Source organism: Telmatherina bonti, assembly GCF_933228915.1.
Source record: "Telmatherina bonti genome assembly, chromosome: 19".
In the NCBI taxonomy this organism is placed as follows: Eukaryota; Metazoa; Chordata; class Actinopteri; order Atheriniformes; family Telmatherinidae; genus Telmatherina; species Telmatherina bonti.
The window spans coordinates 23758130-23893387 of NC_136617.1; the positions used below are offsets into that span (position 1 = coordinate 23758130).

General features: G+C 39.1%; 6 protein-coding genes across 6 annotated transcripts in view; 4 read left to right on the forward strand and 2 right to left on the reverse strand.

Moving 5' to 3' along the window:
* Window positions 1-2511: 2511 nt before the first annotated feature.
* On the forward strand, window positions 2512-14774 carry satb1a (SATB homeobox 1a; the record flags this gene model as incomplete). The annotated part of the gene is made up of 10 exons (XM_079258942.1): window positions 2512-2739; window positions 2990-3166; window positions 3256-3382; window positions 4329-4452; window positions 5458-5569; window positions 7149-7684; window positions 9287-9484; window positions 11135-11290; window positions 12708-12911; window positions 13890-14774. The coding sequence occupies exons 1-10, from the start codon at window positions 2532-2534 to the stop codon at window positions 14772-14774; spliced, it is 2727 nt and encodes a 908-aa protein (XP_079115068.1). The 5' UTR covers window positions 2512-2531.
* Window positions 14775-19989: 5215 nt separating this feature from the next.
* Window positions 19990-41115, forward strand: tbc1d5 (TBC1 domain family, member 5). The gene is made up of 22 exons (XM_079259090.1): window positions 19990-20055; window positions 25987-26038; window positions 26340-26458; window positions 27648-27705; window positions 27877-27985; window positions 28194-28283; window positions 28575-28649; window positions 29105-29172; window positions 29267-29369; window positions 29771-29859; window positions 29999-30049; window positions 30199-30268; window positions 31405-31577; window positions 31661-31803; window positions 32163-32269; window positions 34080-34165; window positions 35350-35648; window positions 36941-37149; window positions 37286-37385; window positions 38784-38863; window positions 39057-39317; window positions 39810-41115. The coding sequence occupies exons 3-22, from the start codon at window positions 26359-26361 to the stop codon at window positions 40089-40091; spliced, it is 2553 nt and encodes an 850-aa protein (XP_079115216.1). The 5' UTR covers window positions 19990-20055; window positions 25987-26038; window positions 26340-26358; the 3' UTR covers window positions 40092-41115.
* A 3195-nt stretch (window positions 41116-44310) lies between these two features.
* On the reverse strand, window positions 44311-70981 carry LOC306769983 (inactive phospholipase C-like protein 2; the record flags this gene model as incomplete). Its single annotated transcript, XM_079258751.1, has 12 exons — window positions 44311-44487; window positions 44630-44739; window positions 49620-49695; window positions 51594-51797; window positions 54811-55097; window positions 55230-55479; window positions 55819-57042; window positions 57173-57635; window positions 58478-58638; window positions 58814-58963; window positions 59125-59226; window positions 70742-70981. The coding sequence occupies 12 exons, from the start codon at window positions 70979-70981 to the stop codon at window positions 44311-44313; spliced, it is 3444 nt and encodes a 1147-aa protein (XP_079114877.1).
* A 6829-nt stretch (window positions 70982-77810) lies between these two features.
* dnah3 (dynein axonemal heavy chain 3) lies at window positions 77811-101389 on the reverse strand (the record flags this gene model as incomplete). The annotated part of the gene is made up of 61 exons (XM_079258752.1): window positions 77811-78164; window positions 78251-78388; window positions 78625-78829; window positions 78925-79067; window positions 80114-80281; window positions 80952-81109; window positions 81317-81433; window positions 81578-81822; window positions 81911-82136; window positions 82296-83923; window positions 84018-84531; window positions 84627-84825; window positions 84986-85168; window positions 85256-85472; window positions 85563-85728; window positions 85805-86471; window positions 86579-86722; window positions 86829-86985; window positions 87079-87202; window positions 87274-87453; window positions 87540-87834; window positions 87910-88013; window positions 88102-88338; window positions 88434-88563; window positions 88695-88800; window positions 89406-89506; window positions 89627-89868; window positions 90079-90190; window positions 90290-90424; window positions 90509-90728; window positions 90827-90918; window positions 91008-91184; window positions 92226-92339; window positions 92420-92528; window positions 92644-92842; window positions 92934-93048; window positions 93186-93296; window positions 93479-93571; window positions 93667-93868; window positions 94157-94293; window positions 94390-94569; window positions 94717-94833; window positions 95002-95116; window positions 95225-95316; window positions 95456-95667; window positions 95799-95943; window positions 96118-96271; window positions 96705-96828; window positions 96971-97155; window positions 97235-97413; window positions 97513-97618; window positions 97697-97827; window positions 97932-98111; window positions 98234-98429; window positions 99125-99250; window positions 99464-99659; window positions 99850-100039; window positions 100131-100265; window positions 100591-100779; window positions 100893-100991; window positions 101372-101389. 61 exons carry the CDS (start codon window positions 101387-101389, stop codon window positions 77811-77813), a joined length of 12033 nt encoding a protein of 4010 aa, XP_079114878.1.
* A 1258-nt stretch (window positions 101390-102647) lies between these two features.
* dazl (deleted in azoospermia-like) lies at window positions 102648-108597 on the forward strand (the record flags this gene model as incomplete). Its single annotated transcript, XM_079258753.1, has 9 exons — window positions 102648-102662; window positions 103120-103239; window positions 104075-104166; window positions 104560-104611; window positions 104873-104939; window positions 105728-105867; window positions 107801-107881; window positions 108039-108089; window positions 108553-108597. 9 exons carry the CDS (start codon window positions 102648-102650, stop codon window positions 108595-108597), a joined length of 663 nt encoding a protein of 220 aa, XP_079114879.1.
* A 2393-nt stretch (window positions 108598-110990) lies between these two features.
* rftn1a (raftlin, lipid raft linker 1a) overlaps window positions 110991-135258 on the forward strand; it is a 26396-nt gene continuing 2128 nt past the window's right edge. The window contains exons 1-6 of the mRNA XM_079258371.1: window positions 110991-111066; window positions 117010-117161; window positions 124932-125115; window positions 130724-130832; window positions 133578-134316; window positions 134399-134602. Coding sequence (XP_079114497.1) covers window positions 117014-117161; window positions 124932-125115; window positions 130724-130832; window positions 133578-134316; window positions 134399-134602 — 1384 coding nt within the window. The 5' untranslated portion in view covers window positions 110991-111066; window positions 117010-117013. The remainder of the gene's footprint in view (window positions 111067-117009; window positions 117162-124931; window positions 125116-130723; window positions 130833-133577; window positions 134317-134398; window positions 134603-135258) is intronic.

Sequence of the window (135258 nt, forward strand, 5' to 3'; positions counted from 1 at the left end):
ATAATAACCACATCACATCCATGGCGAATGAGGTGGAATGAAAACCTAACCTAATTTGGAGAGATACACGACTGTGTAAGTAGTAGGGTGTCCCCTGAGATGGGGCTCTGTCTGAGGGAGCTGCGTGCTGCGCTGGTAGCATGCTCTGTGAGCGTGTAATGGGCTTAATTATCATTTAGCATGCCAGCCTCATTGACGATGTATCGAGCCAGTGATAAAATAGTAGAGCAGAGGGTGACAGAGGAAGAGCAATGCGATCATATGAGAACTTAAAGATACACGCACACACACAGAAAAGTCTTAGATTACTTTGAACACGCTCTGAACTTACACAGCAAGATACCCAGAGGTGCAAGTGGGATGATGTAAACACACAAACACACACATTTCCCAAAGCTGAGTGACATCTCTCTCTCTGAATTAGTCACGATGAGTGATGGGTAATCAGCCATGACTCGTTCTGGCTGGGGAGATTGCTAATTCACTTTGTTTAATTAGTCAAAAGTAGTAGAGCACAGGCAGCTCCCTCTCCCGACCATGGACTTTGGTTGCTCAGCATCCACCCATCTCCATGCAGGCTGCAAAGACAGACCTGTTATCACACCAGTGTAGCATTTCAAGGGGCAAGTCTTTGAATCTTATATGCCAGAACGAAGGATCTGACTCTCTCTTCTTTTCTCTGACACACACACACACACACACACACACACACACACACACACACACACACACACACACACACACACACACACAGCTATACACACACCTAGTGTTTTGTGATACCATTCCAGATATACCCAGCACTGTTTAGGGATCACATCTTCTAGAGGTGAAGTGCATCTCGTCTGCAGTGGGCCGCAGGGTCTGTTGATGCTTGGCTGCAACTTCAGGTCTCTGCAAACAGGACACAGGAGAAATGATCTGTTTTTCATCTTCATCAGGTACAGTGAAAAACATTTTTCTACTGTCTTTTTCTTTTCTTTTGGCTTCAGAGGTCCCTTGTTTTAAAGTGTGATTTAGGAACTCAGAGCATAAAGTAACCATTTTTTAAAGCAGTTATGTATAACACAGTGTGAAAGGAATGAGTATTATGTTGTGAACTTTGCAAGTTCATTTAGTTCGCTGTCATTTGAATACTTATCAAAGAATTGGCTGTCTGGAGGGAAACCTGACATTTGCATCATTTCATACATACTACAGACGTCATAAAAGCGACCAAAAGTTCCCATGGACCAACAAAAATCCACCTCGTCCTGCTTCACTTTGTTACCATGGAGAGCTCCAATACCCCAAAGACAGTAATATGTGCGTGCACAGCATGCGGCAGAATATAATAAATAGATTTATGCGCAATTGTCACATTTAATACATTTACGGAGCGCGCTAGTGAATTCATTATTACACCATATGTTAATGCAGCTGGGTCCGTGTATTGGTGAGACTTTGTGAGTGTGTGGTGGTTGTTTGTGTCTGTTGTGATGGACTGGGAGGGAGATGGTGGTGGAGGCGTCTCCCCCCCCCCCCCCCCCCCTTCTTTCCTTCCTCTCGAGCGCACAGAGCTTTGAAGTGTAACCAACAACTGCTGTCCCGGAGTCAGCGGTAGGTGATGTACTCCGCGCATTGTTCTCTGTACGGTTTGATCCACAAGCGTGTCCGGATGCTCTGGATAGATGACGGGAGGTCGCTTTGAACTTAACCATCATACCAATTGATCGCTCCAGCGGGAAGCTGTCAGACAAGGAGGGGATAGGAACAGAAGTATTCATTCTGCAAGCACGAGGTTATTTTGAGGTTGAACCAACGACTAGTGCAAAGAAAGAAAAAGGGACGCACAGGAACGTACATCCGGACACCGACAGCCCGGAGAAGCGGATCTGTTCTTCAGCTGAAGCCCCATGGAAGCCAACAAAACACATGTATACAGCCGCTGTCTGCAGGAATGGGCTGTTGATTCATGATAGCACGAGTGCACAAACAGGTTGGTTTTTTTTTTTTTTTTTTTTTTTTTTTTTTTTTTACCTCGATCAAACTTCGACACAACCAGACTTGGGGGGGGGGGGGGGGGATTAGTGCTCAGCAAAATCAGCTGAATTACTATCCCTCATCGCCACGCGCCTGCTGGTGACAGCTGGTTTATTATGGTAAACTGGCTGGAGCGTTCACTGGATTTTAACTGGATATAGAAGGTTATCTTAAACGCTGTATCTGGATGAAGGTCATAACCCATTAATGAAGCGGACATGTGTGTGTGTGTAAGTTAAAATCCCGCTGGCTAATTTAGACATGCCATGTTTTTCATTAAAGCTCTTCCTGACAATCACCAGGTGTCCAGAGTAAGCTAGAAACTGCTATAGGCTATAAGTATTGCCACATAGGACACTCTCTCTTTGTTGTTAAAATTTCAGTAACATCTTTAGAGATAAAATATATGAAGTGATAATATTACACCAACTCTGATTGGCTGATCATGTCCATGAGAATTTTTCTTTACAGTCTTTGCACCCCTGTCTCTATATAAGCTGAAACCACAGATGGATACTCTTTGTAATGGAACCAAGAATGCTGAGGGTAGTGATCTAGCGGTAGACCCTCGACCCCCTCCAGCCAAACTCGCTCGACTGGAACAACACGAAATGGGACCCTCAACCCCAGAGAGAAGCAGGCAGGAGAGTCCAGTGACCAGAAGCCCCTGCATGGCCCAGAAACCAAAGCTACAAGGCAAGAACTGGCATGTCAAAGGTACAGGGAGTAGTGTGGAGAATGGCTTAGGGAAGATGTCGAAGGTTTTTTTTTTGTTTGCTTGTGAGATATTTTATTTAAGTAAGATCTTACTTTAAGCAATGCAGACTAAATATAATGAAATGTGATAAAAGTTCTTACATCTGTCTTCTACTTTTGAAGGGATGTCTAATCATACTTGCCCATATCCTACTGATCTCATCTAGATAATTGAAAATATTCCTAAGTATCATGTTTTTTGTAATTCCAGGAAGCCTGCTGCCAGTGTTCTGTGTGGTAGAGCACAGGGAAAGTTCATTGGAAGTGGAGAAAAGAGAGGAACATGCTGAGTTTGTGCTGGTCAAGAGAGATTTGCTCTTTAATCAGCTGATAGAGATGGCCCTACTCACACTGGGGTACTCCCACAGCTCTGCAGCACAGGCTAAAGGTACACAGCATATCCAATGCTCAGAAATCACTGGTTCGTTGGTACATATTTAGGTTTTTTTTCCTCAGTTTTCTCTCCTATGTGTTCAGGTCTGATCCAGGTAGGCAGGTGGAACCCCGTGCCTCTGTCCTGTGTAACCGATGCTCCGGATGCTACAGTGGCTGACATGTTACAGGATGTTCACCATGTTATCACCCTTAAAATACAGCTACACAGGTAGAAATTAGTCTTTATGTATTACAAACCACATCCTCCTTCTGTTCCAAAAGCTATGAATTCAGGGTGTATGTGGATTCTTGATCTTAAGACCCTTTTGGTTTTCTTTATGTACACAGTAATGTTGGTAAGGGTTGTGCAGTAGTCTAGGAAAATACAGTTGCAGTTATTAAAAATAACAGTTATGACAGAAATAAAAGCAATAACTATGTAGTGACTGAGTTTGTATAACACAAAGGTCCTGAAACTTTATAACTAATTGTAATTCAGCTGCTTGTTACTCTGCTCTGCTTCACAGAATGACGTTCTGCATTGTCTCAATAGGTTACACCTGTCAGGACTTGAATATAGGCCGCTATCTTTTTTACTGCTGAAGTTCATGTCCACTTGATTTTAACATCCGATTATACTTCGGTTTGAATCTTGAACAAGCCTCTATTTATGTCCCAACGTGTGATACGAGCCACAATATAATCAGGAAGCTAAATGCAAAATTTAGAAAAGTATGGTGTTCCCATATATTTATTTTACAATAAATTTCAAAACCTTTAAACCTATGAACACTACAGCTATTTTACCATTTTTTTATTTACAACATATGTGTTCTCAGATGAGACCTTGTATGCATGTGTTCTGGTAATCAGACAAGGTAATGAGGAAACGTTACTGGGGTTAATCTTTGAAGATAAAACTATAAAAGTTCACATACAAAGTTGAGTTTGCATCTTACTGTAGTACCACTGTGTCTGTAAAAACACTAGAATAATCTCATCTATAGCCCAGATGGGATATGTTTTTTTAAGGTAAAAAAAAAGTAACATGAGTGATTATACCAGAGTCTAAAGATGCCGCTGAGACACTTTATAGGAAGTCTTGAAACACATTTTAAAAGTATCTAAAACTCATAAATGCTCAAATTTATATATATGTTTTTAATCTTACCAAGCTGTCCAAAAATGGAGGATCTACCAGCAGAACAGTGGAGTCACTCTACAGTAAGAAATGCTCTGAAGGAACTTCTCAAGGACATGAACCAGAGCTCCCTGGCCAAGGAGTGCCCACTGTCCCAGGTATTACACATAAACACACATACATAGATCAAGCATAAAAAAGAGGAAAAAAACAATAACAAAAGGTGGGAAGGTGTGTGTGCATATGTTAACTTTGCCCTTCCATGTCTTTTGTGTGTTTGTGTAATAGTGTTGGTAATTGTATATATGATCCAACAGTTATAGAGGAAGTTCTGATGCTGGGGTAGATAAGGTGCAGGATAAAGAAAGAGATAAAAAAGAGAGATCACTATCTCTTAAAAAGCCATACCGTTTTAGCTTCCGCTTACACAATCTGTCCTCTGCAAGCCTGTCAGGCTCATCGTGTCTCTGTAGCCCTGACTTTCTCATCTCTGCTAGTCAGCTTTTCCACTGCTTCTAGGATTTTATTTACTTAATCAACCAAAAACAGACATGGCTGCAGAAATAATTATCATTTATCAAACAGTGATTGGAAAAAGCCATTTCATGAATATTCTTCTCTGTTTTATTTTGCCTGAGGGATTTTGGACATCTACAATTTGAAAAAAAGAAGTGAAAATGTGTACTGCCATCTCTGCATGTTAAGATCTAATGCAAGCCAGTCCCTCCTCCCCCATCTCTCCTATCACTCCCTTAAACACCCCCACACACCCTCACTTATTTGGGAAGCAGATTAAAATAAATATGTGGAGATGAAAGGTGTAATCAGATGTAAAGATTGCACAGGATGGTCTTCAGGGAAAAGCTATGTTTGTGTGTGCACGTGTGTGAGTGAGAGACAGGCATAGTCTCTGATGACCTCTGGTGTTTTGTTTGATTACACACACACTCACACTTGCACACACACATGCATGCATGCACATACAACTCGCACGCTGACACACTCATCTGTCTTTATTATCCTATTTACCTGGGGGTCTTTTTAATAACACAGATCTGAGTTCATTAATATCAGATGTGTGAACAGCTGAGACACCCTGGCCGCCCATAGCAGGAGCACAGAAAATGTAATGAATTTCTATTGTCTTTTCCTCTCTGTTTCAGAGCATGATATCATCTATTGTAAACAGCACTTACTATGCAAATGTCTCCGCCGCCAAGTGTCACGAGTTTGGTCGATGGTACAAGCACTTCAAGAAGTCTAAATGCTTCAAAGGTGAAGGATTCCAAACACTCCTCAAAACACAAAGTGTGCATTATGAGTTTTTTAATCCACATCCCAAATCCACTCATCTAAAAAACAATAAACATGTTATTTCAATACTTAGCACATGATATAATACAGTGGAAAGGAAAGAGATTATCCTCTGAGTGTATCTGTATTTCAGTTAGACAGCTAATGTGAATGTTATGAAAGGAGTATGACTGAAGCTTGGTGTCAGGCTTTGATCCAGTTTTGCATGTTTTCTCAATTTAATGTTGAAATGAAGAAAGAAATTCTAACCCAGTGTCTCCAGATGGGCGCTGGGATGGTGGAGGGGCTGGAGATAAAAACAGCATGTAACCTTATTGTGTTGAGAGATAGTGGCAACAGTCACACTGGCATTGAAAGCAGGCACCATAGTATGTTGTAGTGTCGCGTGTGTGAATTTGTTGAGAATTTGATCATTAAAGTTAAATATCCACAGGTTAGGAAATATAATGGCATTCAAAACTAAACAGCAAGTGTCAGGAGGCAGAAAACTTGATTAGAAAGCAAAATTAGAAGTAAGGGTTAGAACTGCTTTGATGTATAATAAACAGTTGTGATTAATATGAAGTGTGTGTTGGTGTGCTTAATCAAGATCATAGATATTGAGAATTCCACTTTTAGACTATAAATGAAGCAGTTTAAGGCTATTTTCCTTCGAAGTGAAAAAGTGTCCAAAATAAAGCAGTAAATTACCGAACAGCATCCATAAATATTTACATTCAGTAAAACTTTGAGATTATATGTTTTTTTTTGTTTTTCTACTTTTTCAAGATGAAGAAACAAGACAAAAATAAATAAGGATTGGTGAAAGAGCTTGCACCATATTTCAAATAACTTTAACAAGGTTTCAGGTCATTAAAAAACGTTATTTGTGGTTATTTATCATCATCAGCACTAAGGTCAGATTTAATAGCAAAGCTAAATAGGCTGACTGACCCTCTCAACCTTGTCCCGACAATCAATAATCACTGATTCCACTATGCTCTCTCAAAAATAAAATAACTGAGGCTTAAAAGTCATTAATTTTTTGGTGGCCTTTTTGCTTTATTCCAGCATTCATTGTTGAGTAAATCAATAAGGATGTATAAAAAACCAAGAGAACATTTCAAGAAAAACTGCTTTTGCTTTTGGTTCCTTCCATCATAAACTGCAAGAAATTTAAGGAACCCCCAGGAAGATCAGGAAACAGGTGTCTTTCCTGAATCTTTAGAACAGAATTTAATGTCAGAAATTCATTAGGCAGCTGAAGATAAAAAACAATGATCCTTAACCCGCACCAAAATAAAGTGGTCTTTAAACCTTTAAATCTGGACTTAGACAACTATATTTAGGGCAACTAAAGGCTTTTAAAGGAAGAATGATGCAAAATATCCACCTTTATAAAAAACAGAAAATAGTTTAATGCATTGTGTTGGGGGGAAAATTATCCCCTGACAGCATTTTCAGAAACAAACAGGTTTTATTTCTGGTTTGAGAATGTTTTAGTTGTATTTTATACAATAATAATTCTACATCCATCTTTTCTTTCTTTCCTCTTCACCAGAGATTGACAGCTTTCCTGAGCAGTCGACTCACATTACCCTCACACAGCAGCCTGTCACAGGTAGCCCAAATGATCAGACCTCATCCCTCCTTTTCCCTCATCCAACTGTATCGAACATCTGTAGTCGCTCAGCCCTTGGTCTGCATCCCCCTGGGTTGGTTACCCAGCCTCTCAGTTCCCAAATGGTCAACCAGCAGCTGGTGATGGCCCAGTTTCTCAACCAACAATATGCCGTGAGCCGCATGCTGGCTGGTCAGAGTCTCTCTTCTTCACCACAGCAGTTTCTCAACCACCCCCCTGTGGGGAGAGCTTCTGCCAAAGTCTTCCCAAAAGCCTCTGATTCTCAAGCTTCACAGCAGCCCCAGTGTGGCCCAGGGGGAGGTCCTGCAATCGGGATGCAGAATCAGACTGTGTCTGGGTCTTCTGTGGGACCAACAGACGTGCCAAGTGACATTTACCAGTGTGTGAGAGAGGAGCTGAAGCGAGCAGGCATCTCCCAAGCCATCTTTGCCCGCGTGGCCTTTAACAGGACCCAGGTATGTTGTACAGAACAAAAGCTGTTGTAATTCTTGAAGGCTTGCAACTGTTTGAGGGGTTATTTGCAATTGTGTTTTCTGGTTTTCTGGTAGCAGGTAAGTGTCGTGGTTGGCACAGTGGCATGGCCTGTGCCGCAGTGCCCCCTCCCCCTGTGCATGTTTGTTAGTGTGTTTGTGTGTTCGCTTCTGCCAGCTCTCTGCAGCACAAAGCTGGTGCCAACACTGAAGCAGCTGCTAGGCCAACTAATCACAACCCCTTGGAGAAATGTTGTCTCGCTTTCTACCTCTCTCTCTATCTAACTGTCCTTCCATCTTGCCGCTGCTGGCAGCCTTTCTATTCATTTAATCTGTAACTCCCATGGTCAATCCATCTTTTTTCATCTTACCCTTCCTTTGTCCATCGGTTCTCCTCCTTTTATATTATCAATCTCCCATCGCTATCATCTCTGACAGTAAAGTGCTACATTATCTCCGTCTGCTCTCACCACTCCAATGACAGAAATGGGGCTCAAAGGACAGGATAAGTCCTTTGCTATTGTCATAATTATTATTATCATTATCATTATCATTTTTATCACAATAAACCGAGTTGGTTATTATCCACCCCCGTGTTTCCTCATTGCCAAGTCCAAGGTGTTTTGGTGCCAGCCATACAAGATGGGCATGATGCCAATATGTCATCAAGAAGTGAAAAGCACATTTGTCAATTGACAACTCACACAAAGCCTTCACTTTGTGGAAGGCAGGGTTTGCTGGGGGGATCCAGTGGTGATTTATGTTTTGAATAAGAATTTTGTTTCCTCTCATGCCATTTTACAGCTAGCATGAAATCTGATTTCTTGTTGGGAAAGAAGCCCTGTGATTTGCATGTCGGGTTTAGAGGCTTCCCTGTATAGATAGATGCATCCAGAATAATGCGAGCTGCACAGGCAAGGGACACGCTTAGTAGTATGAACTGGTAGTCAAAAGCTTCACTGCAGGATTTTGTTGAGAGCCCTCTTTGACTTTGATTCAAGGTTTAATGTTAACAAGTTAACCAAATTTTTCCATGCACGTAATAATCTTAATATCTTCAAATTTTAGGCAGATAATGAAACAGTCATAATGTTTTGCACAAAGTGCCATATGTGTGTGTGTGTGTGTGTGTGTCTAATAAATTTGGAATTAAGTTAACCCAAGTGTGAAATCTAAGAAATTGAAATGCAAAAAAGGATTTGGCTTGGAATTTGACTCAGGTGGATGTTGTTGTGGTTAGATGATCAATAACACTTTCATATATCCACACGAAATATAAAACTACATTTATTATATAGCATTATACCTGGAAAGAGGGTTAAAGATCAAGACAAGATCTCTACTAAAGCACTTCATCTTTTAGCCTATTATATATAATCATTTTTGCTAAATAAAAAAATGGTCTCACATGGAATTTATTTTAGTTTCTGAGATGTAGTCTGTTACACCAGCTGTCATTTTCTGAGAATCATTATCTAAAACCAATATACACCAATGTGTCTAAATAGGTTTGGCATATGCATAAATTACTGTTAGGAGTGGCATTAATGATGCACTAATGCATGTTAACTTATGTGTATTTACCAGGGCCTACTCTCAGAGATCTTGAGAAAGGAAGAAGATCCAAAACATGCCTCCCAGTCTCTGCTGGTCAACTTGCGGGCCATGCACAGCTTCCTGCAGCTTCCTGAGGCTGAAAGGGAGCGGATCTACCAAGAGGAGAAAGAAAGGAGTGTAACTGGATTCACACCCAGCTGCAATAACACACCACCAAGATCCACACAGGTCAGCCTCCAAAAACCTTTAACATGTTTATCCATCCATCCATCCATCCCAGCAACCATTGGTCGAGAGGCAGCACACACCCTGGATAGGTTGCCAGTCCATCAGATGTTAACATGTTTATATGACCAGCAAAATAAAACAAAATCATCATCACAATTCATCATCATCATCATCACAACATACATTTAAACCTAACATAAACACACAAGTCTGATGTAAGTCAAAGCAATTGACCCATGAACTCACATGGGTCGAGGCATGCTGCATAAACTGTAACTGTAACTGTTTTAACTGTAACTGTCAAATGTAAATGAATCACAAGACATTGACTATGTTAAGTTAAAAGCAATGTATATGCACCAATTTAGTCTATAATTATATGTATAATTTTTTCCCAGAGAAAAATTAAAAGTAGCAGAATATGTTGAAGGGTTTTTTTTTCCACATTGACCACTCTGCTGCTGGTCAGCTGTACATGTAATAAGAAGGAGCAGGCAGCCTTGTTGTCTTGAATTCATGCAGTCAGAGTATAAAACACAGCAGAAAAAGTGGCACTGCAGGATCACCCCAGACAGAGAAAAGGTTCAGGAATAAAGATTACTGCACATACGTTGTCTTTAACTTAAACAGTTGATGGTTTTGTTAGATGAAATTGTGTTATGATAAGCTTTGTCTCACAGTGCTTTTAAATCGGTTGGGACTGAACACTAATGTTGCTTTTCACAAATTCACAATAAAGTTGGAGAGAAGCAAATACATGCAAAGAACTAATGCAAAGCTGAATGAATATTTGATAATATCTTCAATGGTCTAATATGAATATAATATCACCTGCCATTCATTACCTTATTAAATGAGCTACACTACATTTGAAAGCCATTATACAATGGCATACATGCATTGTAAAAAAAAAAAAACAAAAAAAAAAAACATAGAAAGTGCAGTAGATATGAAATGTACAGAATTGTTAGAACACCGCTCATCATATGTTAATCAGAAAACACCAAATACTAATGAACATAAAGTAAGAGTTTGTACATAGTTCTGTCACTTAATGAATTCTCCTCCACTTCTTGTATACCGGAATAAAGAGAGTCCAATTAAATGGCCTAGTTAAGCTAACTGTAGCCCAACTTAACCTTGTAAATTCATGCATTGTTTTCTGTGAGATGGAACAACTGGTTAAATTCTACATGCACAAAAGATATATAACACTAAATGTAAAAAAAAAAAAACACTATAAAGAATATTAACTGATGCACTGTTGCTAGCATATTAGCATGAAGTTAAGGACTATGAAATGTTGTGCTCACTAGCAGGTCTGCAGACTCCTGCCTCTTGAAATTTTTCAGTTTTTGAGCTGCTTGCTCTTAAATTTGTACAAAATGATAAAAATATGTTTTCATTTGCTTTATTTGAATTTCCTAAACTGTAGAATAGTTCACATGAACTTTGTCAAAGAAGTAGCTATCGTTCCTCTGCTAATTTAAATGCAGGCACCACCTATAATTGCATAAGAATGTGACCCCACATTGACTCAACATTTCTGAAAACATTTGTTAGTCCTCCGTTTAGATTCAGCTCATGGCTATTACCTTGTGAGGTTTGCATTTAAATCTTTTTTTTAAATATTTTTTTTACTTCTGTTAGGCAAGACTGTCCCCAACTGCAGTGGACAGAGGACTGAGGACAGACTGCTGTGTTCTCAATGTCACTGCTTCTATCTACGAGGAGATTCAGCATGAGATGAAGCGAGCCAAGGTGTCTCAGGCTCTGTTTGCAAAGGTTGCTGCTTCCAAGAGTCAGGTACTGGCTTTCCTGTTAGAATACAGTAAATCTGATATTAATGTCCAATCTCTGACTTATACATATTGCACCCACTTACTTCTGCTGCTTGATTAAATGTTTAAATTTAGCAGTTTTGATGACTCCAGCTTTCCAGATGAAACAGAGAATGCGCTAATGTGTGTGTTTGTGTGTGGAGAAAAGCCCAGATAATCAACCAGCAGCTGCACGCTGCAGAGGACTATCATCAGTGCATCAGACTGCTATTGTGTCCTAAATTATTGCTTTAATAGTTGCCATACACACATGCACGCTGCTTGCTTATGCAAACAGACGTACTGTATGAAGTGCAAGTACACACAAGCACAATTACACAAATGCATACAGACACACAAATTCAGTAATACAAAAACACACACAAGCATGATTTGAGTGTTTATTGTTCTCATTTTTATGGCAGCCCCATAAGCTTGTTATTGCCTTTTGTTTTTAGGATAATTTCCCTTCATGGAATGGGGGAGATTTTAGTTGTCTCATTTTCCATGCCTCTCCAGCATTTCTGCAGTTTTTAACTTCTTCCTTTCTTTCTTTCCTTTCTTCCACTTTACAACCATACTTTGTGATCTCGTCTTTCAGAGGTCATTCAGCAGTCATACCAGTACAAAGACATGGTCGAAAGCCCAAGTGGTTCTTTATGTGTTGTGTGGCCTCTGTTTTTTCTTACTTCATCTATTCTTTATACCTTTCTCTTGTTCCCCCAACACACTCTCACACATGTACACACACACACTCTCTTTTGATTACCCTGTTACTTGGCAGGCAGCACCATGCTGGATCTCTCTGTTCTATCTCCTCTGTGCATCTGGATGGCATTGTGTACTAAACTTGGACTGCAGCCAGGTGTATACACATCCGTGTGTGTGTGTGTGTGTGTGTGTGTGTGTGTGTGTGTGTGTGTGTGTGTGTGTGTGTGTGTGTTTCAGAGAGAGACAGAGAGAAACAGAGATAGAGCAAGAGAGAGAGCAGTAGCCTGCTTGCAGCTATGGTACAGTTTCTGGGAATAACTTGGCGTTCTGTTTCTCAGTCTGTGACATACAAGTTTCTCTCCTGTGATGCTGAAACTGTTTAAGATGATAAGAAAATCTGATGAGATTAATCTGTATTGCATCATCAAATGTAATTTTTTGCACATTTTGAGTGTTAGCAGGAGACAGTTTTGAGCTAAGTGTGTAAAGAAAAGGGGAATACAGGTTGTGTTATGATCTCTGTATTCACATTGGAGTTAGAGTTGCTGATATTCATATAAAGTTTTGAAAAAAATCAATACCCAATAAACAACCTTTAGAAATTTTAGTGCCTTTTAGTTAATGAATACTCCATGAACCAACTGGATTAAGCTAACTCTTTCCACTGTATTCATGCACTGTACTTACTGTAGGGCTGGCTATGTGAACTTCTACGTTGGAAGGAGGATCCCTGCCCAGAGAACCGCACCTTGTGGGAGAACCTGAGTATGATCCGCCGATTCCTCAGCCTGTCACAGACTGAAAGAGATGCCATCTATGAACAGGAGAGCAGCAACCTGACAACGCAGCAACACTGCACTGAGAGAATAGCACTGCTCAGCAGTGACAACACACTGGTAAGGCTACATTAAGTATCTAATATCGAAATATAGTTAAAAACAACAGTCAGAAAAGTCTAAGAAATGAAAAAGCACACTCAGAAATATGTTTTTACTGGATATTTTAATGAAACTATATTGTGCAGTGAGTCCCAGTAGATCACAAGAGCGTGTAATGGAAAAAAAAAAGAACAGTAAATACTAAAGCTGCGAGGAAACAGTTATTTATCACCTTTAGCAATGATCCATGAAGTTGATCAGTTATTTTTCTCTAGCTTTCATTGCCTAAATGAATTTATAGCTTATGGCACATATTTATAGTTGTGAAAATGTAAAATAATAAAATAAAAAATAGAAATTGCCCGTGCTGTTTATAATTGTACCTTGCATTGCAGGTCATATCACTGCATTGCTAGACAAAGAAATTGTTTGTTGGCATCTGACTTTTTTGTGGACAATCTCAGAGCTCAGCAGAGTCCCATTAAACAGTCAACAGTGCATCATATTTTTTTACCGTACAAACTCAGAGAGTGCATTGTTCATCCTGATGCCCTCCAGTGCACATTGCAGGATCATAAAAGTTGTGTTAAGTCCAACCCATATCTTCATTTTAAATATCAATGGCCTGATTATCACATTTATAATTTCCATTTGAGAATTAAAGATTTTTAATTAGATTTAATTCAATTTCATTTCATTAAGATAAAGATTCTCTGCAAATGAATTCTCTGCAAATGTAAATGAATGATTATACCCCTAGTCATATTACTGCTAACAATTTGTACATTGAGAAACAGGAAGAGATTAATACCAGGACTGTAAAAAAAAAAGTAAGATAAAAGAATTGTTCCCTACTTTGGCCAAAAGCAATCTCGCCAAACATCATACTTATAAAAATAAGTAACTTCAAATCATCACAACTACACTAGATGGTGCTGAAGAAAAAAGACCACAAAATACCTTTCATTCTCATTAGTTTCTTTTTGCTTTTGACAGTACCAACACAACTCACCACAGCAACATCATCTCCAACCCCATCAACCCCTGCAGCCGGAGGCAGGACCTGACCTGTCTCCACGGCAACCATGTGCTGCATCACCAGCCGAATCGGAGGCTGGGGCCACCTGGGGGCACTTGAAATTACGTTCACAGGGTAGAGGCAGTTTCAGTGGCGTAGGAGGGGAAAGTAAAGACTGGGTTGAGGGAGGGAGAGGAGATAGGGTTTGTCTGGGTGTGGAGTGGAGTGGAATTGAAAGTGTAAGGGATAAGGGTATAGAAAGCAATGAGCAGGAGATGGATGTAAACACACATAAGGAAGGGACAGATGAGATCACTGGAAGTAGCAGAAATGGAAATGTTAAGGATATATTGTATGTGAAATGTGTAAAGAATGAGGACAACGGTACAGCCGGAGTATGTTCTTATGGAAGTAATAAGGCTGGAGTTGGAGATGAGACACAAGGTGAGGGGTTAAAAGTGTCCAACGATGCTTTAGGAATCCTGCAGAGCTTCATCCGGGATGTGGGCCTGAACCCAGATGAGGAGGCAATCCACACCCTCTCTGCCCAGTTAGGCTTGCCGAGACACACCATCCGTAGCTTCTTCAACAGCCAAGACCAAGGGCAAAGCCAAAACTACAGCCAGAGACCAATACACAGTCACAACAGCCAGCAAGGCTGCAGACACCTGAACTTCTCACAAGCAGATGTATCTACACAAGAACTGGAAGAAAAAGATGATGAGATGACAGATAAAGAACAAAAGTTTGAGGAAAAACAAATTAGTAGAAGTGTAGCAAGTGAGAAAACAGTTTTGAAAGAATCACATGTTGGCACTCAAACCATTCCTCCTATGAAGGAAGAGCAGGAGTGTTACATCTAACTATCACATATTGAGGACATTGCTTGGGCAAGCCATATGTTCCATTTTTTCCCCCCCAATACCAGATGCTTTTCTTCTTCAACACACTTCAACCTCCATCCAAATGCCACTCAACCATGCTTATATATTGTTACAATAAAGAGTCACACTGTTTTGGAACTGAAGTTGTTATAAGCATGTCCCATTACACGCTGGAGCAGCTGTGACTGTTTATAACGCATGATTTTAAAACCAGAGACAGAAGTCATTTTCACACCTGGACACATGTGACTGTCTGGTGAATGTACAGAGTTAGGTCTCGCAGTTTTCTACAGTTTTGCAATCACAAACGGTTTTACCAATGGGAGTTTTACTACAAGAAATTAAAGGAAAAAAATGCTCCAAAGAGTCAGAAGGCACAACATGGTGTGAAAACCTTACTGTGGAAACTCCAGTACCTTGTTTAAATCCTGTTGAAAATGCTCCACAGCAGCCACTGTGTTCACACATGACCTCTTTCTGCCATTTCTTGGCATTCTAAGTTGCAACCTGAACCCAAGTAATCTCATCAAGAAGCCTGGAGCAAATAATGAAATTTGTCATTTCTCACATGCAGCCCCCCCAGTACAACTTCACAACTGCAGTGCATGTGTGAAAACGGCTTTAAGATTTATATTTATTTAGAAAGCAGTTCTGTGATTTTCAGGATCCTTAATGCACTTCAGACAGTTTACTGTGATAAAGATTACAGGTAACGTTAATAAATGGCTCCTGTGTGGATACATATGTCAAGAATTCGGGATTTGAGTGAGTCTCAGATTATATATCTTTGTTTAAAAAGATTAAATATAGCTGGCTGGTTGTTGAGAAATGTTTATACCAGAAATGCCTTGTAGAAAGTGGCACTGCCAGTCTGTTTTTCTGTTTTATTGATTAATATATCATAATATTATTATTATTTGCTATGTCTAACAGTACTTTTGTGACTAATTCTCAGTCATCTGACACTCAAAAATACTCATAGATCTAACTTCATATTTGTCTTGTCATATGTTCTTATAGATAAAATAACATCAAAAAGTTGATGTCATCTTATAAAGCTAAAGAATAATAATTTTTAAAAGAATGATAGTTAATTACAAGCATTTGTGACATGTTAACTGCACTGCAGCGAGTTGATAAATGTTAGACATTTTTGTGTCCCGAGTGGAAATCGGTCAATGTCTATATTATTTTAAGTTTATCTGGGTGTAGCAAACAGATGCAGACAGAGTGGAGGAATGAATTATGCATTTGTTGCTTGAGTTTGGATGGTTTTACAAACTGCAGTTCTGTCCAAGAAGTGATTCACTAGGAGAAAAAGAAGATTAGTGAAGTCCAAAAGGAAGTAATTGACTGAAGAAATGAGTTGGAAAATATGGCTTACTGTGTCCAGAGGTGGTTGATAAGCTGGAGAGGGCAGTTCAAGATTTGGAACGTGGTGAGGGAGACCAAGATGGCAGGGCGAGCAGGCAGGTTAGACAGCAGGCTGGTAGGTAAACTGAAGATAGACCTTGAAGGGGTTGAGTGGTAACGCTGGATCCAGCTGAGGAAAGGTAGCACTATGTTGCAGAAGGGAATAAACAGAACAAGGTTAACTCAATCACTTGGTGCAAACAGTATTCTCAAAAGGATCCGGATTTACCGCAGATACTGTGAGATAATCTGGCGGGGACTGCGGCTCCTGCAGATCCTTAAGTAGCCAGAACCAGAAGAGCTGCAGGTGTGTTTGATCAGCACTCAAGACTCTGCCATGAGTCTCCAGGAAGCCTGCTCAGCCCCACCTAAATCCCAGAGGAGAGCATCACCCCCAGGAGCAAATCATGACAATACTGAGTTTTGTTGTGCTTGTTAAAGAATAAATTTGCTCTTACTGAAGACATTGTTTGTTAACAGTATTTACAATATGCATGTATTTTACATTGTTCTTGTAAAAGTCTTCTTTAAAAAATGTTTTTTACACTCAGTTGTCCGGTTTTGATTTTTTGTTCAGAGCATTTTTAATTACATGATATCTAAATGTTTAATAATTTTTTACAAGTTATTTTCAACCTGTTTAACAGTGTAAGATGGTAAAAGTACATGTAAACCTGAAATCAAGACTTTTAATTTGCTAGTGTAACTAGTTTCTATAATTTTGTTAGATCTGTTTCAAATCACACATTAGCTTTATAATAAAATAGAAAATGGTCATTTTCCTAATAATGTCAGAGACTGATGCAAATGATATTTTTCATTGTAAATCCAGGTGTCCAAAATCACAAAACAAAACCTGTGTGACATGCTTTGTGACAGGAGCTTTGCTTAAGAGCTAAAAACTAGAAATCATCTGCACTGTTAAGTATATCTAGCTTCTATGTGTGCATAATGAATAGATGTTTGAGATTTGCAACATTGAAAAGCCAGCATAAAATTAGGCGAGAAGAAGCTCATTCATCAAAGTACGATGCGAGGTGTGCTGTAAAGTATCTATCAAAGATTTTTTTGTTGGTTGACCTTTTTCTGTGTCATAACAATGTTGTTTTAGTGTTTCTTTTGCTTTTCCTGTACATGGCAGTGACTGGGTGAAATGGCATCATTGTTTCAAGCCTCCAGACAATATTCCTTTGTGTTGATCACCGTAGCAGTGAATCTTTGACTCCAACCATATGCAACTCAGTGCTGCTAGTGTTTTCTAACTTCTATCTCTTGATATATATTTTTTTTATTTTCTTTGTTTTGACTGCCATTTTCATCAGTGCCGCTATCTCTTGATTTCTGCCCCTGACCCTCATATGTTTCTTCTCAAGACTCTTCACGGAGACAGAGCAACATTAAAGCCCCATTTGGCCAGAATAGCTTCACTGAGTAGTTCAATAATGCTCTGCTCTTTTCTGACATCTGTTTCCATGACAATGCTTCAGTCAGGGCCAATAAAAGGCCATGGAAGCCTCATCATCAGTAATATTAGCTGTAATAATGATGATATGGCACCCTTGAAATACCATGCTTGTGAGAATGATGGTAATAGCTATGATGGTTATTATTCATACTTTGTGTTAACCTCCAGCTGGCAGACGAACGCATACATGCACCACTACCAAGGCAAACATTTTAATAAGTAATATTATCTAATGTTCACATCTGTATTTATTATCAGGAATGATTCTGCTTTTACACATTATGACCTTTTTGCTGGCTTTTGTATCTGTTGTTGGGACTGTAGGATAAAACCTGCTTAATAAAAGGCACACACATATCAATTTATCTTTTGTGACCTCGGAAATAGCTGTAATTAACTCAAAATATGAATGTTTTAATCAGTCCTCGTGCTGCACAGCGCCTTCAGTGTTCTTAGTTATTCATGATGTTTTTTTTCTCTCCTTGGTGGTGTGACATTATAGCCTTCAGCTTTTCCAGTAAAAAAAATCAGCATAATCCTTCTCAGTGCCATGTTGTCTTTAGGATTCCCTCCTTTTCTTTGGTGGTAATAGTAGCACCTAAATGCTTCTTCCTATGAAAACAAAATAATAAAACCAGAACCACATAAACAAGTGGTATGTAAATAAAATAACACAAAATTAAATGAAAAAATAAAAGATAAATCTATAATATTATGATCAAACAGATGAGATAAAATAAAATAAAACAAAATCAATCAGTTGAAAGCTAAGCTAAAATAGGACGTGCCAGAGAATGTCAGGCTCCACAACGGTTCATAATTTACAAGGTTCAAGATAAAAAAAGACATTTATAAACAAATAAAAGAATTTTCAAATCAATCCTGAAACACAGAGTGAGCCAATGCCGCAATTTATTGAGACATGCTCATCATTCAATATGAGCTATTATCTTTCGAGTCTGTCTGTGGGATTAGCGTTCAGTGAAATCAAAAAGTTGTCAGGCCATTTGAGGCATTGAACACCTTTCTGAGGAAAGAGACAACGAAGCTGACACTCGTAAAGAGACTTTTATCATTCTAAAAATAGAAGAAATATTAATCACTAATAGATGTGTTATAAAGCCCAGCTCAACGAAGTATATTGGACAAAGTCCCTCAATCAGAAGCCAATAGCCAAAATGAATGTGACAAACTTGTGAAGGGACAACCTTCAGTGCTGAACTCCACCTGTCAAGCCTATATGGAAGAGAGGCCACCAAAACGACTCCTCGCTAAAAATCTTGTTATATATAGGCCACCATCTGTCAAACAAGGTGATAGCAATGTCACTATGGAAACAGGGTCTGAAACAAGACATGGTAGAGGAAAGAAATATGAATAAAAATAAGGAGAAATCTCAAAAGACAAACCCTTTTCAAAAGTATTCAGGTTTGTATTCCAACAAAACAATGACCTGGACAGGCAAACTCTGAAAATGAGTTTAGAGCTCAATCCAGTAGCGCATCCCTGGAGAAATGGGTGTGCTCTGATGCTCCTCGTCCAAGCTGGTTAAGTTTGAACTTCTCTGCCAAGAATGAGGAAAGAAAAAACGTTTCAAAGAAAAGATGTGCCAAACTTATAGGAACTTTTCCAAACAGACTTGAGGTTGTCATTTCTGCTAAAGGAAAACCAAGCTCTCAAAGAATTGTTTGAATACCCAATTAAAAATCAATAACACGTATTAAAATAAATAAAAAATAAAGGCTGTTTAGATGTTAATTGCTGAAAGAATATCTTATTTAAATTAATTTAATCTCTCACTTTCAGTGTGGATTGCACATAATCCTTGTCATGAAATTTACCATTTAAAATGGACAAAAATGGACATTTTCTACACTTTACAGGTGTTTACCTATGACTAACCCTTTGATTTAATTTAAAATATTACCAGGAATTTTCCCTTTTTAAAATACAAAAATGGTTTGTTACCTATACATATATATATATATATATATATATATATATATATATATATATATATATATATATATATATATATATATATATATATATATATATATATATACAGAGAGAGAGAGAGCTAGATAGATAGATAGATGGAGAGATAGATAGATAGATAGATAGATAGATAGATAGATAGATAGATAGATAGATAGATAGATAGATAGATAGATAGGTTATAGTTTTATTGTATAAACATGGTATGCGCGTCTTGCAGATAAAGCGCAGGAGCAACCTACAAACAGTAGGATCATGTGGCTGGCTGCCCTGGTCACGTGACCAGTCAGCTGATCTGCAGTATATCCGCCTGATCTGCTACTGTTTACAAATCAGCAGACTGTGCGACACAACAGAATGAGGATCCATGCATGATCTGTACAGGTATCTAAATAACACTGAAAGCCAATAACTCCTTACACAATGTATTTTACTAACATTTACGCTCGTGTCAATCCGTGTATGCGCGAGAGAGCGTGTGTTCCAACTTTGTCTCGTGCCTCATAGCTACAGCTGTGTGTGTCGGAAGTAACGGCAGGCCCGTGCAGTGACTCGGTTACGTGCTAATAGCTAGGCTAGCATCACGTTAGCTTCTCTGCTTTCTGTCATCTGAAGTTATGCTCTCTGCACTGGTAGTTACAGATAACCGACAGTTTACCTGGTTAAGCTGCGTTTAGCATTGTTAGCCTGTTTAAGATACAAACTAGCGAAGGTGTTGTTTGGTGTTTTGCCCTGTGTTCACACTATAATCCCGATGGATGCAACCATTCAGCCGTCCTGTTGTCAAAGTCAGGCGTTTTATCATCCATAAATTGTACACATGTTTTCATTTCTGGATTAAAATGTCTTCAACATGTTAAAGTTACATATGGCTGGCTTTTCTTTAACCTGTTTTGCAAGATGACATATTTTTTACTGATAGGTTGAGAGCAGTGAAGACTACAGAGGTTTAGTGACAAACAGCACTGACTGACTGAGTGGGTTCACATTGCTTCAAGATTTTATTTATTTTTTCATATTGCATAAAGAAGTTCTGTGCAGGATTACAGCTTGTCTTGCTACACTACTAAAACGCCATTTGGATGAGGAAAATGAGATTAGAAACTGTTTTTGATCCTGTAGTGTAAAAGAAGGAAGAACCTTTCTGCTAAATGTGTGTTTTATAGTGTGCAGTAAGAGGAAATGTGTCAAATTACAGAATGTGCCTGGATGTTAAAGTTTCCATCCCTGTTCCACATTCACTAAATGTTTTCCCTGTAATGTGCTGGTGGCTCGGTGTACATGTTTTTGTTGTTTTTACATCTATGTTCTTGCTTTTTTATTACATCGTGGCCAAAAGCAACGATTGGATCTGACAAAGAAGATTTTACATAAGTGTTCAAATCTTGGAGTTCATCTGCATCAAACAGCTGAATGAAAGCAACAGACATGTCTTTCATTTATTAGAAATAACCGTCTTGTTTTCCATGTTCTTGTTATCGTCAAGGACTCAGAGCTTAAGGTGCTTAACCTTTAATATGCACTTGGCTGCATTTGGATTAGTATGAAAGGACGGTGTTGTCATGGATTTTGTTGGATAGTCAAATGCCACAAAATGATGGTGAAAACATTTTAGTTTTGATTAAAAATGGAAAAGAAAAGCCTTTTTACTTTAAGAACGCTTTTCATCTAAACACTCAGTGGAAAAAGCATTAATGTCATCCATCTAAATCTACTTGTTTTGTAAATGTAACAAAAGAGGAGAACGTCTTAATCAGAATCATGAATATGTAAGTCACTCATTACTTAGAACCTGTTGATCCTGACAACCCTGCTTGGTTGTTTTTATTTTTCTTGTTGCCTTTTTTTTTTATTCCAAGTCTATTCCTGATCCTTCACCTACAGCTGCAGTTACAGTTTGTTTGAATAGTTTTAGAGGCTCTGATGAAGAAATGATGTCCAGTATGAAACCCTAGAGAAGCTTAAGAGGGGAAAATATCCTTTATAGATTTATCACATGACTCCCTGTGGGTGTCCCCAGCTTTGTCAACCACTGCTCACATTCTCCTATACATTACAGACAGATGTCTGGTAATTGAATCAGTCAGGATCCAGAAGGTTCATGGTATTTTGCAAAAGTTATGGTTCCGAGCATGTTCTCGGCTTCTTGCAGATCATGTGACTGCAAAAGCTCCTGAGCCCTCGCTGTGCTGAAGTAGAGGCATGTGAGTCTGTTTAGCTTGGATGTTCCACTTTGAACGACTCTGTGCCAGTTGTAGCCACCAGTGACGGTTCCTCTCTTCACTGTTCACTGAATCCTCCTTTGAATAGTCATCCTCCAAAGAGCCAATGAGATGATTCTTTTCCTGCATTTATTTTACTTCAGACTATTCTGGAAGTTGTGGACCTGAGATGGAAAATGGTGGACTGGAGTTCTTTATGATTTGTTCACAGTTTGGAGTCGTATGAGAAGTAATAGAACAAATATACAGAACTGAAAGCATGGCCACAGTAGTAATGTCAGAGTTGTTTAGCCTTTGTGCTTTTATGCCAGTGAGCTTAGAGTGTTACAAGGTGGGTTTTTTTTTCATCTCAGTTCAAACCAAATCTGGGCTCGTCCAGCATGTGATCTTCATTTGAAAGCAGCAAAACCCACCTCTACATCTTAATGCATAAGATCATTTAGATGAGGTTAGGTTTAGGTTAGGTTAGGTGATGCTGCACGGCTTTACTCGAGTGAAAATAGAAAGCAGTGGAGGAGAGGAGACTTTTACTAAGATGTAATATAACTGGTCATTTCCAGACTGAACCTCTGTGAGTAAAAGACAATAAAATGAGGATTACTGAGGAAAGTATTTCGGAGTTAGATTCTGTTAGTATCATTGTTTTTTTGTTTTTTTTAAAATCATGATTGCGGTGATAACTTTGAAAGAAGAAGTAGTCAAACAATCTTTCGACTGTAATAAGTGCAGTTTGGTTTGAGCATTTTTATGTTAATAAACCCCTGGAACAGATCTACCTCCGCACAGATGGACTCACTGTTATTTGTGTGTTGATTTATTTATGTATTTCATTATGTATTGATTTGATTATTTCATGAAAGATTTGTGTGTTTGAATTATTGAGGTGTCTCCAGGTGCTGTAGATTAAATAATGCAGAAGCTAATTTGCCTTGATTATTATGTTGTAAAGTTGGAAAGTCATTTTACCCTCGACTCTGGGAAGAAGTGAGGAAAACAGCAGAAGGCTGAGAGGAGACTCGCTTCAGGCGGCAATGGGCTAACACGACAGGGCCTCGAGTCTTCTAACATCATCTTTCACCCTTCTCACAAAGGCTCACAGAAAAATGTGCAGAAGATGCTTCGTCAAAGTACAGGCAGCACTGAGCGATCTGTAAAAGCCTCTTTTTAGAAAGTTTAGAGTGACTTTTTATTTTTGGAAAGAAGGGACAAAGCACTGTACGTGTCTGCAGGGAAAAAAATGTTCCTCAAAATATCTTTGTCAGATAGATATGAATTAATATTCTGCGCTAGATGACAGGGATTTATATTTGTAGACACTCGGGAGATTTTAAATCTTTCATGTCAGTTTTTTTGTAAAGTTGAGGGGAAAAAGAGGCTCTTGCCTGGAGACACCTTTTTCACAATATTCATCTGTTTTCCCTGTATTTATGGATTAGTTCTGATTATTTACTGGGATAATGTCATTTTCTTGAGAGGGGGAGAAAAAGCTCGCTGACTTAAAGACAGCACGCTTTGAGCAGAGCAGATGTTTCCCAAGAAGCAGGCACATGCATTATTCATGGAAAATAATTTCAGTTTTCATTGCGTGTGCAGCTAATTTATCAAGCAGTGTTTCATTCACATGGTTAATGGGTTTAAGAGATGCCTTTGTTGTGTTATTTCCACAATTAATAAAGTAAAAGAGCACACAATGCTCTGTGGATGCGTTACTCTGTGGGCCTATGTATTAGGCTAAACATATTCATAAACATGGAATAATCCCAAGTCAGCTGAAGGATGGAGGCAGAACTCAGATTTTGATAGCTCACAGAGAAAGTTAAAACTGTTCGCTGAACTTGGCGCAGTAGAGTTGGCTCATGGTTTACCTGCAGGAAATCTTGATTGAATTTTCTCTTGGAATGTTCAGTTGCATTTATTTATGAATCAGCTCCTCTTTGTGCACAGCTAAATCAAACAGTGTGACTTTCAATCATTAATAATGACCCCATTTACTGCTCATAGCCAAATGTGGGTCAAATGTTACTGTTTGAGCAACAAAAATGTTTTTTAAAGTCTCATTTTCTCAGAGCTTGAGGTGATGTCTACAAATTATTAATTAGAAGTTTGGATTGAATGCCAAATTCAAGTAAAAGTCAAAGAGCTTCAGTCATTCTTTTTTTTTAATTTCATCTCAAACCATTTCAGCATAATAGAGATATTATTTATCTATTGTTGTTATTTAGTATAGTTTATATCCATATTTGAATAGCATGTATGCAGCGTATTCCAAAAAAACTGTAAGGGTACTTTTTTTTTTTTTTTTTTTACCACTTCTAATTTGCATATCTCTTACAACACTCATGAGGCTTTCGGGTAATGAAAAGTTTTTTTTTTAAATGTTATTTTGTTTTATTTGTCCTGCAAATACATCTTATTGCACATAATAATTAAAGTTTGGGACATTTAAAAAAAAAAAAAAACTTCTACATTCTCCACACATTCTCTGTTGGAGACATGTCAGGACTGCAGGCTGTTGTACACACTTCTTCCACAGTCATGCCTTGTTGTGTTTGCAAAAAGTAGTTGTCCATCGTCTCATTAAAAATGCATGAAAAGATCTGGAAAAGATGCCATCCTGAAGGAAATGTATCACAGCTGAAATGTGCTTTGTACATTAAGGCTGCCATTGCCAAGCCTGGCCTTTGGACTTGTTGCTAATGAAAGTCTGGATGATCCTTTTTGGTCTTTCTTCCAGAGCGACTTCTAGACTCCCAAACAGATTTTGAATAATAATTTGTCGATACACCTCTAAATACCAATTTCTGTTGTGTGATGGTTCATGCCAGATTCCTCCAAGCCCAAAGAAGTCAGTGATGCCTCTCAGTGAAGACGACATCAGATTTCTTTCTTGTATCGTGGAGTTTGAATTAGCATTTGTGAATGTAACTCGTATTGGAGTAATGGACATATGTTTTCCACAATAATCCCTTTCTAATGTGTTTATACTTGTGAAGGATGATAGTTGATGTAGTTCAGTCTGAAGGCTTGCAGGTCGTTGCTTAAACTTGTGGTTTTTATTCACTAGCATTTCTCCAGATTCCTTGAATGGTTTGTTATTCTGTACTGCAGAGGGAAAAAAAAAAGAAAATCCCATTTTTTTCTGTATTTTATTATTCTTTTTAAAAACCTTGTTGATGGACGGAAGATCATCCACCCATGCTTACATCTCAGAGACTCTGGCATTCAATGATTTTCTTTTTATTTCCAAATATAAATGATATTATGGAGCATAGAAAATCTGCAGTAAAATAAACGTGATTTAACCATAATTTAGTTATTCTAAATATGCTTAATGTTCAGTTTGAAAACTGGCCATTGTTTATCATTTTTAAAACTAATAAAAAAAACACTGACAATAGGAAAAGGGTTTGCTTGCTGTGGTGGTAAATTACATTAGATACAGCATTTACTTATACGTCGTATTTTTAGCACATTATTAAGGTTTTTTTTCTTGGCTTTAGAAAGGTTTGGAGCAGAGGATATGATCACATTTTTAAACACTTTAGTGCAAAGAATGACATTTGCATAGAACTGTGCATTTTCTTAAATTTCATCTCCCTAATCATATCAGCAACCCTGCAGTTTGTGTGCCTTGTGAATAAAAGCCTGTTGACATCAGAATATTTAATTGATGTATTAATTTTCCTCCCTAATGACTTCATTAGCTTGGCTGGTTGTGTTCGATATATCACAGTGAGATTGAGGAACATCAGGCGGCTCGAGTGCTTTTTGTTAATTTCAGCCATTTTTCATAGATTCTAATCACTGTTGCAAAGTTGTGATCGGTGCAAAATTAGAATATAGTTTGATTACCTTTTTGAAGAAAAAAAAAACGATGAGCCAGCTATTTTTTTTTCTAAAATGTTAATGTTTCTTTAATATTAATGCACTGTATATCCACTATAAACTATTCTGTTTCTTTCTTCACCATCTTCTCCTGCTCTGCTAAATTTTATTGCACCAGATCAAATTTGGCCCAAAAAGGGCCTCGTTCTTAATTTCCCCTTGTGCTAACAGTGTTTTGCATCATTGCTGTGATCTCTTCTTCTTTCAGAAATATTCCTTTCTTCTGAGTCTTGACTGAGGAGAATCACAAGGCTGCAGGAGTAAGTATTGAGGTCAACCAACTCAAGTGTACAGTTTTTGATTGTTAGCAGGCTGTTCTGCTAACAGGGCAGTCAGAAGTGTCAAGTAGTCAGCAAAACCAGTCAGCAGAGGTTCTGATCTGTCATCTGTGTCCTTATCAGTAGAAACTATTAAATTAAAGAATGAGCACTTAAAAAAATCTGTTGTAGGGGGCTAGACTCCTGAAAAGTCCACATGCATGTGTGTTATTGCATTACTATTTTCTGACTTCTCTTGTGTGTTTTTTCCATGTTAATTCTGTCCTATGCCGCTACCTTACAGTTCCAACTGGGTTGCGGTCATGCAGCACCCCAACTTTGAGACCCGTCATCCACTCCAGACTGACGAGCAGCAGGAGACGGGCTTCGATCCTCTCCACAGTTTTAACAAGAATCGCAGCAGTACGTCAGTTCTGTGACAGCTTACAAATCTGGAGTAGAATTAACTCATTAGTCACCCAGTCCTGGGAATTATACCTTCATTATAATGCACCAGTGTTTTCCCATTCCTTGGACTCTTAGCTCTTTGGTTCTTTTCATATGTTATACCTTCATCGGAGTCCTCTGTGATGATTTATACTAGATGAGATGTAGAGAAGCAGAATCATTCATTGAGAGATAGAAAAGAAAAAAAAAAGTGAAGTGACTAGAGAGTGAGTCACAGGCATGCTAAGCAAAGCCTCTGGGCTAAGGGTGTTTTTATGTTTGTGTGAGAGGGAAAAGTATTGTGGGCTGGCATGTTGTGGAACTGATGAATATTCAGACTGAGCGTCCCTGTGGACTGATCTACTCCTGGTACTAATGCTGATAGACAGCTCTCGGAGTTGAATGCATGTTCACCTGCAGGCCAAATTAGACATATTACTGCCAATAAAGAGGAAGAGCAGTATCGCACTTAACTGTTTGTTCGTTTATCTTCCTCAGTAGAAGACCAAAACTATGATACTCATCCATTCGTTCATATATTAGCTAAGAAATAAATGAATTCAGAAATGTATAATTAAACAAGGAATTTAATAAATAATTCTGTGATTTTGCATTTATTTATATAGGTATTCAGTTGCTTAAAATGTATTTTTCTGTTTACTTTTTATCAGTTTATCATTTATTCATTCATTTCCACATTTATTTAATTTAGTATTTGTTTGCAATGTGGTCATTAGGTGGGCTCCTTAAACCTGGTTTGGAAGCAGTAGTCGGCACCTGGTGGAACAAGTCAGAGGAAGAAATGCATAAATAAATATAAAAAAATAAAGGAATAGATCAAAAATGAATAAATAAATTGAGAAATGAATAAATAAATGAATAAATACATAAATGTATAAAATATGTGGATAAATAATTGAATACATACATAAATAAAGGCAAAAATATTGAATTATTTATGAAGTTCAATATTTAACTATACATTTCTGTATTTATTTATTAATTTATTTGTGATTATGGCATTTTTGGTCCTCAATGCTTCTGGGCCTTTCTGCTTCACTGCAGGCTTGTAAAAGAAGTCGTAAAAATAAATATGGGGTCGCTTTCATGTTCCAGTTACACTGACAGCTCCCCCTTGTGGTTTTGTGTGGTACTTTCCTAACAGGAGGATCTCTTGACAGCAGCACTTACTCACAATCTCAGTCAACCTTCCTCTCATATAGGTAAGTTCTTCCAGCGCTTTCCTACGCGTGTGTATCATGAACTCTTGGCTCATCACACTGCTCCAGCTTCTCAGCTTACTGTTGGATGACACATTAGATGGGAAACCGTGCCCAATTTGGGTTGAGATGCTCATAAATCTCCTCATCCTCTGCCTCCCCTCCCCTGTGCAGGAAAGAATGGGACGACTTGTTTCTCAACAGTAATTACCTGGCCAGGATCCGGCAGGCAGGCATCAACGGTCGACTGAGGAGCAGCCGCTTTCGGAGCGTATGTTGGAAGGTACCTGCCAAGCAGATCAAGCAGTGCTATCGAGTTTGATTAGAAGGGTTTTGGCAAATTCCCTCCAACTGAAGAGAGTAGTTTTTCAACTTAGTAGGAATAAAATCTAGAAGTTTAGTTGTAGAGGGGTTTTTCTGCATGTTTATGACTTGCTAAAGAGGATTTCTTGTCAAGGTTGCAAAAATGAATGTGGCCACTTTGTCTGTAGCTGTACCTGGAGGTTCTTCCGGAGGATAAGGGGCAGTGGATAAACAAGACCAAGGAGCTCCGGGGCCAGTATGAGAAAATCAAAGAGATGGTGAGAGTGCCCCTCTGTGGTCAGTTTTTTTTTTTTTTTTTTTTAACAACTGCATAAGAAAAATATTACATAATGCGATAAAACAGATTTTTTTCTAATTGAGCAGTCAGATTTAAGTATTAAAAACTGATTGGAAACTTCACCACACACCACTTCTGGATCTACTTCAGACTTAATTTTGTATTTGCTGCTGAAGATTAAATGAAAGGGTTACAACACAGTCACAGTCACACACTTTAACACTGTAGCCCTTTTGGAAATAACTCATAAATGTGCGTTTTTCTGTCACAGCACATCACAAACCCCCGCAAAGCTGCAGGCCAGCAGGACCTGGTTGTCAACAACCCACTGTCCCAGGATGAAGGGGTGAGACCATCTTCGTCAGTGGTTTCATGCTTGTAATTTTATAATATTAATCATAGAGTGAAAACAATAGACATAACTCTTTTTCCAGTTGGCACACAGGTTTTGGTGCCTTTTGGTTTCTTTATGTGGTGCAAGATGCAAAAATCTGCCTGAACACAAGCAAGCAGATGGCAGCATGTTTCTTGTAATTAATGAAAATAAATCATAGTTATTTTCAGAAGATTGTGAGGTTAATGAGAAAGCAAAACATTGCTGGTCCCACCAAACTGTCTGGTTTATACCTTTTTCTTATGATTTTAATGGAGTTTTGTTCTGTTTTCTGTTGACAGATGTGTTTTTCTTAATATATCTTTTTGTTGTTTTCTTTTAGCATTTTTGTTCTATAATAATGAGCTGCAAACATGAATTCTTTCTCCAAATCCCCTGAGTTTCTGAATCTGTCTTGTCTCATACAGAGCCTCTGGAACAAGTTTTTCCAGGATAAAGAGCTGAAGGGGATGATCAAGCAGGATGTGTTTCGAACGTATGCTGCATATCTCTCACACTCGCACACTGTCACAATGTGTTTGTTTTCTGCTGTCGATAAGCCTGTCCTCTCTGTCCTTCATTTGCATAAGATTCCCCGAGATCCGTTACTTCCAGGATGAGGATGTGAGGACCAAGCTGACGGACATTCTCTTCTGCTATGCCAGAGAAAATGAACAGTTACTGTATAAACAGGTAGGATCTCAGTAAACAGTAAATTCTGAATGTGGTATTATTGCAGGGCTATGCTTCTGATACACTTTGGGTGTTTGTGTGTGGATGAATATCTCATAGAGCCCAATGAGTTCAGACAGAAGAACCAAATGCCTTCGTAACCTAATCATTATCAGTGCCTCTAACAGGTGCCAGCGAATGAATAGATGGCCAGTACAGCGTCTTTTTTGCAAACTGGAAGTGACACACGGCCGGCCACCGGCTAACAATATCTAAATTAAAGCTGTCATCATGAATTAGAAACCTCGTGCATCATTATTAAAGAAAGACTGACCACAAATGAACCGTGTTTTCTATCTACCCTTACCATTATACATCTTACACCCTTCCCCCCACTGCTGTCTGCGTGTCTGTGTCTGCAGGGGATGCATGAGTTGCTGGCTCCCATAGTCTTTGTGCTGCACTGTGACCATCAAGCCTTCCAGCATGCCAGTGAGACGGCCAGCCCCAGGTCAGATCAAACTCACTGTGAAGCTGAATGTGTTGCCCTTTACTTGCCAATAATATCATTTGACCTACCCCACTGCAGACGGCATGTTTTCAGTTATTTGGACCGAAATGTAATTTAAGGCGTCTCTGGTTTTCAGCAGTGAGGAGATGAAATGTCTGTTGGACCCAGAATACCTTGAGCATGATGCCTAGTAAGTACATCAAAATCACATGAATAATAGAAGTGTTTATGGAAATGAATGTCTTCTTATCAATTAAGATATTGCATGTATTTTGTTGCTATGTGTGTCATCATGTCTCCTTTCCATACACTTAAACACTACTACACCTGACTTTACAGTGCCATGTTCTCGCAGCTGATGGAGACAGCAGAGCCGTGGTTCTCCAGCTTTGAGAGGGAAGTGAGGAAGGTCAGTTTGATATTGATGGAAAAAAGGAAAGAAAAAGAGATTCAACATCAGAGATGATTGTGCAGCATGACATCATACCAGCATTAAGTAATGATCCGTAAAGTTTCAGTCTTGCTTGATTTGATAGTGGATATGGCCGGTTGCCATGGTAACAGGAAATGTATTTTAATGCCCTTGCAAACAGAGGTTGAGTTGCTGCTCTGTCAAAGATATTACAGGGGATTTGCTTTATATGGAGCTGGAAACTTTGTTAACGTACCCAAAGATATTCATGTGATTTTTTAAAATGACAAAATCAATAAAATTATAAGTATAGCCACTGCCAGTAATTAATTTCATGTTGCACACATTTAGTTTTACTTCATGGTGCTAAAACATTGCCGTGGAGTGCTGTGCTTTGCAGCTGCACAGTTGAAACTCAACTCAGTGGAAGCACTGTTATTTTGTGCATTATATAACATATTTAGTCATTTTGATGGTGCCGATCAGAGCTGACCACATAGAATTACAATGCCTGGAGTGCAAAAGCCTCCCTAAGCCTAGTCAAGCAAAATATATAGATATTGCATTAAAAAAAGAAAAGAAAAAGGAAGATAAGAGGGTAAAAAAAAGACTGGACTCTACATGTTTGTTTTTGAGGAATAAAAACCGAGCTGTATCTTTGCATTTGGATCTGTGCAACGTTAACAAAAAGCAGCAGGAAATGATGGATTTGCACCAACTGTAACTTCATTTATTTCTACTTTAGCTGCTTTAATTTTACTGTCAGTCAGCTTTGAAATAAAATATTATTACATCATGCAGAGTTTCTTATAAATCCCTAATAGGCAGGTGGGCAGTTTGAGAATGTCAGACTGCTACTTTGCTAAATTGTTATATAGAAGGCTGATTGTCAGATAATTATTGGACATGTCAGACCAAAGTCAACCTAGAGATAAACAGGAGTTGATAAAGTAAAAATCAATGTAAGGTCTGGAAGCTTTTCTTCCAAGCTTGGAGCACTTTTTGGCCATTCCAGAAAATAACAGTGGGTCTGTTCAGCATATGGTGAATGTTCATCACTCAGTTGGACACAGATGCCACTAAATGATGTTTATACAAAGGTGTGCCAGTTATATAATAATCTGTTCCCCCAGGGTAAGGAAGAGATGCTGACCAGCATCCCATTTGCTCGGCCCCAGGACTCTGGACCATCTGTTGCCATAGTGACCAAAGTCAACCGTATCCAGGACCAGCTGGTGAAGAAGCACGACATAGAACTGCACATGCACCTCAACCGGCTGGAGATTGCCCCCCAAATCTACGGCATGTCAGTATTTGCTCCCCCTTCCTGTCGGATACTTTTCTGGACGCGTTGCAGACAGAAATGCAGTTGTTTGTTTGTGTCTGCAGCCGGTGGGTTCGTCTGCTCTTTGGCCGCGAGTTTCCTCTACAGGACCTTCTGGTGGTGTGGGATGCCCTGTTTGCTGACAGCATCACTCTGGATCTGGTTGACTATGTCTTTGTGGCCATGCTGCTCTACATCAGAGATGCTTGTACGCTCTGTTTGATAAATAATCTAATTATACCATGCATTAGCTTACATAGCATGTCATTTCATAAAACATTAACTGGAAGAATGTGTGTTAATCTATTTCATTCAGTCCAGTCTGGTTGTATTGCTTCCAGTGTAACAGCAATTTATTTCTGACATACACACACGTAGGGTTAAAGTTAAGTACCTTTAGTGATGTCTCATTATCAAGATCATAAAGCAGTATTGACTCTTCAGAACAGATGAACTATTTTCTTGAAAGATCTTAGTGAGATCCAGACATCAGTTTGTGTCCTCGTGTCAACTGTCAGACTTGTATCAAATGAAAATTTCACAGATTATTATTTATCTCTGTTTCAGTAATCGCCAGTAACTTCCAGACCTGCCTGGGCCTGCTGATGCATTACCCTCCAATTGGAGACATCAATGCTTTGCTGCAAAAGGCCTTGTTTCTTCGAGATCCCAAAGTAAGCAAACAAAATAATTTACTGGTTGTTTTTTTGGTTTGTTTTTGCAGAGGAAGTAGAAGATTTGCTGAAGCGAAACACCCACATGCAAAGCAGTGCGTTGTTGATATCCTAGGGCAAAAGTCACAGCCCCCCTCTCCCCTCTTAAAAAAAAGAGAAAAAAAACACTTTTAGTACTCTGACACTGTGAAATGCTGATAAGGTGTTAAAAAGATTTAATTTTGGCAGAAGGTTTTTCACTTCCTACATATTAGTGACTACAAGGCATTTACAGTATACATAAATGAAACGCAGGAGCAATCGATGAAGCCGGTATTACAGTATATTAGAAACTGTATCAACGTAGTGTTTATAGACTTTAAATGTTAGCATGTTATGATTTGGTTCCCATGCAATGTATTTACTTTTAATAAAGTAAAGGAGCACTAGCCAAAACTGACCTTTAAGTTAACTGCAGGATTTAGTCCTCAGTTGTTTTTGGAAAGGTCAGGCGATCCACATTTCAGAATCTAATAAATACTGACGTTTAGAGTCATGTTGCAACCAGTGACTGGGAATAATTTACTTGTAAGAGATAAAATAGATTCTTGTAAAAAAAATTTTTTTAAAAAGTCTGGAAGCAAAAACTACGCTGTTTGCAATAGGTGAACAGGATGGCTTGTACCACAACATGATTCTGAACAGAACAAAATTTCCAATAGACCATTTTAAAAAGTGCAATCTTGCAGTTTTCATGCTGTAAAATTCAGATAGAAAATCTGAGGAGAGACTACAGAGTGATGTACATGGAAAATGGCACAAGAATCATACAGAGATTGAAGTATTTTGCTTTAAAAATCAAACACCATTGAAAAATGACAGATACAGTTTCATGGATTCAGTTGTTCTTTCAAGGTTTGTAAGAAATCTGCAAGAGAAACTCAGAGTTTGATCCAAGTTTTGCATATTGTTCATCTCATGCAACAAGACTTATTCAGCTTGCAGGCCTCTCACTGAGACCACATTGGTTATGGGCTGTTCCTACATGCCTGTTTTGAGCCTCGAGTGTTTTAGTAGACTGCAATCATGATTATGAATGCAGTGCAATGAAATGGGCCAGTGTTAAACAGGAAAGTCCCTGCCTTAATCATAAAGATAAAAATGTTTTAGTTCCTGCTATGAAGCTGCCTGATTGTTGTAGCTGCTTCCTCTTGCTACAGTGTCATTTTCACGTTAGATGCTTTCTGTGGCAAGACCGAGTGAAAGCAGAACATGTTTACCTTGAGCACTTTATTGGGTCATTTGACACTTTTCTGACATGTTTGGTAAAAACACAGTTTTTATTTCTCGTATCTTAAAAAAAAAAAAAAAAAAAAAAAAGATTATAAATAACATATACATGTTAGTAACTTAAATCTGAGCTGGTTCCTTGACCTTAGTTAATGCCTCAATGTCCATCCTCCACATTTAATGACCTGCACAGCCCACCCAGACCCAGCAGCTCAGTGTGCTCTGTCCACTATTCATCTGGGATTACATCTACAGGAGGTTGTGATCCAACATGACAGTGTTTTCCCCAGCTGAACGACCATGTCACAGCACGTCCACATCATTTTTACACCTGCAGGGCCATCATCCCTGATGTATAGACGGGAGCAGGCAGGATAGAAGCTTGTTGCTCGTAAATACTGAGTCAGAGACATGTGCATTTGCTTCTCCATGTAGTCATACATGGGTAAGAAGGTCTGGTTGTTTTCTTTTTTTTCTTCTTGCTTACGAATCGTAAACAGCAAAGACGCAATAAATAGTTTATTCTGTCCCTAATTTGTAGAACAATCCACGCCCTGTCAACTACCAGTTCCAGCAAAACCTGGATTACTACAAAACGAGGGGAGCTGACCTGATGAACAAGACTCGGTAAAGCACGGACAAAACTCTTCTTCCCATCACAAGAAAAAAACTTTTGATTTCTTCTAAGTGGTCTCTGGATTTACATATTATGTCATAACTGGCTTCATTAACTGGCTACAAAGTGTTGTCAGTCAACCCCCTTTGTTAGTTTGTGAATATGACATTCTTTGCTCCCACTTTTCTAATTATATTCAGATAAGTCAAACATTTAGTCCACACTGGTGTCAACTGAACATTTTTATTATGAAATAGATTAAAAATATATGTCACCCTTTTCCACAGGCAATGTCACCACCTTAATATATGGGAAACCATGTTCCCCCTGTGATTATCTGGATGCAAAGACAAGTTTAAGTCCTTACTTATCTGCAGTGTAGCACTTCATGCAAGTGGCATGTTATGAAGTTAATTAATATTTTATTAATTTCAAAAGGTAAATTTTATTTTCACAAAATAAATTATTGAGGCCAAATATAGTAAAGAATTAATTAAAGTGAAAATCATGAAAAATAAACCCAAAAATGTTTCATGGGCAGGAAGTGGGAAACTGAGAGTGCAAGACAGAAAGAGGCTTTATTAAAATCCCCACACATCGTCATGGCAACAGCCGAGCTGATGCTGTTACATGCTGTGTTAAAGCAGTGTCAAGCGACACGCTTGGGTACAGAAATGAAAATTTTCAGGTGCTCAGAGTTTAAATGCTTAAAATCTTCCTGGACCCAGATATTTTGCCACTTGCAGCTACATTTTATAGACTTGTTTACCAACCCCGTTTCTTTCCTCCCTGAGTCCTAAGAAGCTTGTTGCCACATGCTGTGGCACATTTCCAACCTCTGTAAAGAAGAAACGGTATTAAACAGTGAGGTGTTTGCAGTGTTAGTTGAGCGTGTGTGTGTGTCTGTCCTGATTTGTATGCATGAAACCAGCATAGTCTTTGAGAAAAATTCTTAAAATGAGTCACTTGAAGTCAAAACTCTACAGAGACTTTATCTAACGATGACTTTAACTAGTTTGCTATCGGCAGTCCTCGACTATGCATATTATAGTTTTTTTTTAGTGTGAAGGACAATTCCGATGCCAGCGCTGACTGTGTGCACATCTTGATGAAGGTTTTGATATGCCAAATCAAAAGTATGATTCTAGAAATAAATTGGATTTAATTTGTTTGTCTGTCTTTCCTGCCTTTCCAGCGTCAATTCCAGTACTAAAGCTGCTCCCCTTAACATCAACAAGGTCTCCAGCAGCCTACTGAACTTTGGCAGGAAGCTCATTGCTCCAGCCATGTCGGGTGCCTCTACCGGCATTTCCCCTATTAACAGTGAGGTACACTCCTCCCCGTCCTTGTCCCCCACATCGGCAACCGTGCCCATCCTGCCACACCCTCTGGCTGAGCCTCCTGCCCCATCTCAGACCCAGACCCAGGTCCAAGTTCAGACTCAGCACTACCGCCTCCTCAAGTCTGAAAGCATGCCGGTCCACCTCAGCAAAGGTAAGATGCAGGACACGAACTTGCTCCGCAGAACTGCTCCAGATTGTTGCTGGACAAACACATCCTGCTTATCTACTCTTACTAATGAGTGTGTTCATAGCCCATGAGTTATCTGCATGTTCGGTTTCTGAGCCATTGTTCAGCTACTGGTTTGTGTGGCTGTGGCAGCATCAGCTTTGACTCTCCTTTCTGTTAGATGGAATTGCAGGTGGAGTGTCTCAGGACTCTCTCCCAACACAGACTCACATTGACACACAAGGTAACAGCTGCCATGGCAACCGCTTGTGTGGCATGCACCCCATTTGTCCTTGCTTTTTTTTTTTATCAGTGTCATTGCATGTCCAAGTGTGTCAATCACCCTGTGTTGGTTTGTTCATCTGCTGCCTGACAAGTATATATTAGGTTGCATTTTGCATGCAATGATGAAGTGTGACCAGCAGATGGAGCTCAAACTGTTAATTTATTGATGCCCAGACTGTCAATATTGCTTTTTATTTGCAAATCTACTTCTTGACCACAGTTTCTGTCAAAATCTGCTTCTTTTCTTTGCTTTTGCAGAGAAAGTTTCCAAGATTATCTTAAATATTGTCCATTTAAGCTTGCATTTAAATTATTACGGCTAATAATAACAAAGAACCCAGCATGACATATAAAACACATACAGTTTACTAAACATTTTCCATCATTTTATGGAAAACCTTTGCTCAAAATCCTGTTGAACATAATCTGATTTTTGTCTTCTGCCCTTAATTGACACCAGAAAGCAAAAGATTACACTATAATAATTTTGACATTTCACATGGCAATAAATATTAAATACCCCAAAAACATTTTGTTTCTTTTTTTTTTTTTTTTTTTTTTTTTACATTTTGTTAACTGGTCAAATAAAGACTTTATATATAAAGATTGACTTTTCTTGCCATTTTTTCATGAAAGAAAGTCAGAAGTATGGGAAGGAAAACAAATAAGACTTCAATTTTCTTTTTTAACTAGTCATTTTAAACATAAATAAAGTGGAGCAGTCAATGATTTGCAAGATACTTTTTCAGTTGTAGATTAATCATTTAAATGCAAATGTTGTTGATTTCTTCTCAACTATGATTAAATAACGATTGTGTAATTATTACAATGACTAATTCAGAAACCCGATGTAATTTCATTGTTTTTTCCTCCTTTCTTTTCAGAAGCTTACTTAGATGTAGCAGCAGTCTGGGTGTGATCGCTCCAGAGTGGTTGACATTCCATCCAGGCATCGTTCACCTCTCTCCTCTGCTCCTCTCCATCTTTCTCAGGGCAAACCTCGAGGACGGCAAGCTCCTCCCCCAGCATAGAGAGCCTCTCTGGTGGGCGGGGTCAGTCCACCTCCTCACCGCCTCTGCCCCTCTCCAGGGGGAGTGATGTCAGCACCTCGTCTCCTCCCCTCTCTGCCACAAAGAAAGAGTCTTTCTTCAACATCACTCGCTCTCGCTCCCACAGCAAATCCATGGGCAAGAAAGAGACGGTGAGCTGTTTGACCTGCTGTGCTGATCTAGTGTCTTTTTTTTTTTTTGTCTCATCATCACAAAGCTGCAGTGGCATAATCCATTCTCCTCATTCTTCGTAATGTTTTTTTTTTTTTGTGTATATCATTTAAACAGGAGGAGGACCTGGAAGCCCAGGTATCTTTCCTGCAGGGGCAGATTAATGACCTGGAGGCCATGAGCAAGTACTGTGCCAAGATGATGAACACACACATCTGTGAGTTCAGTTGCAGATAGTTTCACACACCTTGTTTCTTTTTGCAACCCAAACACAGAGGAGAAACATGCAAGAAAACCCAACAGAAGCTTCATGTTCCTCATGTCTTTATTTAAACACTGTTGCGACAGTGACCGACAGTCATGCTGGTCCCATTATATTTTCCCTTTACCAGTTTGTTTTCTTGTCCCAAGCTTACATCTGCAAGACTTTGGAGTTATGGATAAAACCAGATAAAACCTAAACTTTTCTGCATGTTTAGGATTATTAAACAGTAGCTGTTATACTCATGATGATGTGACTGTACTACTGCAACAGAGCAATTTCTGTCCACAAAAAGATATGATCTTTAACTGAGGACACCATCTCCACTTGTGTATTTATTTTGATGAATGGAGAAGCTGTAGCGCAAAACAGTTTTCTCCTGATCATTTAAAGATAAAGGTTAGTGCTGCCATCAGTCATCCAAGGAAAACCGTGGAAAAATTTGGACACCATTGCTATTCATTTATTTACACAAAGTATTTATCTGTCAGATTCATCTGGAGAGATTGTTGTATTCCAAGTTAACTGCAGCTATTGTGTGTCTATCCATTAGCATGGCTGCAGCAATTTGGCTTGCACAGGTACATCTCAGAAAGTTAGAATATGACATTTGTAGCCCATGTCTAGGATTCGTCTGTACATAGTGGCTCTTGATGCGCTGAGTCCAGCTTCAGTCCACTCCTTGTGAAGCCCCCCAAATTCTTGAATGGATGTAGCTTGACAATCCTCTCAAGGCTGTGGTTATGCCTTTTGCTGGTGCACCTTTTCCTTCCACTCAACTTTCCATCAATATGCTTGGATACAGCTCTCTGTGAACAACCAGCTTCTTTAGAAATGACCTTTATGGCTTTCCCTACTTGTGAAGGGTCAATGATCATCTTCTGGACATCTGTAAGTCTTCCCCATTACCCCTGTCTGACCCAGACTGAGAGACCATTTAAAGGTTTAGGATACCTTTGCGTGTGTTTTGAATTAATGAGTTGATTAGGGTGTGATATCATGATTTTCCAAGTTTTTCACAATATTCTAATTTTCTGAGACTGCATTTTGGGTTTTATTATCTATAAGCTACAATCATCAAAATTTCACGGAATTGATGGTTGAAATATTTCACTATGTGTAATGAATCTATATAAAATATGAATTTCACATTCTGAAATCAGTGACAAAAAATACTGAACTTTTTCATAAATTCTAATTTTCTGCTATGTACCTGTAGAATTGAAAGTGACACTTGCATATCATGATTGTTGCCTTCCAGTTAATGTGTAATTCATGACTGAGAGCGACTTCAAAGAAACAGTTATTTATACTTGAGACATTGTTCTGTGACACGTTATTTCTTCTCTGCAGTTAAAATCCAGGAAGTGATTCTTCAGGAAAACCTGGAAAAAGAGGATGAAGTCCTCGTGGCGTTAGCTGGACTCAAACAGGTAATTGTGTGAGCAAATGTTTGCCGAAAAAAAAAAAAAAGCTCTGTGAAACCATTTTCCCTCATAGAAAGACCTCCTGACATGCACATCCTCCTAAAATTGTCAAGTATTTATTTTTAAAGTGGTTCAGTTGTACTCATGTCATGTTGCTCATGAGTTTTTGTGATTTGACACAAACTCTTCATTCTGTCAGATCAAAGACATCTTAAAGGGGGCTCTGCGGTTCAACCAGAGCCAGCTGGAGGCCGAGGAGAACGATGAGATCACCATCGCAGATGATCACTACACCTCCACAGCTGCAGCAGCTGAAACTGCTTTGAGCTCCATCAATCATCACAGCAAGCAACAGCAAGGAGGGGACAATAGGAGGAGCCAGGACTCTGATCTGGACGGGAGCGTGAGCACGGATGAGAAAGAAGAAGAGGAGTCAACAGTGACCCCACCTGAGCAACAGGTTAGTTGTCCATTAATTCCTCTTTTTTGTATTTTATATGAATGATTGCTCTCAACCACCTCAACCCAGTGCTTTACTGGTATTAATCACCATGTATTATTCAGTTCAAGCAGGGCTGGTTTTAATGTGTCTGATGTAAAATGTTTTTGCCCCTTTGATCCAGTACACAGTATCATTTATGCCTGTTAAAAAAATGAGTTTTAAACTGCTTTTGTTTGTTTCCGGCTTTAAGAAAAGTGACCAAATTTGTAAAAAAAAAAAAAAAAAAAAAAAAAAAAAAAAAAAAAAAAAAAAGATTAAGCAAACAAAATTTTGTTGATTTAAAATAAACACACACACACACGCACATGCAGAATGTTTTGACACCCATGAAGCTTAAACATAAGCGAGTTAGTCGACACAGCCAGAATAAATTTGCACATTTTTATAAAGAATGAATTGATGTTCATGCTTTACACACAACTTTAACTTGTCTGAATTTCCTGCGTGCAGGTGGCGTCTTCTCTCGGCTCAGAGGGTAGGAACTGGGACGACTACATCCTCGTGTCTCAGGATGGAGATCTGCAGGCAGATGGCGGAGGGAGGTCTGTATCTGAACGCACCCCTCCAATTAGGCGAGGGTGCGGCGCGGTGCGAATGGAACCCGAGGGTGCGTCTGGAACTTTCCATGACCCCCTGATGGCTGGCACTACATCTGGCTCCTCCAGCCCAGATGAGGGCTCCACCCACAGCAAGGACTCTGACTTTACCATTGTTAACCCGAATGACCTGTGAATGAGAAAAGCGTCCCTGTTCTGTCTCCTTTGTCTCCTCCGTATGGTATCCCATTCAGGGGTACTGGTAAAAGACAACTGACTAAGGATCAGAGAGGGGAGCCAGCAGCTTTTGGCGGACTTCCACCAGATCTGCTGCCAGCCTGAAAAATTGCACATGTGGACTGTGACACTTGTGTCACAAATACCTTATACTCTGGCTCTTTAACCGTCATCTGTGCCACTTCAGTCCTGTCTGAGCTGATGCTGTATGCTGTCTCATCTACCTAATACCTGTCTCCTCTTTATGCTGGGCCTTTTATGGGTAGCATCTAACCTCGCCCGTAACTTATACCGTTTACTGTAGTTCCCTGCTCTACAGAGAGAGGGTGCCATTGAACTGCTTACTTTGCCACTACATGGTTGCTCTGAAGACTTGGAGCTCGAACTGCAGTTTTCCTCCAAGAGAAGACTCCTCTTTTACTGTACTGGAAGTGTGATAGTTTGTTTTATTTGAATGTGGAAATCTGGCCATACCCCTGCCCATGTTATGTCTGTGTGTTCATCTTCTTGCTAAGGAAGCCGGCTTTTCTGATGTGGAAAGGAAAGGCGGATGTCCCCAGTGTCGCTCAATAAGGGCAGCTTTCTCCGCCCCCCCCCTTTCAAACCAGTGCCTCTGACCATTGTTTTTCTCTCAGCCAATCAGATCCTAATTATGAGATCATTTCTCTCAGCCAATCAGATCCTAATTATGAGATCATACACGTCTTTTCTTTCGGTTAGCCTTTTTTTTTTTTTTTATTCATAGAAAGTATTTTTAACTCTTTAGATCCTTAATTTACCAGATACAATGATTGAATTAAAGAACAAGTCTGTTATTTTCTTTGGTTTTTAGAACTTATTCCACTGTGGACATTTTAATGTGATCGTTCATTTCTCACATTAGAAGTGAGTTGTTCTCATGTTCTGTGAAAATTATGTGAGGCAGCACGCAAAGAATGTCTCTCCTGCTGCCCTATTCAGCATAATTAAGCCTAGATCAATAAAACTACATTGCTATTGCTATTAATCATGATGTTAGTGTCTTTTTATACACTCTAAGACGCATATAATTTTATTTTAGTTTGAAGTAATTGTTTCACAAGTTGATATACAAACTCTGCTTTTTCAAACTTTTTAAATAATTTCACACCTGAACGATATTTGAGATTCCAGCCTTCAAGGCCTATTCATTACAAAGCTTGTTTAATGAGACATCTATTACAATTAAACCCCACATCTATTTCAAAATAATCAAATGTCTCTCTGTGTTGGCCCTGTGATGGACAGTAGCCTGTCCAGGGTATACCCTGCCTCTTGCCCAATGATTGCCGAGACAGGCTCTAGCTTCTCTGCGACCCTTAATTGGACCAAGCGGTTAAGAAAATGAATGAATGAATAATTAAATGCAACATACCAAGATTTTAGACTGAGATACTTGTGTGTTTTTGTGTTTGTTTTGACTTTTTAATAAAAGAAATAAATGATAACAGCAGAATATACAAGAAAAAAATTGACATGACAATTGACATTTGTCGCTCTGTTGGATCACGTCATCTTTTAAATAACACCAGTAAGAACTGAATTGACTAATTTTGACAAACTAATTTCCAATTATTTCTTAATTCCTGATGTCATCCATTCCACTGGTTCTCTTATTTTTGTACTTCCTGCTTGATATTATACCATGGATATTGTAGTCTTTGAAGCATGTAAACCAAATTTAACATCAGTCTTTCCCGCTTCAACTCTTAAATCCCACCAAAACCCTCCATTATCTCACACCCAAATTCTAATTTACCCTAATTGCCCCGCACTGCAGTGCCATTCTGCTGTAGTAAATGCAACAGAATTCATCCATTCATTTTCTGGGTCAAGGAGGCAGCTGTCTTAGCAGGGAAATCCAGATTTTCTTCTCCCTAGCCACATTTGCCAGCTCATTGAGGAGGAACCCAAGCCAATACCAAGTTAGCTGAAAGATATGATCCCTCCAGTCTTTCCTGGGTCTTCCCCGGGGTCTCCTTGTATGTGAAAGCCTCACCAGGGAGGTGTCAGGGAGGAGTTCAGTGGCATCCAAACCAGACGTCCTCTCAATATGGAGAGGACGTCTCCATCTCAATACGAGATTTTTAATCTGTAGCAAAATGTGGTTATTGACTAAGGCCAGAGATTTCTGCAAGTAGAATCATGTCTGTATAAATGGCTATCATGTTAGCTATTACATTGTATTGTGCAGTATATAAAGTTACATTACCCCATGCATTGGCGTTACATGTCAAGACAGCTATATTTGCAAGGATATGGAAACCAAACTCTTATGCCAATCCAGCAGTTACAACCAGCAATATTATAGCTAAACAATGATGCTCAGTGGAAGTCAAGCAATTGCCAAAGTCATTAGAATTTATCATCTTGGATCGTCAGTGTCTGGCAGATGATTAATGCCAGTTCTTCCTTATTACAGTCAGCATTTCCAACACATCCATCAATATTCAGTCTCAAGCATGGTTTGAAACTGAAATTTGAACATCTAGAAATCCATTACAAGTGAATGAAGATAAATCTGGGTATTTAATCTTGTATAATACTTGAATTTAATTTGAAATCATTCAAATTAAACTTCAAGTCCAGCACAAAAAAGATTTTGTGTAATAACAATTGAAGTAAAGCAAAACCTTTTAACATTCTGCTCAATGAAACAGATTCTCATCCTCTACGAGGCTACATTAATCTTTTATCTACTGCACATGTGCAAAGGGTCTCTTTGCATACATACAGATTCAGATATAGAAATCCAGACACATATAGGGGCTGCAAAGTGGTGTGGTGGTTTGCACTGCTGCCACACAACAAACCAGTTAATGTTTTGAGTCTCAACTGGGGAAAGGTTTGAACAATGGCCTATTTGTGTGGAGTTTGCATCTTCTTGCCGAGTATGTTTAAGTTCTCTCCAGGTATTCCAGTTTCCTTCCAAAGACATATAATTTTGGTTTATTTGTCACTAAATTCATACCAGGAATGAAAATGAGTGTTTTTTATCTCTCTGTGTTATCTCTGAAACAGACTGGTGACCTGTCCAGGGTGAACCCTCTCCCTGCCAGTTGCTGGAATAGGCTCCAGCTACCTGAAATTGACTAAATGGTATTGAAGATGGCTGAGGAAAAAGATATAGATATACAAATATGGCTTTGTGGAAAAACAGAAAAAAACCCAAAAAGGAACCATCAGTCATTTAAAAATGTCTTTATTTTCATCTTGACTTGCTGGTTGAGCTTCGTCAATGATATGAACCTGGAATGTTGGGGTTTTTTTTTTTTCATTCAGCATCAATAACTTATGTAAAATATACTTTACAGGAAAAGGATAGAACTACATAATAAAATACTGTACAGTGTTTTGCACACAAAGTAAGCACTTTCAGCAGTAACAGTATCAGTTCCCTACAGGCAGATAACAACACCAGTAATTGGTATGGCAGGTGACGTTGGTTTAATTAGCACAAGAGTTTCAGGATAATACAAAAATATAGAATATTGTTTGTGAGACAATATTTTTAAAGATGGGACTTTGGAGCAAGACTAGCAATGCCATGGCAACTGGGTGAAGATGCATAAAGACTGAAATCAATCAATCAAGGACTGAAAGATTAACTATATAAAAAAAAAAAAAAAAACACTGGGAAGAAAGAAAGAGGTTGCACGAAACCACAAAATAATTGCAAGAGACATCAAACATTCACAGATTCATTGACATTGAGAAGTTTTCTTTAAACATACAAGCAAAAAGTCCTGCAACTTGTTCTAAGCCTTGAGTGAAGATTTCAACAGATTTTTCAGTTAACCAGCCAGTAAAAACATTTCCTTTTTTTTTTTCCCTCAAACCCCATTAACATTGCATGGAAAAGGTAAAGCCTAAACATGTGGTGTATTTACAGTTTAAAACAGCTGAAACTTGGCTTCAAATCCTAACTACATTCATCTCTTGAGCATCTCATTTCTCGCATCCACTACCAGCTGTGGATCACAGCTCAAAGGTTGAGAGGCTGCATTATCAAGCTTTTCACATTCAACAACACTTTAATCTGTATTTCTATGACTGTGGTTACAGTAATGCTCCCACAGCCCTGGGAGTGTGAGAAAGAAAGTGGTGATACAAGAGAAGTTTGTCACAGCAGCTATGACGGCAGTCCAGTCATCTGCTTGCTATGCCGAGCTACCTCTAGCAGTCATGTTGTCATCTTGACCTCGTCGTGTTTGTGAGCGGACTCTGCTTAATCCTACCCTTTCTTTAGTGAGGTTTCCAGTCAGAGCGGCATCATGCACCTGCTTCATGTTCTCCTGGACTTCAGCCTTGGTATGTTTCAGCAGGTCAGCCTGGCCCTGGAGTGGCAGGATTGAAAGAAAATAAGGACAGAAACAAAGCAAAAGGAAGGGTAAAAGTAGATTAAGGGAAATTAAGAGTAAAAAAACAAGAAGAGCATCTAGCTAAAAGCTACAATTGTTCTTTGAGTGAGTTGCGTACCTTAAGGATAGTGATGTTCCAGCTGAAACTCTCCAATGCTCGACTAACTTTGGAACCTTTTAGCCCTTCCTTTGCTGCCAAGCTTTGCAGTTTTTCATGAAACTCCATGGCTAGAGCAGAAGAACGCAACCACAGCAAACAGAAACTGTTACTTTATAAGCCATATTTAGGAATTGAAGGAGGATCATATTGTGGAGCTAAACAGGCTAGCGGGTCATCTTGTTAGATGTAAAACAACCTTTTTATTTCTTAACACACCAACATGGCATCAAGGTAATAGGGTGACAATGTTTAGCATTAGCTAAAGAGCTGCATTCAGGTTTTTATGAGCATTTGGCATACTGAAATCACCTCAGAGCCTTCCAAAGGACTGCTTTGTCTGTTTTCTAGCAAGTACCAAGCTGAAATTCATCAAATGTTGTGAGGTGAACCATGTGCAAGATGTGTTGCTCTAAATCACCTTTTTTCTATCCAAAAATGAGACATTGATTGGTTTGGCTTGAATATATATATAAATATATATATATATATATATATATATATATATATATATATATATATATATATATATATATATATATATATGTATATATATATATATATATATATATATATATATGTATATATGTATGTATGTATGTATGTATGTATGTATATTTTCCAAGTGAGAATGTATTTAAGAAGCAGTCTTTACCATCCTCAAGTTGAAAGGCACATATGGAGAGACTTAAAACTATTGCAAAAATTAAACTTTTTACCATTTTAGTCGAGCTTCAGGTAGCAGATGTCACAAAGAAAAGGAAAAGTATATATATAGTATAAAAATGCAAATGAGAAACGAAAGGAATGGATGAAGAATCTTAAACGAATGAAAAAATCTTCATAAAGGAAGCAAGACCGTGCCACACAAGTTAAGCCGGAAGCTAGTTAGAGTTTGTGCAGTGAATTGTGTTGTGTGTCTGGCTTCCTCTGGCTGCCCCAGGTCACTGTCCAACTGTTACCATGGAAACCCGGAAGTGGGTTAATACGGGGCAAACATCACTGTGAGCCATCAATGAAATCTTACATGCCAAGTTGTGGACTATTCACACGCACGGAGTCAACAGATGAGATGCAAGTATAATTCCTTGCACATTATTCTGTTCTGTCAGAAAGCGACTGGAATCATGGACACACACCTGTACACATATCCCTGCTCCACATTCACACACCTACATAAGTTGCTTAAATAATAACCTTTAATGTTCGGTTGCTAGGCAACTTGAAGCCTACGTGCAAATGTAGTGTTTGTGCATGCGTCTATTTCTCAGCAAAACAAAGCCGGTCATGGGAATAATGTCTTCAAGCAATACAAGGACAGAATGCGCACACACACCTACACACGCAGAAACAAACCATGTCCTGACCCAAAGGCCAAACAACCTTCATGGCGCAATGCTCACCAGAACACCTTCCCCTTTCTGCCCTTCATGTGAACTGTGAGCAGCTGAGACAGGAAGGATCTGATGTTCAGTCCAATGTCCTCAAAAGACAACCAGTAATATCTCAACTGTGTAATCTACTGTACACTTCCTGATGTGAATCTCAGCACTGTGCAACCCGAGGCCCTGTGAGGAAAGCAGCTGATCATCGGATGTTGAAAAAAGCGTAAATAAATTCACACACAAAGTTTCTGATGGCGTGGCAACAGAACTGTTGTTAGCAAATATATGTGTGAACTTCTTAAGATGTTTCTACATAATACCCATAATCCTCCTCTCATGCAAACAATCAACTTTTTTTGTAAAAGATCAGCAAAACTTGAATGCAGGAAATGCTGTCACTGTATTAAATTTAGAGTTAATTTTAAGTATTAAGCTCAAAAGTCAAATTCAACTTTTAAGATTCGATAATTCACAGGTTAACTGCTATGTGCTACAGTGCATTACAGTGTTTATATGTGTAGTCGTGGCTTCAAGTGCTTTTTCCTCCATCCAGCTGAAAGGAGGGTCTGAACTCAGGAGCAAAGTAAAAAGCTGGAAGAGGCCCTGCAATCAGTGTCAGAGAGGCATCATCGGTGTGCAGGGTACAAATGTGCTTCCTTTGCTTTTTTTGTAAGTTAAACAAGTGTTGTTTCTCTATTCCCTTTAAAGCTGCTGGGCTGTTCACTTCTGCTGGAAGGAGGCTACTTGTTACTTAGAGAGACAGTTGTAAATTTTTTTTTACTTATTCATTGCTCCTTGGGCCAATATTACTGTTTGGGGATGGCTTGTGTCATAGGTCTTTTGATTAGTGCCCGTGTTGGTGCCCTTGCTGCTGTGGTCTGGTCGACTCCTGGTGCTGACGTCTCCTGTGAAAGTGTTTTCCTCACCAGGCTGCTCTGTGTTCAGCAACATATAACTAGGTGTATGCGTGATGATAAAGGTGAGTGTTGGAAATAGGTTTTGGTGTGTGTGTATACGTGTATGTGTATGTTAAAGTGTGTGGGAAGGGCGAGGCTGATGGATTTTTCTTTATTCTGCTTTTATAATGTGTACAGCACTTTGTGTTACATTTTATTGTATGTAAAGTGCTTTATAAATAAAGTTTGATTTGGTTTTACTTGAGCTTAAACAAAAGCTTACTAGGCTGCTCTCATTGTGGGATTAGTGTTTTATTAAGTTAGCAAATAAATAATTGTACATACATTTACTCTATTTATTTGACACTTCTGTCACTGGCCATCATTTATTAGTGCTTCCCACCTCTTCTCCCCAACTTAGGGAATGATCGCTCCATATTATACTCTTTTGGCTGTTGAATCATTTATCTCCAGCTGAAAAACAGTCCTTATGAAATCTGTTGACATGGTTTTATGTGAATTCAAAATAGTGAGAACACTGCTTTTTAGAAAAAAGTATTTTAAGAACTGTGCATTCACAGGATATTTTGTTTTTCGCTTTGCCTCGAGTGGCTTGATTTCTCACATGACTGCAAACTCTACTCCAGAGTGTGACTTTAGTGAAATATACTTAACACCTTCAACTCGATGAGGCAGCAAAACAACTTTTCTTTTATGCTGCTATTACTGTTTTTCATTAAAACGAAGAAAGATAAAATTACAGATTTACAAAAACCTGATCATATACAAATAAAAATATCTGCAAGGGTGTGTGACTTCTTGTAGCTGAAATTCATGCATAAGACCCCACTTCCTCTTACTGTAGCTTTATGTCATCCCTCTTGTCTTCAATTTCCATGCCCCACCCTCCTACATTTCTGCTTCTCTCTTCTTTCATATAGATGGGGGTCAACAAGGCTGCAAGCTGCAGTCATTTACCTCACCTCTCACAAACATGACGCCTTAGAACATTCAATAAACGTGTGCATCAGAGTAGACGTGCAGTCTTTGCTCATTAAACACTAGAAATAAATGTGAAAATAAGTCATATAACTGTTGAAAAACAGTCCATCCTGATGAACTCCTGTCTAGCTTCTGTTTTCCTGTCGGTGTTGCCACCAGCTACATGTCTCATTTGTATCCCTTGTCTCTTTTCTTCCTGCTCAGTTTCCTTTTACTTCCCGGATGTGACTTCTAAATACCTATCTACCAACAGTCCAATGCTTTCTTCTGTGTGACCCATTCATTCCTTAGAGCCGTCTACCCACTTTTCCTAGAACAAGGGTGGACCTCTGCCTTGGGATCACCTGATTACCATCTTTACTGTGTACACACAGGAAGAGCTTTGTTCTTAAGAGCAGCCCTTAGGTTCTTTTATCAGATGAATGTATGATCACTGAGCCGTCGGCTCGGAGCTAAGCTAAGCATTTTTAAATCTATTTGCATGTGACAAGATGCAAAATAAAGATCCACGGTGGATTAACAGGAGATAACGGGGCTTCGGCTAGTTGTAAAACACACAAACATCGTAACAAATGGATCCCTTCCTTAGTCCATGGCCTCAAAAATGTAAAAAATATAATCCATGATGTGAAAGGAGATAAGTCTGCAATTTTGTTAACAACATTCATCTCTGCCAAACACACTCTTGACAGCATCCCTAGAACCATCATCTTTCTCTCGAGCTATCAATTTACCTCCTGTTTATCTCAAATTCTCCTTGGTTTCATCTTTTCCACTCATTCTTTTAGTCAGTTGTATCAGAAAAGCAATTTGGCACACAGTTAAACCCACAGAACTCTGAAGAGACACAAAGAAGCTGATATTACTCAATCTATGACCTAAGGGGTCTTTTTTCTTTTTCTTTTAAGAGACATTTAATATATGTAGCTGTTATTTGTAAAACCTAGCATGTTAAAAAAAATTCACAGCAACATTGTGAATGTTTGATTTATCTGGACAAAGTCAACACTTTTAAATGTCGAACATATTGTCTCCTGGGAGACAGCCAGAGACTGAATCTGGGTGAGAAATGTGATGTGGGCACTGTGTGTAGCCTGTTGGTGGGTTTGAGGGGTTTGTTTATTGCCGCTGGGAGAGCAATCTGGCAGACTAATGTCAGATGACCCAATGTGTCCCTGCTGAAGTAAACAAAGCTCTGCCAAAAAAACACAGACATTACATCAGAGGGACAAATATTTTGTCCTTCACTTGAGAGGCAGAGAGGTGATTGAAAGTGGGAGTTGTGCCAATTTAAACCTCCTTCATCCAAAACATACAGATGAACCAGACCAGTCTAACGGCGGTCATTAGCCAGAATATCTGCAGGAGATGGAACTGGGGAAAATAAGATGGGCAAAAAAGAAAACGGAAAGTAAGGAAGAAGATAAAAAGGAAAGGAAATCCAAAGAAGGAATGGAAGGATAAGGGAAGGAAAGGACAGGACAGAAAAGAAGCAAAAGAAGTCAAGTATACAGCTCTGCTGAAGAGGTTGTGTGGGAGTTGTCACTAGTGGACTAGGATTAAAGGCATAGCCTTATTTCTACCCATCATGCGCATCATAACACACGCTCTAAATAGCAGCATCTCATGTACACACACTGAATTGCAAACACACGTAAAGCTACACACCCGTTGTCTGTATATGCAGGATCTTGTTGTGGATCCCGTCTGAGAGCTCGATCACAGCTCTGCTCGCATTGACCATCTGCAGACAGAGAAACAGGGCCTCTATTAGGACTCTGTTATTTTGGCTTTTTTTTGTACCAAGCACCCACTGTTAAACATTTATAAACATGGTTTATATAAAAGAACACACACACACACTCAGACTAAAAGAACAGATTATTTTCAAATGAGTAAAACACTGCATTTTTCTTGTGTTTGTACATATAAGGAAAATGTCAACAGGAGGTCCCACAGTAGGAAAATACATATGCTGCATGCACATGAAGGCACCCATAGACACTAACGGGATAGCTCTTTCTAAGTAAATGAACACAGAAAACACACACACACTCTCTCTCTCTCTCTCTCTCACACACACACACACACACACACACACACACACACACACACACACATAGATGACAAAACAGGGACTATTAATTCTGAAGTTCCTCTCACAAACCCTGTTGGGACCTGACCCCTCTATGGGAAATACAGTAAATGCTGTTCAACAAATAAGGGATTAACTGCAGCACACCTCTCCGACCAGATCAGTGCATCAGGGCATGCATGAGTACACACATTCCTATTTCCAGTCCCTTCTTTCATGTGTCAGGATTGAGGTGTGGAACCCATTTAAAAAAGCTGCATTTAAATCTATGCTAATGGCATTCGGCACCGGGGTGAGCTTTTTCAACCCTGATCTGCTCGGCTGGAACGGAAGTGGCTAGGGACACAAACAAACACACATGCATCTCTCACTTAGACCCACAATGCACAGATAAGCAGCCTCACGTGCTTGGTGCATAGCAGTGACAAACAGCTGTGGTTAAATGAAAGTGTCACAGATTATGTGCCGAAACGTTAATGAAAACTGAATGAGACTAGAAAGAAATCTATTTATCTCTGCAGCAGCCCGACTGAATGCGTTCTCGCTTCCTTCACAATGCACTTGCACACATTGCATATGCTCTCTGTATAGAGTTTCTAAAATGGCAATTCATGTTGACTGTCCATCATGCAGCGCAAGAGATTCCTCAGGAATATCTAATATAAAGTAGCGACGAGTCTGCTTCCAAATGTAATTTTAAAAAAGAAGTATTTCATTAGCACATCAGAAAGTGAAAAATCCCATAATGTTTTTCATCATTGCAACAGGCCACCATTCTCTTATGTGCTGCTCCAGACCACAAAACCCACTTATTCTGGACAGCCCAGTCCAACTTGACCCAGAGGGAGAGAGCAGTGACAAGAACTGAAAGACATTATTGAGCGAGAGAGGGAACAGGATGAACATTCAAGGACACAGACTGACACCAAAGGAAGTATATTGAAGGTGAAATAAGAAAGAAATCTAGAGCGAAGGCACAATTTGAGCGCCCACTTAAATGATTCATCACTTCAGACTGACTGATTTGAGGAGCCGCTGTAAATAACAGACCAGTTGGCTGCTTTTATCTACAGCAGTTCTTCCTGCTTTTATGTTTACTTGCACAAAGGAGATTTTTTTTTATTATTATTCTTGATGGCAAAGTTTATTTTTAGATATGATTATATGAATTAAATCTGATTAAAAAAAAAAAACCCTTCCTCTTGGTCAATGAATGTCTGTGGTTTATTTGGATGGAAACACATTGGCTTCAGGCCAATATGAGGATGTTGATGACGTGATTATAAGGCTTGAGCTAAAACAACTGGGGTGTTGTCTACTAGTTAACAATGAGTGCTTGCTCTGTGCTTTAGTGCATACTGGCTACAGAAGATTTTTTTGTTGGGACGAGAGCGTTTTTAATTTTAGGTGAAGCGATCAGGAAATAGGAGGTGACTAGATTTGTTGCCATCTTTCCTTCCGTTTGATGAATTTCAGATTTATCATGTGTCTGCATATCATTTATGCAGTGTGCACATGAAGAATATCAGCATTTATTTTTCCCTTACCGTTTCATAAGTGGAGACAACTCTGCGTAGGACATCTGGCAGGGGACCCTGAGGCTCCAGAGTGGGGTAGTGGTCCCGTAAGTCAAACAGCAGCAAAGGCGTCCCCTCTGGTCCTGACACTCTGGAGCTCAGAGCCAGCACACACTGCATGAGGTTAGCCACAGCGGACACTCCACACAGCTCCCTGAACACGGCCACAGAGTTCTGTTAAAAAGAGAGCAGACAAATGAAACCTGCTGATTTCACATGAACACACATTTACTGTTTATAGAGGAAAAACACTGAAAGATATAAAATAAATATCCAACAAATAACTGCAAAATCTTTTTTCCTCTCTGTTGCCCATCTTAATTTTCTCTCACATACACATGTATTGAACACCAAGCCCATCAGTGCAATTTGTCTTTTCTTTCAGGTACTGATTGTTTTTTTCAGTTGAAGCAGTTTAGACAAAAACTGACTGAACTTCTAATGACTGTTTTGTTGCCACAAGATGACACATGCAGCCACAGACTAAGCTGCTGCATGGCTCATAAATATTACCTTTTGCACAATAACACTGATTTGGTATTGTTCATACTGGCCTAAATATAAACTGAAACATATAATTCTGCAAAGAGGATTATGCACATCACAAACATGGTGTAACCCTCCCATGAGAAATAAACATTATAAATACATGTTCAAACGAGGCCCATGCTGTGATTCTTACCCATGGCTTACATTACTATTTCCTGATGCCTTTATTATTACCAGATTATTAGCCATAAAAGCAAGGCTGTTCTTGTTTTCATCTCAGGAGTTTGTGGGTAAAAATTGGGTCCTTGTGACATGAAAGGCAGCTAGATGTCCTGCAAAAGTGAGTCAAATGATGTCTTTTGACTACAGGAATATTTTCCAGGATTTAGGGTCTTGTTGGGCATTCTTTCCCCAACCCCAAATATTTCAACTGTGGTAAGGACAAGACATTAATTTCATTTAATTTTATTTTTTTATTTATTTCATTTGACAGGGATAATGTACATCAGCATTAATCACAAAGAAAATATGCCTAGTACCAGATTATAGCTCTCAGAACTAATTTCCATCTGTTGTCCCTGGACTAACAAGACACACAAAAAGGAATTAAACACAATTTGAGTTTGCCTGGACTATTTATGGGGTTGCTGAGCTAAACATCTTTGACCGCCTGAATTAAAGTTTTTATGTCCGCCTTCCTGTCTTGATCAGTCAAGCTGCAGAAATAGTTGTCTGCTTCATGCCTGCTCTAATTAGATGTTAAGACAATGTGCACCAGTGGTTGCAGTATTGGCAGTCTTCCCAGCTTCAATTGTACTGCTTCAGAATAAAAGAGGTTGCTCTAAATTTGACAAAAAAAAAAAGAAGTGAAATCAATCAGAGAGATGTTAATCTTGTTTCACAAATGAAAAACACCCCAAAACCCCACAGAAATGTGAAATATTAATACACTTCCTGATTGAGTGCTTTGCAGATTGTTGTGGAACCAGCACAGCAGCTGAACATGAGTGCTGGAGAGTAATAGGCTTCAGCCGACCTAATTTGCTTAATCCACCCTGTAAGTAAGACCCAGGTGAAAATATGAAAGACCCACACTGACATAATCTCTCAGCTTCTGGCTGCTGTAGGTTAAAAAGTGCTTTTTGAGCAGTTTGGTTTGGGTGTGTCGCAACCGTCCAACATTACAGATGTTAAAGTAATGAGGTTAGTAGTTAAGATGGTTACATTTGAAGATCGTCATGGACACACCAGCAAGTTTTGAGTGGGGTGAGGATGTCTAAATACTCACAAATTAAAACTTTAAGCATTTGTGCAGCACGGAATTTACTTTTCAGTGTATCTTAAAGTCATCCATAAGAGTTTTACTTTTAACTGGTGTACAAACATATAATATTTAGCCTGCAGCGGTGCAACGGATGTTGATGTCACTTTGTGGTATACATGGAAGGTTTTTACATTGTCTGTATGTATGGACAGATTTTGTAATTGGCAGTATCACAACTTTGAAGTCTAAAGTTTTTGAGGGAGAGATTAACTTCCGGGTTGGGCTTGAAAGAGAGTGTGTCCCAAGTATGAGCTGATGGCGCTGCTGGGGGTCCTGCGGGACCTGGGGGTGCCTGTGGTGCTGCAACCCAGGAGGAAGAGAAAGAACGATTAACTGCATGGGAGGTTTGTGTGTGTGAGTGTAGTGTGTCTGAATGCTGGTAGGATTGTGGAGGGCTGGTGGGTCTTGTTGTGGGTGGTGGTCAGGTCTGGGTCTGGGGGCTGCTGCCCTCTGGCCTGCTGGGCTACTTCTCTTCAGAATGTGGAAGGGGTATGCGTGTGTGTTTGTTTGTGTTTGTGTATGGGTTAGAGGGAAGGGTTGATGGCATGTGGGTTGGGGTGGGGGGGTTATGGCCTGGAGCCTGTACTACATTGCCGTGGGTGCTGTGTCTGCAGCCTTTCCCTGCCTCCTTCCAGGTGGGAGTGTGTGATCCTTCCTGCAATCCACTGCCTGGTTCTGTACTCCACGTTGGCGGTTTGTTGTCCAGTTTTTGAGGACCTCTCTTTCTGCTTCTCCCCCATCTGAGCAGGTGTGGTTGCATTTGCATGATCACTCAATATAAGTCTTTTTTTTTGTATATCTACCACTCATATGTGCATACATGCACACACCAATACACGCACCCACATACATATATACAAACACTTTACTGTTGTGGTTGCTTTTATTATGTTGATGATTTTGGCAGTCTGTCTTTCTGCAGGTTCTCCTGATGATTGTCTTCTGTGCATCATTTAGAAACCTCATGTTTTCATTTCTCTACAGCTGCTTGTATTTTTTGTCTGTTTATAGTTGTTTTCTATGTGTTGTACCTTGGCCTCCTCTCTCCACGTTTTACTCTCCTTTTCTATTTAGTTTACTCTCCTTACTTTCTACCTTTCTGTCAGATCCAGCATTAGTATGTACACAAGTTTAGCAAAAACTAAATAAAAACAAAATACAATACTTAAGTCTCAAGAGAGGCTAATATCCATAGTGTAATTTTTCAACAGGGCGCCATTCTGCTTGCTATGATTCAGTACAGGACAACACGAGTAAACCTGGTCCTTACTCTGTTCTTTCACACCATGATGACAGAATCTCTCCACAAACAGGAAACCAGAGTGTATAAAAAGCTTCAACAGTAGGTGACACCAGGATCTAACGTTTCCTTACCTGCATATTTCCTCTCAAGTCAGTGGCTTCTCTTAATAGAGGAGCAGCCATTTTGAAAACCTCGTCCACAGCCCGAACTCCTAAGTCCCTCAAAGCCGTGTAGTCCCTCCCTTTTCTAGCCTTCCGTACCGAGAGGCCTCTTTTGTGGGGCTTTCCCCCTCCCCTCCGATTTGTGAGGGCCACATGCACAAACAGCCAGGCATGTGGAAGGTCCTCGCCTGTGAGGGACTGCAGGGGTACATGTCGATAGCCAGGCTGAAGACATTCCAGAGGTATGGTATACTGACCTACAGAGGCAGAGAAATTACGTTTAATGATTATATATTAATAATGTAAAAAAAAAAGAAATATAATTTCAGCAAATTCACACTTTAAATAACTGTAAAAGTTCTGTGTGAAGCTTCTTTATACTCACATACCTATGAATTCATCCCCAATAAAATCATCATCCAGCACCACAAAACGAACCATTGCAAGCTCAGGCAAGTTGATCTGGAACTCGAAGCTTTCATCGAAAATAGGGTTGTCCCCGTTCTGGGTCACAGTCCTGGTGCGGCGCTCTGTGCAGTCAGCTGGGATGCCATGAATCTCCACATACACATATGGGTCCACCACATCTCCTTTGGCCCCGGAGCCTCTGGGCTTTGGTAGATTCTGCCCACTGATCACCTAGGAAGACGAAGCCTATTGCTTAAACATTGTTGATTTTTAGAACAAAGTCACAATTACAGATGAACAGACCAATTTTTAAATAAGTTTGATCTTGATTGTGTAGTTGAAGTGCCGTTGAAACTATTTGCTGTAATATTGTTCTGAAGCCTTCAAACCACTAAATAATCCAGTTCTATTTTAAAGAAACTGATAAATATTTTAATACAGTTTACTTTATGTCTATGTAACAAGACATTAGTCATAAGTATGATCCAAGTTTCAAAACACTGAATTATACTCAAAGTTTATTTCTTCTACTAGAAGATGCATTTCATTGTTTTCTACACAGTACCACACCTTCACATGCAGCAGCTGTGGAGACACCCCAGGCACCGTGTCTCTGGTGTCAGCACTGAAATAGGACACCTCCTGCCGCATGATAGCTGGCCGCAAAACATAACCACAGTTCCCATTCTGCCGGAACCAGGCGGTGTTCAGGTCCATCATGAGTCCTGCTGTCTGAAAATTCATTGACACAATCTGGCAACCACACTTCCACAGGTCCTGGGGGTTCATGTTGCTTGAGTCAATACGCATGGGGCTGGGATATACCCGTGACAGGAAATGTTTGTTGTGGTTGACAAAGTCACCGGGGCTGTCACCAGCAAGTCGTACAGCCAAAGACTCATGGAAAGAGCACAGTTCCCAAGGTTTTTGGCTTTTGGAGGATGTTTGAAAGTCTATGAATTGTACAGAATGACAAAGAGTGACCAGGTCAGAGAGTCCTCTCAACAGCTGGAAGCGTTTGGGAGGAAGATGAGGAGGACTCGACTGTGCAACAGCTGGGACAGAGACACTTCTCTGCACCACATCTTTCTCATTTCCCCCCAGTGCTGCCCCACCACTACTTGCCGGTTTTATTCTTTGACACATTTCTGCACCTTCATCCTCCTCGCTTACATCCCCATCATTCCCATCAGCACCTGGTCCCAACCTTTTACCTTTGAGCAGGATTTGATGCCTTAGAGCATGTGGCGATGGTAGATACGAGGCCTCTTCATCTGGGAGATCTGTGTACAGCCTTTCTCCTAATATCTTCACCAGATATTGCAAAAGCACTTTCTGCTGGCGCAACGAGCAGTGGTTTTCAATACACAGAATTAACGGGTACTCTGATGATACAAATGCAAACCTTCCAATCACTTCTAACACGCAGCGCAGGGCGAGCGGGGGGGAGAGAGTGTGCCCAGTACACACCACTGGTTCCTCGTCAGGGCCGTCCCAAATGTCCAGTTCAACACACCGACAACCCATCTTAAGGGCTCGAATGTAACCGGTGATATCTGAGGGACCGCGAAACTGGTCCTCAATGAGGTAGGTGTTGTGGGAGGAGTTGATATAGTAGTGGGACAAAGGCTGGGTCATGTCCTGGCAAACAATGTGGTGCTCTGGGTCAAAGAGGTGGCACTCTGCTGACGTGAGGTAGCTGGTGAAGCCATCCAGTGACAGGTATCCCTGCTGCCGCCCCTCCTCAGATGGTTCATGAGACTGGATGAGTTTCAGGCTTGTTTCCTCACTCACCTAAAGGACAAAGCAAGAAATGACCAAGTGATAAATGAGAATGTGCACATTCACAGACATACCTGATCCCGAGGATGAATGTGTCCTTGATTTGTTTCTTAAATGTGTGTTATCAATTTGTGCTACCCACTTGAGCCATGCCTTGTTCAGCCTCGATGAACTTCATCAGGTCTTCGGCGTCCAGGAACTCTTTGTTTCTAGAGAACTGCACCAATAAGAAGTAGATCTCTGGACGTGTGCAAAAGTCGTGGAAGACCTCAATGAACTCCTGCTTCGTGACTCTCTCAGTTCTTTCAGGTGACTTTTCGCAGTGGTCTTTAACTCCAGATCCATTATCCATTGTAAGCCCGCACGTCTTCTCCCTGACTCTTTGGAGCTCTTTAAACCTGTGTTCTACTTTTCCACCGCTCACTCCAGCATTCACACCTTGTATCAGCTTAACAGCTGACTTCAAGGGAATCCCGTCCTCTGTGTCATCCTCCGTATCCAAATCAACAACAGAAGAAAACAATCGCTCCAGCCAGCGAAGACGAAGACTGTCCTGACTGCTGGCAAGCATGTCCAGGGCATGTTTTCCATATTGCATGAGATACCTAGAGGCAGACAGGATGCAGTGTTTGAAAAAAAATGTAATAAACAATTCCAGTTTTATTTTCAAACGTTTGAGCTGTGACTGAAATATTGAACATAAGAAGTGCAGCAGAAGCTTTCATTCGAAGTCCAATCACGTGTGCTGGCACAGTCTTTTATAACTAATAAAACTCAGAGGACAGTACAAAGACATCAGCTGAAGAAATGATCACAGTTATTTCTAAGTATAAACAATAGTGGAGAAAAAGCAAGATGAAAGACACAGAACATTAAGTCATTATCTGTTTATCTTGATGTGAGTCAGGGTACCAGTTAACATCATACAACCTTGTAAACAGAACTAACCTAACTAAAATATTGAAGTGAAGCTGAGCCACTACTACTTATATAACAGAGGATAATGTATATATTTTAATAGGTTATTGATTATATGATGTTCTTTGCTTAACCCTTTAAGCCCAACCCATTAAAAATATGGTAATATAAGTACTTCATTTAATGGGAGATCCTTACTTGGCTCTTTAACAAAAAGAAACAAGCAATATTAGAATTTATTTGGGAGGTATTTACCATTTATTACTATTTTATATGCCAAAATTATTATAAGAGTAAACCTCTACACATCCTGCTTTATGGTTTTTGCAGAAGATTGTGTTCAACAGGATTTTGAGCAGTTTTTACCATAAAATGATGCAAAATGTCTCCAAAACCTTGTGTATCAAATATGTCACATTGGGCTCTACTGGGTTCAATAAGACTAATAGGTGTAAATGGTTTTCTGGAAAATATTGTGATTTTCAAGCAATTACTGTAAAACTGATCTCAGTTCTTTGCATTATCCTACCTCAGGCCAGTGACCCAAATGTTAGCCACTTCAGCAGAGTTGGCCACCAGGTCCAAGCTTTCATAAATCTCACCATAGATGATGGAGAAAGCACAGTCCTCAGATATCTGCTCATAAACGCCACTTGTGCGGAAGGTTTCTGTGTTACGACCTGTCCGTACCTGGAATTTGTGACCATAAGACATGGGGAAAAAAATTACATCAGAAACAATAAAACCAAATCAACTGTTGCACTCCATATGCTTGAGGGTTGTAAATATTTCTAGTGCTTTAGTCATAAGGACTCATTTGAAGCAAAAAGAAAACTGTGTGGGTTGACTGATTTCTCATACTCACCTCACGTATAGAGGCAAGAGAAATACGAGCTTTGTCTGACTCTTTCTTGGATGGCTCCCAGCATAGAGCTTGAAGGCCTGCATCAAGAAGGTAGTAACGTTGGTACACACGCGAGTTGGGTCGGATTTTCTTCAGCTCACTCCCTTCAACCTGGAAACATGGTAGGAATGAAGATACCACTCACAGACACTAACTTTACCTTAACACCAAGGTGTTAAATGTTTGCAAGCCTAAAAGCTGTTTTGATTTTGTTTGGCACCTTAGATATGACTCTAAAAGGTATGTGAAGGATAACGCGGTAGCTGACCCACCATAGAATGAATACAATCAGCAGCACTGCTGATCTTCTTCTCTGACAGACTGCTGCTGAAGGACACCGTCTTCTTCCTTTCCCGACCAGCACGTGAGCCATCCTGAACAGAATGGATGCAAGGATGAATGAAAGGGACAGAGGGAAAAGATTACGTAAGGCAACATTTTAAAAAAAAATGGTCAAAAGAGAAACACAGTAAGAGACAAGCACAAACACTAAAATTGCTTTTTTTTGCATTAGCATGACAAACATTTTTCCAACCCACAATGGATCTCAAAGGATTAAACGCTACAAGCTTATATAACCATACAGATTATTTAGTCTACCACATACAAACTCCTCTTCCCAATCTGTTATTGTTTTCCCTGATACCATGCTAAAAGCCTTTGCTTGCCCTTGCCCTTCACCAAGACATCATTAATCATACCTGACTAGACAGAAGCATCAGACTGCAGCATTCTAATTCTGCCCCTTCACCATGACACCGGCAGGCTCAATCAGTTTATCGGAGCACACCATCACAATTCATCCATTTCATTTATTGACAAATTAGATGTCACCCCCACAAAGAGCACTATGCTAACAGAAAAGAACATACAGCATGTGGGCAGTTATTCAATTATATATATATTAGTCCTGATAAAATCAAATCAAAGAGCTAAGTTAAGTTAGTTTAAGTAGGATAAGCAGGATAACATAATTACCCCTGATTCAATCCCAAGTGGAGTCATTGACAACGCAGCCACATACTCAACAATGTACAGCTCAAGCAAGACAAAATAACTACCCAAATTTAAAGCACTGATGCTTCTGAAATCCAGAGTGACATCTGCAAATGTATCATCAATCGATCAAACCCCAAAGATATTCTATTTCATAATCATCAACCATTAATTAATAAATGAATGCCACAATTTAAAGAGTTTGACTGTTTTTTTTTTCTGAAAGAAGCAATAACTAAAACTGGTCCACGATTTCATAAGCGTGTCAGTAATAATCTAAAAAGCTCAGCTGATCACAAGTGTGCAGATTGTAATGAACATCTGTAGACACTGATTAGTCTGTACTCATCACCATAACTCTGATTTTATTCTAATAAGACTTCATATGAAACTCAAGAGCTCTCGTCTCCATCAGAAATGAAAAGAGGACAGAGCCCTTAATATGAAAAAAACATGGGAAACATAAAAGACTACAAAAGAAAAGACACAGAAAAAGAGAGAGAAAAAGACCAGAGCTGTGTTTGATCTGAAGAATGAACAAGTGAAGAAAGGGAAGCATAATTCAGACAGGGTGGAAACGTTACCCATCAGATGGAAGGGTGGGCACCTCAACACTGCAATTCTCACTAAATCAATCACCTCATTAGGACTCAAGTGTTTCCAATCAAGTTTTTGAGAGTGTGAAGGGAGATTCACACTGTTTAAAAAAAAAAAAAAAATCAGCTCTAAAAATATCCTTAGTGCCTTAGGGTATGATACAGTGATGGAGACAGATTGAGGGTGTGGACAAGCCCACTTTCCAAATTAGCTGCATGAAAAGAAATAAGACATAATCCCTTGAATTCCATCCCCTTAAAACAAGCTAAACATTATCATGAGAATAACACTAAGTTATAAACAAGTTTATTGTTTGTGTGCTCAATAAAAACATATCTCTCCTGGTGGAGCGCTTCAACAACAACACCTCTACATTTAACTCTAAATTAACTGAAAACACACAAATGCAACTCAAAGAGGAAATTTGATAAGCTAATCAGCATTATTGTTCTGTAAAGTACACTCCACTTAGAATATCATCAACAGCTTCTGGGAAATTCCTCATTGCCTCTGGAGTGACGTAAAGCAAACACGTACACAGATAGATTTGCTGTTGTAAAGTAGTTTATGGTATCAGCAATAATTCACACCTTCCTTTATCTTTGTTGTGTACTGCCAAGCACAGGAGATTATTGTTAGCCTTAATGTAAACCTGACACCTGAGGGTAAGACATTACTGAGAATGGTTCCTTTGTGGATACAGCAGCCCCAATACCGGCTAGAACATGTCATCTCCAATGACATGTTTCCACTATGTAGGAGAAAATCTTGCTGAACAACAGGTACTTTCCCTTAAAATCCATTATGGCTCAAATGGTGTGCAGCTGTCGTCAGAGGTTTTTGAAGCAGGCAAGAAGTAAGATTCTTCATGAGCCTTATTTACATGTCAGGATTTGATTATCATCAAGTGTGTGGGCTGTCCTGCATGTCCACCTCTATTGACATAATACAAATTGTATAAATTACTCATAGAGTGAGATAAAATTCAAACACACAAACAAACACTGCCTACATCATTGTGGACTTTGAATAAATTATCCTGAGAAGTACAAAAGGGCTTACGTAAGCTCAAAAATGGATAAAAGCATGATAAAATGCAAACATATTGATTATTCTATACACAAACAAGACACAATGTTCAGAATACATTGAAAGGGCTGCGTGCACACGCACACACAACACATACACACAAACATAAACAAACAAAAATATCAACTTGCATTCCCTGATAAGAGCCCAATTCCTTTCTTATATAACTTCTGTACCCTATGTCTTCATTGCAGAGGCCCTACTCTGTTTTCTCACAAAAAGCAAGATGAGTCTCTTAAACCACCACTGTGCTTGAAAACAGGAAGCAGCCCATCAGCCTATCACAGAAAGCTTCCTGTAACTCCGCTGAGAACTGAGGCAGGGTGACAACAGATAGGAAAAAGAAAGAAAAAAGAAGTCAGTAGTGAAACCCACATGACTCCTAATTCTTGGTACGGTATCAGTTATTTTAAGGTTAAGGCTGCGCTTAGCATGTGCTAAACGTGATGCGTGTTTTTAACACTGCTGATACAAAAAGTTTGATATACTGGAATCAAAGCAAGTGGTTGACATATTATAAATTTCCATGAACTGACAGTTTTCTTTTTTATGGGAACCAAAAAAAAAAAAAAAATGCTATCGCTGCTAGCATGTAGCCCTGCAATATGCTAGCACGCTAATACTTCAAATATTTCTGTTGCATTGACAACTGAAAAGTAGATTTCAGTTTTTCAGACTGAGGATACATAGAAACTTGTAAAATGAAGGATGCAGGTTGCTGTTCCAAGTAAACTTTTTTGTAGCTGATAAAAAGTGTTTCAAAGTCACTCAAGAAACGACGCGCTGCATGAAGTGAAAAGAAAAAGGTTGGACTTTAGCTCAGGAGAAATGGTTACACACTGGGAAGATATATTTAACTGATGCCATGAATAACTTCACGTTTCTGAAACATACATGTAGAAAGACATATACTGTGGTCATGGAAAAGATTTTAGTCAGTTTAGGAAGGGTCAAATCAGTGGCATGCATCAAGGAGATTGCAGAAGTTAAAATTAGTTTAAAAACTGTCCAATACATTTAAAAAAAAAAAAAAACTGTCAGGATAGGGGGTAATCATGGTCTTTGAGGAAGAAGTGTAGCCGGAAAAAAAATCAGAAGATGTTGATCAGCAATCAGTTAAATGTTTAGTGAAATCAAATTGAAGAAAAACTACAGTAGAACTCAGGACTGTGTTAAATGTGAAAGACAGAACATGTCCACATTCACAATGTGAAGGGATCTCAGGGAATCGGGACAGAACAGCTCTGTAGCCAAACAAAACTACTAATCAGTAAAGCTAATTTGGAGAAATAGGTTTCCGCTTGGTGGGGAGCATAAAGACTGGACTCTGGAGTAGTGGAAGAATAATATGCGATCTAATGAGTCAAGATCTTCCCTGTTCCAGAGTGATGGGATCATTAGGGTACGGGGAAAGGCAGATTAAGTGATGGATCAATCATGCCTAGTGTCTACTCGACAAGCTACGTGGGCTGTGCTATAATCTGGGGTTGCTGCAGTTGGTCAGATCCTTATGTTTAGCAACATGCCAAAACAATGAGATCAACTGACGTCCTGAATATCCTGAATGAGCCGGTTATTCCATCAATGGACTTTTTCTTCTCTGATAGCACATATTTGAAGATGACAATGCCAGAATTCACAAAGCTCAAACTGTGAAAGAGTAGTTCAGGGAGCATTAAACATAACTTTCACACATGGATTGGCGAGCACAGAGTTTAGACCTAAATGAACCCCATTGAGAATCTTTGGGATGGGATGTAGAAGGCTTTAGAGAGTAGTCAAACTCCCCCATCATTAACAGAACATTGGTAAAAATGAATTAAGCACTGGATGAAAATAAAATTTGTGACACTGCAGAAGCTGACCAAAACAATGCTGTAAACCAAAAGGGGGTCCAACAAAATAGTACAGTGTGCGACATTTCTTTTGGCCTGGCAGTTTAATAAAATAAAAGTCTAATAACTCATTTCAGCTGTGGGAGGAGAATCCATAAAAAAAGATTACTGCAGATAAATTTAGTTGATTGTGTGACTATGAGATTACTTTTGTTCCTGTTGCAGCAGGACACCAACACACTGATTAAACAGATGGGCAAATGTAGGGATGAATGGAGAGCGACAGGAATGGGAGAGACTGGGTGGCACAAACTATTATCACAGAAAGACACACAAAAGGACAGAGATTAGACTCAAAGTTCACATTCGAGGAAGGGAAGACATGAAAAAAAAAAGATGCTGTCGTCAAGGAAGTTGCCATGCATCTTTAGTGCGTTCATTCAAAGAGCTACATCTTATTTAATGCACCAAAGTAGCTCGGTGCCTTCAAGCAGCTACATACATGAAATGATTCATGAGAGTGTTTGTATGCAACAAGCTTGTATCTGTAATTACAGCTTCACAGAGTCAGCAGAGTGGAGATGTAGGTCATTAGTGGGCGGCGTCTTTGGTCTGTTAATTAAGACGGAAAGAGAATAAAAGGCAGTTGCTGGGTGAGAGAAAATAAAGAATAGAGGGAAGCAAATTTATAGGGAGTGTGAACAGAAAACAGCCTTGCCTGTGGCCTTGTGTGTGTAAGTGTGTGTGACAGCAGATGATTGATGGTTAATGGGATAGTTTATTCCATGAGCCTCTCGCCCTGGAGCAGAACACCACGACTTGGGTCAAAGAGGGTATTTATTGTGCGATGTGAGCATACGCAAAATAAATAAATAAAAAAAATAAAATAAATGAAAAAAAAACCCACAAGAACAAAAATGTAATAATGGAATAAAAATAAACAGCTGTGACATCAGATTTAATACGACATTGTGCCTTTTGGCAAATACCACTAAACTGTTTCTCTCAATCAGCGCACAAGATATTGACTATTACTCTGTAGGTAACTATAGCAACAACACTGTCAAATTATTCTATGTCACCAATTATGTGTAAATTATGGCACTATCCTTGACAAGTTAAGCTGATTATGTTCAAACTAAAATGATCCTTTCTTGTGTAGAAAGTCATATCAAGAAAATTGTGTTATGCCTCTATTAATAAAGTTCTCCACCTACATATCATCTATTAGCCTGTTCTATTTTATTAGGGCTAGCAGTTAAGTTATATATTGATTAGGATGACAAGATTAGACTGAAATTAGCAATATATAAAAGTAGTCATAAATGCTTTGGAATGGAGTTTTTTTCCTTCCTAAACTTACTGTTATTCTTTTTGGGGCATATAAGAAGTCTCCAAAGTTACAAAGCCAAAAGTCTGCAACAAAAGTATTTATTCTTTTCTGTAGAAGAGCCCAATCTGGAGACAATTTAAAAAAGCTCAAGTGGTCTTTGTTTTTAAGATCATCTTCAAGCATATTTGTGTAATGCCTGCCTAGTTGCCGATTTGGCATATGTCAAAAGAAGAAAGCAACTGCTTTGCATAACACAATTAAAGCAGATTAGTCCTTTCAGCAGGCAAACCAGCAGGCAGACCTTAAAGAGACAGTTACTAAAACTGAGGGACAAGTACAGCTGTAGAACAGTAAAAGTAAAACTATGTGTTTTTATATCATAAGTATGTAAGTGTTGTAAAGAAGATCCATAAAACAATAAGCCTGTTATTGAAAACATGTTGCATCTGTAAATACCAAGAATCTACAGCCGTGCTTTTGTTGTCTGTTATCTGAAGAGTAGGAGCTTGAGTTTAATGCTAGTATCCTCAGAACAGCAATATCACTAAACTTACTACATGGTTACCGCATTTACCATTTTAAATGAGCACACCCTTATTGCCTCATCCAGTCCTCACATTAAAACTGAAAACTTTATGAAATGAACACTAAAAAATATTCTAATCATGTCATATAAAAGCAGAGACAATAATCCATCCAGCCTCCCCCACTGCCTTTTTCTCCAACTCCTACCAGCTTTCCCAAAGAGTACTTCATGAAGTCATATTTGTCTACATGCTCAGTTGAAGTGCAACCACAAGACATTGTGTAAGACTACAATATACTTCATTTCAGGATCTAGACAAAGCCACGAGAAGCCCTTTTCCTGTGGACCTGAGTTATTCGCACATAACCTCTCATTTCACACCATTGTAAATGACCTTCTTGCTTTTCATTGAAAGCTTAAATGGCAGTTGTAGAAAATCTGTGTCGGTGCAGGCAATGCCCTTTATTTAATACCTCGAGGTTAACTGCACAACTGAGTCAAATGAATGAAGAAAAAATTAGCAATAAAATATTTCACCTCTTTCTTTACTGTTTACAATTATAAATTATGTAAGACGAGACATTATTGACGACCATTATTAACAGTTCTTGCATACGGATGTTTGTAAACTCTCTTGTTTCTCCTCCAGGCATTTCATTCCATGAGTCTGATTTTAAAGAATAAATAAAAGTACCAGTCTTCAGTTCTTCTGACTCTGTTAGTTGTTTTTAGTTGTGGCACTCACGAATACAAATCTTGCAGTTCTGCGAGCTATTTAAAAAACTAAGCCATGTTTAGTTTAAATCTGCATTAGCTTGCATGTGTGTGTGCTTCAGATGCCAGTACATTAAAGACAAATAGAGCAGACGAAGCACCGTGTGGTCAGGTTAGTCTGTAAGCGGTTGAGTGTACTGGAACTATGTTCAACAGAAAATGTGGTGAGCATTCGTAATGTCTCGGCTGCTCTCTCTGACGAGGAGCATCTGCCCTTGTGGCGAGTGGAGCAGCAGATGCTCTTTTACGCTTTCAACCTTTGAAGTCCCCTGTCCATGCATACACAAAAACTCGCACACAATCAAACTCACACATCACACAAAATGAAGCAAGCAAAAGGTTTGATTCGAAAAGGTCATCTTGTCAGAGAGCTAACCACAGTTTTAGCTGACAAACGTCAAAGGTACATTTTCCAAAGATAGTGGAACCAGCAAACACACAGATTAGGTACCCAGGCATCTTCTGAGAACACAAAGATGTTGCTTAAGGTGTCAGTTTCATTCTTACATGCATTAATAATGACTTTGTTGAGCACAATACTCACAAACATTTACATTCACAATTACACAAATCAAATCCTCCCACATGAGGGGGATATTTTGTCTATTCAAGCCACTGGCAAAAAATGTCATTGGAATACAATGAGATAAATAATCATTATTATTATGAGACAAATCAACCAGATCATAGCTGTTAAACAGAAGCTTTCATGTTTAAATAAAACATTTTGTTTTGTCTCACAGCCAGATATCAAGACTCAATCCCCACATGAAAAAATTTCCAAGTTTTACTAAACTCTGCAGAGTGGGAAAGAATCAAGGATTTTTACCACTCTCTGATTCCTAAAGTCAGAATTATACAATGAAAAAAAAAACTCTTTCTGAAGCTTAAACACTCCCTCAGGATTAAAGAAATTGGCCTCCATTTTTTTTTTTTTTAAACTGTCACAGCTGTGAAGAAGTAGCTGCAATAACTCCTGTGTGAAATCATCTGTGTCAGTGCCCTGAAGTCAAGCTTTTCTGACACGATGAGACAGAAAACACAAAAACAAAGAGGAAAAATCACAAGGAATTTTCTTTTAACAGAAATGTAACAGTTTGTTTACATTGTGTGTTTTTTTAACCTTCTGGGCATCAAGTAAACTGATTAGTGAGGATAAAAACTAATTCCTGAATCAGTGCTTTAGAAATGTCTTTTCAGCATTGCAAAGCAGTAAGAAACATATACTAGTACTGACACACACTGATAAACTGTCCTGCTAGTACATCTTCTCATGCAAAATTGTTAGCAAAAACTAAAAACAGACATGAGCTTGAACAGCTGCTGAATGATCAGAAGGAAACATTTTTAAAAAGCAGGATGAGAGTTCACAAAGTAAGAGATCACAATCTAATGTTCCCACATTAAACCAATCCTGAGTGGTTTTGTAATTCCTTAAACATCTAGTTTATATCTGGTGGGGGACTGATTAATAACACAAAATGTGTCAAAATGTGAATTTTCTGTTTTTATTATTGCATTATATTGAAATTCAGAATCACATTTGAAGACATTTGAAGAAATTGGAATATACAATTAGTTTCCATCTTCTGAGTCCAGGCTTGGTTGATTGAAAGGAAACATAATGGGATCACCTCTTGGAATATTTGTTGAACTCCTTATTAAATTGTTTTGCATTTTGAATCTATCCTTTCTTTCTTAAATGCCTGTTCTATGCTAGCCTGGCAAGCCAGACTATCTCACTGTACCAGCGTAGAGTCGCTCTGTATTGACTATATAGTGCACTCCAGTCTGGCGTGCCAGACTAGTTTTATCCCGGTCAGTTTAATACGGCTTTAAGACTATCTAATCATCGGCCAAGAGGCAGGACATCCTGAGCATGTTTCATGAATGAACACAGAGGCAGGCAACCACGCACACTACCTATAGTAAATTTAGAATAACCACTTATACTAAAATGCATGTCATTATAATGATGTTGTGCTGTGGAGGAACCAAGACAACATGCAAGCTTCACACGTGGAGGCATTACCCAACATTTAACTTGTTAGCTATTGCATTTAAGTTCTGCCTCTCATTTTATATTACCTAATCTTTCCTATTTTTTTATGTCATTTTGCCTATTTTGTATAAAAGATTAAAAAAATATAAGATATGTGGAGCCATCAATGAGTAGCACAGCTAGGAGTGCAGAATAGCAATATTTCCTGTGGCTTTGTCACAATGAATGAGTAACTTGATCTTCTCCCTGTTCTGTGCTCATCCAGTTCAAATCGGTTTAAAGCAGACTAAAGATGCTGATTTGAACTGTTGGAGGTGCTCAAAGCTACTCTGACTCAAACAACTATCATCCAAAGCTGTGTGCTAATGCCTCGAGCTTATGCTGCTCTCTTAGTCTGAAAAACTCATCAAACATTTACACTGATAAAACTATAAATACTAATAGATTTGGTTGTAATATTCATACTTTATATATCGTATTCAAAGGTGGTCAGGCAAACTAACTGTCTGATTTGTATCCCATCCCATCCAGTAAAAACAAATCTAACACTGGAAGAAAACAGAGGAACCGTTTGACATTTCAGGAATGCTACTTCCCAGTGTTGTGTACTTAGACGAGAACATTTAAAACACCCTCACGTACACACATAACATGCAACAGAGATCCTTGCGGTGTGCGCTGGCATGACTAATGAGTACAGGAAATCAGATATTTGTTCCGCCCCATTTTACTAGAAGGCAGGTCTGTGCAGGTGTGTGTGTGTGTATAGGCTGAATGTGCATGTTTCTGAAGCTAAGACAAAGTGAAAGAGGATATCTGATGATTATCTTAGATGAACTTGAAACAAGCTTCCAGTCAGTGGACACCTACAACTATATCTTCACCATGCACGTGAAGGAGACAATAAATGGGAGGACAGATGACAGCATGAGATACATACTAATGAAACGCTCTCATTAACTAAGCTGAAGGGAGCATGAATAAGCACACATACACTAGATATAACCCCCCCCCCCCCCCCCCCCCCCCGCTCCTTTTAAAACTGGTCTGGAATGTCATTCTTCCTGTTTATCCATCCAACATACCACCCGAACTCCTGTGGAATCCTGAGGTTAGCTGTACGGGTAATCTGGCAAACAATAAAACATGACTTTGTGTTGACAGATGGATTCATAACTCCTAACATAATTCTTAAATGGTTAAGCTCCAAACATCTATATCCACAAGCATGTTTACGATAATAGCACTATGTACTCTACTGCTGTCTGGACGCTGAGCGCTCTTGGCTAAACAAATCCACTCAGTGATAAACATCGTCCAGGCATGATCATTTCTACCTCAACATAAACTAAGCGTATGAAGTGCACAGTGTGCTTTCCCCTTCAGAACCCATCGTGGCAGTGATGCTCTGGAGCCATTTAACATCCTCACATCATAACGTGGCACTGCATCTCAAGCACTATCCACACCAGGAGGGATCTCGTGCTATTTCTGACTTCAGAACTTCAAGCACACAGAGCAGTTTTTAAATCATCCTTGGTAAAGCTGGCTGCAGCAGAGGAACATACAAGAGCAGGCCCTGTGTGTGGGCAAAGAGGTGAGATTTGTCTGTTTTTCTGTATGTGTGTGTGTGTGTGTGTGTGTGTGTGTTGCATTTGTAAGTAATTTGTCACCAACTGCTCATGATTAAACAGCAATATTGCAATATGTACTGTGTGAGGAAATTGGCTAACAGGCCGGCTTCCTGTCTTCTAGAGTCATTGCCAGCTGCACACTGATGATGGCATGTTCAAATAATCATGTCTTAGCAGGCGGCAACTCTGGAGAAAAGCAGCAGCCACAGATCAATGTAAGACCTCCCATATGTCCAGAGGCTGAACCCATAAAAGGACAAAATCAGTGGATGAATAATTGTTTATATGCTATGGATATGATGCTGCTTTCTTTGGTGTTTTTATTTTAAAAAGAAAGAAAGACAAGCAAAAGCAAGACAGATGAATTATGTTAAGAAATCTTCGCTCAAATAAACTTGTCATCAGTTCCTATGTGTGCACTGACAGGTGGGTTAACAGGAAGAAGATACTAAGCTACAAAAAGGCAGAGAGAATTTCTTCTTTTAATCAAAGATTGTGGCAGGTGGTTTTGCTCTTTGGGTCCTCCTCCTACTCGCTGAAGCTAGTGCTAATGAGTGAGACTGTCAGGGATTTTGCAGCAGTGTGGCTTGCTGCAAAAGCTTGGCAATTCTTGTCCAGCTCTGGTTTTAAAGCTGTTCATTTGAAGTCCAGGGAGAGCAACACTGCATGTGGCTTCAGAAATGATAGAGGATCTATGGGCATGGATTTCCTTAGCTATCAGCAGCACATGAGGTGAGATGAGGTGACTGATTACTGAGCTGCTTGGCACAGATAAAGGAAGTTGACAGCAGGCGTCAACATGCGTTTACAGTTAATTCACCGGTTTCAGGTCGATCGCAGTGTTGGAGACCTGTGCATGAGTGATAAGTCATCAGATGACTCAGAAGTGTTTTATGGCTCCTGACTATTTAATTATCTATTATTTTATTAGTTGGCATCAGCAGAACCATTCCTGCAAAGCTTGTAGTGTTATAACTGAATTATTCAACTCCTGGTCTGTGTTATATTCTCTATGTTGCACAGCTGCAAGATGTTGGATTCTAGCGAGTTTGCCACAAGATATCTGCGCTGTTTTCTTCTGATTAAAAAGAATAATATCCTACCTTGATAAGACTGCTGCGCCGAGGAATCGGTTTGGGAGCTGGATCTGAACCGGTGCCCTCCCACGTTGTGGATTCGCAGCCGGATTCATTTTGGACCCTCTGAACATCGCCTGACTCGCTGCAGTTTCCGTTAGACACGGGCTCTCCTCGGTGCGTCTCTGTGTTGGTTCTGCTTCCCCCCAACGCAGTTTTCCAGCCAGCAACCGGTGGGTCCGCCTTGTTCGCTCCAAATTCAGCCATGGTTGACACTTCTGAGAATGTCTCAGTTCTCATAAAAGACTGCGGAGCTCTTGAAGTGGCGGCGTTGCAGGACGTGCCATCGTGTGAACAATCGGCGACGGCGCGTCAGGAGCAGAGGAAACTTCTCTCTCTCTCTCTCTCTCTCTCTATCTCTTTCTCTCTCTCTCTCTCTCTCTCTCTCTCTCTATCTCTTCTCTCTCTCTCTCTCTCTCTCTCTCTCTCTCTCTCTCTCTAGCTCTTTCTCTGCCTCTCACACTGAAGTGGGAGGCGACAGCTGGAGGACAGCAATTACCGACACACATTATAGGTCTCCATCCGCCGCCAGAAACTGGATGTGCGCTTGCGTTCAGAAAATGTAAACACCGCGGAGCATGGTCTTCTTCCTCCTCCTCTCTAGGGTTTAATTCCTCACAACAGTTTCATCTGTTGTATTTTTACCATGGCGTTTTCTAAAATTTAGCATTTCAAACTGTTTCCAGACCTCATCCGGATACATTGGGTGTCTGAGAGAGTGGCAGCGAGCTATGGAGTCATCTGTCAGCAGTCAGTTGGATGAATGAGGAGGTGGCAGCCCACTGCTTTCCGCCTCCGCTACAGCAACACTTTTCTATGAAAGCAGCTGTGATCACTCCATGGCTTGTTATTAATACTTATTGTCAGTCACTGTGCCTACACAGTTGCATTTTCTGGTTTCCCGAGTGTTGAAAACGTCCCCAGATGTCTGAGATTATTCGACCAAAATGCTTTGGGAAACTGTTCAGACCTGCAAATCATCGAGTAATTACCATTTATAACTTCCAATTGCTGTGATGGACTGGGGACCTGTCCAGGGTGTACCCTGCCTCTCGCCTGATTGCTGGGATTGGCTCCAGCTAACTGGACTAACCGGTGTAGAAAACGAATGAATGAATAAACTCCCAATTGATGATGTAATTCACAATTAATGCTCATTAAGCTTCAGTAAAACGGATCAATCAACAACTGAGAATGAATGAATTAGTCTACAACTTGCAAACAAACCCTTCTTTCCTATAGGAAGGTTTTGTTTAAAATTAAAATTACTTGGCACAAATTAAGAGAAAATTTATGTCTAGTTGATTATTTCTTTGTTATAAAGATGCTTCTTTAAAAAAAAAAAATTATACTATTTATCTAGCTTTTAAATGATGCGATATTAGAGCAGAAAATGCATTTATGGGATGAGCAGCAGAGTTAAAGTGAGTCTGTGAAAAAACTGTTACATCTTTTCTGCCAATGCAAAACAGTTTATTCTTCTATTGACTCTTTTTTGTGTGTAGTTTATTTGACTAAATGATTGAAATGTGAAGAAAGAAGACATTTTGACGATATAACAGGTTATTGATTAAACACACGTGAAGCATGTGGAAGAACCATACACAGCCACAACAGTCTGGCACCTCCTCCTCATGGTGGTCACCTGCTGGGTCACACATTGCAGTTAATATGGTTGAGTTGGCCGCTATTGCACAAACAGGCCTCACAAGCAGGCCACCCTATCCTCTCAACGCCTACATTGGTAGTCTCTGATTAACTCTACTCTATGCGAGTGAGTTGTGGGATTGCCACTGGTTACATCTGCACTGAGATTGTTTACAATGATGACAAGCGTTGTTTTTGAGGCAGATACACACTATCACCCTATCTGTTAATGTTCAGGCTGTTACTGTGTCAATGCAGCAATCAGCATAGTGTTTTTGTGTCTTCTCAGTACTTTGACCCTATAGTACACAGAATCTGAACTCATCCCTGAAATGAAATGAAATTAAGTTAAATGAAATGAAAAATACTTTATTAATCCCCAAAGGGAAATTCAATATTGTAGTTTATAATAATATAGTAATAATTAATGTGAGGAAGTCTTGTTCTGGAGGCTGATGGCTGCTGGCAGGAATGATCTTCTGTATCTTTCAGTCTTGCATCAGACCTGAAGAAGCCTCTCACTGAACACACTTTGTTGAACATAACATTCTTCCATAAAGGTTCCAGTACACATGTTGCTGACACCAGCACAAACAGACCTGATGATGACGGGCAGTCATGATAGGTCTCCTGGCAATTTTATGAGACAGGAGAATGGCTGTGCAATCTGTTCCATATTACAGAGAGCCATTGCCCATATTGCCCTGCAAACCTTTACTGCAAATCTCTAAAAGACTGTCGCTGTTATGTGTTTTTTTTTTTTGTTTTATGTCTCTTTAGTTACCTGTTTCCTGTTTTATTTTGTAGTTTGTTTCTGTTTTGCCTTTGTCTGTGTTCATTAGGTCACCTGGGTTCGTTTAGTTCATTTGTTTCACCATCGTCTTGTTGTGTTCTGTGTATTTACACCCCTCAGTTTGTGTCTCGAGTGGCTGGTACATTGCTTGCATTTGCTTCATGTGTCTAAGTTTAGTCATCTGCCTTAGTTTGACCCAATAAACCTGATTTTCTGGAACTTACTGAGCAGTCTGCCTCTGTCCTGGGTCCACACTTCCACCAAACCCTGACAGTGGCTCCTCTGTTGGCCGGAAGGGGAAACAGTCTATCTGTGGGGACGTCTTGTAGAATCAAAATGTGGTCTGTTTCGGACATCCCTCCCAATTATATGTAACTTGCTCATCAGTTTGGAGATGGTAGTCACTCCAAGCAGCGCTGCAAGTCAGTTTTACAGAACTGGTTGTCAGCACCTGGGTTATCAGAGAGTCAATAACAGAATAGGCAGGTTTTTCATGGACAAAACCTACATACTGAACTCTGCTGCTCATCCCCTAAATACATTTTCTTAAAAAATGTGGCTCCATAATAAAAAGGCTTTACAGCAAAAAGATAAAACATAAGCAGTCACAAAACAAAAGAAAAAAGATTGAAAACAAACAAATATCCTTACTTGGGTTGTTTATTTCCAATCAGACCAGCAAATTATTTGATAGAAAGTGTATTTGGCTATAACTCGTGGACTGTCAGCATAATTCTGTTGTGTATCGACAGTTAAGAAACTGCTGTAAAAACCAGGCCTGTTCAATTCTGCTGCAGGCCATCATAAATCTAACCACTGCGGATCAATGAGGGTAATCTTCATTGTTCAGACACATTTGCCACGCTTAAACTCAGTAAGCTGTGTATTAAGTTAAGGACATTTTATATATGTTATGGAAATGGATTTTGATTCATAATTAGGATAAATTATCATATATTTCTAACTGTGGATAAAATCATGATTATTTCTCAAAGGATGAATTCCTAAGAAAAAGATTGAATTAGTTTTTCCCCCGAAATCCAATTATTGGACCTTTATCAATTTATTACCATGGACATTTTACAGAGAAAGCTGCATGCAGGTAATATAAACAGACATCTGTGTATTTTCTTTTTTTTATATATATTGGTTGCAGTTTTTTGTACAGGACTCTGCTAGACAAACAAAATTATTTTGATTGCAAGCACAATGCCATTCTTGCAACAATCTAACTCAGAGAAACATTCAGTGGAATGAAATGATGAGTCATTTTTCAGGGTCATAACTTCATTATAAAATACAGAATCATTCGGGGTTAATCATTCAGGGGATCCTTATCTGAAGTAACGAGAAACTTCCATTATTAGCTCTGAATTAACATAATGTAATAACTGCAGTAAAATATTTACTCTGGGGTGTCATTGCTTAAGAAAAAAAATGGAATAATTTTCATCGTGCAGTCAGTGAGTAAAAACGTTCTACTGTCTGAGGCTGCAGTCACACTGAACTCTATTGGGAGCATTTGACACAACAACCTTAATCATCTGCATTTAATAACTTACAGATTGAAGGTTTCAGTAACTTATGGCTTAGAGCATGTGGTTGGCGATGGTGCGGCTTCTGAATTCAGATGTCAGATGAATTACATTCAACCCCACCAAGTGCTGACCACAGCAAACATCAAGCATCAAACTTCAAGCAAAGCAGACATAAATACAACCAGCCAGTGCCATTTCTAACATCTGATTTAAAGTTATTGGGGGGATTTTTGTAATTCATTAGGGCTGTGACGCTAAATGCCTCCCCTTTCAAGATTTGGTTAAATTTGGCGATTCATGAAAAGATTTAGTGTGGATTTGTGGCGTCCTTTCTTATGATGCATGCTTGGTGTGACAAGAAACAACATTAATCCTGCTCCAAATCACAGCATTTGAGAATTAAGCCATGAATCTGCCTGTCAGGACCGAAAATCCTTTTTATTCTCCTGGCAGGAGGACTGTTGGGAATTGTGAGAAAGATTCAGCATCTTACTGCTACCAAGCAGAGATGAATGGTCTGTTATTACACTGATTTTAAACTATTTATTCCTGCTTTTCATTCAAGTTCCAGACCATATACTTTGCTGTTTGTTTTTACTTCAAGTGTTGCCATTTGACCTTCAATACACCATTTTATGCAACAACATAAATCATTATTATGTAAATATCTTTTGCTTTTTAAAAACTGCACAGGAGGTGTCTCATTGTGGGCCCAAGAGTCCGCGATGAAAAAGGTTAGTCTTTGCTGCCATCTAGTGGTAAACTTGAAAAAGGGAATGCGGCTTTACTGTGAAGGACGATGCAAATACCATACTGTTCAAATATTGTTATATAATATCAAGTTTATTATCAAAGGGTAAGCCCTGAACCACAACCCATAGTGGAAAAAAATAATTTAACCTATTAGAAAATGCAAACATGTAACACAACAGTGTCTATAGCTGCTGCAAACGTAATACCGCTGCCAGTCTTGGAGTCATTCAGTTGTTTTGTACAAATATCTAACACCTGGGTAGTCTAAGTTTGTAAAGCATATTTAAAAATTGGGACAAACTACTGTTTAGTTAAGTGCTTCTCAAACCTTTTAAACCATAGTGCCTAAGATAACATACATTGGTGTTCACAACCCACACACCACACAATGATCGTGGGATTATTTGTGTGCTACATCAAATGTGTTGTCTTGCAGTCATTCACCAAATGTAAGGAGAATAAAGTGTTTTTGGTGGTTCACTGCTGCCCAAAATCAGCTGTTCTTGCATAGTGAATGTCAAATGTGAAATTTAATATGGCATGTATACTTAGTATTTTTTTATGCTTCAATGTGTTTAAAATAAATACAGGTTTATCTCTGTGTTAAAGATTAAATTTGGACAACCCTGGTAAAAATAGAAAATTAATTTGATAAATGTAGGCTATAAATGTTTTCTTACAATTATGTGGTGCCCCCCTACATTGATGTTGTGACCCCCATGGGGATCCTAACCCCCAGTTTGACAAGCACTGGTCTAGCTCAAATAGGGGAAAAAGTCAAATCACCTTGTCAAATAGAGCTTGTGGACCTTAATGAGCTCGACTCGACTGATTGACAGGAAACATAGTGCCATTGAGAGATCTGATAGCTTGTGAAATGGAATATAAAACTCCTTAAAATAATGTAATTTCATGCAGAATTTGGCGAAAGATGTTCTCAGTCAGCTGTGTCTAAAATGTGGAGCAAATAAAATGGAAAAGTTGCGTTAAGGAAATGCGCATTAAGAAACAATCAGGAGGCCGTTGATGGCTGGATGAAAGTGGTCTTCAGCGAGTCAATACTCTACTTACCAAAGAGATTGTACCAGTATCTTTGCTTATTGTGCGTCTAATAAAGGATATAAAGTTAAATGGCTGAGGGAAACAAAAACACATTTTTATAGTCATTGCAATTAGGTTGCTATCTGGTAAGCGACCAGAGGAGACAAATGTCATTACATCTATTGTAAATTTATACGTATATTTGGAAACTGAGATTTTTCTCATTCAGTCAGCGGAAAAGAGTTTGGTGATTCTGAGGTCCTTTTAAAGACGATGATGGTTTTCTCCAGTGAACAAAAAGTGTTAAAACCTGTTTTCAGCCAAGTCATACGAACTAAATGACAGGCAAACAGTCCAGGTAAGGACTTTAAAATTTTGGTATAAATAAAAAATTGTTTTTTGTTTTACAAAATATTCAACTGTTAAATTACATTCTTATCTTTAACAAAAATGCTGTAAGGGTTGTGATTCCTTCTTCTTTTTGCCACTGGTTGTATTCTGCAGTGTGAGCAGGAATCAATCCATATAAAACATTCATCAAACCAGATTTTCTTTTAGTAGATAGAGCAGAGATAGAAAAGTATATATAATGACTGATGTTATAATCTAAAATTTTTGGAGATGCAAGTCCTGAGAAACATTTGTGTAAATAACTAGCAACATAACAAAACATGGGTTTACATGGGTTATAGGTTGGGCTGCACGGTGGCATAGTGGTTAGCACTGTGGCCTCACAGCAAGAAGGTTGCTGGTTCAATCCTAGAGGTTTGGATAGTGGTCTTTCTGTGTGGAGTTTGCATGTTCTCGCTGTGTATGCATGGGTTCTGTCTGGGTACTCCAGCTCCCCCCCCCCACCATCCAAAAACATGCATGTCAGGTTAACTGGTTACTCTAAATTCCCCATAGGTGTGAGTGGCTGTTTGTCTCTGTGTGGACTGGCGAGCTGTCCAAGCTGTGCCCTGGATGGGCTCCATCTTCCCCACGACCCTTCATTGGATTAAAGGTTTTTACAGCTTTCATTCTGAGAGAATTTCATAAAATTTGCTTATCGATTTAGGACTCCAGACACACACCATCTACAGAAGGTCATTTTGCACAATATATGGCAGCCATCCAATTAACCAAAATCCCTACAGTGAAACATTTGGCTTTAATAAAAATAAATAAAACAAGAAGCATAACTGTGACTTCTTTAAATCTCGCAAAAATTGTATATTTCTTTGACTTATACAGGAGTTGAGTAGGTGAACAAAGCTCAACGTTCTCAGTCATCCAGCTGGCAAAGGCACGCCACCCCACGGTTAATCCAGTGCTTCTGTGGCTTGTCAGAAGGTAGCTCGATTGACAGAACATAGTTGGTGGAGTGCCCAGTGGTAGATAAGGTCCCTCGACGGGCACTTGTTTTGTAAACAGGGCAAACATAGATATTCTCATGCTGAAACTTGGACATTTCCCCTGGTTTGAGCTTGATGATGGGCAAAAAATCAAACAGGATCTTAGGAAAAGACTCCCCAATGACCATGTTCTGTCGGTCCCAACGTGCCCCCTCCATGAAAAGACCCTTAACATATGCTCCATCCTCCGCCTTTTCTTCCATGTGATTCTCTTCTTTGGTTACCTGGAACAGAACTGAGAGTATGAGCACAGTTTGTCCCTATATTATTATGACTTAATATGGCCAAAAGGCCAAGAAACAAAACATACCTCAAATTCAAAGCCAATGTAGTCGATGGGGATAGTGTACTTTCTGGCAAAGTTCTGAGCCACTCCAGTAAGAAATGACTGAGTGAAATAAAAACCAGAGAGCCAGAAGACTGTTGGTGGTCCCTTATCTATCCAATCCTGTCCGGACCAACAAATAGGAATTAGTGGAAAACTTGGGCAAAGCATACCAAAAGTTATTTAATAAATTTATGTAACTGCTATTGAACTATAACTACTATAAACTGCTATAAACAACTACTTCAGATGAAGAAAACTTCACACATGAACTATTGGATGTGCATTACATTCATCTCACCAGTCACATCCCAAGTATTCTCAAGGTCTATGTGGCCCAAATCAGTCATAAATCTTACTTGCAGGAACTGTAGTCTGGCTAACAGATCGGTCACGTAACTTCCCAGTGGTTTGAGAGATGGGTACGACTTGGCTCCCCACATAGTGGGCACTTTGCCCACCAGCATGCTGTTAAAAACATTCTCAAGCTCAGAGGACATTACAATCTGTCCCTTTAAAGCTTTGCAGATGTTTATCAAGCTGGCACGCACCACATCTGTAAGTCTGTCGAGAAGAGAGACAAAATAAATCAGGCCTTAATTTAAAGGAAAGCATAACTTATCCTTTTCATCTTGATAAAACTGCAGTTTTGACTGTACCTGTTAAAGCGGATGACTTCCTGCCTCAACACAGTATTCATTGATTCTTCATACATAACTGGATATTTATCCATCACCATTTGAATGTCAAAGTCTGCTGGCAGCTTAGACAAGATGTCCTCTGCAAGCTCCTCCACGACTTCCTACATCACAAAGAACACAAATGCCAAATTTGATCTATAGTAAAAGACAGCAGCACTTGTATTTCATCCGTTATTTGGGTTGTGCAGTAAACATGGACATTTTCACTTGTGATATGTAGAATTATTTAGGTGTGGCTTGTAAAAAGGTTAATGACAAGAAAAATGTAATATATTATTAAAAATTGTGTTTCTAATGGTATCTACTCACTTTGTTAAATGCTTTCTCTTAGAATGTGCCACTTACATCGACTTGCCATGTGCTCACACATATGGTAGCGGTCATGTTTGGCTAACATTTTGACCACAGTGTTTCTGAATGGGCAACTTTGAACATGTCATACTGGCTTTATTTGATAAGTGCTAGAGCACCATTTCAGATAGATAATGCCTTGAAAAGTGAATAGAATAAGACAGCACATTTGTACTTCATTTTGAAGAGGTTACCTGTAGTGTAGTCAACCCTGCACCTGTAGCCACTGGATCCGCTTACAGGTGTAAACTTGTTTATAACTGGAAGAGTTTTGGCCATTGACAGCCACCATCCATCAACCCCTGTGCTTGGTATTAGTAGTTATTTCTATGCCTACCATATATTAATAAATCTTACACACTGAACATGGGTGGTGAGTGTCAGAGCAGAACAATTTTCAGATTAGACTGGTTGACTCTTCAACTTTCAGTTTTGTCAGTTTTTCTGATACCACTTTTGTGTATAATCAATAAAAATCTTTGGTTCACCCACATTTGATATTGAGAAATTGCTTTTCATCAGTTTTCTTTATATTTTGTCTATCTTCAGCACATCCCTACAGGTTGTTATCACAATACTCTGCTTTCTACAACATGTGTTCATTCTATGATTTCTCATTACATAAAAATATTTAGCTTCTTGTGGACTCGGAAATTAAGGTGCCTGTTCGGACAACTCCCAGAGATGACAAACACCATCACCACGTGGGGATAAACACTTCTGTTGCCTTTAATAAGTTCTACCTTATCATGTAAACAAAAATGTTCAAGTTCTTCAGACAACAGACAATACAAACCTGAGGAGACTTAGCTCCGCCACCAGACTCCCTTGGTAGAGTCAGGAGCACGCCATCCAACAGCAGATTGGTCTCTTGATTATCCTTTGTGATATCAGCATTGCTATGAAGTCCGAACACACAAGGATCAGCACAAATTGGTAGTCTTCGAATGTAGTCGACATAACTCTGAAATAAGGAAATAAGATGCACAAACTGTATATTACCACATTCCTATGTTAATAATATAAATTCTATTTTGTCAAAATGTCTTGAATAGAAATCAGATAAACACAAAAGGAATTTTATGATCTTTCACTCTACTCAGTGAGAAACCCGGGCCTGTTTGAATGAACACAGGGCTGCTTTTTAGACCACTTTGGTGAAACTGGATAATTACCTCTGCCAAGGAGGTTATGTTTTTACCAGCATTTATCTGTATGTTTGTCTGTTTGTTTGTGTTCAAGATAACTCAAAAAGTTATGGACAGATTTTCATTAAATTTTCAGGAGTTGTTGGAAATGTCAAAAAGAAGAACTGATTTAATGTCGGTGGGGATCCGGTTTACTGTTTGGTTCCAGGAATTTTTTTTTAAACTGTGGGCCTTGGCAGAGGTTTGCACTCTCTGAGTGCTTTTCTAGTTACATTTGTGTCTTCAAGATCTGATACGATTTGCATACATTTTGAGGTAAAAAAACAACAACAAAAACAAACAGCATTTACTGTGCCCAACTCGGTCTAATAAAAAAAACTAAACAACAACAAAAAACTGCTCCGTGTCACATCAGTACTAATGACAATGGAAAATAGCAGTTTGCAGGAAAGTGTTCATTGTAACAAATCAGAGCTGTGACAGTACCTGATAGGGTCCATGAGTAGGAACATAATACAGATCTCCCTCACACAGGTGGTAGCAATCCTTCTCAATCAGATCCCAACTGTAGAAGATGGACAGGAGCGAAAGCAGGAGACGTCTGTCTTTGTCATCCGTAACTCTGCCACCGTAGTTGCACTCACCTGAGAGAAATGCCATCCCAATTGATTAGAGGTTTGAAGTAAATTATTGCATTCTCATTTCATCAAGCAAAGAAATATAGAGAAGTAATTTTGGCTCCAAAGCTTGAAGTATGCCAGTTTGTGAGTCAAGGATGACCTAAATACTCAGAATGCCCCCATTTTCACCCATTTCACTGATGCAAATCGCTCCCCTGTGGTGAATCTAACCTGTGAGATATGTGAGTGCCTCCAATGGAACATTCTCATACTCATCCAGGAACATCTGGATCTGCCTGATACTGATCCGTAGGTCAGACTCGTTAAACTCATAGGGAATATTCCACCCTGACAAAAAAAAGAAATAGTAACAAAATAAGAATCAGTTTTACACATTTCAAAATCATCACTTTTTAAAAACAAACAAAAAATAAGGCAAAATATGTTTAAACATGCAGGGATTAAATATATACAGTGTAATGTATTTCTCACCCAGAGGTCCAAAGTTCCTCCTCTCCTGCACCAGAGCATGGAAAAAAGTCAGACCAAACAGGAGCTTCTGCCAAATAACCTGTTTCTTTGAGCTTTCAAAGAAGTCAGGGTCAGAGATGGGGTGACTGATGTAGGAACGCAACAGGTTGGCTCTAATTCCTTTAGGAGGCTCATTGGTCATCTTCAACCCATTCTGCAGGATACTGACTGGAAACTTGTCAGATGGGTAACTAGTTAACCACAATCTGAAAAAAAGAGCGAAAAGAGATCTAGTTTCTAACATTGATGCAAAATGCCAGCTGCAGTTTAAAGTGGCTGTATAGAGTTTGATACCTAAAGTTAGGGTGTGTGTTTTCTGGAGTGATGGTTTCCTCACAGATCCTCTCTAAAGTAGGCATCCAGCTGGTGGCCAAGTGGCAGTTCTGCAGCACCACCCAGGTGCCTTCCTTGATTGCTTTGTGAATCATCTGAGCTGCAATGGGTCCCTGTCCCTGACCGAGGGAAATGGTTTGGGTCTTACTACCCCCCATTTCTTGGTCATCTGCAAACTTCAGCAGACCTAAAAGAAAAAAACTATTTTAAATTTTTTAGCATCCAACACTTAAGCTCAGTGTCCCCAGATGTTTCCAAACTTCAGCATATTGTCACTTTGGCTATGTAGTGTGGAACTACAGTGTGTTTATAAATGGATTTGGCCAGTGTATAAGTGATTAATCACCTGCAGTTGGATCAGATCCTGGTGACAACACAAAGATGAGAGGGGAGCAGCAGTTTGAATCTTTGTAACTTCCTGCCAAGTCAAAGGTAGGTGGTTCGATGAAAGCTTGCCCCATGTTATCCACTATGAAATCCTGCACGGCTGGAACCAGTTTATCTGGCCTGAAGCACCTAATTAACACCATTCGGTCCAGTCCAATCAACTTACTCCACTGGTTAGGCAACTGGTCCTTATGAGGCTTTCCTGAATCATAAAGATTCTTCCATTTGGAGATGTTTTCTTTGACATGTTCAAGAAACCCCTTCAGGTTTGGAAGATTGGAAGCCCTGACTATCTCTGACCAAGATTTATCAGACAGCCACTCTGGAGCAGGGTTGGGATGTGGGTTATTCAATGCAATGCCACCAGTGAGGAGAAAACGCCAGACTTGATTATCAACCTGGCCTTTACCTTGCATGATGCCTATGGTGAGCAGAAGTGAGAAAAGCAACTTATCCTTCTCAAAAAGTGAACGACAGACATTATTGTAGATGCTGAGGGTAAAGTGTTCAACAATATTGTTGATTCTTTGAGCCACATCGTTGCTTTCTGGACTTTCCGATATGGAATAAAGGTAAAGGTTGATGAACCACATCAGGGAGTACTGGTACATTGGCTCAATGTTGGCCATGTCCGAGATGCAGAAAAACAAGATGGAAGAGTGCTCAGCTACAGGACGGTAGCCCATGCGAGTGTCATCTATCTCTTTCTCAGTGACACTGGCAATTTTTTGTTTCTCAGAGATCTCCTCAGATAGTATTTTGGAGGAGGACAAGATCTTGATTGCAGTCTCGTCTTCCAGGATGTTTCCCTCAGAGGAGGAGAGCACTTCTAAGATCTGATCCTCGATTTCCTTCAGCTGCTTGCTGTTGGCAGCACTCTCCAGGATGAGCTGGTTCTTCTTTTCTTCCAGTTCTGGTTTCTCTTTAGCTGCTACCAGCCCTAAAAGCTGGTCCTGTAAACCTTGTGGAGTGATCATAAAGTTCAGCAGACAGACTTTCACAGCCACTTCAGGGAGGTAATGAGGGTTCCTCAGTCCGGTGGTCATGTAGAACAAAAAGTCTTTCGAATATTCTACAATATTCTCTCCTATCTTCATGTACTCCACACCCTGCTGTTTGAAGGTTTGTTTCAGCAACACAGGTTCAAGAACTGGATCAAGTTCCTCTCCAACTTGTTCCAAAAGAACAGGGGTCCCAAACTGGATGCAGTTTTCTAAGATTCTCACATAGTTTCCATCAGACTGTTTGATAACAGCAAGCTTATTGACCTTCTCCATGTTCTTGACCCACTTGTTGGCTTGGCCTTGTGGATCAATCATTAATGGCCATCGTCGGGAGTTGAAAACAATGATGCCATTTTCTGTGGAGAAAGAATCAACTGGTAGTCCAGCAATCTGCCATGACCTGATGGCCACCTGGTTACCCAGAGTGTTACTGAGGGTGAAGTCCTTAGAGGAAGGGATTTTCTTCTCTTGGCACAGGATTTGCCATTGCTGCTGACACTTTATACGGTAATCCACAGTGAAAGCTCCAAGGTAAGACACAATTCCGGCAGAGAGGAGAATGTCACCTGTCAGGTTGGTGTATCTGTGGACAGGAGACAGCATCAGATTAATATAAAATCTACACATCATAACTCACAGAATAAGTTTATATACAGAAGAGTTATATTGTGTTTTACCTAATTCCTAGTTGCCTTCCAGCCTCTGTCCACCTGTCCTTCTCCCCACCCAGTCCTCCAATCAGTTTCTCTGCCCTGATAAGCTTTTGAGAACACAGTTCAATGTTGTTCTCCAAGTCTTTCTTCTTGTTAATCATTGCAGCCAAGTCATCATTCAGGTTCTGCAGTCTGTCCTCAACCTTTTTCAGCTCAGCTCTCTTCACAGTCAACATTTCCATCTGTACAGCTAATTCGTCCTCAGCCAGCTTCAGTCTCTCTTTCTTGGGGGCTACAACCTTGGCTACACGTTCATACACTTCCATTGCCCGTACCCATTTACAGAGACCCTCACAAGCTGAAGACACATTTTTGATGACTGAGGGCTGAAAGTCAGGGTTGTCAATAAACTTGTCTCTGATTTTCTTGATGTGTGGGGCAGGAATATTGTCTTTGTCAAAAGCTTTAAGGCTGTCCAGAAACTTCAGGTCACCAAGGAGCTTCTTAGATGGTCCCCAGAAATCCTCAACCATCTTACCTGCAACATAGGTATTCTAAAAGTGAATCCTCTATGCAGTTTGTCAAAAGGAACCATACCCTAAAAACATCATTCTGGCAATGGTGAGATTTTACCTGAGCCACTGGGATCAGGTTTTCTTTCAGGTTTGATGCCTTTCATTATACAGATGGACTCCATAACTAGTTTGACTGGACCTGGTGGGTTCTGCATAGATTTTACAACTGTAATGTCTGCAGGTTTCAAAGTGTCAAGAGCTGCAAGAGCAGCATTCAACGCAGGCATTGCTTCCGCCAGGTCACCCTCACATTCATCCTGAAAAAAAAAAACCAATAGGATACGCAATCATTGTGCTCACATATAAAAAGCTTCGAACCAAATTACTGCTCTGTATGAATTCTAAATTCATTGAAAATAATATATAGTCAAATAAGAAACAACTAAATAACTGGGATGGCATTGGTGCTCTGGATACCTTAATGGCTTGAGCCGCAGCTGCAGCTTCATTCGCCACTTTCTCATCAGCAGACACAAGCTCCTTCTTAGCATCCACCTCTACGGTTTCCTCCTCTATCTTCAGCATCATTTTGTCAGTCTCAGCTGAGGTCAGGATGAGCTCTGGCTGCAAGGCTGTAAGCTCCTGCTGCATCACTGATACCTGTTAATGGACAGCAATAACATGAAGTAAGTGGGAAAATATCAGTATTATTGATTTACGCTTGGAAGTTTTAACAGGTTCCATCACCTGAGATGCAGCAAATTCCAATTTCTGGAGCCCAACAATATATCGGTCCTTTGCAGTATTCACTTCATTCCTCTTTTTTGTGAGTAAAGTCTTGAAGGTAAGGATAAGCTCAAGATAGGAGGTGGGTGTGACATAGTTGTGTCTCCTTAGTGTAGAGAAGTACTTTTGAGACATCTCTCTGACACTTGTCTGGAAGTTCTTACACATCTCCACCACCCTTAGACACAAGATAATGAGAAGTCAGGAAATTAAGGAAACACAACTCAAACCCAAGCCAAGCCAAGTCATATTCTTTAAACTCTCTCACTCCAGTCTGACGTCACTTTCCATTTCCACATCCTCTAAGAACTTGTGGGCCACCATTTCCAGGGCATCATTTGGCCATGCATGAAACCAGTCAATGGTGCAGCAGTTTATCAGGGAGGGAAACATCCTAAGACGGTTCCTAAATGCATCACCGATGGGACTCATCGCTATTGAAAACATTATTTTTCTGTTAAAACTATGTGATAAAATCACATTTTCACAACAATAATAAAAAGAACATACCTAGCACAATGTGAAGGTTGGCCTTCACACGGTCAATGAAGAAATTATACATTGACAGTGGAGTTGAGTCAATCTTTTTGCCTTCCATGCGTGCAATACCCTGTGCTTTCTCAATGATGTCAGCACGCTCATCAGCAGCAAAGATGTTTGGCACATCTCCTGTATTAAGCAGCATGTCAATGTCTTCCAACATGGCCTCATTCTTGATCTGGCTGTCAATAAACAGAAACACAAGACTTTTTCCCTCAATGCCTGCTTTAAGCATCATCCGTTTGAGGTCATCGCGCCAGTCTGACATGCTGTAGTTCTTGGTCAGCTCAATCTGAAACAGGACGTAATCGTTGATAAATGTGCCCAGTTTAGTGGCACTCTGGCGCCCTGAGCCACCAATACCAACAAGAAGAAGGTGGCCATTGTCTTGTTTCAGTACACGGCAAATGCGGGAAACATGCTCAATAGCAAATTTGAACATCACGAGGGACATGGGTGCCTTGCTGCAGCTGTTGTACTCGTTGAGGTAGAACTCCATCACTTCTTGTAAGGTGTGCAAATCTGTGATTTCATCGTAAGCCTTTGTGTCAGAATCAGGGTTGACATAGTCACCAAAGAACAAGCTACGGATGCTTTCATCTACTACGTTGCCATCTGGACTGAGGTGGCTCAGGAGCTAGAAAACACAAGACAGGTTCACTGCCGTTTATAGTTGATGGTCCACTTTTTACATCATGTAACTTGTGAGAATAATAAAATAGATACATTAAATAGGAAAGGTACCTTTTCTATACCCAGCTTAAAAAAGTTTGAGGTCTTATTTTTGACAATGTTAAAAAATGTCTCTTTGTCTTCATTGTCGATGAGGCGGTCATAGAAAACACGGTAAACTTCATGAATCCACAGGCGGATCAGTTTATCGCCATCCTGAAATGAGGCATCCAAGGTAAGACACAATTCCAGCACAGCATACATTAAAGAGAGATGATATGGCACACCAGAATAATTTACTTGTTTTCTTTTGCTCCCTTACCTTCAAGTGTGTTTGTGGAGCCAGAAGCACGCCACGTACCACTCGAGCAAAATCTCGCAGGTTAAAGATATAATGGGACTTTGATGGAGTGGGGAGAAAGCTGTCAATAGTATCCTTGTAAACAGCCATGGTGGCCTGGACCATAATCTTACCGAGCCTAGGACAAAGTAATAAGTTTTCTTTGCAACTTTCTTTAAACTTGATTCTGATTTACACATTCACAAATATAAAACTGGAACTCACAAGTTACCTGAAGAAAGATGTATCAAACCCTTTGTTGAAGTGCCAATCAACAATGGAGGTAAATATCTTGGTAAGTGTTTCATCATCAAAGGACTCAATAGAGATGATGTTCAAATGACGGGTGAAACGACCTAGCATTTCAGACATTTTGTTCATTGCAGTGAATCTTCAAAGCAGACAAAATGATTAATTTTCAACATACCTGTAATGTCATTTTTTCCACCACCAGGAGGTCCCATTGCAGACATAAACAGAACATCTGCTATGTTAAGTCTGGATGTATCTTTCTTGTCATACCAGTGATAGTGGTCAATCCACTGTCTTAACAACTCAATTGGGGGCTGGGCACCATATTTTTCTTTAGCTGGCATGTTTAGATCATCTGTGGCAATCGGGGGAGAATACCTTTCAATATCTTCATATGTAATATCCCAGTTTATTAAGTACTGTGTGGGTGAAGATATTTACCAACAAAAACGACACACTTCTTTCCCATCGGAGGTCCAAACACGCCCTTTCTTCTTCTGTCCAGCTTTGCCATGATAATGTCTTGGGTCTGATTAGCTGAAGTGCGGGCTGAAAAGTTGATGCAGTTGGGTGTGTACTGCTCTTTAGGCAGCTTTACCAAGAAGCTTTTGATGATGACAGATTTTCCAGTGCCAGTGGGTCCCACAAATAGCATAGGGATTTCATGCGCCAGGTATGTGCGCAGGAAAAACAGTTGACGTGCTGTGTCCATAGTGGGAATGATTAGGTCAGACACCTAGTAAAAAACACAACAGCCTTTTAGTCAACACTGCAACCCACAGTATCTATGTTACAGTGGTAACATACTCACGCTGGCTCCAGCAGGTATGATGTTTTCTTCTTTTGTGATAGAATCAGTCCACACATTCCACTGTCCTTGGCCATCCTTATGGAAGTAGTAGTCATAAATAGTGCCTGCAAAATAACATGACAATAATCACATGTTCTGAAGATGTCAGATATTTGATTTATAGATGCGAAATTATTTTTGATATGTTAGAACCTCTTTCTGGGAAGATGTTGTTCTTTCTGAGTTTAATGCTTTTGGGCCGAGGGTGCTCATTATCCATGCCTGCGATCAGTGTGCGATAGAAGATGTCAAACTTCTTACGACTGTCTCCAGTGATGGTTCCCCCCAGAGACCACACGACCGCAAAGAGGAAGAGACCCTGTAGCCACATGGTTATCTGCTGGCTGGACAAATTCTGTGTACCATTGGTTTCTGATGTAGAAATTTCATCTGGTTTTGACAGAAAGGTTAACATCAAGCTCAAATACATGCTGATAAATTTAAACACCAGCTGATCTTGTTAAGCAAATATTTTTCTTACTAACCCATAAGGGAAGTATACAGCTTCATTAGACTAAAGGTCAGGTGGATGGGAGATGTCTGCACTACATAGCGACACTCCTTATCTATAAAGTCCAGGCAGGGCTGAACTATCCAATCAAAGAGCTCAAGGATCTACAGGGCAAGGAAAAAAAAATCAAACAAGAAGGTATAAGAGTTACATAATGTCTTAAAGATACAAAATTAGTAGCATCTGTTAAAATCTGTGGATCATTTAATCAAGATATGGGCATCTGACACCTCACCAGCTGTCTATGTTCAGCACTCAGGGTTTCTGGCAATGTGTTCATGTAAGAATCTCTGAGAGGAGACCATCCCAGCTGGTGAGGTTCCATATAGATCATACCACACCTGAAAATTAAAAGTGCATGCAAAACCTTAATAAATGCAAACACTTTGATTCATATTTACATGAAAGGTCCTATAATATATATGGTTTCAACAATTTCATATGGGTATCAGACATCTAATAACATTGTCTTCAAAAAGTATAACCCCTACTTAAGCCTTGGTCCTTAGTTTTAGCCATTCCAAAAGTGGCTCTCGCGAGCTCTACAGAGAACAGACTGTTTCAAAGTCTGAACCTTTTAAATATTTTAATATTCATGAGTAGTGCCTGTCCATGCCCACTTTATGTTCCTCTCAGGGAGAGAATGCAAACCTGCTCATCACAGGGGGCATGTTCAGGTAGCTGGGGGGTGGGACAAAGGTAGTATCCTTTTCTGGGAAGAGTGGTTATTTTCCTTCATGAGGTCACAAAGGAAAAGATCTCAGACTGACCCATTTGAGCACACATACGCTAAAAAGTGGACAAAGCAAGTGAGTGAGGTGACAGAATTTTCTAATTTTTGGGCCTCATACACAGGATATGGGGGCACATATGACTGTTAGAAAACATTTACAAAGGGAATCTTGCATAATATAATAACAATGAAGCCTATGTCAAAACTGATCACCTGCTCACAGTAGCTGGTGAGGCTTGCTCCAGGTCAGCCGGTTCAAAAATGAGACTCATCTTGGAACTCATCTGAATAATTTCACCACTCATAAGACAAAGCTGAAGGACATAGTAAAAATACATGTTTCCAGTCATCAATTACATTCAAATCTTTTACTAAAACAGCAAATGTCCATAGCAGTATGTAGACACTAAAAGAAAGTTTAAGAAGTCAATTACCTTCTTATTATCATCCAGCACTGTATTCATGTTCTCAATCCAGACAGCATCAATTGGCCCATCAAAAATGATCCACTGTCGATCTTCTGAAGTGGAAATAGCCTGATTCCTGAAGGAAGTGGCCAGGACGCCATCAGACCACTCATGGCTAACTGGATCAAAAGAGCCATACAGTTGGCCCATGGTGATTGCCTTGGGGTTGATGATACAATAATTCACAGCAAACTCCTCCATCAGGTTGGCTAAATATGGAAAGGTAGATTTGAGAGCATGAAAAGTTAGCCAGTTAATAGAAAGAATATAAAGAATAAAACCACTGAACTGGAATCCCATCTATATAATAAAATCACTTTTCATAACTGTTTGCTAATGGACCATAAGGGGTCAGCTAAAGCAAGATGAAATGGTAACAAAAAATGGCTAAATTGTACATTGTAAACTCTAATACCAGCCTTCATATAGGTCTCCAAGGGCAGCAGCAAGAACTTTGTAAGCACAAGTCTTCCCTCCAAGAGGATCTCCCACTATCATGAATCCATGACGTACCAACATCATCTCATACACCTATATTCAAAGACAAATCAAAGCCTAAGCAATTTAGTATATCTTTTCAAGAACTGTTTTAAATCTTTAGTAATAGTGAAAAGTTCCCTCTTTTGATACCTGGATGATTTTACCAATGAACCATGGAACAGGCTGGAGGTTAAGCTTTGCAATATTATTATTGAGTGCTTTTAGGAGGAGATCGTAGTCTGGTTTTGGGAGAATGACTCCGGGAAATAAATCTGAGATGATACCCTGTGGGCAACAGCAAGAAAATGATAAGTTAGCATAAGACAACTTAGGTTATACTGCGAGAGGATATGGTACAAAATATGGCACCTGGAACAGAGGCACATCCTGGGCCAAGAACTTTGCCATATTGACATCCATCAGGGCTCTAAGTAACAGCACACTCTCATTCTCCTCAGGATATTTCAGCTTCAAATTTCCTGCTGCGGTCAAAACAGACTTCACAGCTCGCATACCGTAGTCATAGTGATACTGGGAAGACAGCTGCTCTGAGCACAAACGGTAGGTGGCCACGATCTTCTGGGCAAGACTGTCGGTGAAATTCAAATTGATGTTTGGCACATGAATAAATTCATTCTTCCATTTAAAAATAAGATATTCCTTTAAAGAGGAAGTTTTTCTCAATACCTGCGAGATTCAATGAACCCCATGGAGTATAGTGATATCTCACCAATTAGACCATAGTCTGGGACCATCATAGCAACTGTTCGAAAAAGAGCCTAAAAGATAAGATTGAAAGGTTGATATTTGAGTTTCCTTACCAGTTACTGCCAGTTATCATATTGTTAGACTTTGACCTGACAGATACCTTTAGATTGTCAGGCAGCTCCGCTCTTCCAGCGTAACCAGGGTTCATGGTGATGAAGACAGAGCAGGTTGGGTTGAGGGAAAGCTCTGTGCCCTCAAACATGAATGTCTTCAGATTCTTGGCAATAGCCTGTTGTATGCACAGTATCTGCTGAGCCACAACAGAAAGTACCTCCACCTGTGACACAAACATCCACAGTAATGAGGGGGCACTTTTAATAAAAGTACCACCTGTAACATGGAAAAGGCACATTCATGAGTAATAAAATGTCTGCGGAATATCTCAAAATGGGAAACCTTTTTTTTTTTTTTACAATTCAAATTAAGTAAAAAAAATGAAGTTATAAAAAAACTTTAATGAAGCTAATAAATTAAATTACAAGCCAACTGTATATCTGAGAGACAATATTTCACGTTTTAAGGCTTTTTTTTTTTTTTTAAAGAGCAACATGTGGGATTTGGTGACATCCTGCATATTACAACAGAATTAATTCACCCTGCCACTTGTCACAGCCTTCCTAACACATAGAAAAGAAAATGGCAAAATGTCCACTTTATAGCCAGTGTTAGCTATATTCCTTGTAGGTTAATGAGAAGTATCATAGTGCAACACTACAGACCTCGAAGAATCTGTAAATATATCTGTTTGGTTAAAAAAAAAAAAAAGATAAAAATAACACAGCTGTTCTTGTTCTCATCTGATTCCACACTGTTGGAAACATTATCTTGAATATGGCATTTCTTCAAGTAAAGTCTCCAAAATTTCTTATTGAAGATTCCTGTAAAAACAGCTGAAATGGGCTGTGAAGTTAGGAATGTTTGCTTGATAAAATCCCACGTGCATTTCTGCCTCGATCAAAAGAACATTCACAGGAGATGTAAATCATTTCAAAACTTAGATGTATGCTTATTACCTGGCACATTTCAGAGGAAGTTCGGAGAGTACATGTGTATAGATATAAAAAGTGCAAATTAATGCAAAGTTTTAAAGTTCACTAAGAAAAAAAACTGTATATATTCATTTATTTAGAAAATGGAACAAAAATCTCTACGGTAATACAAGCCTAAGATTATGCAAACAACTGGAAAGGGCCTAAAGTCAACACCTAACTTTTAGCATGTTTCAAGCATTAAGTATGAATAAATTATTTTGTTATAATAAATCTGCTAATAAGAAGAGGTGAACTCAATTCATCTCTGTAAGAATAACTTAACTCACCTCTATACGATTGAACTCATCAAAGCAGGCCCAAGCTCCTGACTGAGCCAGTCCTTTGAAGAACTTACTCATGGCTTTGTAGTCCAGACCATCGGAGCAGTTAAATACTACACACTAGATGCAAATACAAATGAAGACATTAGTATAAAAAAAAAATGCAGGTGTATGATTTTACTGTAAAAGTTTTGTTCTACCTGTTTAGCCAAAGCTTTTGCTAGATCTTTTGTGGTCTCAGTCTTGCCAGTTCCTGCAGGACCCTCAGGAGCGCCCCCTAAATTCAACTTCAAAGCCCCCATTAGGGTTCTTTAATATTACAAGCAAAAAAATCCATTATAAACAAATGTTTTAAGTAAATGTTTCAAGTAGTAGAAGTTGCAGTACATTAAACTGTAGCTGAAAGGATAAAGCATGAAGTTACCTGTAACAGCGATCAGTCAGAGGTGTAATGACTAAACGGGGAGAATTGCCCAGATACTCATAGCCATATTTCAGGCAGGTTGTAATCATGCGTAGCATTACTTCTCCATCTTCCCAGAAGTAACGCAGTTGAGAAATCCATGCAAAGTCATTTAGGGAGGAGACATGGTCATCTGACAGTTTGGCCACAACATCTCGAGCTAAAAGAGGAAAAAGCAAAATGGTTTATGCAAATTAAACCCACATTTAGTTTATTTGAAATAGCTCTGAATTTTGGAATTTAAAAATTACCATGAACATCTATAACAGTAAGAGCACCGAGGGTCATCCTGGCCCCTCCTGGCAGCTTCCCACGCACCAACTCCACAATGTCAGCAATCTGGGCGTTGCACTTCTCTACATAGGCCTTTGAAATGTAAAATTACCACACATTAGACAACAAAGTAACTATGCTTTAATCAGAAGTTGATCTTTAAAAAAAAAAAGAAAAAAGAAAGAAAACAAAACAAAACAAACAAAAAACAGATTAATCTAAAAGCTGACAGGCAGAGAGTTGGTCTCAATGGCTTCAGACACTTCACTGGTCCAAAAAATGGAGGAGGCACAAATGACAACTTGTCCAGGCCACTGCAACACCCATTGCTTCCGCGACACCTACAGGAAAAATTGAGACATATATTATTAATGATGAAATGTTCATGCAATATCAACCTTTTCAAAAGCTTAATCTAAATGAGAACAGAGATGTAACAACATTTAGCCTTCACATATTTATATTTTGCCAAGATTACCTACCTCTATATTCTGGCTAAAATTCAAATAATATTTCTAAGTACCTCTGCATACTGATTAACTCCTTGATGAATAACATGCCGAACACTCTTGAGCATCAGATTCTCCACCTGCAGCAGCCACTTTTCTACCATTCCCTAAAGGTAGTAACAGCACCAGTTCACAACATATGGTATAGTATTATGTCCAATGAAACACTGAATACCCAAAATACAAAAACAATGTTGAATACCTTTGCTTGGGCTGGAATGATCTTTTCTGTGAAAGGCACAGTTTCTTTTTCAGAACTGATCATGCCAGTTATCTCCAAATCATCTGTAAACTCCAGTTTCGCAATGCCCTCAAAGCACTTCTTCAGGTGGGGTTGTACACAAAGGGGGTCTTTGGTCTGTGACAGAATCCCCAGCAGTTCATCATTTGACAGGAAGAAGAATCTGGAAAGACTTGGATAATTAACAGGCTGAAACAATCATGTTTAAGTGATGTTAATACCATGTAACTTGACATTTCATATTGAAATTAAGAGTCTTCTTCACTCTATACAAACACAAGAAAATTCATTTCCAGGGTTGCAATTCAGTCCTGTTCAGATGTTCTTTTCAAATATATATGCCACTCGCAGGTTTTTAAGATCCTCAATGAGTGATTGTCCATTATACTTACAAAGTATTAATGGTTTAGAGTATTACAAGACACTTTAAGACAATCACAGGTTGTCAAACCTTGGGAAATAGAGCCTTTTCTCTTCCAAGTAGGTATTCAGGCCTTTTTGAATGTCATCCAGGTACTCATTGGACTCTTGCAGCCGTTCTAGCATGTTGGGCTGGTCTGTGGCTACCAATACATGTGTATCCTTAACCTGGACCAGAGCAAGTGCAAATGCCAAAGAAAATGGTATGTATGCAATTTTAAAGAAAGCATATAAACAGGAATTCCTCTGTTATGTGGATCTTACCGCCACAGCTATGATATCCTTCCAGTAGCCATCAACGATGACAAACTTACGGCCCTCCTCAGGCATTTGGGCAATGATGTCTTCTGAGCTGAAGATGGGTTCGAGGTAGAGCCATGTAGCCTGACACCTCAACATGGCATCTAGGATGTCCTGCATACTCAGCAGCTTGTCCTCCCATTTCTAAGCAGGGTATAAATGTCAAGAATCACACATGTAAAATATATGCTGTAGAAACATTGTTAGCTCATCTCAAAGATGTAGCATTTCTGATTCTTTGTTTTCAAGATGCAAAAGGAAACATCCTAAATCATGCATGCCATATCTCACCTTACATTCAGCCTCTATTGGCTTAATAAAAGGAGAGCCTCGCATGGTCTGTGCCTTGATAACGTGGTCATCCAGAAGGACCTGGATGTCATCCACAGCTGACAAAATGCTGGTGCCCTACAGGAAAATAAAATGTAATTTTGTCATTAGAAGTCTGATTTAGGCTACCAACTAACCATTGGCATTTATGGCAATAACTTAACATAGTTACTGACTATCTTAGAGCATCTCAGCCTATGACATATCTGATGTTAAAGTATGTGACTGTGTTTTTGCTGGTCGTACAGTATCTCTGTAGGCGGAAAAAGAGAACTGAAGGTTGGCCCATTCTTTTTTCATCTTTTCCAAGGATTTTTCTAGAGAGTACTCTTTACTGGCCGAGGCTCCAATTTCTTCCAACCTTGGTCAAAATTAAAATAAAAACCCATCACATTTTCATATAAGACATTTTTTCATCTGATTATGGTGCATGCAATAAACATGGTTCAGTGTAAGTGAAATGTTGTACTTCTCAGAGAACTGTGAAAGCCCGAGGTCCAACACACTCCGCAGTGAGCTGTTCATATCTGGTTTGACATGGAAGCCCACAAGGCTGCTGATCTACAGACAGATATGAAGTGCCATTAATTATTAACATCAACATCATGCATCCTGGGAGACACAGGACACTCTTCACATTAACACTTGCATCAGTCTTAGCTGATCTAATGATGGTCATATATTTAAGTCATCAGCAGACCTTCTCCCAGTGACGATCCTTGATTCCAGGGTTACAGATGGTTGTCAGGATAGGCAGGTGTTGCTTGAACCTGTCTATCTTGCTTTTGAAGCTTTTTGCCACACGACAAGGCCCCAAAAGATTAGAGAAAGTCTTTGTAAGTTTATGTGTTGTCCTCCACATGGTGTCCAACTCATCAGAGATTTTTTCAGCATCCAAGTGCAAAAATGGACCTAGAAGTTAAAATCCGAAAAAAAATGTGTACGCGCCATTTGTCCCATTTGGTGTCATTTAGAGATTTTCAAACTATAATAGATGTAGGAAAAACAGAATAGATGTAATGTCTCCATTGTAAGTTCAGTACCGTTCATCCACACATCTGACTTGCTCTCAAAGTTCAGCGCTGTGTTCCATAGCTGCTCAAATGGCTGTTTCTCAGCTATCAGCATTTGGAGCATTGGGAACTGGCTCTGCTCCCTGTCCAGCAAACTCTGCTCTGTGTTGAGTTCCTGTTAAAATAGAGAAACAACAGCATCTTTGTTTTCCACCTCTCATTTAAACACTGAGTTTCACTCTGTAGAAAGATGTTTGAGCATCAAAACTATTTTGTTTTTGCACTTCCTCTTCAAAAGGGATAGAGATGCACATGTTCATCTCACAATGAAGGAGTGTGGTTATCTTACTTCCAGCTCAGTGACTGCAGCCTCAAGGCAGGCTGTGATTTGAGCAAGCTTTCCCATGTTGTTCTTTATCTCCTCTATGTTCATCACTTCCTTCTTCTTAAAAGCTTGTATCTCTCTGTCCATATCTTGCAGGTTCTGGTGAAACTCACAGATCCTAAAAGAGTCATATAGAGATGTTGCAGATCTGACTAAGTCAGCGAATGGCACTTAGATCTCCAAGCAGAGTAAAATGATGTAGATAAGACACTGATAACAGATAGGGGATTATTTGTGGTCTTAACTATGATAACACAACAAGTTGTTTTCTCATAACAACTTGTTGTGAGAAAAGAAGTGAGTTTAGAATCTATACTCACTGCTTTTCTCACAACAAGTTGTAGAGTGGAAAAATTAGGTAATGCCTAAAGTGAAACTCATTCATTCCTTCATTTCCTTTGCTACTCAGTCCAACTAAAAGTCACAGGGAAGCTGGAGCCTATCCCAGTAATCATGAGGCGAAAGGCAGGGTACACCCTGGACAAGTCATCAGGAAAGAAAAAGAAAGGCACTTTGACAAGACTAAGACTACGTAGCTTTTATCTGGTAACCTTGTTTGAAGATGGCTCTCAGCTTGTTCTCTTGTGATGTCAAGACGAATCCTGCTGTCCTCAAGCTCAGTCAGGATCTGACTGGGCCACTGGAACACGCGGGAGTTCAACCTCAAGTCATCAGCTGGAAAAAATAGGAAAAGCCAGTGCAAGTAGCAGCAACTTTAAGATTATATGAATAAAAACATATCATCCATAATTTAGGAGCAACTGTATAAACTACTTGTAAGTTCAATGCTACTGCAAATAACTGAAAGATGGTATACCAGACAAAATGGCGTAGTCCAGTAGGAATCTGAGGCGATAAGATGCTGCATTGATCTCTTCTTTCAGCTTGTAATAGGTCACCTCACTGCTCTTATTAATGTACTGGCTGAGAAACACCAACTCCTCAGTAGTCTTGGGAGTTCCTCTGACTGTGTCTTTAATTTCCTCAAAACTTTGACAGATGCTGTGAAAATAATAAATAAATAAAAATTTCTGATTGTTGAAATGAAGTTTTATGCTCCATAAATATATTTCCCCTTTACCTTGTGTTAAGCCTGCGGTTTTCCTCCACTTCAAACATGACAATCATGTCTTTCAGTCTTTTGGCGCTGTCACATAAGTACTTGTTGACTTCCCCAACATACAGACAGAACATGGACAAGTTCGCTGTGATGCGCAGCAAGGCAATCTCCTTCCACAGGTGATTAATGCTCTCAATTTTCTAGGGGTTAAAATAAGGGTAAAAATAATTCAGCAAATAAGCAAAAGGACAAAAATGAAAAAAGAAATTATCTTAAATAAAAAAAAAAAATCCAGTTACTTTGGTAGATCCTTTCAATGAGTGCTTTTCTTTGAGGAATGCTGATATGTCTTGTTTTGATGTGTTGTCCAGGAGATTGCTGTATTTTTTATATACATTGAGGTACCTGAAGGATAAGATGCAATATTGGTATTGTCTCTATCTTTTATTAAGTTTGACAAAAAGAATGTACATTTGCTGTTACTTTTGGGGTCCCACTGTGTTTTTGTAGAAAATATCCTTGGCCTTGTTAAGTAGGTTTATGACCAAAGATTCATCAGACCTGACAGTGTGCAGGTACAAGTTATGGATATCAGGAAAGAGGTTACATTCCACCTGGCCAAAAAATACACTGCATGTTATTTTTGGGTGTTACACAAAATCATAGAAGAACTCAGTGTATAAAAGAAAATAGATATTTTCATATTTAAAGTTTGCACCCTTGGGAGCCTCTCTGCACTCCTGATGATTTCCATGAAGGCCCTGTGAATGACTTCCCAACATTCCTGAAAGATGGGTATAAACTTTATGTGAGTCTCATCGACTTGTAGCTTAATCAGCAACACCTGAGAGCGAACATATGTCATTTCATCAAACACCTCTCCAAAGTCATTTCCCTCCTAAAAAAAACAAAAGACAAAAACAGAATGCAGGGATGATGATGAGAAAGCTTCACAGCAACAGCATATGACAGCATGTCTAGATGCCTCACTGCATCATGTCAAATAATAAAAATACAAACCTCATATTGCATGAAGAACTGCAGCAAGTCCTGTAATGATTCTATGACAAGACTTCTGAGGTGCAATGACATGAGTGCTGCTGCACAGCTGAAGAACTCCTGGACACTCTCTGGAGCTGCTTCTGTATTGTTGAGTATAGCAGGCAGCCACAGGCTCTCATAAGTTACAAATAGTGATGCACAATGAGGCACCCACCTTAAAAAAAGAAAAAAATCCTGATCAATTCATTCCTACCCATTTTGTTGTGATTAAAATTATCAACTGGCAGAGTTAAGAGTCGTGCAAATATGCAATTTAGTTAAATTAACAACTACTTTTGATAAATAATTTACTACCCAATCCTAAAGCATCAGATTGTTATTAATGTGGCTAAACATGTAATTTTTCAGATTTTTTGTTAAGTGAAAAGAGCTATCAGTGGAAAAAACTAATTGTTCAATGTAGTCACTACATGATGAACACAACATTGTTCTAATAAAAATACTTTCATCACCCATCCAGTGGAAAAAACAGAAAGGTATCCAAGCAGGTGTAAATTATATACAGGGATCAATTTCTACAAATTAGTGTCTCATATTACAGCTTTGCACACAGACATCCTAGGTTGCTGCATGTTCTAACAGGCTGTACAACAGGTGCACAGAAAAGGAAGCAATGGAGTCCTAATGCAACTCAGTGTAAACAATCCCCTGAGAGACAGCCTGACATGTGTCTGACAAAGTGGACAAGATGGAAACATGAGCCTGCACATACAAAAGGATTTACTTGTTTGGCTGTGAATATGCAGGACAGCTGATTTGACAAAATGTGAAAACACATTGCGGTGACTAAGTCTGGGCAGCAGCTTAGACACCTATAGCACACTGTCTGTTTAAACTGGTAGCACTCACATTTGAACCAGTTCCTCTCTTGTAGCTTGGCACTGTCTCTGGACAAACTCTTCAAACTCAGATGGGAGGAGGGGGAGGCTGCTGGGGCAGAGATCCTCCAATTTTACAAATCTCAAGGATGAAAAGCTAAAACAGGATAAAAGATTGAGTAATTGGTTTACCAAATTATTTTATAGGTTAATTAAATCAGCAGAATGCAGAGTTTCAAAATGAGTAATTTTGACATATTTCAATATTTTTCTTGTGTACTCAATAATTTACAAGTCAGTTTCTTCACCAAACAAAGGTAATGATATATTAAATTAGCTTTTACTGTAAAATGAAATGAGAACATATTACCTGTCTATCCAGAAATCCTGCATTAGGGTCATGATTGGACTGTGAGTGAATAGATGTTGACTTTGCCACATGCTTGCTTCCTTGTAGCTAAGGGCCCAAGGTACTGGGGCACAAATCACCCTCCTGGGAAAAGGCTTGGGGATGCTGGAGATGGACAGTCGCTGGCACTCAGATGGGTCCATCAGAATGTAGTCCACTGGTGACATATCCATGAATATATGAATGCATGATAGCTTAGTTGTGTTAATCACATATAAAATTGTGCAGATTTAGGGAAAAAAGGTAAATATACACTTTCTTGGGGTGTGAAGATAATGTCTAAACAAAACAATATTATAAGTCAAGAACCACTGACTTCCTTTGATTTGTTTTTTTTTTCTTTTTACCTATGCTCTTTTTCAGACTGAAGTCGTAATCTTTCTTGACTTCCTCAATCATATTTTCCTTTAAAATCTGGAAGTGTTTCCTACTATCCTCAGTGTCAGGAGGCAGCAGGTGCATGATCTTGACCATCTGCTGGTGAGGCTGGTGGGCCAACATAGAACTGGGAATGGTGTTGATGTAGTACATATACCTCTGTGTGAGCAAACTCAAGGTGTGTTAAAAAGAGATGGTCCAATTTCAAATCAGAAAATGAGTTGTCCATGAACAAATTTATTATCCTTGCCTCCAAGTCTCTGTCACTGGGTTCAGTCTGAGTTGTCCTGATCTTCTCCTCTTTAGTGTGAATTATGTCAAGCTGCTCTTTGGGACTCATAGGCCGGCTGCTGGGTATTTCTAAGATTCTTGGCTCATGTTTTTCCTGAGATGAGTTTGAAGTGTGAGATGATGTGTTCCTGTAAAAAGATTAATCAATCAGATCAAGTGCTTAAGGTTAAAAAAAAAATCCTCCTTAAAGTTAAGCTACCACTAGAATGTGTGGAAAATGTCTTTACCTTCTCCTTGGTGTAATTGCTTGTCTCTTTTCAAGTGGAGTAATTGCTTGCAGTCCATTAAGTAAAAGAACAGTCTAGTCTTAAGGTTTTTAAAGTAGTCTTGAGGAGAGTAGGCAGACAAATTACCAGAAACCAAATTTAAATCTCATGAATGCAGTAACCTGTAAGGATACAAGGCTTTGCTGCTTTTGCCAAGGGGTGACAAAAGCTGCGTCGTCTGCGCTGGAGTTGATTAATTTTTAAGTGCTGGGCACGGAGGCTGTAATTGTTTCCAATAGACTCACTGGGAGTGCGGTGGTGGTGTTGCTCTTTGAATGGAGCTGCAAGAGTCCATGAATTGGCATGTAGGATGGGCGGGTAATGACTGTGCCTTAAAATTGTCTAATGGAATAAGAGATAAAAATAATAGGACAAAAGTTAATTTGCTTAACTGGAGACAATGAGCAAAACAGGATTTTCAAAAGTTTGTATGATGAATTCATTTATATTCTTACTTGATATAGTTTGGATGGTTCATTGGATGTTAAAGGCAAAGTTGGGGGAAAAGGAAATTCTCTTTTCTGACTCATATTGTACGTTGAGTCATCCTCCATCTGTAGTGCAGATAAAAGCAATGAGAAAAACCACCTCTAAGACAAACACTGCATTCATGTAATCCTTGCAGATTTTTCTCAACAACCTTCTTGTTAAGGTTGAACAAATTAAATCCAAAGTTCAGACATGTATACGTATGAAGCAAGGTGGGAAATAGAATAATGTAAACCAGTAAAGCGCAACATTTCAGAGTTTTGTAACTATGACAACAGATTTGCAAGTATAATTTATTCCTGTCCTTTTCCCTTGCTTATCGTAATTATCTTCTGCTTTCTTAGATAAGCTCCAGAGGGTTTGATATTTCATTTAAGCTGACTACGTTGTGGCGGTGGGGTGGAGGGGGGGATGAGGAAAGCGAGTAAAAGGCGTCAAACCTTACCTGCTCGAGTCGTTTCATTGTTTCAGTTAGTGCAAAGAATGAAAGAGAAAAAAAAGAGAGAAAGGCCTGTAAAAACAGAAATAAGACTTTTTTTTTTAAAAAAAATTTTGTTTAACATTTAAAAAGTAAAGAGCAAACACACGGTGGTGCAGTAAAGCTTACCTTCTTCCGTTTGCTTCAACGTTAAACAGACAGGATATCTGTCTGGTACAAGCTGTGTGGATGATACACAAAAAAGTCAACGTCAGCGACAATGACAACAGTTAATCTGCTACCCACACTGTGAATAGTCGCATCAAGCTTCTGCATATTTAGTTTCCTTCCCAAAGCTTCACCTAAGGAAGTTATCACGTTGCTGTAAACTGAAACACTTGTTGATCTAATCCAGGGTCGTCTCCATGGTAACACTAATTACCGTTTTGGCTTCAGAACGGACTGAATACCTGCGTGTTAAATACAGGTAACTAACAACCAGCGCATACCTGCGAGGAAAGTGTCTTCATCATAAAAACCTGGGTTTTTAAAACCATCAATCTATTGCTGGCTGTTTGGCACGACCTTAATGTGGGCTCCATTTCAAGATCATAACATTTCACGGGGAAAGAAAAGAAAAGACGAGAATATACGTTGTTCTTTAATTCAACAAATTATGAAAGTAATCATGTACAGTATTACATAAAGTTATCCATAGGCTTAATTTTTTTGTTTTTAGATTCTTTAGATTCCTTATTTCAGGTACTCTTGTAAACATAATGACAATTATAATGAATTGTAACATGTTGTTAAAACCAAGTCATTTCACAACTTCAGAAAATACTTTGCTAAACCGAAACCCTGTGTTTTTGTTCTGGACATGTTTATGAATTACATTTATTTATTTATTTATTTATTTTCATTCATGCAACTTCGAACAACGCATTTTAAAGCTTTCTTAACAAGAGTCTGGATTTAAAAATTGAATCTATGGTCAATATCAGGAATTACGTCAGTTTGAGTTGAGGCACGTAGCCTGCGTGTGGGCGTGGTCTTCCTACCTAACACTTTCTTCTGTCGTGTGGACGAGCAGGTCTGCCGCTTGAGTCGCAATTGATTGGTTTTAACTGTTTTAGAAATGGTAAGTATGGTTATCAGTTTTCAGTGTACAATGCAACAGTGTAACGACAGTGGCAAAAATAAACGTTATATATATATATATATATATATTTATCTGTAAAGCGCTTTGAGAACAGATTGGATTTAGCAAGCTAGTGTTAGCTTGACCCACGCCATAAACGAAATGGCGCACTACTTGGTGTGGTAACCGTTGGCTTTACCACATGTGACTGACTTTTAACACAATTATCGTCAAAATAAGTTACCTAACCTTTCCCTACAAATCATTGTATGTATGTCTTACTGAGAAAGGCTAAAGTCACGACGAACCACTTAATTGCCAATTAACAATGCAAGTGTTTTTGCGGGAATTTTCCTACAAAAATTAGTTTAACAAATTCAAAGCTTCTAACTGTGACTTCAGTGTTGCTTATGCATGGTTGAGATTAAATTTACGCACAAATGACAAATTGTTCGTGTTACTCAATGAGTCATGTGACTGTCACCTTGTGACCGATCTCAAATAGAAGTCCAACTAAAATGAAGAGAAACATACAAAGTACCAAGTATTATTGTGGGATTTACAGATTATACAAGTTGAAAATGTAGTTTGTTCTTTACTATTTCACCCTTCCTTACTATCCTCTTTCTTTAAGGATGTTAACAAGCCCAGAAACATCTACCAGACTATACCTTTTAAGTTGTCAAATGGATACATCCTACCAGAGGGGAAACTGACTCCCAACGCCATCTTTGTTGGTGGAATTGACATGAAGGTAATTTTGTATCTCTTGGGAAAGCTAACTCATTACCTTTTTAAAATGAAGAATGGTTCTTGTTATTTACACATGGCACATATCATAAATGTGTAAGTGAATAATTAAAACAAAGTTATGTTTGCCTGTTCCCTTTAGCAAACTTATAATTATATAAGTATATGAAAATGAATATACAAGAGATGCACACATTTTTCCTTGCCTGTATAGAAATTCATAAGTAAAATAAAAGGGAAAATCTATGGGGTTTTTTTTTTTTTTTTTTTTTTTTTTTTGTTTGAAACAAATCTGAAATGGCTCTCAAAAGTGCACAAATGGTCAGAAGCCATCATATGGTTGGATAACCTGCCATTTTATGCTAAAAATTTCAATTTACCATCTATTAGATTTTGGAAAGGGGAATAAATGTCATGCTTGGTTACTGCCAGCACACATTCAAGAAAAACTCTTTACTTTGTTTTGATTTTTAGTCTTTTTGTGTGTGTGTGTGTGTGTGTGTGTGTGTGTGTGTGTATTTTTGTGTAAATTTACCAATCAAATGTCACAGCTTTAAGAAAGTGAAAACTTAACCACTTGAAGGGGTACTTCAAGTTTTAGTTGGTGGGGGAGAGACTATGTACTTTTGATCATGTTTGTGTAACATTAACAAGTAAGATGAACAAATTTGATATCTTGAGTGGACACCACAAATGGCCATTGTTTGATGTTTTGGAAATTCACGTCTTTCACTTTGACGTTTTTTTTTTTTGTAGCATTTAATACATGGAGTGCAGCTAAGCAAGTAAAGAAATGAAAACTAGATTTTTTTCCAGTGTTAAATTATTTCTGCTCCCAGGTGGATGAAAATGAAATGTGTGAATTCTTTGCAAGATATGGTGCTGTAAAAGAAGTAAAAATAATCACATACCGAGGAGGGATCTGCAAAGGGTGAGTTGTGATATTTAGAAATAGGTATTTATGTCAGATGTTAAGTACTTTACAACAGTGCCTCAATTTCAATATACTTTACATCAAAAATTGATTGGTAATTTGTTGAATGTGAAAGTTAAATGTTTTTAAGCACTGTGCATTAAAATGGGGTCTCATCAAGTTTTCTGTTTGGATGTTGGGAAAGAAACAAGTATTCACATTAAAGGCCTGAGTAAAATTGTATTAATTTAAAGTGTAAAGTTTTATTTTTTTGTCAATTACTGTTAAGAGTTTAAATTGAGTGACAGACATTTATGTAAAATTTAGGTTTTTGAAAAATATGATTTTTATGCTGTTTATTTGCATTGATTGGTTATTTTCCTGATTTATTTTTTTCTTGTGTGCTATTAGTTATGGGTTTGTGTACTTTAATGAAGACGTCAACATTCAGTCAATCATTGAGGTGAGTATATGTAAGCCTGTCTTAGTGGGACTCAATTTAAAGAAAAGTTTTTAGAGGAGGTCTACTGTTTGCATCAGTGTACTTGCAGTCCCTGAAAACTGCACTTACAAATGTTCTGCAATTAAATGAGTCAAGTTTTATAACTCATCTTTCTTTTGTAATTAATAATCATAATTAACACATTGAAGTACAACCCCTACTTATTATTGTTGTACCATGTAAACAATGAAGAGCAATGTTTTTCTGTAATCTTTGTTACAGCAACAGATCAGTTTTAAGGGCCGGAAACTCAAGCTGGGTCCTGCCATCATGAAAGAGAGGAACTTGCGTAAGCAATCACTTGCTCATTCTTTGGGCTTAATGTTGAATTCTTTAGGTCTTACATTGACAGTGTTGTCAGAAAGTACTGCCACTGCATGTGATACTGTTCCCTCCTGGCAATCTTGAACATTTTTGATGATCTGCGCACAAATGAACACCTACAGTATATACAGCCTTTGACAGCTGTTGCTAGTATGAACATCCACCTCCCTCAAGTGACCACTTGTCGTTTCTGTTCCCTGCTCATTTTGCAAACAGATGAACCTTCGTTGGGCTGTACTTGTCCCTGTGACCTATTCCTGAGTTTATACGACATTCTTGTAGACCAGCAGTCACCCAGTCTCCTCTTAAAACAGTCTTCATGTGTCTTCCCTGCTTTAAAATGGCTGACTATTGATTGATTGAGGACTTTGTGATGCACTTTAGATTTACTTTGTAAATTTACAAAACAGAACTTAAATAGCCATAGTTTTTAAGACTGGAAAGTTTTTGTTTTTTGTCTAATTGTTCTTTGGTTCAAAGATCTATTAGTGCTTGTTTGTTCTTTAATTACCTTTTTTATCCATCACATACTTTAGCTTTGTTAAAGTTGTTGTATAAGATTAAGGTTATTTACAGTTAAAATAGCAGGTTTCACTGCTACATTAAGTTTAGAGTGCATATATCTTGGTAGCAGCTAAAATGTGAATAATACATGCTTCCATAATGCCACAGCTGCAGCAGGATAAACAGGCTATCAGTGGTTCAGGCCAGAGGTTCTTGGTTTCAGGCTTTTCTGTGTCCTTCACCATTCAGGCTCCATGCCATCCCGCCTGGTTGGACCAACTCCTTGGATGAGTCCCACTCAGTATTTTTACTGTTCCTGCTGCTCACCCATGGGAGGAGGGATAACGCAGCCTTCACCCATTTTGAGCGGAGGCAGCCCATATAATCAGGTATCTCTCATTAACAGCTCAGCCTCACACACACTTAAGTCACTCATAGGGGAAATAAAATTTAGTGTTTGTGGAGGCAGGATCATGCTTGTGAAAGCCAAAACTGGTGTTATAAGATGAACAGCAATTCTTGAATTAACTTTCCATCTTAATAGGAAACATGACTAATCAGGCCCTGTTTGCACTGTAACTCATATACAGTAAAACTGATGCGTTTTTTAATTAATGAAAGCAAAGGGAGGAATGGGGCTCCCCTGCCTAAAGGAATATTATTATGCCGCCCAACTTAGGCCTTTAATCTGTTTGTGTTCACCCATCTACTCTGCAGGATGGAAAGATGTGGAGGGGAGAGTTATAGGGGGTATACCCATTCTAGCCCTATTAGCTGACAAAATACTGCAAAATAATGTTCACATTACAGAGGATTATATGTATGAGTCTCTACTAAAATCTTGGAATGGTATCATGCAAATTTGTAGGTTAGAAGAACTATCCAAAATCTTAAGATGGTGCGCTTACGATTCAGATTTCAATCCAAATACATTAGACAAAAGATTTAAAAGTTGGATCTCAAAAGGGCTCACTACCTATTACTCTTTCATCCAGAAGGGGGCATTCATGAGTTTTGAGTCCTTACAGAATAAACATGGATTAGGTCAAGAAGATTTTTATAGATACTTACAAGTTAGACATCATTTTGATATTAATATAAAGGCAACATTTGAGAAAAGTGAATTGGGTTTCTTACATACCTTCCTAACATTAATTAAATCAATTTCACAAAATAATTTAATATCCAAGATATATAAAGCCATCCAAAAATTTAAACAAACCAACACTGAATATATAAAGATGAGATGGGAAAGAGAAAGCAATGTCCAGATTTCAAATGAAAATTGGGAAAAAAAATTGTAAATTACAATGGTGTTCTACTGGATCCAACACTTGGCGAGAATTCTGTTGGTAGAATATGATCAGGTTCTTTATCACACCTACTCAAAAAAGACACCAAGGTTGCGGAGATTCATGTTGGAGACTCTGTGGATGTTCAGGGGCCAACCACTACCATATTTTCTGGGACTGTACTGTTTTAAGACCATACTGGTCAAAGGTATGCGAACACATTAACAATGTATTTGGTTCTAAAATAGTTTGTAATTTTGAAAATGTATACTTGGCTAACGTAAATGTAACAGAGTGGAGAACTAAGGATAAGAAGCTGCTTTGGATTCTCCTTGCTGCAAGTAAGAAAGTCATAACCAGGAAATGGCTTAAACCGGACCCTCCAACTATTGAAGAATGGATCAACATTACACAAGAAATTTACATTATGGAAAAACTGTCATTCACCCTTAGATTCCAGAGAGACTCTTTTTACAACATCTGGTCAAAATGGACTGAATATGTGAAACCCATAAGGTTCAGACTTTACATAGCAATTTATTGTATTGCAGAACACACTTTTTATATTTACTTTTCACTGGTGCTCTTCCTATTTTTCTTTTTTTTTTGTCTTCTTTAACAAAAAATGTTGAATAAAAATTAAAATTACAAAAAAAACAAAACTGATGCGTTTTTTGTGGTTCTGGTTTCTCGTTTACACGGTTACAGAGTTATGGGTGGAAAAAACTGCAGAGATTTGACAACAGCCTCCAGAGAGAAAATGTTTTGCAACGCAAGGCGAATCCTGTCTAATCCGGTTCTATGCTTTGTGTGGCAATGTGGTGTAAACAGAGTTTTATTAATGGTGATAAAATCCAAGTTGGTAAACAATTCAGTTTGCACCATTTATGAGCAGTTTTTTTCTGTTTTCCAGGAATGTTACATGTTACATGAACAGTTATCATTCTTTTAACTATATTACAAAGTATAAATTTCTTGGAACATCTTTTCCCTTCAATGTTAGATTTGTCCTCACTTTCTCTGCTTGCAGCCATACTCTTACACCAACTTTGGAGGGGTTGTGATTCCACAAATGCCAGTGAACTACACACAAAATGCCTATACCTACCAGGTATGATTAGTATCCTGCACCAACTCTCCAAAGCTAAGGTTCTTTCAGTCTGCGTTAGGCCCCCCTCACCCTGCCTGTTCACATACCAAGTCTCACATTCTTTCTTTTCTTTTGACTTTGTCTTTGAACTTTGCAGACCCCTCTCTCTCCCCCACAGTACACCCCACCTCCCTGGACTGTAGACCAGAGGTCAAGGCCTGTGAATCAGGTACCTGTGAAATCATTCAATTTAAGCATTTATAGTCAATTTTGGAAGTAAGTTAGTACATACACAGGAATCTGGATGTTTGTTTCCAGCTGGTGGTACAAAAATAGTATAATTTAAAAACAATATACAAGTTTTTATGCATATGTAAACCCCTAGGCACACATCCCATACATCACAGAATTACCAGGAAACTTTGGATAAAGGGTTACATTTAATCTTCACAAAACATTCATCCTTTTAATAAAAAAAAAAAAAAAAAAAAATTCTGATTAATATCATTTTAGTGCTTTGAAGAGAAATGCAGTTTTCCTTAAATTGTTGTATTCATGATCACCACCAGAGGCTGCTGTCAGGCTGCTGGAGGCATCCCGAAGAATAGACTGGGAGTCGTCATTGTAATGCATCTCAACTGTACAAAGTTGACTTTATGTACTTTTTTTTTTTTGTTATATTCTGTTTCCAGAGCTTTGTGGACTGTGGAGTCCAGACTATGCTGACTGTGCTGTAGTCCACAGCTGCCTGGTCCCCTGGCAGGTAAAAGCACTACTTCAGAACATATTCCACAGTATGTAACAGTCTTGGAGGACCAGTAGTCTGCAAGATTGTGTGGTGTTTTTTTGTTTTTTTTTTTCTCATCCAGGAAAACATTGATCTATAAAATTCCACCTTGAAGTTTACCTTAGCTGTAATGAAAAACTTGTCTACTTTAAATAGGTTGCATATTATTGCCTTTCCCTGTAAAATCTGTTTCTGGACTGCTCTGCTCTCCCTCATGAACATAATTCTGTCCTCAGTATCCTTTCAATTTTCTGTATCTTTAACATAAAGTAACTTTATTGTAGCCTGGTTAAAGTGTGCTTTTGAAAATGGAAAAATTTGAATGAAAATTGATTAAATTTTCTTCTCTTTCCTCAAATTCAGGCAATGCTGGTTCAAAAAATCCAAACACAATCAGTGACATCTTGATGTTCGAACCATCTGGAAGCAACTCAACTCTTCATAATGCTGGGTTGCCTTCATCTTTCTTTTTTTGCCTCAAAATTTGAGAGCATTTTAACACCATCCTGCATGAGCTTTCCACTTTAACTGTACCAGTATGATCCCAACCACTACAACTAAGATTATTAAAGTTGACCTGATGTCAGCTGCTTTTAACTCACTTGGATCACAGTGACTGTTGCACAGAATGAGCAGAGTGCCATGAATGTACAAGCTGACACTTGGGATCACATTCTTTTCTTTGCTTTTTTTTCACCTTTGTTTATTACTGCGGGCAAAAGATGGAAAGACTTTTAAGCTTATTCTTTGTGTTTATTTATGTTTTATTTATTTTTTTGAATTATTTTAAATATTTGGTTGGGGATTTTAGCCTCTGCAAGGGCTCTCTGTACATAAATATGTTTCTATATATATTGTAACAATGTCTTGACAGTAACTTGCCTGTTTTCAAATCTGGATTGTTTCTCATATCCAGGTTAGGTTCAATGCTCCAGTGATTAAGAAACTTCATTAACTTTTGTACTACAGAATAAGAGACAATTAATTCAAGCACTCATTTATTTTGCACTCCTTTTTTATTTCATTTGGTGTTACTGCAGTGTATCAAAGGCAGTTTTGTCTCAGCATCTCATCAGTTTGTCATTTTAGGTTTGGGTCAGCTAATATTTTTCAGTTTGTTCCTGGAGTATGTAGTCAAAAGTCAATCACTGTATCGATTTGTTTCCTGTCACTGAATCAACTGATACTTGGATTAGAAAAAGTAGGGGGAAAAAACGATTTTGTCAGTAAGGTGCTTTATTATACTCGTTTATTCACTGCTCAGTGTTCACTGTACATGTTTCAGGGTTTAATATTATAAATATTTCCACAAAGAATTTTTTAGGTTTGTCATAAGTATAACACTTGAATGTTTTGTTTTATTTCAGAAGGTGCTTGGCACAACTAAAAATACACATTTGGTGTTCACACTGACCTCAAGGTGTGTTGTGTGCAGATGTCATTGTGTTGAAAATGTTCCTGTTCAGAGAGCCTGGGCACTGCACTGTTTATTTGTTGTTCATGTTTTGTAGGGTTTGGATATTTTTGTTAAATAATAAAAGTTGAATTTGTTGTTGTCTTTGTACATTTTGTTAAAACTTACATGTTACTTCTGAGTTAGAACGGGATCTGCAGGAAGCGTTGGGAAGCAGCGTCCCTTCCAAACACTGCTCCACCAATTTTGATGGCTGCTTATCGGTCAGGGCTGGATTGCTCATCTTGCCTGGCAACAAGCCCATCATCCTTTGGTCACAGAGCTTTTTGTTTTTGTCACAGTCTGATGGTGTGACTGGATTCCCCTGAGCGCCCTTTCCAGCCTTTGACCCACCTTCCTGTCCCTGTCAGACGATTCGGAATTATGGATAAGTCTGGATAGCTGTTTATAAAATATGAATTTTTTTTAAAGAGACTCCAGAAAAATAACTACTAATCCTGACAGTAGGCCAACATCTGCATGTGATGAACACATCTGTTAAAGCATCAAACATCTGGGGACATTGTAAGCTGCTACTCTCCATACTTAACCTCATTAATGGATCTTCCTCTTACTTTTTTGGGATCGCTTGGTCTTTCAAAGTCAAATAAAGATACAGATAGTTTATTTTATCCTCTGTTTGGTTTAAGTGGAGCAGCGAGTGGGGAACAAAAGCAAAGGAAAAGAAAAACCGCCCTCTTTCCCTCTTCACACGCTCCAGACACGTAGAGCTAGACGGAGTGTGTGTCGTGGGCTTACAGTCAGTTGTAGTTTCTAAATGAGGGATTCATGTTTTCCTCCCATTGGATCGCAGGGTCTGTCAGATCCAGTGTGTGTGTGTGTGTGTATCTTGCAGCAGCCGTGACTGGAACAGACAGTAAATACATAGAGGAGGAACGCGTCGAGCGGTGTGAGGAAGCTTTTAATCCTGTTCAGACTTCGTAAAGACCAGGACCACCTTAACTGGTAAGTACAGACTATATAACTTAGGTGGGTAATTAATTGATCAAAAATTGTTTTTAAATGTGAGATATAATGTATGTTTTTATTTCAACATTTGGCAACCAATATTGAACATAACGACCCAACATTAAAGTCACTTTTTTGCAGCACATGCTCACGAGGAGCATCTGAGATTTTTTTTTCTTCTGTAAAAAAAACTTTGTAGACTACTGAACAAACTACATTAAACTACATCCTGAAATGTTTGCATCAGAAGTCTTTGGGATTTTTCCACCACAACACACCGGTGACAGAGAGAAATCCTCGTGGGCTTGACTCTCATCCATTCATTTGATTTGTGTGATGTTGCGTGCCATTTGTATTCCTGGCGTGACGGAATGAATAAGCCCTCTGCTCGCTGTCACAGGATGAAATGAACTCCAGATATGCGTGACAGAGTGGATGTGCCGCGCGCAGATGGAAGAACGGGGTTTGACTCTGTGTGCCAAGGCGAGAAAAAGATGTGATGCGTAAGCGACCTGTCATGTATCATTTCCCGTTCACTAAACTACCGCCGTTAACGGGCAGCGCCAGCACACAGCCACGTGCTACCGAGACTGGTAGTGCGCGCGTGCCATGTTCGAGGTTGAACGCACCAAAAGAGGGGAAAGGGAAAAAACAGAAACATGTAATTTCAAGCAAGGCTGCACCCTCAAAACGCAAGGAGCATCAATTAGTTTTATGCCTATGTATGGCTGCAGCGTAAAGCTGGGAATCTGCTTGGGGGGGGACAGGCTTTAGTGGGGAGTGACATCCAGTTCATCACAAGGATTGCCACTTGCTCCACTCCACAGTAATCTACACTAAATGTTGAGAATCGACCTCAAGGCTTAGTAAACTGATGCTTCAGATAAAACACACCTCCATACCCTTTTTTCTTTTGAGGGGAGAGAAAAATAGGTTGTGCACAAAGCTGCGTGACAAACCAATACATCAATGTCATAATTAGTTCTTATCCTCCCTCTGCAGCCTCATTAAAACACTGTTAGAGATGACTACTTTGTTGCTTGGAGGAATCACACCTCCCTGCTGGCAACTTGACACGCTCCCACTCTGCTCTCAGTCTGTCTCTCTCCATTTCCTGCTCCTTCTGTCTTTCTCTTCATTCTATTCTTGCTCTTCTCTCTTTTTCTTTCTTTCTTGATCATCATCAGCATCCTCTGTGGAAACTCAGTAGAACCCAGTGGGGGGGGGGGGGAGCTCGCTCTGCAGTGATCTGTCTCTCACCTCTAATTTTAAATTTCAGGGAAATACTGTACCTGTAGTGTACATTCAGTATTCCGAAATAAGTAGTTTTCAGCAGCATGACTTAATTACCATCATTAAACAACTGCAAAACAATAGAAAGCGACTTCATTCAGGGTTTCACACACACTGTTAAGAGAACTAAAAGGACTACAACTGAAGTTACAATCGAGTCTCTTCCTAACCAGGAAAAATGATAGCTTTCAGATGAATATGTACATGTGAGTCCATGCCAGCAATGATCAGTTGGTGCACTAGGTACTTAAACATAACAAGCACCTACACTGCTTGCAAGCAAATGCATACACATTTCTTTTTCAACTGATTTGATAGTTGCAGTGAGTAGTGTTGCTTAATATTCAGGACATAGTGCTGATAAGTTTGACTAGAACCAGCATGAAATGGTTAAATAATTAAAACACTGATGCAATTAATGTTCCATTTTCAGACACCACCTTCACACTAGTTTTTCTGAATATCAAAGGTCCTTCCTGTGACAACCCATGATGTTTGCACTGATTGGTTATCAGCTATATATTGCACATATTACTGGGACATAAATGACTGTAAACAAATTTATTGACCAATTTAAACCTGTAAATGGAAAATGAGAGAGAGAGAGAGAGAGAGAGGGAGAGAGAGAGGGAGAGAGAGACTCATCTGTGTGGTTTTAACAATATTTTCCCCTTTAAATCATCACAAATTATCTCTAATCTACATGCGCATCCTTAAGTACTTGCCACAGATTTCTGTGGTTATAAGCTGCTGGTCAGAACTCAGTGGTGTCAGACCATCTTTTCCAGGGCTTCTATTCTTCTTGCTGCTGAATAGAGAATTCCTCATGCTAACATTTCCTGTAAGCATATATTGTATAGACTAAAATTATTAAGACACCTTTATTTAATTGCACGTTTGTTGATTTTTTTTTTCCTTTTAAGTAAAATCTCTTGTAGCTTAAAGAAAAAAATAATTTTCATTATTATAAATCTGTGTTTGCTGTGTAGTTACCTCAATGCAAGCAAAACAGCTTGTTTTGTATAAAATTGCATTGCTGCACCTGTAAGCGCAGTATTTATGCATGAAATCTGTCTTGTTATATCCTAACAGGTGGTCTTACTTGTACATAATAAGCATCCAAGTGCACTGGAATAGATGGATTTTACATATACAGTTTATTGAAAAAGCAGACTGGGTGTTTCTCTTTTTTTAAAGCAATGATTTAGACAAGAAAAAACATTAGGCAGAAGTTTTCTTGTATTTTTTAATGAACATTATTTCACTGTTGTAGAGTCTCTGCAGTAATGACTGTAAGCATTCACTGTAAATTTACCCCGGCTTTTGTCCGTCTGCAGCTTTCCATCTGCTTTGGATGAGTATTGCTTCTTGTAAAGCGGGTATCCCTCGAGTGGCAAAGGTAGCGGAGCAGTGGGGTACAGCAGACAGATTATGCTCTCACGTAAATCTGCTGTCATTTCAAAAAACCTCAGTTTCAACAGATTCTCTAATGAGAAGCCCTCTGCTACTCCCTGTCTGTCACTTCATTCTCTCTTTTACATTCCTTTTATGTCTCTCTCTCTCTCCTGTCTCCCTGTTCAGTGAAGATTTTTTTCTTTTTTTTTTTTTTTTTTTTGCTGTCAAGGCCTTTTCTGCCTTTGCGTTTGTGGGACAGCATGTAAGAGATTCTGTTTGAAGTCAACTTGTAGAGAAAAAGGCCTCAAATGAAGCAAAAAGGCCTTGAATATTCAACTCGGTTGAGTTTCTCTGGCACTACAACCTTGGGTTTTAGTTTTCATTTTTGCGTTGGGTCCAATTACAGGTGTCAGTTTTTTAAACCCCCCTGACAGAGTTAATCTGCTAAAGTGAGACCTTGTGTTTTGAAACTGAACTGTCAGCATACATTGAAACTGATATAATGAAATGGTTGGATCACTTGGCTGACCGGGACCAGGAGGGGAGTCAATAATGTTTCATTTAAGAGCAACAAAACCAGCTGCCTCTGGGAACAAGGATGTGAATAACTTGTAATGTTTGTTATTTTTAGCTGAGCATCATGACTAATGGGAGTAATGGTATGAATGATATGTTCTTGAAAATGTAAATCCCTTGGATTGGAACAAAGTTGAAATTGTAATAAAATACTGTCGTAGGAAAGTTAAGAATTGGATGCATTTTGACACCCGGAGATGCAAAACTGTCTCCTTTACAGTGCAGTTGAGTTTCCTCCACCCACCAAGGTTTGATCCTTACTCTCAAACCCAAATCCCTTTTCTCTAACCAGCCATAGATGAAGCCTACTAAACATCTCCACATGGTGCTTCTTTTCCCCTTAGCAGACAAGGCACATTAAAGCCCATCAGGAAATGTGTTGGGAGTGGATCTACATGCTTCAAGTCATAACCTGGGGCCATCTTGGCTAGCTGTCCGTCTGGAGACATTGTAATAGTTTTATGGGACTGAACAGGCTCAGCAGGAGAGCACAACTGCTGTGGAAACTTTTTCAGCTACCAGACAGAATGGCTTGGCTAATAATGTAACATTGTAACATAATAATAGATAGTCACCCCTCCTGAGGCTATAAGGTCTATGGAGGGAAAGCTGGATTGGCTTTGGTTGACGAGGTTGTTGGCATGTAATAACTACAGTATTGAGAGTAGAATGTAGATGCTCTGCTGATATGCTGTGAGTAGTCATTGAAAGAACAAGAGAGATGTTCTCTAGTCTGTGTAATATTCCTCCAGAGGGTTTCTAAGTTCCCCTGTATGGCTGAGAATTGAGACACTACCTCAAAAAGAATTACTTGAGATGTTTGGACAGACGGCAAAGATGGCTCTCAAGCAACGTGTTTCAGGAATGTTGAACTGGCTGGTGACCAGTAGACTGGCCGAGGGCACGCTAAAGACTTTATGACTCTCTGCTGTCTTCAAAAACTTCTGCACTCTGAGTGGTTGGAAAATTAATAGATTGGCAGACAGGGTAAAGAATCAAAGAAGCAAAACTGAGTTGAGAGACTTAAAGTGGATTGAAGAGAATATTGAGGTCAGAATGAGCTGATGGTGATGAATGAGGGATGGTTTTACAAGTCTTGTAATCAGATGGACATAGAAGAGTTTACAGTAAGGCTAATCAAGGCCATTGTACCAGCAGAATGAAGGGAGTGGTCGTCATCACAGATGGTGGACAGAGGATGGAGAGAAAAAAAGGTTATAAAGACATGTGGCAGACTTGTGAAAATCCTGAACAATACAAGCAAAAGAACTAATGGTAGAAAAAATTGAAAGGAGAAAGCTTGGTCAAGAGGAAAGAGGGCAATGGTGGGCACACTAGACAGTCTGGTAAGATACAGTGTTTCATTTTCATTCTACTTCTGTCATCCCTCCATCTCTCCTAATTTGTTCTCATTATGAAAGCGCATGTTGTATTAAATAAATAATGACTTGTAATAGTTTGCACTTTCTGAAAAAAAAATACTGCACCGTCTTAAGACAGATGAGCAAAAGTGCAAAGGATGCAACATTTCTGGAACTTTGCAACCTCACCGAATGCATGCACCAAGCATTTCAGAGCTGTTAGTCACCAAACGCACATATCTCACAAAGAAACACACTCACACAAGCCATAATGTAGTCTGTAAGGATCGTTAGCCGAGTTAATGTCCATGCACTCGGCCCAATGGGAGTTACTATGTCATTCGCCATGCTTCCCAAACAGATACAGATATAGACCTGCCCCTGGGGAAGACACACACAGACACACGAATAAACACTTGCACATATAGACATGCAGATGTGCACCTCACCGTGTGGCTCTTACAAGCCGTGGCGGTCGGAAATATTAAGCGTGTCTTTGGTGATGGTTTGAGGGTACCGATGCTGTCACATCAGATTAACTTGATGAATTTTGGCCACACCTCTTTCTGTCTTGTCGTTTACCCCTCTCTCTGTCCTCTCTTTTGTCATTCCTCTACCTCATCACCTCACATCTCCTTTTTTTTCAATCTTTATAAAGCACGCAAGCCGTATCTTTGGGTTTAAATTGCCTGTTGAATTTCAGAAGAGGGGGATTTCGAATAGAAGCTCTTTTCCAAATTGTTTTTCCAATCGCCTATTCTCAGAGGTATCTACTGGTCCTGAGAAAAGAAAAAAAAAAGCTTATAATAACACAGATTTCCTTTGTGCTTCAAGGCAAGCCTTGGATCAGCATATAAATTGGTTGGCAGTAAAACATGCCTAATATTTTGGCTCTCCACTTTCTGTCTATCCAGTCTCATGTCGCTCTGCTTGACAGGGCAGGAAATCGGTCTCATTTCTGCTCTAATTCGTTCTGATCAAACATGTCGCTCTCAATCAGCCCCATTTGATTAGGAGGTGCCCGTATCACAGCCCACCAAGCAGGTAATGGCTGACACGCTCATATTTCAGTGTTATTGGGGTCTGTGTATCTGAATGTGTGTGTGTTGTTGGAACATCTGAGTTAAGTTCACACATTTTTTTTTCCCTCAGAGTATAAAGGTGGCACATGAGGACTGTCATTTAGGTTTGTGTGTAACAATCACACTCTGTTGGAAGTGTAAGTTCATTAGCTATATTTAGAAACCATATGAATTTCATGTTTCTCACCCTCCTTTGTTTTAAATCACACCTTCTCTTTCCTCTCCTCTCCCAGAGAAATGGGGTGTAGGCTCCCAAAGTTGAGGAAAACAGAAGAGAAGCGTAGCCCTGGCAACATCTACTCCACCCTCCGACGGCCTCAGGTGGAGACTAAAGTTGGAGTGGCCTACACCTACCACTTCCTGGATTTTCTACTGGGGAAAGAAGGTATGAAGTTCAACCCAGTCAGTGTATTGGAAATCATCTCACTTTGATGGAAATAATTTATCTCTTCTAAGTACACCTCCCCACACCCACCCCCTTTTTTTTCCTTGAGAGCTTGGCCTGTAAAACGTTAGGGAGGCATCATGTGCCTCAGCACAACTTCACTCCCACACATGCATACTTGAAATAGTCATGTGTTACTCTTTTCTCAAGTATCATCTCTACTGAAGACTGATGAAAATAAAGCTGATCTAGCTACTTAGACTGCCCGTCAACACTATAGCTTGTTTTTTTTTGTTTTTTTTAGAGAAAATAATCACTTCATGCATTGAAAATGCATTCAGTGTGAGTGTGTGCTTTAGTCTCTTTTAATATGTGCAGAAGCAGGAATATGCAAATCAGTCCTACCTATATCTCCGCTGCTCCCCTGCATTCAGCGACTCATCCTCAATCCCACTCAGATGCACGCAGTCTTTTTGCCCTTAGTTATTGTGTTCTCATTGTTAGATAAACCTTGTATGGCAGTTTGTGACAGTTCCCAACTTGAATAAATTGATCTTTTCGGGTTTGTTATAAAATCCCAACTGTTTGAATGTGTGATATTTGATTGTGGAACTGGTATGCTGTAGTTCTACAGTGTTACTAATGGCTTTTTTTTTCCAATAGTTTGTTTGTTGACATATTAAAAATGTTATATGCATAAATTTACAAGCTTAGAAATTTCAATTTCATCTTTTATCATTTAGAAGCATTTTTTCAAGGATGATTTTATATGTTGCAAAACAAAAATATTAATATGCTTAAAGAGATATTTTGAGACTAAATAGTGTATTATGAAATGTTAAATTCTAATAATGAAATCAAACAAAATTGTTACTTCGGTTTACAATCACATCAGCTTGTTATTTTAGCTATAAATCCCTTGTTAAGACAGTTTTGATTGGATTTCTCGTCAGTCTGGCTTCCAGCCACACCAAACACTCTTACAAAGTCACTCTGTGATGTCTGCACAGCACCAAACAGATGCTACAATTAATAAATACTCAAAAACTAACCAAAATAGACATTAAAGGAGATTAAAAGAGGGTTTTTCAGCTGAATAAACCTTTTAAAATTGCAGTGGGTCTGCAAACCTAAGGGATCTTTATAGCCTTTTTAAACTAAAGGTTCATTATAAGAAAAGAACGAATAATTTGCTGTTGATATCATGAAAGCTTTCTTGTTCCAACCCTCAAACAATGATTTGCTTCATATTTGCTTCTGAATTGATGAAATGAAGATAATAAATCAGTGAAAGGTTATTGGAGGAAGCATTTCAGACACTGCACAAATGAAAAGATGTAATCGTGGCCTTGACACGTAGCTTGTGAGCTTCATTCAGATCTGTTTCACATTTGTCCCAGTTCCAGTCTGGAGGAGGCTCCAAGGGATGCATCTTGAGTTTTGGTCATTCCACAATCATTCTGGGAAAATCATTTTTACTGAAAGAATTTGTCTGATTCCAAGTGTGCTTCTTTAACTCAAGTTATCAGCTTTACTCCGCTTTACTTTGTCATCTGCATTGTTTTCTTCTCGCTGGCTTTTCCCACTTCAGCAAGTCAAATGAAATGTTTAGGTCAGCAGCTCTGCAGTACTGGGTGTTTTTCATACTGTTAAGTATCTTCGGGGTAGAAAGTAGCTCGCTGAAGTTGTGTCTGTATGCAGCTTTTCTTGCAAAAAGTTCAAACGCTTATTTAATTATCAGATTCAGCTATATTGTGCAGACTGTGGTAATGCCCCGCAACTTCTCCCCCTCCTGCTGTTACCTCACACAGAGGCAATGACAGTAATGACAACTAAAGCTAATGTGCATTTGTAAGGTTCTGTCTTTGGGACTTGGCGTTTATTTTTGTTTGTATTTGTGAATAATTGTGAAAAATTGTGTGAAAATGTGGGCATGTAGGCTCACTGTGTCTCGAGAATGTTTGATGAGAATCCTCTAGAGGCGTCTGATTCTAAAAATACTAATTCTGTCATTGTGCTGGTTTAATCTGTGAACAGATAGAATGGGGTGTGGGGGTGTGTGGTTTGGGGGGGTAGCAGGAAGGAGAAACAAAAACAGAATGTGTTAAGGTGTTAAAAGCGGTATTTATTCCAATTTATCCACTGCGTTTTATCAATCAATCAATCAGTCAGTGAGTCAGTCAATCAGTCTTTATCCACATGGCACTTTTCATACAAATAAGCACCCAGGTAGCCAGTGTAGAGACTTTAAAACAGTTGTCATATGAGCTCTCTTTCTGGTTTTCTTAGCAAACATCAGCTTAACTCAGTGGCAGCTTTGGGGGTGTAGAAGTCTTTTTAGGAATACCAGAAAGAAGAGCATTACTTGTCTATTCTGCAGGTGATGAAAGTATGAATTAAAATGTCTTTACTTTTGAAAGACAGCTGCACTTTGGTCATTTTTCTAGATGATAAAAGCTGAACTATGTAATATAACGAATCTGGTTTTTAAATTTTAAATTTGAGTAAAAAAAAAAAAAAAAGCAAAACAAACAAACAAAACTCAGAGATTCATCACTTATTCAGGTTGATTTACAGCTAATGTTGCCTCTAGGCGGATAACCAGCACTTCAGTGTTGTTCTGGTTGAACTGTAAAAGATTTTCTGCCATCCATGACTTAATGTCCGAAATACAATTTCAAAAGGACATCGATTGGTCCTGTGTCATCAGGAGATGTTTATCACTGAATATATCAACCAGCCAACACTCTTCACCTGACATGAATCACATGCAAGTTTCCAAAAGTGTTTCAAATCCAAAACTGTAACAGACAGCTGGCACATCGTCACGGCCAAGTGGAAACGGTCTGATTGCCAATCGACTTCGCTGTCAGCCAGGCCTGTTATGTCTGGCAAAATGGGTTAGGATGTAGCATTGGCAGAGAGAAATCTGGCAACCCCGAAAGGTGGTGATGACCAAAGCAGGCAATAGACATGGGGGGTGGCTTGTCTTCGTCATTGCTAAAGGCAGTAGCAGATGAATTGTCTGATCACATGCGTGGCTGCACATATGTGTAGATACAGAGACCTCACGCACACACTCACACAGTGTTCATACAAGCAGCCAGGGTGGCTCAATCCTTCACGCACAAAACACTGTTTTTAGCACTTATTTAACAGGGTTAGCTTTATCTTTTAGCAGAAAGGCAGCTCATTTATATGGTAAACTCAATGATGCTACCTGAGCTGCTCAAGACTGGTAGACTGTTTTAGTATAAACGCAGCTACTATGAATTGATTGTATGTCTGTGTGTGTGTGTGTGTGCTTGCGAGTGGGTATATGTTTGCCTCTTTCCCTCTCTTTCAGTGTGATAGCGAGACCAAGAGAAGTAAAGGATTCCTGGAGGATTATCTGATTGTTTGTGGAGATTGAGAGACCTCATTCCCAGCAAAAGGATTTATTTGTGTGTATGTGTGCGTATGAGTGTGAGTGTGTGTAAGAGGCAGATAGAGGAATCTGTATGTCAGTCCATGACATTGAGGAAACCCACGGTCAAATCCGTGCTTTAATTCAATTTGGCTTTCATTAATGGTATTATTTCCCTGCCAGCGTGACTTGATGACTCCTACACGATAATGAAAAACAAATATCTTTGCAGGAGCGTCTGTGAAATATTTGGCTGTTTCTTAGTCTAAGTTTTGTTACCAGTAAGAGGAGCTTTGCATTCAGCATGAAGAGAAGCACGCTGTATTTTCCGGCTTGACCTTTGACCAGCGAGTGATTAAACTCAGTGGAAACAATGTGGCCGATGATGTAGTATTAGCCTTTGTTTTATTAGCTCTAACCCCAGTAGTGCTTGAGCTGAAATGATTTCTGTGTGACTAAGCCTTGTTTGCTCACATTGGGTCACAATGACCTTGTCGTGAATTCAGGGAGTACGAAGGGAAACACATCATATGTTTCAGGCATTTACCCTGAAGTTCATAGTTTCTTTGATTTGCCAGGGCCAGTCTCGTCATATGATCTGTAGCTAAAGTCTCAAACTCCTCAGCTGTTTTTTTTTTTTTTTTTTTTTTATCTGTAGTCACCAATTTGCTGTACCTTTTCTGTGGTAATCCTGGTGTGCAAGTCACAATGACATTTCACAGAATAGAACACATCATTTCAGAAAACACATCTCAGAGAAGATAAACAAACTGTATTTCACAAAGCTGCAAAACCAACACTTCTAAAAAAAAAAAAAAAAGCTGCAGTGCATTGTAAAAATACTGTTTTCTCTTATGTGAAATGTTTGGAATCTTTTTTTCTTTTTTTTTTCGTTTTTGTTTTTAAAAATCTTGATTTGCACCGTACTAGTTCTTCAGAGATCCTCTACCTTGCAGCAGCAGTCATTATCTGTTTGTTACTGTGTCATGTCAGAAATGTTAAATATGAAATACAACTACCAGGTATGACATCTTACCATGGCCTGCTGTGCATTGAGGCTGTGCGTCGATAATGAGAAGAAGAAACATGGAGATTGGAAAGCATGAAAAAGGATGAAATAAAGGCAGAGAAAAAAAAATCTAAATAAAAGGGAAGCAGAATAAACTCAGGGAGCGGTAGCAGAACAGAGCATGTGAGAAAGAACAGCAAAGTTGCAGTAAACTAGCTCATGGTGGGAACTGTGTACAAGCCTATCGAAAATGAGGAGAGAAAGAGGTGTGAGGATGAGCGAGTGGGAGTCAGGGCTTTTGGATGTGTGAGAAAGAAAGTTAGATGTGATACAGTGTGACTACCACTGGTCCCCGAAGCAGCGCGAAGCTGAACTCTGCTGACGGAGATCTACTCAGCTCATTGAAACTTATAACAACTAGCTGTCTAATGCTTGGTTCTGTGTGTTTTTGTGTGTCGGGTTGCAGCACTTTTTTATTTTTTATTTTTAAAGGCAACTTTTGACTGGAGATGTATGTTTGCAGATTCTTGCAGCATAGCGGTGTCATGGTAGCTGCACCTTGCTGTAGGACAGTGTGTGTGATGTATATTCACTCAGAGCAGGCACTGCAGAGATCCATCAAACTGCTACATCTGTATGAACTGATGTCTTTTTTTCAGGGCAAGCACAGAACATCAACATGTGTTAGGAAAATTGTGGATCTGACATAGATCAAGTGATATATGTGGAAGATTTTTTTTTTTCTTTCAGCTTCAGTCTTATTATCAAAAAGTCTTGAGAAAATGCCAGAAATGATGGCAGAGTGTTGCTATGTGTCAAATGTGAGCCAGACTGGAATTCACAGCCTGACAAGTACATCAGTACTGTTTGTGCCTTAAGCGCCTGTGTTCTCACCACAGCGAGCCTTTCTTCTCTTGCTTCTTCTTGGCAGCCATTTTTGTGAACCTAATGCTCTTCCTGAGAGGTTCCTTATAAAGTGGGCACACTGGGGAGATCAGATACTGACCAACAACTGTTATAACTTGCAGCTACATTCCTGTAACAGCAAGAAGCTCCTGGCTCCAGGATGTTGATTATTTTATAGTCAGTGTTTTGGCACATATCCTTGCTTAAAACCTCTGCAGGTCATTAGAAGGCAATTTGAATAAACGTGAACCTCCAGCAAGCACAGGGATAAGCCTTAAGAGTGGCTGTAAGTAGTAATCCCCACGCATCACCTAGCAGGCTTAGTGGAAACTCTTGCTTTCTCATGCGCACACAGTCAGACAACACAGGCAAAAAAGATGGCTCGTATACACTCACTAAGACACCTTTTTGCACATGCACTGCAAAATGCCTTACTGTCCCACGTAGAAACCTAGTGATTTATACAGTACAAGGAATTAATAAGCCCCTTTGATGTAGCAACAGGAAGAGGATGACTCTCACGCTCCTCAGACATCTGGTGAAATCCAGGGTCAAAAAGTGAGGCGTCGCTCTCAACACACAGTGGCTGTGATGTGTTTAAAGCTTCCGATTGCGACAGAAATAGCAGCGTGTGGATCAACAGCTGAACAGCCGCTCAGTCACTTTTCGTGCCCGTCAAACAATATACCCTTGGATTTGTCTTCATCTTTCCAGCAGTTATGCATGAATGTGTGGATGCAAGTATTCTCAGTCATGCCCCCCCCCCCCCCCCCCCCCCCCCCTCCCTTTCATTCTTTAAACCCTGAACCAGAAGCACAAAACCACATCATAACATACCTTCATCTTGCTTAAACACATAGGCTCTTTACACCTCCCTGCCCTCCCCAGCTGGCACTATAAAACTCTAGCTGTTTTCTTCTTTTTTTTTTTTTTTTTGCCATGAGCTGTTCCCATGTTCCCGTTCTGGGGTGGAAGTGCAGCCTCCCTTTTAAATCCCACAGTGGCAGACAATATAAATGAAGTTGCATCCCAGCTTTAAGCACTGCATGCGTGTGTCTTGTCTGTGGGTGAGTACCAGCCGAGCAGATCTAATGACAGCTAATGGCTGTTTACGATGACAGGATTGTTGTTATCCCCCCCATTCTGCACCCCATTCTGCACCCAACTCTTGTATCCAGCTGTTATTATTGTTATTATCACTATGCAACTTTTGATAAGTCTCCAGGGACACACGTTTAATTGTTTGCTTGATGAAACACTCTCCTGGTACCAAACACTTTTGCCAAAATGATGCTTCTTTGGGAGTTTCCCCCCCCCCCTCCTTGTGCTTTAACTGAGACACACTTGCCAGTTTCTCATGTGCTTGTGTGTATAAGTGAACATGCCAGATGATGGATAACAAATTGAAAATGAGATGGCTTGCATGGCTTTCTATTTTCTTTCCCACCATGCATGGATGTGTGTCCGTGGGTTTTGTGTGTGCCCGTGTGTATGTGTCTAGTTAATTTATTCAGGTTATTTTCTCTTCTCTAGACCCATGCAAATAAGATTGAATGGGAAAGGATGACAGGCATTCAGGCACAAACAGACAGCCTCATCTGTGTTTTTTTTTTCCCCCCCCGTCTGCTAACTGCCTTGCACTTTCTGTCTCCCCTTTTTTCACTTCTTGTTTCTTTTTCTCATCCTGGCACACCTGGCTTCACACAGAGACACACAGCCACCTGTGCTTTTTTGCCTGTGATGAGACAAAAAGCCTTGCCACAGTACAATGCGGTGACCTCGAGAGGGTCGCTCTCACCCACATTGCGCTCTCCCCTGGTGGATTTACAGAGGCAGTTTGCTACCATACGATAAGCCCTGCTAACCATTTCCTCTGAAGTGAACAGGTTTTCTTTCCATTGTGTTTGGTAATAAGGGGGCCGGCTTTGCGCCAGTGATTGCAGCTAATACGGCACAGCCAAACAAGCATCGTGATAGCATTGTCTCCCTTTTGATGTATGTGTGCGACTGTGTTGTGTTTCCTTGTCTTGGTATTAATATGGGTGGACGTTGTCATGAGCTTTTTCCAGCCAGCTGAGTATGCCTCTGTCTGCAGACTTGCAAAGACATGTAAGTGTGTGTTTTCTAAAAGCCAGACTGTGCTGGTGATATTGAGCACAGAGACTAATAGTTCTGGTGTAATTAGTTTCAGATTTAGTGTGAAGATGCCATGTGTTGTTGTTCAATGGGAATTATGATATGAGCTCCATCTTTGTTCCTTTGCACTGTTCCCTTGCAACCCCCCCCCCCCCCCCCCCCCGCCCAACCAACCCCCAACCCCCTCCTCCAACTCTTTGTTCCTGATTTTTTCCATTCCCCCTTCTTGTTTTTATTAGCTCCCACATCTATGTTATGACCACATTTCCCATTAACCCCTCTTGTCTCACCTTGTTTTTCTCCCCCTCTCCAGAGGTGCCAGTGTCATCAGTGCTTTGTCTCTCATCAGTGAGAGAACTGCCGGTTCAGGTCAGGGAGCTCTACGCCCAGGGTTTCGTCCTAGTTGCTGTCCACCCCTTTGTTCACCCTTGCGGCCCTCGTCATGCCCACATCCAGCGTCAACTCCACCGGGCTGTGTTGGTGCGAGAAACACAAAGGTACACACGCCAAACACAGCCTTGTCTTTAACATCAGCGCTATCTCAAATGAAGGAAGTAATTTAATTGTTAAAAACACAGATATATATTTTTAAGTGGCTGATTAAGATAAATATGATGATAAACTTGCAGTCAGATTTAGCCAACCATTCCTGCCTGTGGGACTGTTGAGAGAGGGATGCCAATAGGGACTATTTATCATAAGACTCCTCATTTCTTTTTCTTAATGTAAAAAAATATTTAAAATGGCTAGATTTAGCTCACTATTCCAATTAGTCCACTCTTAACGCTTACATAATACACTGTACACAGACTGTTGTGTAACTGTCTCATCTGTTATATCAGGTGTGTCCAAAGTCAGTCCTGGATGGCCGCTGTTCTGCAGGTTTTCTATGTTTCCCTGCTCCAACAGACCCGGCTTATGTTAAATGGATTCAGCAGTCAATGAAATTCTGCAGATTATTCTGAGTCAGATGTGTTGGAACAGGATACATGGAAAACCCACAAGATTGGAGCCCTTCATGACCAGAGCTGTGTAATACCATATTAGCAGAATATTGTTTTCATATATTACTTATCAGACCTCTGACATTCAGTATAAGTTTTTTGTATTTGTAGAAGTTATTGACTAAATGAATCCATTTGAAAATTAGATCAGGACACCTTTTAAAACAATATTTCTAAAATTCTGATGATGGAGTTTTATCTTGAGTTCTGAAATAATTACAATTAAATGTAGAAATTGAATGATCTCATAATTATTAATGTCAACTTTAGTAATAGTTCGGCATCAGAAAGATGTCAGAAAGCTTTTTTTTACTGTTAAATGCATAAAATGTTAGCATTGCTGTTTTATACATTAATGGTGTTTGATGTTGCCCCTGTCACTAAGAGCATTTTGATATCCTGCTGCTTGTATGATGACAATGTCTTTTGCTGTTTAAAAAATGATTATGTCTCAACATTTCAAGGATGTGAGACAAGTCTGATGCATCTGGAAACTAAACCAAGGGTAAATAAGGAAAAAAAATCTAAATATCTTGGAAGACTGTGCTTCTACTAGTATCAAACCACTTTACTGAAATAACAGTTTTTTTTTCCCTTTCAGCCATCTTCTCTGTTTCCAATTTTATTTGCTGTTGGTCACCGTACGTACAGCTTCCACATTTCTATCCAAGCAATATCAGTTTTGTTCCATATAGAGTAGAGCAACGTTTGGAACAAGTAACATTTTATAAGACCCATAGAAGAAGCCAATAGAAATGTACACAGTTTTTAGGCAGATGCAGGGAACTTTTCACTGCACCTGAAGTCATTGGATCCACTTACAGATGAAGAGATGTTTATGACTGAAAGAATTTTGGCCACTTGCGACCACCATCCATTCACAAGTGTGCTTAGTATTTGAAGTAATTTCTTTGCCCATCTTTACCACTAGGTGTCAGTATGTTTTATACACTAACTTTAAGTGAAAAGACATATATTTTAGTTAACCCATTAACCCCCCAGAAAAAGTGTCTGGGGGGTTAATGTGATGCTCAGTGACTGAAGAGGAAAAAATATTACATAAGCTGGTTGGCCTTCGTATATAAATATAAATATACCAGTTTAGCTGGTTTTAGAGCTTACATACTTTTTTTCCCTTATTTGCGTTCATAAAAATAACACTAAAATCCAAAATAAGTAACCAAGAAAAAAAGAAAAATTAACAACAATTAACCTTTCAATTATATATATATAAAAAAAAACCACAATATGAATGCCATTTGCATTGGTAGAAGCCAAATAGGCTTATAACAGCCAAAGAAAGCCACACCCAAAAGAAATAAAAACATAATAATTAAGAAAATAACTAAAATACAACTACTAGATTACAGATCCTACAAATAGGATAATACAATGAAATATAATTTCAAACAAAACATGTACAAAAAAACTAAACAAAACTCCTATTTACTCTACTTCAGTCAGAGTGAGTTGTCAATTTCCATTGTAGTTCATTATTTGGACATGGATAATGTTGTTTTTGAGTCCAAAAGATTTAAATGTCTGTTTAGTTTAGCACCATGGTAGCTATTTTCAAGTTGATCACGAGCTGTTTTATAAAACGGCAGATGGAGATGTAATTTTACCGTCTGTCTCGGAGAATAAGTGTGGAACTGGTAAATATATATTTAAAAAAAAAAGTTTTATATACGAAGACCAATCATTATAAAACAGTGCTCTGAAAACAAATGTTCAGGTTAGACGAATGTTAGTATCAAATTTTAAATATTTATAAATTTTAATTTAAAACACAAAGCTGAGCTTTGTGCATTAGGTTTGGAAAAAGTTGCTGTCTGGACAAACTTCTTTTGTAATGTAAAAATGTTGTTAAGGTAGTGAAAATACTACCCCATATTATATTACAATAACCTAAGTATAGATAAATTAAACTGTAATATAACATCAAAAGATATTTATGATGTACTAAATTTCTTATTTTAATTATGATTTCAATAGATTGTTATTTTTTTCTAGACATGTTCAACTTGTTCCTTCCAGCATAATTCATCATCTATTAACACTCCAAAAAAAGAAGAAGATAACATTCTTGCTATTGCTTTGTTAGAAATGCAAATTTTAATTTGTTCACTTCTATACTTTTTGTCTAGCAAATAACATAAAACTGGACTTTTTAACATTAAATGAAAACTTACTTGCTCTAAACCATTCAGAACTAGAAAAGCACTCAGAGAGCGCAAACCTTCCCCAAGGCCTTTAAATAATTCCTGGATCTAAACGATGATATGGATAACCATCAAAATTAAATATGTTCTTCCTTTTCACAATTCCAACAACTCCTGAAAATTTCATGAGAGTCAGTCCATAACTTTTTTAGTTATCTTGAACAAAAACAGACAAACAGAAAAACGGCAGGTAAAACATAACCTTCATGGCAGAGGTAATATAAAGAAGATCAGTGTTTAAGTTTTTCATAAGAACATTTATATCCTTGTTGGAAATAAAAAGACTGGCGTCGTCTGCAAACAATTAAGGAAAAGTAGCAGAAGAAACAAAAGAGGAATCATTGATGTAAATAATGAATAGTAATGGTCCCAAAACTGACCCTTGTGGCACACCATACTCAACAGTATTTCTTTTAGATTGATAATTTTTTTTAAATACATTTTTTAAGAGTATGCTGAAGACACAGCTCTTCAAGGAGCACTTCCATACTTAGTTTAACTATATTTGTCAGAGGAGTTGGAGAACTTAGCCCAGTTCTTTGGAAAAAATATTGTGGTATTCATTTCTTTGTATATAGGGACTATTGTGGGGTGGGAAGATAAAACAAAACAAAAAAAACTCTGTAGCAATACATGTCAAGATCTGTGTCCAGTTACTCTTGCAGTCCACTAGCACCTTCTAATGATGTCCTACGGTTTGATTTCCTGCTTGATTTGATTTCACTCTCATATGTAAGTTGCTTTAGATAAAATTGTCTGCTAAATGACTATAGAATAGAGTAGAATAGAATGCTCAAAATGATGTGTATGTTGATTTGTGTATGTAAAGTGCCCTGTGACAACATTGTTGTGAAGTGGCGCTATACAAATAAAGTTGAATTGAATACAATACAATGCAATACAATACAATACAATACAATACAATACAATACAATACATACAAACTGTTCCATATTACATAAATAATTACACAACCATATTTACACATTGTTCTTAAATCCCTATTTATGAAGATTTTGAAGCAAAATTGGTGGTTTAATGTCAAAAGCTCTAGATAAATCTAGAAAATCACCAACTGCAATATACTTATTATTTAAAGCTGTATTATTTCTATCAATTAGTTTAATTAAAGCAATGTAGGAAGAATGATTTTTGAAAAACCATACTGATAATTATATTATAGGCTATTCTTAATTAAGTGTTGTTGAAGCTTTTTATAAACCACACCACATTAGTACATTAGTTCATGGGGAACTGGGCTATATGAGAACATGTGCAGTGTGGAAAAGTCATACAGCCAAATGTTGTTGTCTTTGGTCATTTGCCAAATGGGTTTGAAATGATAAAGATCCAAAAGTCATCATGTCTCAGAATATAAAAACCTCTGGTGTGAAACATCTTAGTAACAATAGTGGAAAGGAGTAAAATGTGTATAAGATGCTGGATGCTGCCTTGAGCAATTTTTTCTGATATTCTCCAGAAAAGGTGAAAAAGATGAGTCAATGCATAAGAGACAAGTCAAGTTGTGTTTGTGCTATTTGTGCTTGCTTGTTTTACCTTTATCTTTCAGAAAGTCATGCTATAGGACTAACTTTTTTTCTGTAAATTGTTACCTGGCAACCTGGAGTGCCTATAATAATGTTCAACGAGTCTTCTTTTACTTATCATTAAGATGGGCAACATATAAAAATTGGCTGATGCTACTCCGTTCCTCTCTACATTTATTGAAAAAGTAATTGTATGACATTTCTGAAACTTAAAACATCCACATATGCCTCAACAGCTGTAAAAATACTTTACAAGAATAGTGATTTTAATAAAATGACAGTCTTGGAAAGAAAAGCTTCCAAGTTCAAAATTTTATTTCATCGAGATGACACACTGTTTGTGCAGCTTTCCACTTGTCACTTTGTTATGAAAGGAAGCACTTTGCTTACTTGTCAGTTTTGGACTTTTTTGTTCCTTTTTTGTGTGTATCTACATAAAAAACCTGCTTGCATGTATGTGATTCCCACACACATACATGCAAGCAGGTGCCAGGCTGCTCTTTTGATGTCCCTCCTTCCAAGTGGTCCTGCTGCTTCTTGGCACCTGTCACCGTGGAGACGGCTGATTGCATCATCAGTGCTCGCCAGAGGGGAACAGCAAGCTGAAAGAGAGAAAACCATCTCTCCATCCTTTCATCTGCTTTCTTCTGAGTTGACCGCCCCACACCCCTTTCCTTTTCTTTTGTCCTCGTCACCCTCCTTTGTCCCTTTACTTTGCCTTTTATCTCCCCATCAACGCCATCCCTTTTCATCAAAAACCAGAAAAATGAAGGGAAAAAAATGACAGATCTACTGTTTCAAATCTAGCTGAGAATGTCACCTCAATGTCAGCCTCAGAGCACAAGATATTACTCCAGTATTCCCACTGACCTCAATCCAAATCTGAAGAGCTGTGTCTGAATGCACCTTTTATGATGGTGGCTTGCAATAGGAGCAGATGGAAATTTTAGCCCCTATTTTTTTTTTGTCTAATAACTCTTTTGTGGTTGTGGTAAATGTGTGATCTCCTAAATGGAAAATTCCCCCTCCATCAAATTTGACACGTTTCGGCTGTCATTATTCTGGGTCAACAAGTACCCATGAAAATGAACATTTCTGTCAGAATCTTTTTAGCCAAGGTTTTTCTTCTGTGTAACTTTAGATGATGTTCTGTAAATACTGTTTAAAAAAAAAAAAAAAAAAAAAACACGCCCAAGTTAACATTGAAACATTGCTAGGCCTTTGGCACGTTCTTCCTCATAGGTTCTTAACTGATCTGCTAATTAATTACGCTAGACAGAAGCTTTATGTTCAATATTTGTGCCATTTTTTTGTGTTTTATTAACCTCACAGTTCAGAGAAAAGCCAACTGAGATGGGGCAGAAATCGTCTGGACACAGATGTCTGCGTGGCAGGTCAACAGACTGCAGACCCAGAAGTGATCCAGAGCTATGTTAAGAAGGTAAGTTCAAAGCTCAGCGTAATCACACCAAGAAATAAATAAATAAAAGATTTGATTTCTCATTATAGTGTGCAGCTTCCATGGATTCCTCTCAAAATACTGGTTTCTGAAGACTGGGATAAAAACAGTAATCTTTGTTGTGTTTTACAAATCTGTTCAGCATTATAGAAATGGCACGTAGTGGGACATACTGGGACATAATCACAGATTTGGAAGATTAGAATTTGCTTTGATTCAATCTTAGTGTTATGCCAATGCAAACCAAAGAGCTGCAAGTTGCTCTGATTATTTTCAGAAATAGCCTTCTAGTAGGAGCATGTGGTGCATTTTTGTACTGACTGGTCCTGAATACCACTTTTTTTTATTTAAACACAGACAGGAAGATAAGAACATTTGTTCTAGACTGAAAAAAAATTAGCTGAATCCACCTGTTTCCTCTTTACATAAGCACTTGATGTAGTTTTTTTTCCTCTTCAGTGTCTCCATAGTTGTTTTACTGCGAGTTTCTACGTGTTTCACTTCTGCTGTGACAGAGGAGCAAACCTTACTATCCTCTAAAAGCTACTTGCAACAACTGTAATTGTCCTTCTGTGCCACATGATACCTTGCGGGCTGCAAGGTGGCGTGGCGGTTAGCATTGCTTCACAGCAAGAATGCTAGGGGTTAGGGTTAGGATCGAGCTGAGGATCGAACCCAGCCTGGTTCGATCTTCGACTGGGGGGAGGTTTGAACCGTGGCTTTTTTGTGAATTTTGCATGTTCTCCCCGCGTTTGCATGGATTCTCTCCAAAGACATGCCTGTTAGATTAATTGGTTGCTCTAAAATGCCCATAGGCAATTTGGCGATGGCCTGACGAGCTGTCCAGGGTGTACCCTGCCTCTCGCGCAAAGACTAGTGGGATAGGCTCCAGCATCCCTGTGATCCTTCACTGGACTAAGCGGTTCAGATAATGATACCTTGCTTATGGTGCAAACACACAGAGCTTCTCCAGAAGAACTGATTTATCACCATTATAAAGGACTTGAACAATTTCTGATGATGGGAGCAAGAGTTTGGGTGGCAGTGGCTCATGAGGCAGAGATAAGCCCAGAAAAATAGGGGTTGCATCAGTAAAATCATGTGCCAACAAAAATACATGCAAATGTGGCTTCTGGTAGGAGTGAGCAGGTGATTTGCTGTGGTGACCCCTAAAGGGACAAAGCTGAAGGGCAGGAGGAGGAGTTGAGCATGAATCAAGCATATTCACATTCCTTTACATTTACCAACCATTATTATTATTGTTTTTTTTTTTTTTTTGGTTTGCTTTTTTTTATCTCAAACACATATGCAATACAAAACAATGATGCAATACTTTGTTTGAGAAGGAGCAGAAGGAACCAAAAGGCTTATTTAAATACTACTCCTTATTCAGATATTGTTATCAGAATCGTGTCCATCTTTACTTCTGAGTGACTCCGCCTTTCTAAGGTGCTCTTTTTCTTTTCAAACATCTCTCTGACCTGTGATTAATTAACCAACAAAGTTATAACATTCAGCTGTTTCTTTTAGGACTTCAGTCTTCTGTCTTCCCCCTTATTGAGACATGCTGCTGCTATGAATTGGCAGTCTCACTTTCAACTTTAAATGTTTTCCATGATCAGTTGTGAATAAAATACTGTGTTAGAGGATTAGCAAATCACTGTATTTTAATTATTATATGTTTTTACCTTTTTGGGAACTAGGTTTGTTGCTGCTGTAAATCATGGTAAGAGTTAACTCCAAGATTCCCTGCCAATCTCAGGGAATCGGTGGCATTTATCCGCTGTTAAACTCGCCTTCAGTGGCTCCACTCATGAATTTGCCGACAGTCCAACATCGGGAAATGAAAATGTGCTCTATTGAATAGATTTGCATCTGAACACCCAGAGAGCACAAAGGAAAACCTGATTGGATGGAAATGCACATCACTGAGCATAATGTGATAGGCTCTGGCAGCGTGACATGAATAACCAATCAGATCACAAGCTGTCAGAGAAAGTTCGAGATAAGACTCAGCAGACAGAGTGACAGGACGGTGTGTTAGTTTGTGCTTGTGTGTGTGTACTTGTGTTCAGTTTTAAAATTCTATTCTATGTTTTTTTTTTTGTTTCCAGTCCTCACCCATCTATACCCTCTCAATCTCTTTTTGGACATGGCGATAAGATAAAACTGTGTGAGTGTGTGTTAGTTGTGTATGTTAGTATTAAAAGCTCTACTTGAAAACGGCATTGCATTTGTATGGATGAGTGAAGTGTCAAAAATAGTGGCTAAGAGGGGGAAGATGTGTCTCATTATTGTGCGAGTAGTAGTTTGCAATCTGATTTCTCTCCCGTCGAGCCTGTCTAAAACTGTCAGCCTAAATATCAACTGACAATTAGCCACCAGCGCTCCATGGGAGGGGGCAACTCGCGCAAACACACACATACACGCCCATGCATGATCACACATATGGATGTGTTGAGATAATGAGGTCCTTTTGTCATTTGAATATTTGATCTTTGCAGATGATTAGGTAGGCTGTTATTTTGCAGAGTACCCACCCTGTGTCTGTCAGCCTTTGTTTGTGTGTAAATTAGGTTTTGTTTGTCTAACCACAGTTAAAGAGACTGAGCAAATTTATTTGTGGTTCAATAACAGGCATGTTTTTGTTTGTCATTGAGATTTATTCTAATGGAGTTTATGGGTGTGGGTAGATGATAACATTGTGCGTGTGTGTGTGTTTCACAGATTCAGGATGTGGCAGAACAAGGGGTGATGTTTGTGGGCTTTCTCCAACAGCCAGGTGGAGGACCATACTTCTTGGGGCACTGGGACAATGAAGAGCTGTCATCCTTGCATTCAAGCCCTTCGCCCATATATCGACATCCTTTCAGCACCAACACCAGCCCAACAGATCCCGCAGAACCGCTTTCTAAAGGCGTAGCAGCTGATTGTTGCAGCTGTGAATCTCAAGAGTTAGAGGATGATGGGGTGGTATGTAAGAATAGGGACCACAGTAATTCAGCTCTCAGAGAACCAGACTTCAGCCCTCCAAAGCATTTTCCAAGTTTAGCGCGCTACCCAGAAAATTCAACCTCACAGAGTGGTCTGAAAGAATCAACAGATGACCATCAGAATCACATTGAACCTGATGCAGACACAGTTCAAAATGCATCAGATAAACAGGTGAATCAGTTAAATCCGGACCTCTCAGAGGCAGAAGGCACAAAAAGGCTGCTGGAGCATAAACTTCCAGAAGTTAAGCGCTTAACAGAGAAACATTTTAACCTTTGCAATGAGAGAGAAAGAAGAGACTCGAGCACAGACAGCTGGCTCAGCTCTCCAGAGCTGGATCGCCACTACGACACAAAATTTCATTCTACTCGTATGGACGGGCAGAGCAGAGTGAAAACACACAACAACAACCACATCAAGCTAATGAGTTCACAGAAAGACAAAGGTGCTACTTCACCACCGGCGCAGGCTAGTAAGTAAGCAGGGCTCAGTTTTTACTTTCTACCTAAGCTTCCTTTCCACTTTGTAATGTTCATGTATCTGCGTGTCTGTAGGGATGCAGCTGTTTGCACTGTACAACCACACAGAGGAGCTGAACACCTCTCTGAGGTTCTATTCTCTCAGGGTACCCCTTCAAGTGCAAAAGGAGGCAGGAAAAATCACAGAGGTCGACGCAAACTGGCTGGACCACATGACTCAGCATTTTACCAGCGGAGCTCGCCTTGTTGATGGGTTTTTTCACCTCACGGATGATAACGGTTTGTTCTGTGCATACAGTAGAATAGTAAAGCTGATGTAAGATTTTACACTTCCCTCAACCATAACTCACGGCAGTAGGAACTAGTGGTGGAAAAATCAAATCGAAAAATCGGAAATCTGGATTTTTTTTCTTCACAATTTTAAAATCCATTATTTTAGTTTAAAAAAAATTGATTTTCTTTTCAAATAAATAAAATTAATGCACTATAAAACATTTTTTTTTTTTTTTTTTTTTTACCATTTTTACTGTTTTTATTGAACTTTTTACTTGTCTTCTTGGGCATTATAGCAGCAGAATGATGGTCTGGATACTGTGTTGTTTTTTCCTCATTGAAATGAAGACAAATGACGAGCAAAAAAAAAAGTTTTATACATTTTTTTGTTTTTATTATACAAAAATCAGCAACATTGGAGAATTGTGAGAATCACAATTTAAATCGAATCGACACCCAAAAAAATCGGAATCAAATCGAATCGGGACAAAAGCATATCGTCACAGCCCTACTGGGAACAGATGTACTAAAATCCTTCAAACTCTTGCACTAAAAAGAGACACCGATCAGACAACAGTCAGCATTTCATTGTGATGAAATATTCAGCTTTATCCATTTCACCCATGAGATTTAATGTTGTAGCTGTCTGGTGTTTATTGATT

What these genes read in the sequence shown, in the direction of transcription:
- tbc1d5 (XM_079259090.1), top strand. Translation starts at nt 26,359, where the DNA reads ATGCAGCACCCCAACTTTGAGACCCGTCATCCACTCCAGACTGACGAG. An exon ending in GCTCTACATCAGAGATGCTT is followed by an intron (nt 31,804 to 32,162) that starts GTACGCTCTGTT and finishes TCTCTGTTTCAG; the next exon opens with TAATCGCCAGTAACTTCCAG. An exon ending in GCCGGTCCACCTCAGCAAAG is followed by an intron (nt 35,649 to 36,940) that starts GTAAGATGCAGG and finishes CATCTTTCTCAG; the next exon opens with GGCAAACCTCGAGGACGGCA.